The sequence below is a fragment of the Indicator indicator genome, chromosome 24 (assembly GCF_027791375.1).
Source record: "Indicator indicator isolate 239-I01 chromosome 24, UM_Iind_1.1, whole genome shotgun sequence".
Taxonomy (NCBI): Eukaryota; Metazoa; Chordata; class Aves; order Piciformes; family Indicatoridae; genus Indicator; species Indicator indicator.
Genome location: NC_072033.1, coordinates 14600142 through 14736861, shown reverse-complemented (window position 1 = coordinate 14736861; position 136720 = coordinate 14600142). Strand labels below are relative to the sequence as shown.

The 136720-nt window shown below is 48.0% G+C and overlaps 11 protein-coding genes across 14 annotated transcripts in view; 3 read left to right on the top strand and 8 right to left on the bottom strand.

The window, feature by feature from the left end:
• SLC35C2 (solute carrier family 35 member C2) overlaps positions 1 to 537 on the bottom strand; it is a gene marked incomplete at its 5' end in the record, with an annotated part of 4510 nt that extends 3973 nt beyond the window's left edge. The window contains 2 exons of the mRNA XM_054391747.1: positions 191 to 341; positions 415 to 537. Coding sequence (XP_054247722.1) covers positions 191 to 341; positions 415 to 537 — 274 coding nt within the window. The remainder of the gene's footprint in view (positions 1 to 190; positions 342 to 414) is intronic.
• Positions 538 to 904: 367 nt separating this feature from the next.
• ELMO2 (engulfment and cell motility 2) lies at positions 905 to 15346 on the bottom strand. The gene is made up of 22 exons (XM_054392120.1): positions 15329 to 15346; positions 14677 to 14801; positions 14510 to 14550; positions 14004 to 14076; positions 13618 to 13668; positions 12499 to 12680; positions 11395 to 11494; positions 11042 to 11193; positions 10453 to 10531; positions 9822 to 9857; positions 6087 to 6137; positions 5625 to 5747; positions 4872 to 5006; positions 4316 to 4420; positions 4128 to 4236; positions 3360 to 3496; positions 2901 to 3064; positions 2706 to 2818; positions 2316 to 2423; positions 1890 to 1972; positions 1550 to 1627; positions 905 to 1119 (listed from the first exon to the last, which is right to left on the bottom strand). Exons 2-22 carry the CDS (start codon positions 14752 to 14754, stop codon positions 919 to 921), a joined length of 2199 nt encoding a protein of 732 aa, XP_054248095.1. The 5' UTR covers positions 14755 to 14801; positions 15329 to 15346; the 3' UTR covers positions 905 to 918.
• A 4669-nt stretch (positions 15347 to 20015) lies between these two features.
• On the top strand, positions 20016 to 22457 carry SNRPB (small nuclear ribonucleoprotein polypeptides B and B1). Its single transcript, XM_054391911.1, has 7 exons — positions 20016 to 20033; positions 20147 to 20298; positions 20793 to 20904; positions 21148 to 21300; positions 21695 to 21833; positions 21958 to 22083; positions 22307 to 22457. Exons 1-7 carry the CDS (start codon positions 20031 to 20033, stop codon positions 22342 to 22344), a joined length of 723 nt encoding a protein of 240 aa, XP_054247886.1. The 5' UTR covers positions 20016 to 20030; the 3' UTR covers positions 22345 to 22457.
• An 874-nt stretch (positions 22458 to 23331) lies between these two features.
• DDX27 (DEAD-box helicase 27) lies at positions 23332 to 29663 on the bottom strand. Its single transcript, XM_054391821.1, has 21 exons — positions 29574 to 29663; positions 29293 to 29427; positions 29130 to 29189; positions 28686 to 28842; positions 28275 to 28321; positions 28036 to 28122; positions 27212 to 27317; positions 26956 to 27129; positions 26528 to 26678; positions 26274 to 26373; positions 26016 to 26157; positions 25788 to 25941; positions 25589 to 25670; positions 25334 to 25511; positions 25085 to 25191; positions 24822 to 24927; positions 24637 to 24731; positions 24419 to 24545; positions 24075 to 24159; positions 23814 to 23888; positions 23332 to 23534 (listed from the first exon to the last, which is right to left on the bottom strand). The coding sequence occupies exons 1-21, from the start codon at positions 29661 to 29663 to the stop codon at positions 23519 to 23521; spliced, it is 2274 nt and encodes a 757-aa protein (XP_054247796.1). The 3' UTR covers positions 23332 to 23518.
• Positions 29664 to 30117: 454 nt separating this feature from the next.
• ZNFX1 (zinc finger NFX1-type containing 1) lies at positions 30118 to 41833 on the top strand. Its single transcript, XM_054391848.1, has 13 exons — positions 30118 to 30172; positions 30863 to 32764; positions 34071 to 34202; positions 34455 to 34603; positions 34860 to 35003; positions 35443 to 35566; positions 35880 to 36124; positions 36239 to 36378; positions 36663 to 36817; positions 37457 to 37602; positions 37940 to 38050; positions 38743 to 38838; positions 39374 to 41833. Exons 1-13 carry the CDS (start codon positions 30118 to 30120, stop codon positions 41804 to 41806), a joined length of 5832 nt encoding a protein of 1943 aa, XP_054247823.1. The 3' UTR covers positions 41807 to 41833.
• Positions 41834 to 42061: 228 nt separating this feature from the next.
• CCNDBP1 (cyclin D1 binding protein 1) lies at positions 42062 to 49431 on the top strand. The gene is made up of 11 exons (XM_054391958.1): positions 42062 to 42128; positions 42207 to 42266; positions 42798 to 42877; positions 43957 to 44038; positions 44837 to 44933; positions 46059 to 46132; positions 46398 to 46474; positions 47002 to 47255; positions 47654 to 47714; positions 48684 to 48730; positions 49079 to 49431. The coding sequence occupies exons 1-11, from the start codon at positions 42062 to 42064 to the stop codon at positions 49185 to 49187; spliced, it is 1008 nt and encodes a 335-aa protein (XP_054247933.1). The 3' UTR covers positions 49188 to 49431.
• A 518-nt stretch (positions 49432 to 49949) lies between these two features.
• Positions 49950 to 60307, bottom strand: LOC128975280 (protein 4.2-like). 4 transcript variants are annotated; one of them, XM_054392091.1, is made up of 13 exons: positions 60198 to 60307; positions 57828 to 58013; positions 56995 to 57225; positions 56317 to 56435; positions 55553 to 55675; positions 54973 to 55150; positions 54401 to 54539; positions 53963 to 54066; positions 53416 to 53658; positions 51991 to 52305; positions 51545 to 51702; positions 50985 to 51139; positions 49950 to 50196 (listed from the first exon to the last, which is right to left on the bottom strand). In XM_054392091.1, exons 1-13 carry the CDS (start codon positions 60205 to 60207, stop codon positions 50046 to 50048), a joined length of 2112 nt encoding a protein of 703 aa, XP_054248066.1. In that variant the 5' UTR covers positions 60208 to 60307; the 3' UTR covers positions 49950 to 50045. The 4 variants fall into 4 exon arrangements, with proteins under 4 accessions (XP_054248066.1, XP_054248067.1, XP_054248068.1 ...); XM_054392092.1 differs by having other exon boundaries at positions 50985 to 51118; XM_054392093.1 differs by lacking the exon at positions 56995 to 57225.
• A 6866-nt stretch (positions 60308 to 67173) lies between these two features.
• LOC128974968 (protein-glutamine gamma-glutamyltransferase 6-like) lies at positions 67174 to 83006 on the bottom strand (the record flags this gene model as incomplete). The annotated part of the gene is made up of 12 exons (XM_054391746.1): positions 67174 to 67327; positions 68562 to 68695; positions 70217 to 70374; positions 71357 to 71680; positions 72333 to 72575; positions 74634 to 74737; positions 76219 to 76354; positions 77684 to 77861; positions 79036 to 79164; positions 80798 to 80916; positions 81926 to 82165; positions 82829 to 83006. Coding segments are annotated over 12 exons (2097 nt in total), but the record flags the coding sequence as incomplete, so codon positions are not given.
• Positions 83007 to 88999: 5993 nt separating this feature from the next.
• Positions 89000 to 100343, bottom strand: LOC128974967 (protein-glutamine gamma-glutamyltransferase 6-like; the record flags this gene model as incomplete). Its single annotated transcript, XM_054391745.1, has 12 exons — positions 89000 to 89150; positions 90270 to 90394; positions 90569 to 90732; positions 91614 to 91919; positions 93161 to 93403; positions 93493 to 93596; positions 95091 to 95226; positions 95491 to 95671; positions 95822 to 95950; positions 97167 to 97285; positions 99733 to 99972; positions 100166 to 100343. Coding segments are annotated over 12 exons (2076 nt in total), but the record flags the coding sequence as incomplete, so codon positions are not given.
• A 5781-nt stretch (positions 100344 to 106124) lies between these two features.
• LOC128975014 (protein-glutamine gamma-glutamyltransferase E-like) lies at positions 106125 to 116229 on the bottom strand. Its single transcript, XM_054391803.1, has 13 exons — positions 116220 to 116229; positions 115539 to 115706; positions 115004 to 115246; positions 114371 to 114489; positions 113742 to 113870; positions 112130 to 112307; positions 111829 to 111964; positions 111257 to 111360; positions 110553 to 110798; positions 109509 to 109814; positions 108438 to 108595; positions 108106 to 108239; positions 106125 to 106272 (listed from the first exon to the last, which is right to left on the bottom strand). The coding sequence occupies exons 1-13, from the start codon at positions 116227 to 116229 to the stop codon at positions 106125 to 106127; spliced, it is 2079 nt and encodes a 692-aa protein (XP_054247778.1).
• Positions 116230 to 125878: 9649 nt separating this feature from the next.
• FAM83D (family with sequence similarity 83 member D) lies at positions 125879 to 131473 on the bottom strand. Its single transcript, XM_054392024.1, has 4 exons — positions 130929 to 131473; positions 128936 to 129103; positions 127902 to 128026; positions 125879 to 126866 (listed from the first exon to the last, which is right to left on the bottom strand). The coding sequence occupies exons 1-4, from the start codon at positions 131379 to 131381 to the stop codon at positions 125879 to 125881; spliced, it is 1734 nt and encodes a 577-aa protein (XP_054247999.1). The 5' UTR covers positions 131382 to 131473.
• Between the last annotated feature and the right edge of the window lie 5247 nt (positions 131474 to 136720).

The following is a 136720-nucleotide window of genomic DNA, read 5'->3' as shown; positions in this document are numbered from 1 at the left end:
CGCGGAGCGCTGCCTGCCACTCGCACGCTTCACATCCCCCCAGCCCTCAAGACCGCCCGGGGCCCCGGCCCCAGAGCCGCAGGCAAACGCGGCTCCGGAGCAAGCCCCAGAGGCCGAGGCGGCGTGGGCAGCCTGGAGCAACGGCCCCGCCAGCGGCCCCCTCGACTTCCCGCCCTCTCCGTTGCCGTACCTGCGGGGGCCACCCGGTGCAGGCAGTCGGTGCAGGAGAGCGCGGCCCGCGGCCGCCCGGAGCGGCAGTGCGCCAGGGCGCGGGCCAGCGCCGAGAGGCTGAAGGAGAGGAGGAGGTGCAGCAACGTGACGAGCAGCGGGAAAGGGAAGCTCTGCGGGACCGACAGCTGCCGTCACTGCCGCCGCCCGCCAGCCGCAGCCCCGCACCTCCCCGCCGCCCCGCACCTTCATGAGCCACTTGTTGTAGAAGGTGATGCCAATGGAGAAGCCGTAGTAGGGCAGCACCAGCGCCGCCCGCCCCAACGCCTCGCCGCCCGCCGCCATGCAGAGCTGAAGAGCCCCCGGAGGGACCGGACCGGGAGACGGAGGAGAGGAGCTGGGGGGCACCGCGGCGGTGATGGGGCCGAAGCAGAAGGGTGCCGGGCCGCGCCGGGAGGGGACGCAGGGCGCCTCTGACGGCGGCAGGCGGCAAGAGACGGGAGGCGCGCTGGGCGGGGCCCGCGGGGAGGCCGCTCCGCGCTGGGCGGGGTTCGGGCGGGAAAAGGCGGAGGCGGCAGCGGCAGACAGCGGAACTGGTTATTATTGTACCGATACAGCAGCCCGCCCCGCCGCTCCCGGCACGGCGGCACAGCGCGCCGGGAGCTGCGCCCGCCGCGGGCCCCCTGCGAGTCACAGCCGAGCCGGCCCCCCGCCGCCGGCCCGGGGCTCCCCACAGCGGCCCAGTCCCTCTCAGCCGTAGTGGTACACGAAGTCGTAGCTGCTCGGCTCCTTGGGGATGGGTGGTGGTGCTTCGGGGATCTGGATGTTCTCCAAGTCCAGGAGTCTCAGCTTCATTTCCATGCTCAGCAAGGTGTCCAGGTCACTCTTGGTCAGCTCACTGGACATGTCCTTCCCCAAGAGAGCATTAAGCCCATCAATCCAGATACAGTACTATGGGAAAGAAAGGGTAATTCACAACTTCAGGCACAAAGGACAGGTTATATTGAATCTTTCCATCCAAGCAACAATTTGATATACAGCTCCAAACAAGGAAAAGGGGGGGAGAAACAAAAAAAAACCAACAATGCCCGAACAGTGTCCACAGATTTCCAGTGGGAGTCAGAGTCTAGAGGTAAGCAGGTCCCCTGGCTCTAAGAGTGGACCAAGAGAAAAAGCAAAGCTAGCATAGGCAATGGTGTCCTCCAGAATGGGGAAAAGGCAAACACGGACTGCGTAGGAGAAAAGGATGGAGCAGTCCAGCATTTGCTAGGAATGAAGCTGGTGGGAGAGACCCTGCTCAAGCCTTTAAGAAGGATCAGTTGCTTCTTATAAATTAACTTCAAAAATTCATAGTCTGCTGCTTAACTGCTATGTTTCTTACCTCGTATTTATTAGGTGCGATGAAGTTCAAGGTCTCATCAGGATCATACAATATTGAGAAGGCCAATTCTAACACTTCCTGAATGGAAAAGAATCATTTGTTCATTGACTGAACAAAACGTTACGGCCCCTTCTTCTTCCTTCTAACCCAGCAAGAGAAGCTGCAGCCCTACCAGACTCTACTGACAGCACCTAGCAACCACAAATGAGCACTAGAAGGCTCAGCAGTGAGATGGATTTTGTAAACACTACACCTGCACTTTGGAAGACCATTTGCTCTGGTTGCTTGCTTTCAGACTCTTAACCCTACAGTAATTACAGGCAAAAAAGGGAGCACTCACCTTATTCTGTTTCAGTGCACTTTTCTCCTTCATGTGTGGACAATCCTTCCCTGTGACAATGGCTTTGATGTCTGCAACTGGAACTAGCAATGAAAAAAAAAAAAAAAAAAAAAAAAATCACAAACATTCCTAACCAGGAAAACCCAGAAATTTGTTTTGCTTTGCAGCTGGGCATTGCTCCTGGTTTTGTACCTCATTACTGCAGTTGTGCAGAACACATTACCAGTAACACATCCCTACAGTTGACTGTTGGGAGAGATACCAACCACTTCTGAGACTCAAAGGATTTGGGCAAGGACCAAAACTTGATCTCATCTCAATCTGGGTTTGAAGCACAGCTCTTTTGCTCTCCTCTCTAGGAGAATACTCCCAACAGTAGAGCACAAAACACTGCAAAGTGTTCTTACAGCAGCAATCAGGACCTACTTTTTTCCTGTAGAGATTCAAAGGTCACTTCCCCCTGGGCATTATCTTCCAGATCTCCATAGTGTAGCACCTTGTGATTCAGAGCAAGGCGACAATACCAGAATCTTTCTGCAACACACAGCAAGCAGAGGAAGCTGAGCAGGACCTTCACAGAAGATCTTACAACCACTACTTTAATGTCTCTCCACTCAGCCCTTCCACTCCTCCCAGTTCCTCAGCGCTGCCTTCCGTTCATGAGGGGGTAGCTGTATTCTTAAAGATGCACATCTGTTCCATCCCACCCCTGGTACAGACAGCCCAGGTAACCAGCCTGCTGACAGATTAATCCAGCAGCTCTTCTTTGCCTGCAGTCCCTGCCATGAGAAGATGCAGCAGAGGATGGCACCTCACCTTGCCTCCTGCGGTTTCCAATTTTGCGAAAGCTGCTCCCCTCACAGAGCCTGTTCAGGCGCTGCTGCTTGATCAGCTCCAAGATCTCAGGCTGGATTTTCTCTCTCAGCTCCCTAACCATCAAACACAGAAAAGTAAGCTGAAAACAGAGGTAACAGCAAGCACAGGAGGCAACTGTTTTTGCCAGGCACTTACACAATAGGTGGTGACTGGAAGTCATCTTGGCTCATTCTCTCAGACTGGCGCAGTCGCAGGATCTCAGAATAGCTCAAGCTGCGCAGTTTGCTCTTGAACTGGTCCAAGGAATTTGGTTTGGAGGGAAGAGCCCGGGTGATCTGTTCCCTCACAACCTGCATGACCTGAGGAGGTTGGGGCAGGGAGGAAAGCAAGTCACATATGTGCTGTTTAATGGCAGCAGAGATTTCACACAGAGTAACTGGGGCCAGGACTGTCAACATGCTAGTGACTTCAGAGACCCAGAACAAAGAATGACCTCAGCTCACAGCAAATAGGAGTTGGATCATCCTCACCTACAGCCCACGTCAGTGCCTTGGTCACACCTTCTGTGCCCTACTCTTTTACCTCATGTACAGCTGAGTGAACACCTGCTGTTCAGCAAAAGATTCTACAACAATACCTCTTCTCCACTCTGACCTTATTAAAGTCTTCTGCTGTTGCCCTCATTTCTTTCCAGGTCTTGTTCAGCAACTGGATGCAGATGGCAAATAGCTCCTCGAATGCACGGTCATGGGTGAAGAACATGGGGTGATAGTCATTCCTGCCTTCATTGGCTTCAGGAAGAAACAGAAACCACACCCATGTCAGCATGTTGCAGAAGAGCAAAGAGTGACTGAAATCCACTACCGTGGCAGACACATGGTGGTATACAGCAGCACTAAGCCAAAGAAATAAGGACAATTCAGTACTTTGTCTCCCCACAGTCCATACTGGATGGCAACTACCCCATGTTCACTGTGCAAGCCTCTGTGACTAATGTGCCCTTTCCATACTAGTCCACACAAATGAGTGCTTGCAGTTGTTCCCCACTTCCCTCTGGTAGAATTTGTTGGTGGTTAATGGGCCTAGAATGCTGTTTTGAGAACATCATGGCTACTAAACTTCTCAGATTCAGTGGTTTCTAGAATGTTGGGGGTTTTTTTAACACAGGACTCTGCTGAAGCTTCAGGGAGTTAAAGCCTTCTGCTTGTGTCAGTTTTTCAGAAGAACCAGCTACACACAACCAAGCTTTTTTACTTTAGCTCAGTACTGGCATTAATTATCACTGCGACACCGACACTGCAACTCCAAGCTCCCTGTGTCCTTCCATGGCAGAAGTAAAACGATGTGCAAAATGCCTGTAAGCTGCTTTCAGAAGCATCAGCCCAGCCCCTTGGAAAACTTGGGGCACTGCATGGTACTTACGGAGTTCCCCAACTTGCAGGATCTCACAGAGCATCCTGGTGAGCTCGATGGCACTGCGCCCAAAGGGACACTCATGCTTATCCTCTCGACTGCTGTTCTCTAGGACAATCTACAAGAAAAGGGTGCAACACACACTAAGAAGAGCTGCTGTGCCATTGCTATCCGCATAAACCAGCAGCTTCACCTACTCTGATATAGGTGTCCTGATGAAATTTGGCCAGGTAGAGCATGTTGTCCAATGCCAGCATCCCTGGAGGAGTCTGAGTAAAATCCATGGCTGGATTGATGTGATTCTGTGAAGTGTGTAGAAAGAACAAAAAAAAAAAAAAAAAATCCAACTTAAAGACATTGTGTGAGAACCTCTTCTGAATGAGTTTTTACAATCACCTGTCCATCAAAAGCACTCCCTCCCATCCATCCAAAAGGTAACTTTGGACACCTGCTGACAACTCTACCCAAACTTTCTGAGAATGGCTGCTTTCAAGTTTTTCATAAAATAGGTACCCACAGTAGGTAATCATCTCCAGAGACTGTACCTAATGATCCCTGGCATTTAACTAATCAGCAAACTCAGAATAATCTTCTCTGGAGTCTGAGTGTAGCTGAATTTCTAAAACTCAGGTAGAGAAGTACGGTGAAGCAAACAGCTCCTCCTGTTCCTTCTCTCCCCCACCCTAACACAGAGGGAGATTGCTTAGGATGGCTTTACATGCTCTAGGGTCAACACCCTCCCCAGATGCCTACAGTGAATCCCAGCATCTTGTAGTCCTTGGTGTACATGGCTTTGCGTTTCTCTGTTCCACTGCCAGGGACGGTGTTGGTGTCAGACTCTGCATCAAATGCAATTCTTCTCAACTCAAATATGATGTCTCTCTGTGCCTGAAGGACAGAAGGCAGGGAAATGGTGATGTGATCAATCACAAGGGCAGTATTTTCACCTAATGCACAGTCCCACCTCTCTCCAGAGCTCACACAGTGAATAGAGATGCCAAAGGTCACTAGCACTACAAAAGAAGAGGCAATCCACTTCAAAAATGGCACATTTCACTATGTTGGGTAATGAAAAATATTTTATATTTTCCTTTAAATGCCCCAGGTTTAGTTAAAGGCAATTTTCTAGGCATTCACATAATACTGAGGCATTTCTCACTCAAGACCTCAATGCATCCAAGAACTAAGTAACAGACACCTTAAAACATCCAGCTTCCTGTATACTGCAAGGAGATGCACAAAATGATGTGCCTTCCATAGAGGTGCAGTAATCAGTTTGACAGCTGGCATCACACTGATCACAAAAGGAATACAATGCATGGCTTCCAGACCACTTCCATCTCCCACAGCATATACCAGGAGAGCCAGGAGAATACCCTGCTGTCAGGAATTACAATGTGAGGGGTGCTTCTGGAACTCCCATCTACTGCAAATTCTAGGGAGCTAAGGAATAAAGCCCCTTTGTACATCCTATTCTGTCAGATCTTACTCAGCTCTAGCAGTGACCTGATCATTTGGATCCATCTTGGTCATCATTCTCTCTTCCAGGAGATTAAAGGTGAGGACCTGCAGCACATAGAGCTGATGAGCCATTTCAGTTTTAATGGGGCGGTTTCCTCTGATCACATGCTGCAAAATAAAGGATAGGGTAGAAGTGAAGAGGGTTGGCATGTGTATAAACACTGAGCTATCAGCTGCAGGCATGTGCCAGGCTGCAGGCACATCTCTGTATGTGACTATTCAGCTGTTTAACCCCCCCATGCTCTATCAGAAACACAATGATCATGCTGTGGAACAGCAGAAAGAAGCATCCTGGTAACTCTCTTTTGAACAAGTGGCTCCAATTTCACTTTGGAAAGAGTCACTTTTCTGGAAGTGCCCTGAAGGCAGCAAAATTTACACTGTGTGCAAGTGAAACTTCTACTGAGAGAACATTAGGAAGCATTCTGTGACTGCAGACATACTTACATTCAGGATTATAGACCTCAGGTGCTTCTGGGCAAATGCATTAGCCATCTCCTGTTGTGGAATTTAGAGACAATGAAATAACATGAGTCAAAAATATAAACAGAAAGCCCACACTGTGCAGAAAGGAGAGAAATGAGGCAGGCTGTGAACTGCAGACAGCACTGGCACACAGTACTACAGACTGTCAGTTTAGCATGGCACCTCACCAGAGAGCAAGCATCAAGTTGGGATGCAAGTGTCACCCTTACCAAGGCACAACTGTGATGGTTTGAAACTATCTTTTTAATTTTTCCTTGCAAAGTTCAGAACAGAGAAAGTGAAAGAATGTAAATAAGTCACTATTGGGTGTAAGAAAGCAAAATAACGATTGTTCTAAACACTTCCATTGGATAGATAGAAATGTTTAAGAACTATTACCCAAAACAAAGTAGGCACTCTGCACATTCTGCGTTCGGCAGTGGGGGCAGTTGCTGGGCTGTCTGGCTGCTGTTTCTTCTTCTCTTCTGGCTGAAGATAACACACTGACCTTGGCAGCTAAGTTAACAACTTTCTGCTCTAACTAACTCTGCTTCTCTGTCCAGGGGGGTCTGGGGGGGAAGCTCCTGGGAGAGAGAGGCCCCTTTGGGAGGGTGCCCTTGGAGGGAAGCAAAGGGAGATCGATTGTGCTTTTTCTGTTGATTGTATATATTTGTAAATGTTGTGAATTTTGTATATTTGTACATATTCATTGCATTTCATTGTAGATTTTAGACTCTGCTTGTAAATACAGCTTTTCATTTGCTTCCAGACTGGGCTAGCCTGGTTATTGTTGGTGGGGGGGGGGGGAATTTCAGCTCACACCGACACAACAACTCATGGGTGGCTGCCCCACCAATCACCACTAACGTGGAGAAAGGCACTGCTGTGGCTGAACCAAAAACCTGAGCTTAACATTGCACATCCAATGATAGTTCAGTGTCAGGAGGGCTGGCAGCAGGGAACATACTGGGGGTTGCTGAGAAAAATCTGTCACCTCCAAGAGGTTCCTTCAATTACCATTTCACAGCTTCCTCTACCGAGGTACACACCCCAGAGAACAAGCGCTATTGGAGGTAGTTTTCAGGTTTCTTCCCTCTCAAAAACCCTCCCTCTGAAGTTTAAAGTTCCCTGTCTCCATCCTTAAAGAGGTTTGTAAAGTCATCTTAAGGACAATTTGCAGAAGCCCTTCAGTGTAAAAGGGGAAATAATTTTCATGCTTAAAGGAAAGCTTCCAGTTTCCCCTTAGCTCTATGGCTTCCGTCCCCAGATGAGGAAACTTTTCCAACCATCAAGTCATGATGACAGCCACAGCAGATGCAAGTGTCTGCTACAAGCCTTCAGCTCTGAGACACATACACCTGCAAGAATCAGCCTGTGCTCTCCTACAAAACTGTGGAGGATCACTTTTAAAAACGAGATCTCATTACACTGAGAGAGAGGCACAGGGGCCAATGTCACGGTGGGATGTTATCAGCAGATTGCTGTTACAAGCAAAGCCTTTGGGTATGAAACAACCTGTTTGGCAACACATCATCTGGAAGGAGTCCAAAAGAAGTGGCAGCCTGAGATCTCTTCACATTCCTGTGCAGTGCAGATTGAGAGCTGAAAGCAGATGTGCAGAGTCATAGACAACTGCACTCAGCCAGCTGTACCTTCTGAGCAATCCAAGATTGTTCCAACTGCTCCTATCAACCCTGCTCTTGACAGGCTGCATAAGGAGTCTATTAACCTCATTCCAAGTCCCTGTTACCACTTTTGCTCCAGACAGAGACCTCCTAAAACAAACAAAGTGATACAGTGGCTCAAGCTGTAACAGCTGCAGGTTCAGCAGCACTCATGTTACGATCAGGTCAGTGCTTGAATGGGAGACATCTAACAAGCACCCAGATGAAGGAGGAAGTGGTTTCAGAGATAACACACTGCCCTCAAGAGACATTAATTGTGACTATGATTTGTGAGATGTGGTGCTGAGAATAGAACAAGGCCTGCTATTAAGAGTCTGTGTGTGCATGTAACACAAGGAACCCTTACTCTGAAGGCATTAGTTTGTACATGGGATGAAGCAAAAGGGGACTGAAGCAGATAAACAGTGAGAAGCACAAAGACAATGGAACACTTCTAAAGAGCATAGTAGGAAGCATGAGCACACACACAGCTTAACCACTGCTAGGGCATCTAGTCAAAGTCTAGCAATGCCCATTTTGCTGCTTGCTGGGGCCACAGAATTACAGATCCATTTAAGTTGGAAGAAACATCTTGAAATCAGCTAGTCCAGCTGCACTGGTGCAAGCACCAGACAGAGCAGGTAGCACAGGACTGTGTCCAGTCAGGGTTTCAGCATCTCCACTGATGGAGACTCCAGCATCTCTCTGGGCAACTTGTTTGTCTCTGACCACACTTGTGTTAATTTACTCTGTGTGTGTGTTTTCAGGGGCAATTTCCTGGGTTTTAAGCTGTACCCACTGCCTCTTTTGTCCTGCCAGCAGTCACTGTTAGAAGACTTGGTCTCCCTCTCCTTTTATCCCTAGCATCAGATATTTACACACATTGATAAGACTTCCCTGAGCCTTCTCTTCTTGAGGCTGAACAATCTCAAAGCTTTCAACCTCTATTCATATTGAAGATATCCCAGTCCCTTAATCATCTTCATGGCCTTTTGTGGTTATGTGGATTGTGTTCAAAGGCAGGAGAAAAAAAAAAAAACCACAAAAAAAAAAAAACCACCAATAAAAGAAAGAAGTGAAAGATTATGTTTGCTAGGAAGCTTAGCATCTTGACCAAATCACCAATTCTTCCTTATTTCCATGTGTTAGGAATATTTTTTTATTTTAGACATTTTGTAACATTTACTGAGACCAGAGTTCCACCCCTGAAGGCTCTGCATCTTTGGTAAAAAGTGGAGCATTCTCTGTGCCAGCCAGAAAATCTAAAAGCTACACAGGAATCTCAAGATACAGAAGGCTCTGAATCAACACAAGTGGTGAATCCCCTGGAGATAGCTTGGGCCAAAAACCATTCTTGTAGCACAATTCCCATAAGGGAAAAGTCACAGATTTGGCAGAATGCAAAGCTCTAACTCTCAATCAGCACTAAGGTTTGTGACTGCTCTTCACAGACAGCTCTGTCTTTAGAAGCTGTCAATGGAAGGGAGATTTGTGCTATCAGCTCAGGCTCTTTAAGAAGACTCAGACTACTAAAGAACTGACTCCAGTTTTAAAACTGGTTTCCCTGGTCAGTATCATAGTATCAGCTTCCTTTTATGACATCTTTATTATCTTGAGTGTACAGAAGTCATTCAAGATGACTGGATGCGAGGAAGAAGTTCTTCCCCATGAGAGTGGTGAGAGCCTGGAATGGGTTGTGCAGGGAGATGGTTGGGGCTCCATCCCTGGAGGTGTTTAAGGCCAGGCTGGATGAGGCTCTGGCCAGCCTGATCTAGTGTGAGGTGTCCCTGCCCATGGCAGGGGGGTTGGAACTGGATGATCCTTGCGGTCCCTTCCAACCCTGACTGATTCTATGATTCTAAGATTTCTCCTGCTACTGATTCTTCTCCCTTTCACAGTCAGAGCACACCCCTAGGAGTCCTCCCACCCTTCTTCCTAGGCTCCTCCACTACCTGCAGCCTACGTGCATCAACTGAGACACCAAGAGGCAGCTGGAGAAAAGCTAACACAGCTACAGTTCTGCATGACCAGCCCCCAGGCTCGAGTTACTTACAGTGATGGGCAGGTCTAGCGGGTTAAGCAGCTTGTCCTGCTGGCAGAAAGCAAAAAAGCACAAAGAGAAGCAGACAGGATTTAGCTCAGAGTTCAGAGAAACAGCACAAATGGGGCACTGGAGAAGGGCTTAACACAGCAAAGCTACACAGTACAGACATAGGCACATCTGGGTGGACTTGAGATCCTGAGGGCTTCCTCCAAGCAGGATGGGGGAGGTAATTTCTCACACTTGCCAGCAAGAATATCCCCCTGTGACTCAAGAAAGGTCTCTTTTGGGGGAGGGAGAGCTGGGGGGTTTGTTCAGTACAATGCCAAGGACTCTACTCAGCCTACCCCTCCTACACAGAATGAACTTTCTTTAAAACAGTTTCCATGCTGTGTAGAGGATTACTTTCTGTCTCTTAAGGTCTTTCAGACTCCTCTCTGAGCACTTCCTAAGCATAGATGTGCTGCTCCAGAATACAGCACTAATGGGCTGGTGCTTTTTTCCCTTGCCACACTGAAAAAGCTACCTAAGTTCTTGGCAAGGTCCAAGGTCTGCCTTGCCCAGACAATATGGTTTGAGGCATAAGGTAAACAGCCAGCCAGTAACCATTATTCAGGTTTAAAGTAAAAAAGCAAGAACAAACCTGTCTCTTGTCCTCAGGTGCCTTCAAGAAGAGGGCATTGATGAGGGCAATGGCATATGTCTGAATCTCTTGGTTTGAGCTGCAGAAACAAAAATGTGAGGATAAGAACAGACAGTCCAGAACATTACAGCTTGCTCCTTGGCCTGCACCATGAGGACATTTACTACAGTATCCTGCATGTGAATGGACAAGCAGGACTCAGGCATTCTGCTTCCATGACACCCAACTGTTTCTTCACAAGGCCTGCAAAAAGTTGACAGAAATTGCTGACTGACAGCTGCATTATTCAGAAGATAATGCAGAATGCAACCCAGCAGAGCTCAGACTTCAGCACCACAACATACACCTACCCATGTGCTTAAGTGCTTCCAGAGCTTCTGTTTCTCCAGGATCTAACCTTTTTAAAATGTTAGCCACTCTCAAGTTCAAGTAAGATGACACATCAATAATACTTAAAAAATAGCTTCTTTAGGTGTTTTAAATGTTAACACAAAAAAAAAAAAAAGAAAAAAAAGAAAAAAGGCATTTTCAAATTAACAGATGTCCCTAAAACTGGTTTCAACCAGATTCCTGTTGGGTGGACACTCACACTTGCAGATGAGAGATGAGCTGCCCCACAGTGATCTCTTCTGCTATCTTCTGATACAGTGTCTGACTGTTTAGCACCATGCTCTCTAGGATGGCTAGGGATCGCTGGAGGATGGAGACATCTACCATGGGCTGGCTCACATACCCTGCAATCTGAAACAGATGAAGCAGCAGGTGAACAGATGCCCATTCAGGGAACTTTGTGGTGAGTGAGCCAGGCTAAGGGAGGCAGGGCTCAGAAAGCTGAGTACACTCTGCCCTCACTGAGGATTCAGCCCCTCAGAGTCATCTTGCTCCTCCTGGAAGCTGCATTAAAGGAAAGAGCATCCCCTCCTCTCCCTTACTCAAACTCACCTGTTTGATGAAGGTTATTGAGACCATGTCCCAGGAGACAATACCATGGTCCATGAGCTCCAGGAAGGCAGTGAGGGTGAAAGCCAGCATTTCACTGTAACTGAGGAAAGGAAGTATGCAGTTACAAGGGATCTGGTAGCAAGGAGGAAGCCTATCCAAGCTAAATAAGACAAAAATGTCACCACTTCCTCCTAATAAAAAAAGGCTCCAGCTTGGAGTTGTGGGGGGTAATAAAGTATTTGCATTTATGAAGACAGTATTATTTTATAGAACCATGTTTATTTTTTCCTGATTACAAGGAAAATGAAAATCAGCAAGAATAAGTCCCTAGCCCTGCCTATTCTCAACCATCTGGATCAGTGCCTGGCTAGTCAAAGGGATACCAGGAAAAGGAAGGATGCAGCATTTATTCTTAAGTAGTGCGAAGTACCTCCACTCAAACTCAATACTTCAGGGGTAAGGTTTCAAACTGATGAAAAGTCACAAACAAACCTTCCCACAACAGCACAGTACTGTGAGGAGCTTAAGAGCTAGGGAAAGCATGGAAAGAATGATTAGCTCTGGAGTGGCTGCCATAGTTACAGTCTCAGTGGACCAAGACTGCAGCTTGGAAAGGCTTGGCTAAAGGGTTGGTGTGAGAGATAGAGAGCTACTTGGTTACCAACAAGATGGAGAAGCCAGGAATTTACAAGTTATTGTAACAAAATATGTAGAGGGAACCAAATGAACATTAGGTGACCTGTTTAAAGAAGCCTTTTTATCCTACAGGACAGGTAAATGTGAAACTTCATTTCCACACAGTGTTGTAGATGTCAAAAGGATAAACTGATCAAAAAATTAAGAAAAAAAAAATCTATGGAAGAAGCACCTAAAGTTCCTTAAAACAAAGAGATACAATTTCTGCTCAGGAAGCCCAAAAGCTGAAGGCTGTTGGGAGACTGAGGATTGATACTTTCCCTGCTATGCATTCTTTGGCCTTCACTGCAGCTCTTCTTAAAGGGGATTCTGCCCCTTTGCTCTGCTGGGACCCCACCTTCAATAGGGGACAAATTTGACCCCTTATTTGAGGTCCTGTTCCAGAGCCCTGGAATATAGGAAACTTACTGGGACAGAAGCTTAGTCCCACTCTCCACAAGCCGTGTCAGCACTGTAATCCCTTCCATGTTGATGAACTCTGTGGCAAAGGTCACATCTGCTGAGAGTTTAGCCAGTTCCTTCATGGCATCCAGTCGGGCCTCCATACTGTGAGACTGGATCCTCTCCATCAGCTGGCGAGCTGCCCTGGACTGGGAGAAAAGAGAGATGGTGCCAGCTGCAGGCTAAGTCACCTGCAGGCTGAGTTCTGCCATCCTGTCTGAAGTCTGTGGATGGGCAGAGAGAGCACAGCAAGGATAGGGGGACACCAGCAATGACAGGGTAAGTAGCAGCACTCAGCAAGTCTAAGACAGACTGAAAAAAAAAAAAAAAAAAAGGCGGTACTCAGTTACAGCCAGGCAGGAAGCAAGTAAGACCCTGTTTTATGTGTTGAGTAAAGGGTTGGTTTCCTCCCTGGTGAGGCAAGCAGAGGTGGATATAGAAGTAATGAGTGAGACCATTAAATAAATACAACCTTAACTCCACTGTTGGATCCAAAGAGGAACACAAGCTCATTTCTCTACCCACATAGCATTCTGCAAGACTTCTCAGAGACAGATCAGTGACAGCCTCTCTCAAGCACTTGTTGCCCAAATAACTTCTTCCCGTTTTCCTCAATCTCAGCTCTGTGTCATGATATTTGCACAAGAGGTTTAAGCATTTCAATAAAAAGGAAGTTGCAGCACATCTGCAAAAGACAACTGCTGAGGCCACAAGAGTTCACTAGGAACAACCCAACCAACTCTGCAGCTGATGTGTCTGGTGTTAGTTTCTGCATTAGGTCACCAGCACTGTTGCTTTCTGACACTAACTGCACCCAGACTGAGACTGCATCTCTCAGGTGCTTTGCAACAAGCTCACTTAGGGGATGCAGTGGGAATGTAGATTGGACCTATTTACAGAATGCATTACAGAGAGCCACACCACAACCAGGAAGGGAAACAAGAGGGTGTGCCTCTCTGTGCAGAATGGCCTCCCACAAGCCCTTCAATTTGCAGAGAAGAGAAAGAGAGGCTCTCAGCTGAGAGGCAAGAAGAGCCTGCCATGTGAGCACAGCTACTAGAGACAGCCAGATGAGAAAGCACTTACTGGGGAAACTGCCAGCTGTAGGATAGTTCCATTCTTGATGTCACAGCGAGTCTGAAAGAAAAGAGAAACCTTAAACTGCAGAAGAGTGGGGAGGAAAGGGCATAACTGGATCTGCAGGACACATTTGCATGCATGAGTGGAAGGGTTCCCATACCACACTGTCCTGCTGGCAGCACTTAACTGGAGTGGTGGAGCCCTTGCACCTTTGCATGCAAAGGGCGAAGTGTGAGGCCCCAAAGGTGAGTAACACCATGCAAGGCAGACCATTTGTGTGAGCAGAGATGCTGTCCCTGGAGCATCAGTGAGGGCACTGTTGCATGACACTAGCCCAAGGCATCCTGCACTCTTGCCCAGAGCATCAGCAGGCTGCTGCCCCTCACACTGACCTGCTCTGTGATGTACAGCTGGGGCCCATCAGCGTAGCGCAAGGTGTAGTACTCAGGGTTTGGCAGCGACCACCTGGCAGGGGGAGAAGGACACATGAGCTTCTTCCTCCTCTTTCTTCTGGACCTCAATCAGGAACAGGAGCTTGATCCCAGGAAGGTGGAAAAGAACTTTCAAGCAAAGCTTTAGCATGAGAAATTAGGTCTCCCAAAGAGGAGAGAAATGCCCTTCCTCAAGGGGATGGGACTTCAGCCTGCTTTAAGTCGAGAAAGAAGAACAGCAAGCTGGGCCAACACTCAGAGACACTGACCCTGTGGGCATACACATGCACACACTCAGAACTGGAGTAAAGATGCAAAACCTGATGCATTCCATGGCCCAAACTGGCAGCAAGCAGCATGGGTTGTGTTAGCAACGCATTGACAAGCAGTGGAGACTTTCCACAGTGGCCCAGCAAGATCCATCAGCCAGACACATTCTCCAGCAGGGTTCGCAGAGAATTACTCACCCATCACAGACCTCCTTGATGACAGAAGCAAGAGGCCTTTTCTAGAACAGAAAAAGAGAGTCCTCAGTAGCCTCTCAACCAGAAAGTAAGTCAGTTTCTGTGCTTCCCACATTCCAGTTATCAAGGCTGTGGTGCATTTCCTCCTGCATCTGGTTACCAGGTCTCACCTGATCTATTTCCAGCAGCTGGGCATTGGCACCTGGCCACTCAACAGCTACTTTCACAATGTCTGAAGGCGGTGGCATTGCTCCAGGCTCTTCCAAGTACCTTCACAACAGCATACACCCCACTCCTGTTAAGAGAAAGCAGAGTGAACAGCTCTCTGACAAGAATTTCAGTTATCACTCCAAGCTTCAAAACACTACCCAAGAGCAGCCTTATGGTTTTCTGGGCCTGCCAGGGACAAAACACTCAGTGTGCCAGAGACTAAGGCCTCAGGCTAAACCAGTACACAGTAAAATTGTATGGCCACTCTTCTTACCTAAGGAATACTTCTGAGAGCTTCTTGGGGTACTCACCCAAGGAGCCACCTTGACCAGCAAAGCTCCACCTGCAACCCACTGTCTGCACTGCCAGGTCAGTTTACAGCACTAAAGCAATAGCTCCCCAGGCTCAGCTACTGTCTGTAGGTGAGAGGGGATCATACTGTCCAGGCAGCTTCCCTCCCACAGCCTGGTGTTTGCTGATGCCCTAATTGTATTTCTCAGATACCTTGATCCACCCAGGATACCCAAGCCAGGCTCCCAGGCAGAGTAGCAGCAGAGAGCTTTATCCTATTCCCTTCCTGTAACATCCTAAATCCAAAACATGAACACCCACCACAGGAGGAAAGTTAACTCAGCATTTGCTCTGGAGGGCCACCTTTCACTCCTTTATCTGCCACAGGGAATAAGCAGGATTTGGTCCCAGGCAGGTGTCAGACATGCTGGTTTGGGCTTCATCTGGTAGTAAGAGGCTGGAAAGAAATGAACTTGTTCAGTTCCTTTTTAATCCTCCCCTGGGTGGAAGGAGCAGCCCTGATTTCTCCCATAGAGCCACAGGGAGAAGGTCAGATGGGAGAGAGACAACCCTCCCCACCAGAAGTTCAAGAAGTAAGGCTTCAAGCTGCCACAAACGAGACCTGACCAGACACAGTAAGTCCTGTTCTTGGGGACTGCTCTTGAGACTCTGTTGCAGCACATCCTGAACAAAATGGTAAGCATGTGAAGAACCATTTCCCAGTGCCTACAGAAGCTCCCACTCCTCCTCTTGGAGAAGCCCCTTTCCCAGAACAGAGATAAGACAATGCTGAGCAGGGATGTTGTTTCATGGTTAAAATAGTTTCCCAACTTCCTTCATCAGCTGGAGAAGATGCTACAGCATCCTGAGACTTGCAGGGAAACCAGCAGCTTTGGGGATTTTCCTGATGCAAGGAAGTAAAGAAAAGAGAACTTGCCATGATCAGCAAAGACCAAGCAGCTGCAGAGATGGCTGGTGTGGGAAGTTGGACTACAAGACCATTCTGGAAAGGGAAACTTTCTATGACATTAGCTGAGGCTACCACAAAAGGGGTGAGTGCCTGGCCTGTAGAAGAGGCTGATCTAGAGATCTGCTGATGATCTGCTGAGATCTGCCTCTCCTCTCCTTCAGTCATGCCTATGGGTCCTGCTGAACCAACAGACTCTGCAGCATAGGCCAGAAGAATTTGGAGCTTACCCAACCCTTCTGTCTCACAGAGAGATGGAACCTAGCAAAAGCAGGGATTAGTTTTCCTCACTTCCTTTTCCTGAATTACAGAGACACACTAAAACAGATGAATAAATAGACAAATCAGACTTTCAAATGTCTTGTGCAGCAGGGACAACTCATCAGCTACATCCTTGTGTACACGCTGTCAATTACAGGTATAAGAGTGGCAGCACAGCTCTGTACTCACACCCCTATGTGCCCAACGTGCAGGACAACCCCAGACCTGCAGGACACAAAGGTTTCCACCCACTAAGTCTAGAAACAGAGAGGCAGTCCCTTTGCACTCACTCTTCCCCATTCAGCAGCCAAAGCCTATGGTGGCCTGAGCACTCTCAGTAGATGGCCTCAGCTCAGGCCATCCCCAGCCTGCCTTGCAATTACTGCACAGCAAACTACTTCTCCCACAGGTGAGCCAACCCACGACTAGAGACCACCTAAACCTACTTAGCACTCAAGGCACAGCAAACAACACAGCAAAGAAGCAAGGCTCAAAGATTACTGCCTTGAGTATTAACAACTGAATCTGCAACTCTTTTGACTAATACACCCCGAGTAATTAGCATCTAATTTGCTCTCCTCAGCCTCCTGCAGTATACTCATAGTCTGCTATTTGCACTGCAACTTACAATGCAAGTTGCTCCTGAGGAGTACAAGGAAACACAGTGCTTCCCATAGCCAAAGGTGCCCAGATTGCTACAGCCTTTACTAAGCTCCAACTTGTCTTCTCACTTGCAAAGAACACACACCACTCAGGGAGAGGAAGTGCACAGTAAACCAAAACCATCGGTTTTATAGGAAATTCTGCAGGAATCATGGAACCACTTAGGTTGGAAAAGACCCTTAGGATCATCAAGTCCAACCATAAACCTAACACTGCCAAGTTCACCACTAAACCAAGTCCCTAATGATCTTCAGAGGCCCTCTCCAACCCCTACCATCCCGTGATTCTAAGTGCCATATAAATACAAAGTCTCCTGCTTCATCAACAAAAATACTGCAGAGGTGTCCCACAGCTCCCAGAGGCAACACACTTGCCCTACAGTTCACTTTATATTCTCACCACTGAAACAGCAGCCAGCCAAGCTGTATTCAGCACCCTCACATCTCAAAAAAAAAGCCCTTCAGCTGCACACAAACTCACAAAGCAACTCATTGTGATGCATTAAACTGTTTCTACCCCAAACTTCTTCCACAAGTGAGCATCCAGTCACAACTGGAAACCATGATCCCTATTCCAACAGTACTCAAAGTACAGCAAATGCTGAGTGAAAGAAATGAGCTGTTCCTTTGCATGGCAGCACCATGGCACAGGAGCCTATCAAGGAAGGGTCTCAACCATCAGAAAGAATTGGCTGAGCAGAACCCAGAGAAGGGATTAAAAACTGAAAAAAAGTAGGAAACTGTTCTAACAGTCTGAGTAAAAGGGCTCTTCAAAGGACCTAGACATATAAGTGGCTCAGCAGAAGCAGTTTTCCAGAAGAGGACAATGAAGACTGGACTACAAATACAAAACAGTACTTCAGGTCAGGCTCTTGACACAAGGTTGTCTATCAAAAGCATTCTTTGAAAAGATTGTACTGTGTCTGCAGCCAAGAGAGGTGGCATGTTAAATCTGACAGTAGATGTTCTGCAGTGCACCAGTGACCTGACAAAGTGACTGCTCATAAGCTCCTGGGAAGAAGCATGCTGCAGTTCTGCATTTACTGTGATTATCAGTCACTTATGGGTCTCTCACAGAGAATTCTTCTCAACGACAGCAGGCAAGCAATTCTCAGAGTTTTACAGAGAGCAGCCAAGCTGAAATCCATCAAAGATGAATTCAGTCTGCTTCTGCAGAGCAAGTTCCTTCATACAAAGCAGTGTGGCAGGGGTAGCTGGAAGGCAAGGAGAAATCAGCAGAGCCAGTAATAACACACAGTATTCAAGAGACTTCTGAGAAGCTGTGAGCTGAAACAACCCGAATATTTGACACAGAATTTCCCTAGTCACACTCAATCTTCTTTTCATTACAGATAGAGAACAAAGTGTGCTGCACACAGAATGGTAATGAGGAGGATGAAAGAACATTCCATGAGACAGAAAAGCTGCCTGGTAGAAATCCCCCAGTCAACAAGTGAAGAGCTGCAGCTTGTGAAACCTGTAGGTGCCACAAAATTCCCTAGGCAGTTCTCAGAGTACCGGCTGGCCAAGCAGAAGGTGGAAGTGCTGCTAGCAGAGTAATTAACTGCACAAGTGTGCCCAGAAGACAGCTTCCTTAACCAAGCAGCATAACAGAGCAGACAGCAGGGTTCAAACCAAGGGCTACGTGCAGCCACCTATGTTACCTCACACAACAAGCAAAATGAAAAAGTACTTCACTAGAGAAACCAAAGAACCTGGTGGCTCAAATGATCCATCCCTGGAATCCTACCTTCCTCCAGAGGCCTTCCCTGGCTGTACTCTAGCTGTAACACCAAGCCTGTGACACGGGGCTCTTGCCTTGCCCATTCCCACACAGCTGAGCAGAGACCATGTCTTAGCAAAGCCAGAAAGCGATAGCAACAGGCAAGGAGAAAACTGCTTTTTATTATTTTTAATCAGTCAAGTCAGCTGAACTCAATCAGTCAGCAACGCCCGCGGCCAAAAAACTCAATTTAAGGCGCTAAGCATTTTTTCCTGATGAGGAGCCGTTCGCTTTACGCCCCAGGTCCACCCGGCACCTGGGAGAGCGGAGAACCGGTCTCTTGATGGCCGGATCACGGCCCCTCCCCGGTCTTACGGCCGGGAGCCGGGCGGCGCGGCGGACCCCGCGCGCACCGAGAGCGCAGCTCCAGCAGCCGCAGCACGGACGGGAACTCGGTGGCGGGGACGGGCACAGAGCTGGCCCGGTGATCCCGCGGCAGGCGACTCTAGGCCAAAGCCTCGCGGCGGGGCGGGCCACCAGAGGAAAGGGCCGCAGTAGGCCCGCGAAGGCAGCAACAGTTACTGGGCCTGCCAGATCTGAGGCCAGCGGTACGCAGCCCGGCTCGCCCCGGATCCCGCGGGCTACCCACCCCCGCACCCGCCGCCCTGCGCTCACCCGGCCCCGCCGCGGCCGCTCCGCGCTCCGGCCGCCCGGCAGCTCCGGCGGCCCCGCCAAGGCGCGGCTCGCCACTGGCGCCGCCGGCTGTCAGTCATCCGCCTCGCCGCCGATTGGCTGCGTAGGCGCGTCACGCGCGCGCAGCGCGCTGCCATGGCGACCGCTGCCAGCCCCGCCCCGCTGCGGCCCCGCCCCGCCAGCGGCGCGCATTTCGCCGGTCCCGGAGCCCCTCCTGCCTGAAGGCCGTCACCGGACCTGTCTCGGCAGCCTCAGTGAATTACGTTAAGCGAGTCTCCCCTGTCCCTGCGCCCCTCGGCTCCTTCGGGGGCTGCCATGGGAGGGCTCACGTCAGTTCCCCGTGCCAACAGTGCCCCGCCTCCGAGAGCGGCTGTGACCGCCCACGGCCGCATCTCCGCCGACTCATGTAGAGCAGCCTTCCCTGCAGCTCTGCTGGCCGCAGCGCACGGGGTTAATAGGGAACACGGGAGGGGCGGCGCGAAAGGCACCTATCGCTCCGAGAGCGACAGCTGAGCCGCGCCCCCGCCACTCCCGGCGCCGGAAGCCCGTCCTTCCCGCGCCGGAAGCGGCGGTGCGTAGAGTGGTGGCGGGTGGCCGCGTGCGTGCGGGCGGGCGGAAGCAGCGGCTGCCGCGCGTAGGAGCTTCCGGCGGAGCGGGCAGCGGATCGGGAGCTATCGACGGCAGCGGCAGCGGGAGGGAACACGGAAAGCCGCAGCCATGGTGAGCCGGCCGCTCCGGCGTGCCCGCGCGGAGAGGGAGCGCGGGCAGCGGGCAGCCGCGGTGCAGCGATCCCGCTGCGCCCTGGTGCTTGGTGTAACGGCGATCTCTTGCAGACGGTCGGGAAGAGCAGCAAGATGCTGCAGCACATCGACTACCGCATGCGGTGCATCCTGCAGGACGGTCGCGTCTTCATCGGCACTTTCAAGGCCTTCGACAAGCACATGAACCTCATCCTCTGCGACTGCGACGAGTTCCGCAAGATCAAGTGAGCGGCGCGGCTGGAGCGCCCGGTGGTGCCCCCCAAGCCCAGACCCCGCTCGGACGGCGGGAGGCCCCTAGGCCGTCTGCCCGATAGAGCGGAGAGAGCCGGGGCAGCGGCTGGGCAATGACTGCTGCCAGCTTCTGCAGCAGCACTCGTGGGTGTGGGGTCTTTTGTCAAATCCCCAAGCTGCCAGGGTCCGAGGGGCACTTTGCCTCGGTTATCACTTGCTAACGGAATGTATCTTTATGCGATGCCAACTCAGTTAAGCTTCATGGGGTGGAAAAAAGTCAGTAAAATTTCGTCTTAAGACTTCTCAATGTGCCTGTTCTGAGGCATTTAAACCCATGTTTTTTAGGGTAGGTTCTCTCAGGGCTCTAGACTTGCCATATATTCCATTGCAGTTTCAAAGAGCGGCATTGATTTGTTTTGGTTGTTTTTGCTGTGGGTTTTTTTTTTTCCTCCTTTGTCTTGCAATGATTTATTTATCTTCTTAATAGACCAAAAAATTCAAAACAGCCAGAGCGGGAAGAGAAACGAGTCCTTGGTCTTGTGTTGCTGCGAGGAGAAAACCTGGTATCCATGACAGTTGAAGGGCCACCTCCAAAAGATGTAAGGAGAATGAAGAGTGAGCTAAGGAAAAGGGCAGGGGTGGTGGATGGATTTGCTTCCTTGCAGAACACTACTGTGGTATTATCCTAGGCTTCTAGATGCTGTTGTGTCTAGCTCAAATGAATTTCATTAAATTCTTTGTGGACTTAGGGCATTAATTGGTCAAAGGAGGGCTGTGGGCAGCCTTAGGATCTGAGGACTTCTGGTGTGATAAATCTTTCTTTCGTGGGGATCTGTTTTCAGACTGGAATTGCCCGGGTACCACTTGCTGGAGCTGCTGGAGGACCTGGAGTTGGGAGAGCCGCAGGAAGGGGAGTACCAGCAGGAGCACCCATGCCACAGGCCCCAGCAGGATTAGCTGGCCCTGTCAGAGGAGTGGGAGGACCATCCCAGCAGGTGAGATGCTGTTACTCATTAAAAAAAGAGTTGTGAAGTACATTGTAGGGTGGCCTTTGATACCAAGAATTAATGCGAGAAATGGGTGGAGTGGAAGAACCCCAAACTTGGTTTCTGTTTCCAGAGGGTTTGAGCCTTGCTGAAACTTTTTTTGATACTAGATCCTCTAGGAACTCTGTGTTTTGATGGAAAAAGGCTTTAAAAGCACAGCTTCTTGCACAGAATTCCAAGTGGTATCCATTGAGTTGTATTCCAAGCTTGTAGCCTTACTTGACACGTTAAGAGCAGGCTGCCTTAACTTTCTGAAAGGATGACAATATAAATATTTTATAGTTGCTCATGTCATAGAAGCAGATGTGCTGCTTCTCAGTGACAGTCTTTATCTTGTTTACAGGTGATGACACCTCAGGGTCGTGGAACAGTTGCAGCTGCTGCTGCAGCCGCCACTGCTAGCATAGCAGGAGCCCCAACTCAATACACACCAGGGCGTGGGGGTCCTCCCCCACCCATGAGCAGAGGAGCACCTCCTCCAGGTAGGAGCTCAGGCTGTGTGGCAGAATGGGTGATAAAGGGGCATTATGGAGGATTATTCTGATAGCCAGCTAGTGCCCTGTATGTTCAGCTGCACTCATAAGCTGCTTCTTTCTCTGGCTCAAGGAATGATGGGGCCTCCTCCAGGCATGAGACCACCCATGGGCCCACCGATGGGAATGCCACCTGGCCGAGGTGCTCCTATGGGAATGCCCCCACCAGGCATGAGACCACCCCCTCCAGGAATGAGAGGTGAGTAGAGGTTATCTTGAATACCTAGCTGTGAGAAACCACAACAAAACACATTTAATAGTGGTACATTTCAGTGCCTTTCTGGCTATGCCAGTGGTCAGTAAATGCCAGTCCCCACAAAAAGGGGTCCTAAGGCTACTTCGAGTACAGGGAAAGCATCTTTCTGTTGTAGCCTTGCTTCCTTTTTTCCTTTTCAATATTCAACTCTTTCCTTTATTCCCAGGACCTCCTCCACCTGGCATGCGTCCACCACGGCCATGAGAAACCCTGTAATGTACTTTGGAACTGTGAGAAGGCTGAGCAAGGGAATACACTGAGCAGTACCCACCCCTCAGAACTTTGTTATGTATATTTTATATTGACTGCTTGTAAAGTTTGCCCTTTCTAATAAAGCTGGGAAACCCAATGCTTAGAATCGTTGTTGTTACAGTGGTCTGTTTCAGGAGTCCAGCCCTTGCTTTTGTACTCTGGTCACCCCAAAAGAGCAGATTTGAAGTAAAAAGCTCAGACGTTAACAGTTGGTGTGGGCCACTCAGATCTGTATTAGTCTGTGTTCCTTATGAAATTTAGCAAGGATTATTTAGAACAACTATTGGCATTCTGTAGCTGGGGAAAATTCAAGGTGTTTATGAAATGAAGTATGGGTTACTGAGCAGAATCCTCTCTGCTGTATTCACAGTGGAACAAGTACAGTGCTGCCTGTATTAGGAACAGTGATCTCTGATGCTCAGCATTAAGATGCTGCTTATTAGCCTGCAGTGAACCTGCATAATCAAAAAACCCCAAAGGCAGGATGAGCAAAGCTATCATTAATTACAGCAGTGGAAACCAGCCTGCATTCTGGCTCTAGTCTTCCTTTCTTGCCTCACCTTATGGTTGCTTTCTGTTAGGAGCAGGCTGGGTACCCCCTATCCCTCCTGCCTTTGGAGGTACTTTTCAGCTAGTAGCCTCCTGGAGGTTTAATTCCTGTGATTGTCACCTCTGGAGCCACTTTAGAGGTTCAGGCTCTTTTTCCCTATTTTTCTTAACCATAGAAATCTTTTTCAGTTAGGTTAATGAATCAAGATCACAGAAGTGCATGGACAAAGCAGTAGAGTGTTCTCCAGTTTTTGCCCTAAAGACAGCTTGCCTTACCTGACCTAAGTCTTGGCAGGAAGCTGTAAGCTGCCCCAGCTCTCCTTTGCTTTAGCTGTCTGATAAAACAGAGCAAGCTTTTAAAGCGGAAGTGAAAAATGGATCAATCCTTTATTGCATGGTTTGTTGAAGATACTTTCACACAGTCTTCAACCAGGTATTAATAAACATCCCAAAGTTATTCCAGACCTTGATGAAAAACTATTCCAATTTGATGAAGTTGACTCCTTGCAGTACAAAGAAATGGAGGCCTTGGAGAGAGTGTATATGAAAGTGGTCATTTGGTAATTGCCAACACTTCTTACTTTCTCTTGTACCTGAAAGAAAAGATATTTGAAATGACATTTCAGCAGCCCAGCTCTCAAGGGCAGGTAAGAAACAACACTGAGCATTTTCTAGGCAGTGCTCTCCCAGAGCAGTCCAGGAATGTCCTGGTGAAGACAGTATCCTTGATTGCCCCCAGCAGCAGACCTGCAGTAGGAGGGGAAGCTACTGCAGGACCAACAATCCTTTTGGCAAGGGCTGTTAAACAATCACAAGAGAAGGAAAAACAAAGCAGAAAAAAAACTCAAGTAAGAAAGTAAAAGGAGCTATACCTGGACTTGGACTTGAATTTTCCTCCTTTCCTATGCTGGGCCATACCCAGGCGTTTTCGGTCTTCAAACGATGGGCTTTTTAAAGAGGGGACAGGGAAAAACCACTGAAGGACAGCAATAGCATGGGTATTTGCAAGAATCCCATCTGCTCTGCCCACCTCTTCCCCCACTATCACTCAAAGTATCCCTGAGAAAGTCCAGAGATGCAAAGAGCCTCCCCCCAGTAAAGTCTGAACCAATGCATTCCCACAAGGACGTTACCCAGCACGATACTGCTTCAGAGCCTTCCTGCTTGTGTTGGTAAGCTCCTCATCAAACACTGACACCTTTTTCTTCCTCTTGGGACCTAACATGGAGACAACAGTCAGAACACTGGTCCTAAAGGCCACAGAACCATCTTGTATACTAGAGTCCAGTAATCTTGCTCACAACAATTAGCCTAACTCTCAGGAGAAGCAAGGACTCCTCTCTGTAGGCACACACCCTGGCCAGCACTGGTGGCTCTTCCTCCTGAGATCAAGGCTTCCCCCTACAAATTACCTCAGCATGCCTATTTGTACCAAGGTGACAGAGGGTAAGTCAGCTGTGAAAACCAAACTCTGCACCTGTTGCCACTGCTGCTGGCTCCTCTTCTGGCAAGGCTCTGGCTCGCTTCGCTCGGCGATTCCTTTTTGCCAGCCGCTCCGCATACATTTGAGATTTCAAGATTTCAAACTGTGACCTCTCCTCTGGCTGAAATGCAGGTTGACATTGATGAGAGCTTTCACTAAAGGGAAGCTAGGATAGCCCCACCCAGAACCTACTTGTCCATAAATGTACTCACTGTCATTTGGGCTTTCTTCTGTCTGTCCTGCATGAATTTCTTCCTTTTCTTTTTGCCTCGTAATGCTAGGTCAAACTCCTGCAGGGCTTTAGCCACTGGGGAGGTAAAGGAAGAAGCTCTTCAAGTACACAGCAGAGTCCAGCTGCAGCTACAGAATTTACCATAGTAGCAGTATCATGACTTACATTTCTCTTTCTTCCTCTCCTCACGGGTCTGGAACCAGCTTCGCTCTAAACCCTCACCCGCAGTCTCTTTTTTGCCTGTCTCCAGCTGTTTCTTTGCCCTATTGATCTGAGAATTCAGGCAGGAAGTGAGTTTATGGTGGCTGATAAGTATCTTTTTTTTTTAAGTAGGCAGGTTATATCCATAAGAGTAATCTCTTTATGCACTCTACTCCAAGTTCGAAAAAACTAAGGTCAAAATCAAAATGCCTAAGAAGCTCACTGACCTGTGCCTCTGACTGCTGCATCTCACGTTCCTCACGCTCCAAGCACAGAACTGCATAAACATCCTTCTCTAGATTCTCAATCTTCTCCCGAAATTTTAGTATGACATCTGAAAACAGCCGAGGGTGAACATTAGAGACAGCTCATGGGAAGACCACCTTGGTTTTCAGCACCTCTTTTCATGTCCCTCTGTACTAAGCTATTCCCTGCGTGCTGCTCTGCTGCTTTTCCCCCCTCAGTGCAGCAAGTACCTTGGGGGAGGATTCTGGCTTTCACTGGTGTCTTGGCAGTCTTCACAATATCCTTCAGCATCTTGCGCTCTTCCTCGCCTACCAGAGAAACTGAGCGACCAGCCCTGCCTGCTCTTGCTGTCCTACCCACTCTGTGGACGTAGTGCTTGGTGGTGTTGGGCATGGTAAAATTGATTACCTACAACAGAAACAAGTGTTAGCAGGAAGACAACTTTAAAAGCCTCATTTAAAAAGCCCAGCACTTCAGATACTCACAGTTTTAACACCTTCAATATCAAGTCCACGTGCAGCCACATCTGTAGCTACCAGAATATCGATCTGCTCATCCTTAAACCGCCTGAGCAGAGAGAACAAACGCATTAGCAAGGAGTGCAGCAAACCACTTCTGCTGCAAAACTTCCAGCTCCTAACTTCTTTTTTGCCTATGATTGCCAACTTGAGCGCGTCCTAATACCTGAGTGCCTCCAGCCGCTGGGTCTGAGAGAGGTTGCCATGGAGCTCCCCCACGCGCAGACCCATCAGTCCAAGCAGGATGTGCATGCGGTGAGCTTGCTTCTTGGTCTGGGTGAACAGCATGACGTGATCCGGGAAGGTTCGTGTCAGCAGAGCTGAAAGAAAGCCCTCTCCTGAGCCTGCTTCTTAGCCACCTACCGCCTGCAGCTTTGCTCTGCCGGTCACTAACCTGCTACGATGGCCTCGCGGTCCCCCTCCCTGCTGGGCCTGATGCGGATGAATTCCTGCCGCAGGAACGGGGCCACATCTGTGTTGCTGTTCACAAAAATCCTCACAGGGCTCTTCAGAGAGACAGAAGCCAAATCTTTCACCTGCCAGAAAGGGTAAAGAAAAAAAACCACAGGCCACATGATCCCTGGTGAAATAAAAGACCAAACTTCTCTTCAGCTTTCTGCCTTAGGGTGTCTCTCATCAGCCTGTCACGTACCTCCTCTGTCATTGTGGCAGAGAAGAGCATGGTCTGACGGTGATTGGAGCACAGTCTGATTATTTCCTTCATCTGTTCCTCAAAGTATTCATCCAGCATCCTACATAGGAGAAAACCAGCAAGGTAAGGCAGCTGCATCGGGTTTGAGTTAAGAAACACTACCTAAGACAGGGCAACAAATCTGCCCTACAGCCTGAGAAAAGGAAAGCAGAAAACTACCACCTCATTTTTCTCTGTTGTCCTGCTTTGCCTACCTGTCTGCCTCGTCCAAAATCAGCACTTCCACACTGCTCAGGTGGAAGGAAGGGCAGTTGTGGAGGTGATCAATCAGTCGCCCAGGAGTGGCAATAAGGATGTCTGGCCCAGAGCGCAGTGCTGCTTCCTGAGTCTTCACATCTAGACCACCTGAAAGAGATCAAATGAGGACTGCTGACTCCTGGAGCAGGCTGCAGCAGAATACACTGAAGCACATTCCCTGGGGAAAGGAAAGCAACTCAATACCACAGTCACAGTTAGAACTGACCCCACCTTTTCTTTCCCAGAAACTGACAAACAAAAGGCACAGCCCAGCACTGGCACTGAGGTGTGAAAGCCCAGCACACCTGCAACAACCATGCAGCTCCCTTCTTATAACAGGGAGCTCCCAGCGCTGCAGCCCCAGCACTGCTCACACACCACTCACCTACAGCAAGGCAAGTGGTGACACTGCTGAACTGTGCCAGCTGCTTGGTGACGGCGTGCACCTGAATGCCCAGTTCCCGTGTTGGCACCAGGACCAGCACCCGGGTGATGGGAGCCTGGCGAGGCTTGTAGATCAGGCGCTCGAGCACAGGCAGGATGAAGGCAGCTGTTTTACCTGACCAAGAAATCACAAACCATTACTAATTGCTGTGAACAGCTGGTTCTCCACGTTTTCTGTGCCCTGCTCAACATCCTACCTGTCCCAGTGGCAGCGCAGGCACAAATATCCTTCCCCAGAAGTCCCACTGGGATGCAAGCCTTCTGAATTGGGGTTGGCTGCTTGAAGCCAAGAGCTGTGATTGCCTACAAAGGATACAGAGCAATTGAGCTCTGGCTCTGCTATGGACCTACCTGGAGTACTGTGCCCAGCTTGGGGCTCCTGAGTACAAGTCAGATAGGGACATTATTGAAGGGAGCCCAGCAAAGGGCCATGAAAACTGTGAAGGCTCTGCAGCACCTCAGGTGTGAGAAAACGCTGAAAGAGCTGGGACTGCTCATCTTGGAGAAGGCTCAGGGGGCAGCTTATCAGTGGATGTAAATATAGTTGAAGGGAGGTGAGAAGAGGACAAAGCCAGGCTCCTCTCAGTGGTGCCAGCTGGCACAAACTGAGAGGTTCCCTGTGGACACCAGAAAACATTTTTGCACTGTGAGGGTGATTGAGCACTGGCACAGCTTTGCCCAGAGAGCTTGTGGAGTCTCTACCCTTGGAGATATTCAAAAGTTGTCTTGACATGCTCCTGGTCAACCAGCTCTAGGTGGCTCTGCTTGAGCAGGAGGTTGGACAAGGAGACCTTCAGAGGTCCCTTCCAACCTCAACCATTCCACAATTCTGTGGGAAGTTTCACTCAAGACAGTGTTGACACATTGCAAATCAAAGAATGGTTTCCTTAATTTGAGGAAACAGCTCCCAGGGGAGTATCACATCAGCTCACATCATTTCCTATTTAGGGAGGCTGTGAGGAGAAGTGGAATTTGATGGTTCTGACCAGTGGGAGGGAAGGCAGAGAACAAAGGTGATCACCTTGAGCAAAGGTCGTGAGAGATTCATGTCCTGGAATGACAAGTTCTCGTCATACTGAGACGCATCTTCAGAAAAGCTCCCTGCTTCCTAAAAACAGTAATGACAAAATAATAAAACTGGAACAACAGAGGCAGCAAAGGCTCTGGGCTGGTTTTCAAGCCACAGTTCATTAACCAAAGCAAAATTCCTGCAGAAGTAGTACTGGAGATTTACCTAGTGGCATTCTCTCCAACACTTACCATTTCTCCCTTCTTTGATCTCCTCCTTTCCTTCACTTTGACTGTGTCTGCAGAAAGACACATGACATGAGTGAACAACCACAGCCAAACACATGAGATCAGTGCCTGTCTTCATCTCCTGCCTTTTGTTCTGCATGAACTACTGAGGGAGAAGTCTCACAAACAAGTACAAGCATGAAATGGAGCAAAATTCCAAGCAAACATCCTTCCTCAGGGAGGAGTTCAATTAAAGCACTATGGCTACCAAGCAAAATGAGCCTGACCAAAATTAGAAGCAATATTGAAGGAGGGCAACAAAAAAGAAGAGGTTCCTGCACACGCCCAGCAAAGCTTCACTACAGACTTGTTTTCGGTAAGCCAACAATCTGTGATATTCTTGTTCCTGACTAACTATTTACATACTGCTAATACCTGCTTTTGTGAAGATGGTTTCATCATCTAATGAATATTGAGACTCCACATCTTCATCTTCACCTCCACCAAAATCCTCACACTCCCTCTTTTTGGTTTGTTTATCCTCAGTCTCCGCATCCTCATCTTCCATTTTTGCTTGTTTAGCTTCTCTCTCCTTTAGAAAAAGTTTTGAAAAGAAATGATAAAAATTAAACTTCAATCCTTTGTCAGCTTTTGGTTGTTGCTATTACAAACCCATTTAGAGATCTACGGTTTCGAGTCACTTTAAGCATTAATAACTCTGCATTCTCACCAGTTCAGTTTGTGGCTACAGACCCATTCGGGTGCTGAGCGGCAGCTTAAGCACCACGCCCCGGGGTGCTTTCAGTGCCTGCACCTCCATAGGGAACAAGGCAGAAGCCAAACCCCTAGCAGTCGTTTCAAGTAACGAAAGGACCTAACCTGGCACTTCCTTTTCTGTCTCACTTTTTCAATCTTCTCATCCAGCGTCGTAGCTGACCTCTAGGCAGGAAATCACAAGAGAGGAGCTGTCAGAGGAGTCCGGGAGAGCGCGGGGCACCGTGGCCTCAGGTACCGCAGCCTCAGTCCCGGCCCCAGGCCTCACCTTGCCGCGGAGCTGGCGCAGCGCTGCCGCCCAGGCGCCTTCCCCGCCGGCCTCCGCCTCGCCGAAGACGAAGGCAGCACTGAAGTCTCCGCTCGTGGGGCCCCGCCGTCTGGGGCCCGGCGCCCGGCACATCTCCTGTGGTAACACCAATGTGCAACGACCGCGGGACCGCCGAAACACACCGCACCGACCTCGGCCCCGCGCAACCTCGGGCGGCCTCCGCGGTCCGGTGCGCTGCGACCCACCCGCGGAACCAGACAACGGGTCCTGCCCGGCCTCACCTCCTCATCCTCGGAGTCCCCAGATTCAGGCTCCTCGAGCACCTCATCCTCCTCCGCGATCGTGCCCACCAGGCCCAGTCGCTGCAGCATGGCCGCGGCTGCTCCGGAGCCGGCAGCTGCGCGTGCGCGGAGCCAGCCCCGGGCGGCGCCTGTGGGCTGGGGAGGGCAGCGGCAGCTCCGCCCGCGGGCGGAATGGAAACCGAAAGCGGCAGCGGCAGCGGTAGCTGTAGCTGTGCTACTGGGGACAGCTGGCGTCGCGCCGCTGTGGAAGCACTGCCCGCTGGGCACGGCCGGTACCGGGGGATAGGGTGCCGCCCACCGGGGCCGGGAGAGGGTGGGGGGCGCCGCCTAACCGGGAGGGGGGCGGGCGGGCGGGGCGGGCCCTGCGAGGAACTGGAAAGTGAAACTTTAGTGGGAAGCTTCTCGGCCGATGAGGATTGCGCAGCAGTGCTGAGCGGCGGCGCTTGTCTTCGGGTGCAGGAACTGTGCAGCCCCCAGCGCTGAACGGGAGCGGCGCCCCGCGGAGGACTCCCTGGGCCGAGCCATGCAGGATGCCGGGCAGGAGCCTTGCTCTCGGCAGCCCCGAGCTGGAGGAAAAAGTGAGTGTCGCCGGGTGAATGCAGGGCAGAAGGCTTTAGGGGATGGCGGAGTAGCAGAGGGGGGTCCGCTCCTGTCCTGCCTGTGTACAGTGAAATTTCCTCTCAAGCCTCTTATCGCTTCCTGGTTTGCCCTGTGGTCTGGTGGGGGCCATGGGGTGGTGTGATGCATTGTAGCGCTCTCTTTGCGAACTCTTTCTGCTGGTGTTCGGTGCTTCTCAAAGTATTCACTTGAGAGCTTGGCAAAGGTTCTGTGGTGAATGCTTCCTGCTGGTCCGGGAGGCTGCACTTTGACCGGGGCTGTGTCGTGCCCGTGCTATGTCCAGTCGGTCAATGCCAGCTGCTTCTGCCTTTGTCATTATTCCAGTGACAGCTAATTGCTGAGGAAATGTTCTTCTATGCAGGAAAGTTCATCCCTGGCATTTCTTACTTCTGCTTTCTGTTTTCTGATTTCGTTTTTTAGTGTATTCATGACTTAGCAGCATAAGTGAACTCTTTTTAGCAGTTAGAAAATAAGGGAAAGAACATTTGAAAGCCTGGGCATAAATATAATGGTTGCTTTCTAACTTCATGCCATGTGTCCAAGATAGGCCAGCTGTCAGGTCAAAATGCTCCTGTGTTTGTATTGGGAGGCAGGTGAATGTGGTTGATGTATAACTAAAGAGTGTATATTAAACTTTTCTTTAAATGCAGATGACTGGGATCCTGTCTTTATACAAAGAGGCAGAAGCAGAACAAATAATGCAACAGGCCAAGCAACTGAATTAGGGGAAAGCAGCCAAGCCAGTATTTGTGCTCTTCTACATGAGCAAAGAAAGGAGAGGTTTTGTGGCTCGTGGATACCTCAATCAAGCAAAAATGAACCAAGAAACCAAAGTGGACAGGCCAACAGCAGAGCCACAGGATGCTGGAATAAACAGCAGAATGAGGGATGGAGAATGAGGCAGAAGGCCAGAGGGCCCTGGAATGAGCAAGAAAAGGAGGGTGGGGAAAGGACGTATCAAGGTAGACCAGCCCAGGAAGGAGCTAGAGGGCTGAGGAGTGGGCAGGAAAATGAAGGTAGAGGAAGGAGAATGCAACATTGGGAGAAGCCTCGTTTCTACCAGAACCCTTCCCCAGGTGGTGCCCAGCTCAGTGAGCAGCCTCAGCAAGTCAGAAGGATTGGCTATAAATTCCTAGAAAGTCTCCTCTTGAAAGACCCTTCAGAAATTGCCATCACGCTTGCTTGCAGTTCAGGTTTGAAGGAGCTTCTTTCCGAAACAGCTATGAAATCAAATTTCGTTCAGCTTGTTTGCCAGGTGCTTCGAAAAGCTTGCAGTTCCCAAATGGACAGACATAGCATCCAACAGTTTCTTGGAGTTGTGAAAGAGTCCAACTTCCTCAAAATCTGCTTGCCCCAGTATGTGTCTAACATGACAACGGAAGCAGACCGTGCTGTGCGTCAGCAGTACTCTGTGCATATTAGCAACATTGTTTCGCTTCTTCAGGACCTCGTCAGTATTTACCCCGCCAGCTCTGTGCAGAATATCTCCATCCTTTTGACAGTCTTGTCAGCATCCATCAACGTCCTGAAAGATTCTGGTGTGGACATCACAGAAGAAACAGAGAATAATCTAAATAAAGTGAAGATGCTCATGCAGCATCTGCAGAAGAAGAGATGCGAGGGCACACTGGGGGCTGATAACGATCCTCTTATGCAGCCTCAGACTGATGGTCAAGAAGAAAGCTATCGTACAATGACCATTTATCCAACATATGATGAGGTACACCACGGCAAGAAGCCCTTTCTGCGTCCCAATATTATTTCTGGGAGGTATGAGAGCACCAGCATTTACCTTGACACCCATTTCCGGCTCTTGAGAGAAGACTTCGTAAGGCCCTTAAGGGAAGGTATCACGGAGCTTTTGCGGAGCTTTGAGGACAGAGGTTTGAGAAGAAAGAAATTTGATGACATCAGGATCTACTTTGACACACACGTTCTTACCCCTGTCTGCACCCCGACTGGTATCTGTTACAAGGTCCAGTTTGACGTCAGACCTTTGAAGTTCGTGCGCTGGCAGAATTCCAAACGGTTGCTGTATGGATCCCTGATCTGCATGTCTAAGGACCGCTTTGAAACCTGCCTGTTTGCCACCGTTTCGAACCGGGACAGCTCAGAACTTGCCCACGGGGTTGTGCAGCTGTATTTCGATGCTCAGAGCCAGGCGTTGCTGGCAGAGGTTCAGCCCTCGGACTCCTTCCTCATGGTAGAGACAACTGCCTACTTTGAGGCCTATCGACATGTGTTAGAAGGGTTGCAGGAGGTCCAGGAAGAAGATGTCCCATTCCAGAAGTACATTGTGGAATGTGATGTGCAGGTGAAGAAGCCAGCATACCTGACAATGGACTCTGTCTACGACTTCGCACCCTTGACTAGAGTTCCTCGTGCAGATGAACAGATGAACCCTGACGGGCAGGGAAGGCGAAGTTTCTGTGTTCTAGATCCCAAGCAGTGGCCTTCAATGGAAACCTTGAGATTAGATGAGTCTCAATTGCAGGCATTGAGACTTGCACTCACCAAGGAGCTGGCTATTATCCAAGGACCTCCTGGGACAGGTGAGAAATGCTTTCTTTAAGGCTCTGTCATTTAAGGAGTTCTCCCATTTAGGGAGATTACTTCCAGTCTCCAAAGCTTTAGCCCCATGCTTGACTGATGCTTGAGGAACCCTTGGGCTGTGAAGGTTAAAATACCCTCAGATACCCATAGGTGACCTTAGGCATTGCCAACCTAGTTGCAAGTAGACACCAACTTCACTGTTGGGTCTGCTTGTGTATTGGGGTGAAAAAAATGTCACCCCTCTTTGATAACACGGTGCCTCCGGCTGCACAACAGTACTGCTTATCTCCTGTACTGATTTTAGGGTTATGCCTATAAAATTTTTCACATATCTTGAGCAGAAAGTAGTAAGAATGTAAATAAATCACTATTAGGTGTAAAATGGAAAAATAATGATCATTCTAAACAATTCCAGTGGATGGATAGCACCCTTAAGATTTTGTTCTCAAAACAAAGTTCAGTCTGTGTGTTCTGTGCACCAGGCTAGCTGGGTGTTTGCTTCTCTTCTTGCCTTCTGCGCTGGGAGATAACAACCTTGCTGGCCTTGACGCTTGGCCTAGTATTAACCTTATGTGCTTCTCTCTCTCTCTCTCTCTCCCTCCTTTTGCTGGGCTGGGGGGGGGGTGGGGTCAGAATGCAGAGAGGGGGATGTAGGAGGGGACAGTTTCTTTTCCCGGCTTTGGCCACAAAGGTTTTTGTGCTGCTTTTGTTAATTGTAATATCTGTAAATATTGTAAATACTGTATATTTTGTATATATTCATTGCATTCCATTGTAGATTGTAGTGTCACTTGTAAATAGGGCTTCATTTGCTTCTGAACTGAGCTAGTCTGGTGAAATTAATGTGAAATTAACATTTCCATAGCATGGCAGAACATCCGGGGTGTTCAGCCATGATTCTCTAGGTGAATAAAGCATTTACAAAGTTTGCTGTTTTCAATGGAATACAAACACCACTGTTTGCCTTCCACTCCTATTTGAATGTTTCATGTGCAGCCAAATGTCATGCATGAAGCCAGTGTCAGAGCGGGCTGTGAAGGACAGTGGCAGAGGAAACCCTGAGTCCAGGTCCAGTGTAATAACCAAAAGAGAGCTTGCAGAGCATGGCCAGGCTCTACTACAGGCTAGAAAGATTTGGTAGTGTGCTATGTTGTTCATGTTTTGTGAACTAGTTGGTGCTGCAATCACCTCTTGGCACAGACTAGATTTGAAACCTAAAAGCGAGTCTTGTATCTGTTTGTGATGATTCCTGTGTATTCCACAGGGGGTGGGTTACCCTTCTCTGATTCTGAGTTTCTTTTCTAGGGAAGACTTACGTGGGATTGAAGATTGTTCAGGCTCTCTTGGCTAATAAGCACAACTGGCAGAGCATTGGCCAGAGGTCTCCCATCCTTATAGTCTGCTACACTAACCATGCACTGGATCAGTTCCTAGAAGGTAAGAGTGCCTGCCAGGGATGATGGAGGGTCAGGCAGAGTTCTATGATAACTGTGCCCATCTTCTGACATGATGAGCTGCCCTTGTGTCTTTTTCTAGTGACTCTAGCTTCACTGATACACACCAAGAAAACCTCACTGAGCCCAGTGCAGTGTAGCACTGGCAGACAAAGGGTGTTCTCCTTACCCCTTGGTGCTACTGCAGGAAGCAGAATTTGCCTCTGTAGTTGGGATATTTCTCTTTTGTTCCCAGGAATATACAAGTTCCAAACTCATGGGATGGTTCGCATTGGGGGCAGAAGCAGCAGTGAGGTCTTGAAGCATTTCACCTTGAAGGAGCTGAGGAAGAGCAGTGGGCTCCGACATAACTTGCCAGCACACCTCCGCAGAGCCTATGGGAACGTACGTGCAGGCTTCCCTGGAGGTGGTGGGACTGGCTGGCCCCTGCACTGCAGGAGCCAACCAAACTTCTCCACACCTCTTCTTTCACCTTGTCTTACACCAAAATCAGTCTATAACTCTTCTGTCCTCCTTTACTTCATCAGTTTCTCCTCCTGGTGCTTTGGAACTTTGTTTCTGGGAGTGTGATGATGGCTGCTTCAGAACTTTGTTTTTCTGAGTGTGATGATGGCTTCTCCCTTCTCTTTGTGCTGAGCAGATCACCAGTGTGATGAAGTGGGCTGAGGAGTTGTTCCAAGAGGGAGTGGAACACTTGGAGTCCACGATGAGTGGAGTTGTGCATGAGCGCCAGTTGCAGGCATGCATTAAACCCCAGCACTGGGACAGCCTGATGAGAGCTCTGGTAAGAGAGGTCCCTTTCTTCTGAGTCCCAAGATATGCTTACTGCCCATTCTGCTAATGAGTGTGAGGTTCTGCAAGCACACTTCTTAACATCACTTGGCTACTAAGAAACTGATGGAGTGAATAGTAAGGTGTACCAAGTGACAGTAGTCTGGACTGGGCAGGACAGGCTGGGGGCTTTAAACTGTGCATCCCTAAACTGCAGAGATTCTAAGTGATCCCCATCAGCATAAAGATGAGAGTACCCAAATGAAAGCCTCTTAAACTGAAGGGGAGAAGGGAGGCTCTTTCTGAAAATCTGAAGCTGCTCAGACTTTTGGACTCTGGAGGTCTCTCCAGAGATTTGTCCTATTTGCCCGCTCCTGCAAGGTGCTGATTTGGCATCATCCTAAGACTGTGAAGTGCAATAGACCTGGCTGATTTAACTTTGCTTGTGCTAGGATGGTGAGAAGCTTCACAGTGTTCCACTGTACTCACGGCACTCGGTGATTCTGGAATGGCTGGGCCTTGGTACAACTGTCTTCAGCCAGAACGCTGTGGAGAATATGGAGACTGAGAATTCAGGTAAAAAATAAATCCCAAACAAAACCCCCAAACCAACAAGAAACCAAAACAAAGCCAAGAACCCCACACTGACAAAACCAACTCTTCACCCTTTACAAGTGTGTTTGCCTAAGCAGCAGATGTGTGCCAGAAAGGAGACACTGGTACTTAAGACACTGAAAGATGCATGATCCTGCAAGATGTGGGAAGATGTGGGAAGATGCATGATGTGGGAAGAAGACAAACCTTAATTTCCACGTAGTGGTCTCACTGCTGCACTGTCACTCTGCTAGAGTGGCTGTGGCTCAATGCATGTGACTGCTGACTCTCACAGGTGGTCAGCAGGAGAGAGAGGAGGAGTGGGAAGATGAAGCAGAAGAGGAGCTTGTGGAGATCCTAGAGGAAGCCGACCTGATTCAAGCTGACAGAGTGATTGAGGATGAAGAGGTAGCAAAGCCTCGGGGAAGGAAGGAGGAGAAGTGCAGAGCTGTTCGTAAACTATCCAAAGTGATGTTTGCTCTGAAGCTGGAGGATGAGGAAGAACAAACCCACCTACAAGAGGAGGCCATGCAGTGGGAGGTAACTTTGTGTGCTTTGGCTCTGCTTGACTGTGTGAAAACTAACATGGGAATACTAATGCAGAGGAGTCTTTGTGTTGTGACTGCTTATTAGGGAGGACTTTTTTGCCTGCAGGTCACTGCTGCCCAGAGGAAGAAAATGAAACAGAGGATGAAGGTTGAGCTCCGTAAACTGAGTGCCATGACAGAGTTAGAGGCCAGGGCTATTCAGGATGTGTGGCAACTTGACCTGAGCTCCCGTTGGCGGCTTTACAGGTGACAGTCTGTCAGGCAGATGTTTCCTAGACTGCTCCAGTCTGCAAACCCTTTTCTATCAAGCCGCAGTGTTTCTGTCACTAGCTACTCAGACATTTGGACATTCTTGTTCTTCCCTATATTGCATGAGCAGTGCTGTCAGCTCCACCATGTTTGAGACTGAGTACAGATTCTGATAATCTCTTGTCCAAAGACAGTTTTGACCTGTTTTTGAATCCACTTGGAACTTCTGGTTTGTTATCCTGTTCCCCTTGCTCTGTGTGATAATGGTACCTTCTTCTCAGGCTTTGGCTGCAGACCTATCAAGGATACATTCGACAGAGTATTCAACAACATGCCCAGCAGTATCAGGCAGCAGCAGAAAGGCTGGCAGAGCTGAGGCTGCGGGAGGATCTCTACATTCTCAAGGAGGCCAGAGTTGTGGGGATGACCACTACAGGTGCACAGCAGCTGGGGAGCAAACCAGTATTGTACCGCATCTATTAGTGGTTCAAGGACCTTGTTGCCAAAAAGATTAGCAGTATGTTCTGCTCATCAGCCTGCAGCTTCTTTTGCTTCCTTTGCAAATGGGGCTGTTGTGTGAGTTGTCACTTAAGTGCATGAGCAGGTTCTGTGCACTCTTACACTTCCTCCATCTCGAGAAGCATTATTCTAATAGAAATGTTCCACTTCTTGTGCCTGCCTAAAGCACAGCTAATACCTGCTCTGATATTCCTGCTATCACCCTTCTGGTTTTGGTACTGTAAAAGTTGTTGTCTATCCTTTGGAGAGACAATTTTGGGTTTATTTATCTGTGTTGGTCAGTGCATTAAGTAGGTATCTTATGTCTGAAGAGGGCATTGGGAAAGGACCAAGGCAGGCACAGGACTCCAATCCCCACCTGCCTTGCCTAGTAACTTCATACAGAAGCCACCCTTGGTGTTGTGTTGTTTTAAAGTTCAAAAAGCTGAGTCTTGAAATGGGGAATCTTGGGAAGGACCCCAGTCTCTTCTGGGACACAGCCTACTCCCCTGCCTAAAACTCTTGTCTGCCTGCACATAATGAATTCTGCCAAGGTTTATCTCCTCTCTTCACTCAGGTGCTGCCAAATACCGTCAGATCCTGCAGAAAGTTGAGCCCCGAATTGTCATTGTAGAAGAGGCAGCAGAGGTGCTTGAGGCTCATACCATTACCACTCTGAGTAAAGCTTGCCAGCACCTTATCCTCATTGGAGATCATCAGCAGGTAACATTCCCAACTCGTGCCTTAAAGCCTCTAACTTGTGCAAATGAGCTAGAACCCTTTAACCAAACACTGTGCCAGTGGTTGCCAAGACTGCTCCATGTCCTGTCTCCTGTAGTTTTGGAGTAGAGCCCTTGTGGGACTTGTCCTTGAGTTTACAAGCACACAAGAAGCTATCAGGAAGCCACTTCATCAGTGACTGAAATATGTGATTTGATAGGATGGTTCAAGTATAGTCTCTGGCTTTTCTGTGGGGGCTAATGACAGAAAGAGAGGAGTGAGAAATCTTACTAATGCGTGGGCAGAGTGCTAAACCGTGGACCTCCTCTTCCTTTTTCAGCTGCAGCCTAGTGCAAATGTGTATGACCTGGCCAGAAACTTCAATTTGGAAGTCTCCCTCTTTGAGCGGCTGGTGAAAGTCAATTTCCCCTTTGTCTGTCTGAAATACCAGGTGAGGAAGAGCTCTAAAACACTCCCCTGCATCTGTGTGGAGGCTGTTTTAAGTTTGTGATACACTCCAGGTTATAACTCTCCACTCAGAGCAGCCTAAAAAAAAGGAATGCTCTTTAATTCCTGAGAAGAATGCTAAGTTAAGCTATCAAACTGTGTTCCAGTTTCTCTCCAGTTATTCAGTGAAGTGGTCTGCAGCACTGTGATTCCTACATTTTACTGCAATGAACATGGCTTGTTGTGGCAGCTGAAACTCCCAGAACTTTGGAGACTGACAGCACAAGTCTTCTCAGGCTGCTTCCTGCTAAATTGCTACCAGCATCTCTCTTGGTGCATAGAGAAATTAATGCCACCTCCAGTGGTCCTGCATTAAAACTGCCTCGAAGAGCTAATGTAGTGGTTAGGGTGAGGAGCTGGCTTTTTGCTTCCCAGAACAGGGCTCTTAGATTTGCAGTGAAGCCCTTCCTCTTATTACAACAACCTTGCCAAACGATTTCCTTGAAGATACTCTGCCACTGCTCCCCTGTAATTGCTGGTGGTGGCTGTGATGGGGCTGGGGAGGTGATCCCTTGCCTCTCACTGGGATGTCAGCCTTGTTCTTTATTCAGCCCCAGTCTATACAGTGGAACAGCAGGATGCTGAGAGGGCAGCCTGCTCCCTCCTCAAGACTGATGAAGTCGCTTTGTGTTTCAGCACCGCATGCGCCCTGAAATTGCTCAGCTTCTCTGTCCTCATATATACTCGGAGCTGGAGAACCATCCCTCTGTGCTGGAGTATGAGAACATAAAAGTGAGTTTTCAGTAATTCAAGCAATTGCTTTTGTTCCCTGTTGCAGCTGAAAATGAGTTTCTGTAAAATACAGTGGTCGAGGTTTTCAGATTCTTAGATCAAGTTCAGATCAAGATCTGAAATCTGTCCCTGACTGAAGGAACTGTGTGGTACAGAGGAAGGAGGGCAAGTCATTTGTAGTTCTTCCAGCATTAGTGGTGGTGGGCACTGGAAATGGATCCAGTACTGACGGCTTTAAAGGAACACTGGAAAAATGGAAGAGGGCCCAAAAAAGTCTGGTAGGATATTGAAAGGCAGGAAGAACTCTTTAACTGAAAAACTTGAAGTATAATCTGTGAAAGTCCAGTGTAAGGTAGGTGACATGATCACCTGTCTGGTGAATGTGATGTGGAAATGTAAGAGAAAGCCACCCAAGTGTGCAATACCTGTATACTGTCCTCTCCATAAGAGTCCTCCTGTCTTTGGAGGATGTGGAAACAGGCTGCAGTGACAGAAACTACAATTCCCTTTCTGATACTCCTTTCTCCTGTTTCAGGGGGTCTCATCTAACCTCTTCTTTGTGGAGCATGACTTTCTTGAGCAAGAGATCCAAGAAGGGAAAAGCCACCAGAACCCACACGAGGCCCACTTTGTAGTGGAACTGTGCAGATACTTCTTGTATCAGGGTTATCAACCTTCTCAGATCACCATTCTCACTACTTATACTGGACAGCTCTTCTGTCTGCAGAAGCTGATGCCAGCCAAGACCTTTGCAGGTGTGAAGGTTCATGTAGTAGATAAGTACCAGGGGGAGGAGAACGATATTATTCTGCTGTCACTTGTGCGAAGCAACAAAGAAGAGAGACCTGGCTTCCTACAGATCCCTAATCGGATATGTGTAGCATTATCCAGAGCTAAGAAGGGGCTGTATTGTATTGGGAATATGAGAATGCTGGGCAAGGTTCCTCTCTGGGGCAAGATCATTCAAACCCTTCGTGACAATGGTCACATTGGCCACTCATTGGTGCTTTGCTGTCAAAACCATCCTGAAACCAAGACTCTGGTATCGACAGCAGAAGACTTCAGTCAAGTCCCAGAAGGAGGCTGCAGTCGCCCCTGTGAGTTCAGGCTGAGTTGTGGACATGTTTGCACAAGGGTCTGTCACCCCTATGACCTGCAGCACAAAGAGTATCAGTGTCTGAAGCCTTGTCAAAAGGTGCTTTGTGCAGATGGGCACCGCTGTCCCCGGTCGTGTTTTGAGAAGTGTAAGCCATGTCAGGTGATGGTAGAGAAAACTATTTCCAAGTGTGGCCACCTGCAGATGGTGCCCTGCTCTGTTCCAGAGAGTGAATTTTCTTGCCCAGAACTTTGCCAGAAAAAGTTGGCTTGTGGGCACTCATGCAACACATTCTGTGGGCAAGAATGCACCAAGCGCTGTCCTGAACTGGTTACAGCTGTGCTGAAATGTGGCCATGACCAGCAAGTTAAATGCTGGATTGCTGAAGAGATAAAACATGGAAAGGTTGTGGAGTGTAAGGCTAAGTGTACTGCCACCCTGCAGTGTGGCCATGTGTGCTCAGGTTCCTGTCACACCTGCTTTGGAGGAAGATTTCATGAGCCGTGTAAGAGCCCATGCAAGCGCTTCTTGGTCTGCTCCCACAAGTGCCAGCAGCCCTGTACTGCAGAATGCCCTCCTTGCCAGCTGGAATGTCAGAACCAGTGTGTCCACAGCAGGTGCAAGAAGAAGTGTGGGGAGAGCTGCTCCCCATGTGCTGAGCCATGTGCGTGGCAGTGTGAGCACTATCAGTGTACCAGCCTGTGCTCTGAACCATGTGATAGGCCTCGCTGCAACATTCCATGTGCTGAGCTGCTCCGCTGTGGGCACCCTTGTGCTGGATTGTGTGGAGAACCTTGCCCGAAAAAGTGCCTTGTCTGTGACCATGAGGAACTCACCCAGATCTTTTTTGGCTTTGAGGAAGAACCTGATGCTCGATTTGTACAGCTTGAAGACTGTGGCCATGTCTTTGAGTCCCAAGGCCTTGACCGTTATATGGATGAAGATGATGATGTTATCAAGCTGAAGGTGTGCCCTATGTGTCAGACCCCTATCAGAAAGAATCTGAGATATGGCACCATAGTGAAGAGGCGGCTGGATGAGATAGAGAAGGTGAAAGAGAAAATCCAAGGTCCAGCCCAGGAAATTGAGTCTAACAGACAAAGACTGCAGACTGCACTGGCAGGCAGTGATGTTCTGCGGAGGAATCTACTGCAGAAGTACTTCATGCTGGAAAATAAACTAAATGCTTCTGCTCTCTCCACAAAGAGTCTTGGACTAATTGAGAACCAGCTTAACTTCTACCAGCGTGTAGCAGACCTAACCACTTATCTGAGCAAAATCGATGCAAGTGAGAGGCAAGGGTTGGGGAAGCGACTGGATGAAGTCCAGCAGTGGCTGGGCAAGCCACGCCTCAGTTTTTCAGGACAGGAGCTCTCTGACCTGCAGGCTGAGATCCAGAGACTGACCTACTTGCTGAGTCTGCTGGCAAGGTGTGAAGCTGCAAAGAGGATGATCACCCCAGCGCTGGCAGCAGAGATCGCCAATGTCCGTGAGATCCTGGAAGGGTCAAAGAAGTTCACGGAGCAGGATGAGGCTGCGGTGAAGGTTGCCCTGGAGAGGCTCTGGCGTGCCTTGCCTGCTTCGGGGCTGGGCATCTCGGAAGCGGAGCGGGTGCAGATTGTCAGCGCCATCGGCTGCCCCCGTGGGCACTGGTTCAAGTGCAGAAACGGGCACATCTACGTGATCGGCGAGTGTGGGGGGGCCATGGAAAGGAGCCGGTGCCCCGAATGCCACGAAGTCATCGGGGGCGCAAACCACGCCCTGGACAGCACCAACAGTCTCGCTTCTGAGATGGACGGAGCCACCCACGCAGCCTGGTCCGAGACCGCCAACAACCTGCTCAACTTCGAGGACCTGCAGCGGCTGCTGTAGCCCCGGGGCTGCCCCGCTTCTCGCCGCCCACCCCTGTCCCGGGGACGCCGCAGCAGCTCCTCGGTCGCTGACCGCTGCCCCTGTAGCTAATAAAGCGTTCCCGGTACGCACTGAGGCTGCTGTCGTTCGGGGCTGGGCGCGGGCGGGCTCGCCGGAAGGGGCGGGGCGGGGCGGGGCGGCCTTGCAGTTGCCCGGAAGCGGTTGTGTCCCGTGGGCGGCGGCGGTGGGCTCCGTGCAGCGGTGGTGCCCGCAGCCATGGAGGCGGGGGAGCCGCTGCGGGACCTGCGCGGCGCGCTGCGTGCGGTGCTGAGCCGGATCCGAGGTGAGGGCCGGGTCGGGCGCCGGGACGGGCCGAGCCGAACCGAGCCCGGCAGGCTGAGGTCTTTCTCTACCTTTGCAGAGGGCGAACCGGGCCAGGGCCGCGAGCCGTTCGAGCCGCCGCGCTTCTGGGACGCGCTAGGTACGCGGGGGGCAGCGGGCTGCGTGTGAAGCGACGGGCGCTGAGCCGCACCGTGGGTGCCGGGGGAAGGGGGTCAGGCCTATGCGCGGGGCCGTGGTGCCGTACCACGGCTCTGGCTCCCGCGGGTCTCCAGCCGGGGCCTCTGCGCTTGCCCTCCGCTCCAGGCTGTCGCGTTGGCAAAGCGGCAGCCAGAGCGAGCAGCTGTCACAACGGCAGCTTTAAAGCCTCTGACCTCTGCTAAAGCCCCACGGCACATCGTGGCGTAGGTGTCCTGACCAGGGCACACAAAATGCGTTGAGGATGTTACTGCTGGCTAGGTTAAAAAAAAAAAAAATAGAAGGGAAAAACAGGCCCCCTGCAACGTGTATGGCACAAACATACCAGGGAGTTTCTGCTCTGTAGTGGGATTTGGTTTATATCTCCCTTTTGCTTGGAAGGCAGAAATGGTAATCAAGCAGTTGTCAAGGTAGTAGCTCTCGCTTTTACTCAGGCTACTTTCTATTTTATTGCCCCCGTTGAAATCCGTTCCAGGTCAGGCATTCAAAGTAACGTCACAGGAAGCTACCAAGCTTAGTCTGGCGTTCTCAAGGTCTCCACTGACTTCTGCAGAGGTGAGTGAAAGCCTCCTCAGCCTGTGAATCTGCCCTGTTTGTGACAAGGTTCAGGTGCCTTCTGTTTCACTTGACTAAAACAAAGTCGTTTGGTTCAGTACAAACAAGGGATGTCAGTATGGGCTGTGCTTTGTAGGGTGTGTTAATTCAGTTCAAGAACTGCCAAGAGAAATAATTCCTGTGAGTTAGGGAGATGTTCCAAATGGAAGTGTTCCTCCATTCTTTTCTTTGAAATCTACAGCTGTTTTGGAAAGAGACAGGATATGGGACAGTACAGACCATGGAGCTAACAGCAAGCAGCTGTAGATGTTAAAGAACAGAGTGGAAGAACACTTGCATTGTTTTGCTGTTAATTGAGAGCAGTTTATCACACCTGTGTCTGCAGGAGAGGGGAAAAAAAGATCTTCAATTCAGAAAAATAGCCTAAGCTACTTCTTCCTATCTGATCCATGGCCACCACACCAGAGCGTGTTTGGTCTCTAAATCATGAGGCAGCTTACGGTGTGCACCCTTCACTTGAAGTGTTTTTGTGTGCTGTAGTTTTCAAGCAAGGTGGCCATCTCTGCTATGAGGACAGGCTGAGGAGCTGGGGTTGTTCAGCCTGGAGAAGAGAAGACTCCAGGGGGATCTTAGAGCTGCCTTCCAATACCTGAAGGGATCCTACAGGGAAGCTGCAAAGGGACTTCTCCTGAGGGTGTCTAGAGACAGGACAGGGGGGAATGGTTTGAAGCTGAGAGAGCATGCTTAGACTGGATCTAGGGAAGAGGTTCTTCAGCATGAGGGTGGTGAGACTCTGGAATGGGTTGCCCAGGGAGGTTGTGGCTGCCTCTTCCGTGGGGTTGTTTAAGGCCAGGCTGGGTGAGGTCCTGAGAAGCCAAGTCTCGTTAAGAGGTGTTGCTGCCCATAGTGGGGAAGTTGGAGTAGATGATCTCTGAGGCCCTTTCCAACCTGAGCCATTCTAGGATTACTGTGCTTCCACTCTCAAAGCAATCTGAATGTGAGTGAGTGCTTGTGAGACTTTATAAATGCAGTGCAGCCATTAACTCTCAGAGTTAATTTTTTTGCCTCTCCCTTTTCAGGATTGCCAGAAGCTGGGTGATGATGTCCAAAGTGCTATTCTTGCAGTTGCCACAGTGTACTACTGGCTCCCCAAGAGCCAAGGTGAGATAGTGACAGTAGGGCAGTCAGTACTATATAGGCTAGTGGTTCTTTCACCACTGTATAAAGAAACCCAAAATCTGTCTGTCTGCTTCATATATGTAAACCAAGGATAGGCAAGAAGGAAGCTAGGGATGTTGACAGAACATTCTTGCCTGGGAGAGGAATAAAGCTGGGTGGGAAAACATCAAAGTGTTCTTGGTACCGTAGAAGATAATGTGAGGAGGGGCCTGGGGAGCCTGGAATGATATTTTACTGAATCATGCTCCATGCATATGTAATAGATAGGAGGAATAATTGCATTAGACAGGTGTCACTTTGTGAAGCTCACCTGTAAATAGGCACAGCAAATCTTTGCTGATGTGCATACCTTGAGAAGTTATCCCTGTGTCACCCAGGGTGCTGCAGGACAGAGATGCCTGTGGTGCTAAGGTCTTCACCTTCCTGAGTCCAGGGATAATAAGAGGTTGGCAGCTGCAGGAGAACAAGTTTTTTTGTGAGCAGGTGGTCCATTAGCAACGTGTTTGTGAGTGAGGCACTTGTCTGTCTGCCCCTGCAGATCCCTGAAAGAGTGATAATGTAGGAAGTTGCGTAGTTGATTGAGAATTCCTATTTCTAAATGTTGTGAGATCCTTTTCCAAAGTCCTTTTGGAACAGAGAAGCTTCCTTTAAAGGACCTGTAGCTTCATTTCTAGAGTGTATCCACACAGGTGGAGCAGTCTGTACCTTCATCCTTGGCAGCTGCTTTCTGTTTATGCTGACTTGGTGGCAACTTTCTTGATCTTTCTCAACCTCGACCAGGTACTACTCTTCGGAAGATGGTACGAGATGCTACCACTGAAGTAGTGGAAGGAATGATCCAACTCATAGAGACAATTCTCAGCTCTCCATTGGAAAGGTAGGAATTTTCCAGGAAAAAAAAAAAAGGCAAGAAGAAGTTAAAGTATCCTTGCTAGGAAGCAGCAAGTGCAGCCTGCTGCTTAAGGGAAGGGAGGAGGCAGAGGCAGGGCATTGCTCTGAGACAGACAGAGGCCTCATCAGCTAAGGCACCTGTCCCCTGGTGTCTGAATGAGCAGAGCAGTGCTGATGAGGGTAATGAGGTTCAGCTGAGAGTCCAGATCATCAGACAAACCAACAGTGATGAGGTCAAGCTGGAAAGTCAGACCAGCATGTCAGGATCAGGGTCAGGTCCAGAGTAAGCAGCATTAGACACTGTTCAGTGATTGCCCAACATGTCCATTACAGTGAGCTGGTGTGGGTCTGAGGTCGAGTAAGGAAGGTCAAATAAGTGGGTCAGGATCCAGCTAAGAATCCAGAGGGTGTGAGCCTGGGTTGCAGGCATAACTTCAAAAACAGGGCTCAGGGTAAGAACATCTAGGGTAAGGAAGGGCTGGCCCTCGTTTCTAGCTTTATTCACAGCATAGGAGCTGATCTTGTACTTACCCAGCTAGCTCCTAAGAGTGGGGAATACACTCAGGGCCCAGACAGTACCTTCTTGTCCCAGTGACTGGTCAGGTACCTTTGCCTACATGGAAAACAGATTTTCACCCTGCCTGTGGCAGGGAGAGAGATACTGTGAGCAGGGTTCCTGTGAAGGTGCTGGGTAGCATTTGCACTATTGGGCAGCTCTTACCTGTGGGGTGAGCTGCCACATGAAAGGATTGTGCAACTTGCTGAAGCTGCTGACTGGACCACTGTGGACCTCCTCCTCTCTTTATGGATTATGTGCCCCTGCCTTTAGGCACAGGGCAGCAATCTCCAATACAGGCTTGCAATCTCCAGAGATTTTGAAAGATAAATCACATGCCTAAGCACCTTGAGAGGCCTTTGTAAGAGGCTTCTGCTTCTTGTTCCAATGAAGATTAAATTCAGTAGCAGCCAGCACTTAGCAGCAACAAGCCCATTGGTGACATCTTTCCAGCAGAGCTTCTGCTAGTGTGCCACATCTTGGATGCAGAAAGGTAGAACACCTAGCAGAGTGATGTTATTGAGCCTAATTTTAGGGGGCTTTGCTTTCTTTCAGCTTGTCTCAGGAGCAGCTCATATCAACAGCTGGTGTGTGGGAGGCTTGTGAGCAAGTGTCCAGCCTGCCACGAGGTGAGTGTTGCACATGCAGAACAACAGGACCTGGTGTCCTGGAATATCCTATCCAGGGGACTTTTTAGCTGGTACAATGAAGGCTCACTCCTTCTGCAACACCTGACTGGTTTTGAAATGTGTAAGCTTGAAAGCCAGGCCAGGTTCTTTGCATTTCAACAGTGAGCTCTGCAGAGAATCTCATCTCCAGATCTAGCGATAGCAGACCTGGATAACGTTGTTGCAGTCACACAGTGCCATGGTTTTCATCCTTTTGCTTTTGCAGATAACCAGGCAGCAGTTGCATCAGCTCTGGCTGCATGCCTAGGTGTGGTGAAGGATGCTGTGAAGGAGATGGAACATGTAAGGAAACCCCTAAGCCTTTGAGGACCCTGCAGTGATGGAGCATGGGGACTGTTTTGCTTTAAATTGGTTCTGAGAGGAGCTGGATTTGTTCTGATAGGATCTAGATGATTTTATTGTGCCTAGATCTTAGTGAGTTTCTAAACTCAAGCCTGATTTATGGTTTCTATTCCTTGTCCTGAATTGTGGGGGCTGGGGTAGGGGGTTTAGGGAGGTCAGTTTAGGTTGATGTGAGAATGGCATTTCTGCCAGGGTCTTGCTGTTTGTTCTGTTGGATTGGACTGGGGGGAGTTAGCTTTTCTTAATATATCCTGCTAGGATTAGCAGGGTCTGCCAGCTGAGGTGCTGGTTGGGGAGAGATTCCTCCATAACTAGAATGTTTACAACAGAAGCATGGAATTGTTTAGGTTGGAAAAGACCTTTAAGGCCATTGAGAAATTGTTTGTCTGATTTCTAGATGATATTTTCCCTTGGTATTGCTGGCATTGATGTTGGGCTCTGGGTTTTCAGTGCATCTGTGTTCTCAGGCTCTGGTGGAAGGGCAAGACCCCTACAGTGACATCATGGAAGATGAAGAGCTGGGCTTTCGGGGTAACAGAGATACTTACTGGTCAGAGGCTGACAGGAAACTGCTCAGCTCCTGCATGGGATTGATGAAGGCTTCTAAAGCTTGCCTGAAGAAGATCTTAGGTGCAGTGAAGGCTTATGGCAAAGCTGATTCTCCAGAGCAGATCACTCAGCTGGATGATCTCGCCGACATTGCTCATCAGATCAGTCCAAGGTAAGCAAATCTCTCCCTGTGCCACTTTTTGCTCCAGAGCAGGCCCTGTTTTTCTTGAGAATGCTTTAGGAGAACTCCTAATACTGAAGCTGCAAGCAAGTGATGGAGGCAGCTGTGGTGAGAAGACTGTTATGGCATAGGCTGTTGAGAATTGGGCAGGTTAGGAGAGGAACATAGGTTGCATCTTGGGATGGGGCTGTGGCCACATCTCACTCCAAGGGGAGAGTGGCAGATGTCTGAGAAAGCAGTGAAAAGCATCCCATGGTATGGCTGACTTTGTGTCCTTGTCATGCACTGCTGGCCCTGATTCCATTCAGGATGGGTATAGGTCTTGACCAGGATCCATGAGTTGAGCTCTCAGGATGTTTCTTCCTTTGCTCCTCTCTCTTCTCTTTCAGCGTGGATGAGCTTGCCCTGAGCATGTATCCCCCTGTGAACCAGCTGGCTGTGAGGCTCAATGTAAGTATCTGCAGCTCTGGAAAGAAGGGGAAGGAATTGAATTGGAGGAGTTATGGGACTCAGGGAGAAGTGGGTGTTGGTGTAAGTGACTGCCTGGATAACAAGTTCTTAGGGATGAAGAGTCCCTGCTGGTTCTTGCACACTTGGCTTCCTTCAGGTGGAAATGCATTCCTCATCTTCCTCAGGGAAGAGATGGGCATCGGAGCTTTGGCTCTGAATCACAATCCTTAGAGACACTCAGTGATAGTACCTCAGGAAAGTGATGGCTAAGGCTGCCAGGGTATTACATCTCTGCTTTCTTCCTTGGGTAATGTAGACTGGCTCAAATAAAGTTACCTCAGTGAAAAATTCCTGCAGTGGATATGGTTTGTTTCCTCAAGCTGCTCAGAGAAGCGTTGGAATCTCCATCTGTAGCAGTACCCAAAGCTTGTCTGGGCAGGTCTCTGAGCAACCTGACTGAACTTGGAGGTTGGCCTTGGTTTGAGCAGGGGTTCTGCTAGATGGCTTCCACATGTCCATTGCATTACAACTTAAGTCCACATCTCCTTGTATCTGAAACTAGTTTTGTTCTTAATTCTGGTTTTATACCTTTGGGCAGTGGCTTGATTTTTGAGGGGTAAAAAAGAAAATACTTCTTAACATCAGATCCATTGCATTCAGTCAGTTGTAACTTCATGCCTTAATGTCAGTTACCAATTGCTAATAGCTTATGTTTTAAATCCAGAACCATTTCAATGCCTGCTTTAAATGCAGCCTGTCTTTATCTTCACCTGTCCCAGCCAGCAGTAGATGGAGAGACACACCCAGGCTGGCAGTGCTAGATAGCTTCCTTCTGCAGCAGGGTCTGTGGCAGCTTTACTCATTTTTGACTGTGTTGGGCATTCCTGCACCCCACTTTCTTTTCCAGTGCTGCTGAAGTCCTTTTCTTCCTTCTTTGGCTCACGTTATTTCCCTTTTGTTTCTTTCTAGGCTGCAAAGTTGGCCTCGGTATTAAAGAAAGTCTTGGAGATTACCAAGTGAGTATGAGCTGCAGTTGTGTCTGTCCCCTCTGGTGAAGGTTGATGTCTTTCTGCCTCTTGTTCTGATCCTTTGGCATAGTAGTGATGTTACCCAGCCACAAAGGATGGCAGTGAGGAAAGCATGGCAGAGAGGAAGGTAGTTCCTACTGAAAACACAAACATGTTTTGAGGTTTGGGCCTAGAGACATGGATGTGGCTTCCTCCCTGCTCCAAGCCCCCTGAGGGTGTAGCAGTCCTGTGGTAGTGCTGTGCTACTCCATCAGCTCCTAGACCTGTGGGCTTTCTGGGGACAGAGGTGTGAGACACCCAGGGGCCTTTCCTAATGCATTTCCTCCACTTTTGCAGGACAAGCCATGTATGTCCAGCATCAGAGGAAGGCTGGGTGCAGTTTCTAACTGGTGCAGTAGATCACAACATGAACAAAATCAAGAACTTAACACAAGGTCAACTTTAGCTCTTCCCTCTCTGCATTGATGCTGCCAGTGGCTCTGCCATTTGTTTCTCCAGTGACTCTTGCTGTTCTCCAGCTGCTGGGAGAAGGATGGGAGCAATGTTTTTAGGAGAGGACTTTACTGCCACTTGGTCAAAGTCTCCCAGGAAGTTGCTGTGTTTGCTGTTGCAGAAGGTGGCATTTTGCTTGGATTTCTGGGATGGTGCAGTCCTGCAACTTCATACAACTTCAGACAACTGCTGTGGGCTTCACACAACAATAAAATATTGTTCTGTTTGCATGAGTGGCTTTATCTGTTTTCAGGTGTCAGAGAATATACACAGAAGGAAAGGGTCTTGCTTCTTTTGCCAGCAGCCTCATAAACCACTAAAAAATACACAGCACTGCCCCTGTTTGCTGTCTGACCTGGGAGGAGTGAATTATCTTTGTCTTCTATTCTCTCAGAAACGTGAAGAAAACATTTACTGCTTTAACACCATCTAAGATCTGCAGGGAGACAAGAGTCTGTCTAGAGGAATGCTGCATCTGTCATCACTTTAAAGTTCTAGGGTGGCCTTTTTTGCTAGGGGTAGGGAAAATTTCTCAGCAGCAGTGGGTTTGGCACATGAACAGGAGGAGAAATGCAGCATCCACTGGAGCATTCAGCCCTTCTCTCTCACAGTAAGGTTCAACTTCTGAACCAAGAGTGAGCATAGTGGCAGATGAGAGAGAGTTGAGTTTGTGTAAACAATCAAGAGTCAGACAGGTTTTTAAATATATCTTTAATTAAACTTAACACCTGTGCTTGCCTAAGACCAGGGCACAGATCATCATCACCACCACTCTTTAACCAGGACAGCAGGGCCTGTTCCAACCTGGGCATCAGGCAGCTGCAATGTTGATAGTTTTGTAGCTCTTCATATTCTGGAGTTGAAGGCAGGTAAGATGTGCAGTGAGTCTTCTGGGCCCTGCTTGGGTTGGAGTGAAGGGGATTTGCAGCTGTTGAGTGCTGTTAGGTTGCACAGAGCCCAGCCTGCAAGGTGAGAAGGGGTTACACTTGAGCACAGCTCCGTATTTCTAGTTCCCAGGGCCCAGGAGATGCATTTATCAGGCTGGAGTGTGGTGCCAAAAAAAATGGGGCAGGGAGATCTAGCAGGAGGGTTGCATTCCTCAAAGAGCATCTAAGGTTACTTTGCCCTAATGCTAAGATAGCTGTGGGGGTTTTTCGGGGGAAGAGCAAGCCTCTGAGGATGACTCTTGGGAAGGCAGGTTTGCTAACATTCTGCCCAGGGTCTGTCTTTGTTGCTGGCCATGGGTAATGTGTGGAAAGTTGTGTCACAAACCATAGTTTTACTGTCCTGTTGGCTGCTCAGGTGCCTAGCTAGAGAGCAGCTGATTTCTCAAGATCTCCTACATCCCATAGCTAGTTTAGGTGAGCTACAGCTCCTGTCTTCTGTCTGTTTCTGCCTCAGTCTTGTGGCACCTCTGTTGTTACCCTCTTTGCTGGCAGGGGGCTTTCCTTCTGCTTTCTAGGCCTCTGGATTTGAAGCTGTCACAAATGCCATGCTGGCCTCAACTTGTGTGTTACACATCAGTGTAAACCACTTGGCCTTTCACCTTTGCAGTGTGTAAACCTTGTGTGTTGTCTGTCAGTGCAGGACAGGGTGCCTGGGGCTTTCATGCTGTAGCAGGTCTCTTACTGCCATGTTGTGGCCCCCTTCTTTTTGAGGACAGCCTTTCCTGCTTCAAGGCTTTCTCTGGCTTCTCATGTATCTCTTTTTTTCCCCTTTTACCATTTTTGATCAATCACTTTGCACTTACCTGTACTTCCTCTGTCTGTAAATGAGCCCTCTCCCTGTAACTGCTACCACACACTTCTCCAGGGGTTCAGTGAGGGGGTTCAGCAGGCTGATCTTTGCTGTGCTTGGCTGATACTGTACCATGTCTTCTGGAAACTGTTGAAAGAAGGAAATGAGCTGAAAGGGAGAGAAGGAAAGAGATTCTTCTATGGGTAAAGAGAGATCAGTTATTTTTCAGTGCCAGAGGTCTCAGCCTGAGCTGCCAGTTGCCAGGAGAGGCAAAGTCCAGCTGTCAAGATTTCTTCTCAGCTACAGTCTTTTGCTGTGGTTTCCTTCTGCAGCTTTTGATTTCTGAGTGGTGAGTTAGGAGTCATTTGGGTTTCTTTGGACTCACACACACACAAGGCAGAAATCAGGGTACTGCAAACAAGTGTGGCACAAACCTTCAGCAAACTGCTGCCTCACTGCTTTGAAAGGCAGCCTGGGGAGAGCCACCCAGCCCAGCAGAAAGGTTTTGCTGCTTTATGACTCTGAGAGCTGTTTTGTCACTAGCGCAAAAGCAAAGGGACAGGCTGAGCTAACCTCAATAGTGAGAGGGGACTCGGAAACGCTGATCTCTTCCTGGGCAAGGTATATGGAGGAGTCCTCATCTCTCAGCATGGCAGTCAGCCTCAGCAGCTGGTTCTCCCCCAGCTCTCCTCTGTACAGTGAGTAAGGCACAAAGACCTGCAGGTTGCTGACTGGAATAGAGAGTGGTGAAACCAGGTGATGAGTGCAGTCTGCTTTTAGCCCGCATGGTTAAGAGTAGTCAGAGCCCAGCACCGTATTGAAAGCATTCAGAGCTTCTGTGATCCCAGCTGGACTTGCAGATTCAACATCTCTAAGATGCTGTTGCTGGAGTGTTTTATTTCAGTCACCCACAATCAACTATTCAGCCAGCCTGTGGGAAACTTCTGCCTGAATGCATTTTTCCTGAAGCAAGAAGACCAAGTGGACTTTTCCAGCCATGCACCCAGTGGTCTGCTTACCTTCATTGCTTTTGAGGATAAAATGGAACTCCTCCTTCCAAAGCTGGGCAATGGGCACACCACTATAATGTAGAGACTGGGCCCTCACTACCAGGTGAGTAGCCTTTTCTTCACCACTGTGGTTAGACACTTCAATGGAAAGTGGAATATCTTGTCCCAGTAGCAGGGAACTCTTTGATTGGAGTTGGATGAAAAGGTTAACTGGATCTTCAAGGGCAGTGGGAATGGAGCTGAACTCTGCTTTGCTGCTGCTGGTCTCCAGTTCCTTTATCTTTCTGTAGGCTTTGGCAAGTACCTCTTTCTCCTGAAGAGAACCTGCCACAGAGAACAGAGCACATGTTTTAGTCTTCTTTCCTGTTCACCAGTGGGAAGTAGCAAATGCAGAAGGATGGTGTTGAATTATCCTGGCAGCACTGTGGATAACTGCTTCTAAGAGCATAGGGAACATGGGATGTACCTGACAGATGCTGCTTGGGCAGATCCGCTGTGGTTTTCACAGCACCTTGGTGCTAACATCTGTCAGCAGAAGAGGCAGGCAGCTCTTTAAGGACAGCTGTAGCTAGGACACAGGTCTGTGTTCTGCTGGTGGGCTGCAGCCAGGGAGACAGCCTGCCACAGGCAGAGGTGAGGTGGTGGGGCTGGATCAGAGACACCCAGGGACAGGTTCTGAAGGGTTTTTGGGGAAGGGATTTAGGGTCTGAGAGCATAATAGACTTTGTCAGGAAGCTGGATTCTGAGGGGGGTGTTTCAAACAGCAGCTTTAGACTGCATCTTAGGAAGTTCTTCAGTACAAGGGTGGGGAGACTCTGGAACAGGCTCCCCAGGAGGCTGTGGATGCCTCCTCCCTGGGGTTATTCAAGGCCAGGCTGGATGAGGCCTTGAGTATCTGAGCCTAGTTGAGAGGTGTCCCTGCCCATGGTGGGGAGGTTGGGGTAGAAAACCTCTGAAGTCCCTTCCAATTTCAGACATCCTATGATTCTGTGAAAGTCACAGAGATTGGGTGCTGAGGGACATGGTTTAGCACCAGACTTGGTAGAGTTAGAGAACGGTTGGACTGGATGAAACACCAAAGCAATTCCATGATTCTATGGACTATATCTGTATGCATTGCAGAGGTAGTGGGAGGTGAATGTAGAGGGTGCACAGGTGTCATAAAGTGGGAAAGAAGGCTTTCAGCCAGCAAGTGGCCGGTGTAGGAAGGCTTGGCCTCCTAGAGAGCTGATCAGTGTAAGTAAGCAGGATGAGATCTGGGACAGGAGCAGTGCTCTCATTCTATAGACAGCAGGAGTAAGGTGCACTTGTGCCATTTGGGAGTGGGAAATGTTGGGAAGTGGATGATTGCAGTGCATGGATCTGCTCTCTAGTCCTTTACTCCTCCCTTGCACACTGGCAGGGGATGTGCACAGCCCCTTGCCTGCCCCATACCTTCAGGGTACTTGTAGTGGTGTGTGACATCCTCGCAGCGCTCGCTGCCCACCCCCTTGGTGCTGATGTTGTTGCCAATGTACTTTGTGCCACCGAGAGCTGGCTTGAGGGTGTCATCTGCTTTTTGTATCCAGACCTGGCACTTGGCATTGATGGCAGCAAAGAAGTTGCAGACATCATAATCCACTTCTGTGTCCCCTTCCTTGATGGCTTTAACAGGGGCTGGCCCACAGAAGGATGGACCTGAAGAGAAAATGTGATCCAGTTCAGATTCAGATGCTTTAGCAGCCAGACCCATGCCTAGCTCAGATCTAACCTGGGAGTGGGGAAGTTTCTAGTTTAGGAGAACATTGGGGAGCAGTGCTCTGATGAAGCTCTTAGAGCTACACAAGCTGCACAAACCGAACACCTGAGTGATGATTTAGTGCTTTAAAAACCAACAAGCTGAGTCTCTGGAAGCTGGGGAAAGGAGGAGCATTGAACTGCTTTATTTTTCCTCTCCACTCTGCTCTTCCACCCACTCCCAAGTCAGTCTTTGATTTCTTACCTTTGTCTTTTACCTGGCAGGTGGCATCCAGAGCCTGCCACCCACTGTACTCTGGTGACAAATCTGCTCGAGCCATCCAGCACTCGTTCCAAACGTGGAAGGTCCTGCCAGAGACAACATCACCTGCTTGTGCCACTGAGCCCTGAGGCACAGTAAGGCTCTAGCCCAGCCACAGGCAGTTAAAGCTCCTTTGAAAGAGCTTCTCAGTGTGTGTTGAGGAGAGCAGAGACCATGGGGTCTGACTCTGGTGGAGCTTCTCCAGCTGCACTGGGCTCTCTTTATGCCTTTGTGGGCACTCCTCAGTTTGGGTTGCAGCAGGGTCTCACCTGAGCTGTCTCCTATCCACTTCCTGCAGCTGTTACCTCTTCCTTCTGCCCCTCTGTCACTTCCTAGAGGTATTGTCCAAAATCCTTAGTGGGTGCTGCCAGGTTTTCTTACCAGACACGGGCACTCTCGTCTCGTGTGAGCATTGTCCCATCTTCATCATAGTACTCATCCACACTCAAGCTGCTGTTGGTGTTGTGAGCCCATGTAAAGCCTGTGACCACTCTGGTGGGAATTCCCAGGCACCTCAGAACTGTGCAGAAGAGAGAACTGTGAATCAGTTGTGCTTCCTCCCCTAAGGGTGTAGAACCTTTTTTGGTGCTAGGCCTGTTAGGAATGGTCCCTTCTGCCCAGGCTCTGCAAGAGGCACTGCCCCTCAGGAAATAAGGGCTCAAAGTGTGCCCTGATGTGCTTTCTTATCTCACCATTACTGATGCTGAATGTTGATGAGGAGGTGAGGATCTGCCTCTCACCTAAAGACTAAAGGTTGTGTTTCTGGGATCTGTGCCAATCCAGGAACGCAGGCACATGCCCAGAGGTTCTGCAGGCACATGCCCAGAGGTTCTGCAGGCACATGCCCAGAGGTTCTGCAGGCACATGCCCAGAGGTTCTGCAGGCACATGCCCGAGGTTTTGCAGGTCAGGCAGAGCTTAGCTCAGCACAGAAGCTTTGAACCAGCACTCTACCTGAGCACAGGACTGCAGCAAACACCCAGCACTGCCCGTAGCGGACAGGCTTGCACTGTGATGCAAGCCACTGCTGGAGGATGGCTCTGCTTCCCAGCCACTTGGAAGGGGGTGTCCCATTAGAGGCTGGCCCAGTCCCACGTTCTGTCAGGATTCCTCTAAACTCATCACAGTTCAGCTGCAGGGAAGGAGGAGAGAAAGGTGGGTTAAGGAATTGCCTCTTTTTGGTAGGCACACCTCACACTGTTTGATGAAGCTGCTCCTAAGGCAGATAAAACCAGAAGGAATTTTAGTGCAAAGCATGAAGGTTGTGGCTGAGCAGAAGAGGTGCCACAGCCTCCTCTGAGGTTTGTTCAATAAGTCTACTGCCACTGCTCAGAAACTGCTGCAGCACTTCGTGTCTGCTGCAGGCATATCAGGAAAGGCTGGAGATGGGCAGGAGGTGTTTGGAGCAGCCCTGGGCACGCTGCCCAGCCTTTGGTCAGTGGGTTGGCACAAAGAGGGGGTGGGAAGATGCAAGCCTTTGCTCTGCACTTGGGCCTTCTCTTGCAGGATCAGGACTGCTGCCTGCCCTCCTTACCATGGCAGCCACTGTGCGGCAGATGGCAACTGGGCTCTGGCGCTGGGCACAGCCCTGCACCCGTTGGCGACGTTCCCCCACGGCCAGCAGCGTGAAGCAGATGTCAACAACGTCCTCCTCCAGCTGAAACAAGAACACAGCCTGAAGGTTTGTCTTCTGGAGCCTCTGCAAGGGTTGGTAACTGTGCAGATTATTTCTTCCCCTCTGCTGATAAGCTGTGGAGGAGAGCTGCAGGCAGTCCTTTGGCAGGGGGGGAGCACAGAACACTACAGAGATCAGCAGCTTGGTTGAGTCAAGGTGGTAAAGTGTTAAATACATGGTGCTGCATCCCCTGCCTGAGGGAAATTCCTGCTGTTCTGGAGCACTCTCTAGACTGGCACTAAGTACTTTGGTGGCACTGAAGGGGAATGAAGTCTCATGCTGATCACTGGTTATGTCAGATGACCTTGAGCAGCTTGGAAGCTGTACCTGTCCTCACTTTACCTGTGAAATACAGACAGTATTACTAAGCTCTGTTAAATGCTTTTATATCTGCTGGTGAAAGGAAGACACACAGAGCCCCAGCACAGATCAGTGCATTTCTTCACAGAGAACAGCCTGAGCAGGTAGCTAAAGTTGCATAGACTGGGTCATGGGACAGTCCCTGTGCTCCTGCACGCTCCTGGGCAAAGACAGGGAGTGCAGAGAGCAGCAGAAAGGAAATGCATGGGAATACACACTGCTGGAGGCTGTAAGAGAGCACAGACATTGGACCTCCTGCTTACCTGACTGAAGTCCCAGGGCTGTGCCAGGACTGCATTTTCAGTCCCCCAGTAGATGACACCCTCTTGGTTTAACACATACTCCTGCCGCTGTGCTTCGTTGGCCAAGAACACCTCATCATCTAGAGCACAGGAGAAAAGCATCAAGCAGAAAGCACTCATGGGCTCAGAGGCTCTTGCATCTCTCTTACATCACTCCACTGCTCTGCAGGGACTTTGGCAGGCCCTGGCATTCTGCCCTGGAAAAATACCACAGATTCTGAATCAAACAGGAAGGAAGAATTTCATTGTCATCTCTCTTTCCTTATTCCAAAAAGTTCCTCCTCCAGAGCCAAGCTATTGCCCTGTCTGGCTCTGTTGCTCTCCTGGCTGTTGACTTCTCAATTCCTAAGAAAGATGCAGTGGCCTTCATCAGACCAGTTGTAATCTTGACTTGTTATTAAATCTTTACCAAACATGTTCTCCCTTAGCAGGAGGACAGGGCTCTGGCAGTTGAGTACCCCAGGAGTGCTGAGGCAGGCAGCTTTGTGCTTTTATCAGCCCTAAGTGCTAAGGTACAGAGCAGGAGTGGTGGGGAGCACGGCTCAGCCCCAGCCCCCATGGATGCAGAGTGGCAGAGCTCCAGAGCTGGCCTTGTGAAGGGACTGATCCCAGCCTGCCCTTCTGTTTCTGACCACTTACCTTGGCACCAGGGGTTAAAGAGAAGGGTGAAGCTGCCCAGGTGACAGTCAGTCTTGGAGGCATGCAGAGTCAGGGTGTAGTGGCCAATGGGAGCACTGGCAGGTGTGTTCACAGAGATGGTCCAGAACCATGGGTCCTGTTCCTCCAGTGCTGCACTCCACTGCTTTGGGTCTCCCAGGCTGGAGATGGGAAATTCAGCCTGGGTTCCATCTGCTTTGGAAGGATGTGATCCTGCAGCCAAAGAGATCTGGTTGTGTGTGATACAGCCTTGCATGTTCACCTCATGCAGACTGCAGAGACCTTGTCTGCACCTGGAGCCAGAGCTCTGCTTTCTTGAGAGAGGCTTAACCTTTGAGCAGCTGAAAGCCTGGGCAACCTCCAACCACTGCTCTCAAGGCTCTGTGTTTGAAACTGGGTTGTGTATTTCATGGATTTGTAGAACCCAGGAGCAGGCAGAGTGGTGCTGACCTGCTGGGATTGTGGTTGTGGTAAAACAGGAGCTGAATGCTGCTGCCCTTCTCAGGGGTCTCACCAGAAAACACTGTAACAGGAAACATCTCTGTGACAGGCTGGCTGAGTCTGAACATTCCTAACCCCAAAGCCAGGAGAGAGATGGGATCTTGGGAGCACTTTCAAATCATAGAGTAGTGACCCTGCCCTGGTTATTGTGCTGCAGTGTCTCTTCTGGAAGGAGAGCTGGTTTTGACCCTGGGTCCCACCAGCAGGAGACTCTGCCTCAGATAAACAATTCACTGGCCTCACTAAGCATGGGCACCTCTGTTCTTCAGGTGTGTGGAGGACCAGAACTCTGATAGGTGCAGTAATGATGTTACCTGTCTGTACTATGAGGGAAGTCTTCTTCAGCTGCTGCAGGTAGCTGTGTGTGGGAGATGAGAAGTGCAGAGTGATGGTGAATGGCTGCCCCCGTCTCAGCATGAGGCTTTCAGTGCTGATTTCTTCTGTGTGGTGGTTACTGTTGTTCATTGTGATCTTCAAATCACATTTTTTGATGCTTAGACCTGTAGTGTGAGAAGATACAGAATGAGTTTGGGGCTGTGAGCTGCCTGCAGTCTGGCCTTGGGTCACATCCAGGACAGCTGATTATGTGTTTCTCCACTTAGACAGTGACCCCCCACCCCCACCTTTGAGACTTTCTGGCCTTCACTGAGCTTGGTTGTTCTTCTTGTGTCAAGTGGATACTGAGCTGCCTTTGCTTACACCATAGCATCATTAAGTGAACCAAATGGTTATGCAAAAGCTCCTTCCTGCCCAGCAAAGGACACAGAACAGGACGCAGTGTTCAGATGATCCAAGGGGGTGGTGGCCAGTACAGAGCATGCACTGGGACTACAGCTGGAGTCTTGCTCTGTGTGCTCAGTGACACCAGTGACACTCAAAGCAGCATCTCTCCCTGTGGCTGAAATTATGCCCAGGGAAAAAGCTATTGCACCTCACTTGCAATGTGGTGCAAGCTCTTCCAGCAGTTACTGCCCCACGTGGGTCTGATGACAGGCTCACAGGATGTTAGGGGTTGGAAGGGACCTCCAGAGATCGAGTCCAACCCCCCTGCCAGAGCAGGACCATAGAATCCAGCACAGGTCACACAGGAACATTCCCAGATGGGTCTTGAAAGTCTCCAGAGAAGGAGACTCCACAACCCCTCTGGGCAGCCTGTTCCAGTGCTCTGGGACCCTCACAGTGAAGAAGTTCCTCCTCATGTTGAGGTGGAACCTCCTGTGCTGGAGTTTCTATCCACTGCCCCTTGGCCTATCCCAGAGTGCAGCTGAGCAGAGCCTGGCCCCTCCCTCTTGACACTCAGCAATGATCTGCAGCAGTGACCAGCTCCTGGTGCAGACTTCACTGCTGGATCAAATGCACAGTGGCTGTATAGTCCAGGAACTGTCGGATCACAGCAAGTCAGACACCAGTTCTTTCTCCTTTACACCATACTGGTGTAAAGGTTGGCAACTTCACCCCCAGAGCTGCAGGAGACAGAAATGCTCCTGCTCCTCCCAGCTGCTATGCATGCATCATGCCCACCATGCACATCATCCACACCATAAATGCTTCTGTCTAGCACCAGAAGAGGAAAAAAAAAAACAACTGTCAAACATTGAACCCCCAGTTTGATGCTCAGTGGCTGTAATGTGGTCATGTACTTGCACTTTTCTTCTGCTTTTTGAGGTGTTCTTAATCTTCCCAGACCTACTGAGAAGCAGGTAACACTCTGGTTTCTCCTCAGCCTTGGCATCATCCTGACCTCACTTACCTCTTCAGCTCCCAATTCATCCTTGAAACCATGCGTTGTAACTGCTGCTGCTTATGTGACACATCCTGTCACCTACCTCCCCTTGTGGACCCAGACTCCTCCCTTTGTTCCAGCTAAAACCAAACTAAAATCAATGCACAGAGCATTCCCCTGCCACCCAGAGCCACTGCTCCCATGGGAGAGCCACAGCTCCTGCTCTTTGCAGTTGCCATTGCTCTGCTCTCTTCTTATCTCTGGCTTGTCTTCTCCTCTGCCTGGCTGCCATTTCCCACTGCTGCTTCCTGGGGTTGTCGTGGCAGTCCCTCTGCATCTGGTGCTTTGTTTATTTCTTTCCCATATGAATTGTGTCATGCACTGTTGGCAGTGAACGTTTCTGGCCTGGCTTTCAAATCCCTTAGCAGCTGTCCCTGTTCATAGCCCTGTGCCAGTTGAAGCTTTCCAGAGCCAGCTCTGACCTCCTGTGTTTTCTCCTCTGTGATGAAGACATCTCTTCTGGCTGTCTTGTGCCCTGGTGAGTCATGTGCAGCCTGGCCCCCTCTTCTCCATGGGACTCTTATTGTCACTTTCTCCAGTGCTGCTTGGAACGTGGACCCTGCCCTTGCTCAGTCATTGCTCTGCCTCAGTTTGCAGCCTGGCTTGCCTCCTGCCACCCCCAGTCCCTATGTTGAGGATAACTCTGTTGTCTTTTGCATCCAGACTCTCACACCCCTGCCTTAGATGCCTCTTACTGCACCCAGACTCCTCTTACTCATCGCCACCAGGTTTTGTTTGCTGTCCCTTTTCATGCAGTCCTCTCTTAGCCTTCAGAGCTCCTTTTGGCTCCTGCCCTGTAAGAAGGTCACCTCTTCTGCAAGCTCCACGGAGCAGAGGGAGCTCTTTCCCTGACAGACAGCTGCAAACCCACTTAGCATTAACCAAAGTGGTTGTTGCTTACCTTGGCCCATGTCTAGTTCCCTGTACCGAGAAAGTCTTCAGCTCCTGCTTGCTCTGTTGGGCAGCGACTCCTTCCTTCAGCTCTCTTTAGAAGTTCCCCACTCACCAAGTTGTTTGCTCAGTTTCTTTATGCAGGGTGGGACGTGAGGTTGGCACTTTTCCTTCAGCTTATCTTGCTGGCCTGCTGGGCAGAAGCTGAGGACTTTTTTTTATCTCTCAGGCCACAGTAAAGACACCCTCTGAAAGGGCTGACTTTTCCTCCCTACAGGTGAGGTTCAGTTCCACAGCAGGATGTGAAGCCTTTCAGACAGTTGGGCTCTTCTTCAAAGAGATGTGCACTGGGGACTCCCTCCAGTATGGCCCTGTCTGTCTTGTCCTCAAGAGCCCAGAGCTCCAGCTATGGCCTCACCAGTGCTGAAGGAGGAGAGTGATCAGCTCCCTCCAGCTGCTGGCAATACTTTACCTGATGCACCCCAGGGTGTTGGTACCCTTCTCTGTGGCAAGGGCACCTTGCTGCCTTACACAAGCTTTGATTGCTTTGACTGTTACTGTGTAGCATGGAGGTCACTGCATCTGCAGAAATGGGGAAATAGTGAAATACAAACACACTGTGGGGGGGAGTTTCTTTCAGACAATGATCTCTGTGTGTTCTGTGTCAGTGAGGTGTGGGTTTAGTGTGTGGTTTGAACTTGTTCTTAGATGCAAAGAACCAAACACAACACAGAATGTCTGATCTATGCTCCTTGAGTACATAGAAAGCAGCCCTGTGGAAAAGGATTTGGGGTGGTGATGGAGGAGAAACTGGACAGGAGCAGGCAGTGTGAGCTTGCAGCACAGAAGGCAAATCACCTCCTGGGCTGCATCCAAAGCAGCATTGCCAGCAGAGCCAGAGAGGTGATTCTGCCACTTTGCTCTGCTCTGGTGAGACCTCACCTGCAGTACTGTGTGCAGGTCTGGAGCCCTCAATAGAGGAAGGACATAGACCTGATGGAGAGGGTCCAGAGGAGGGCCATGAAAATGCTCAGGGGCTTGGAGCAGCTCTGCTATGAGGCCAGGCTGAGGGAGCTGGGGGTGTTCAGCCTGGAGAAGAGGAAGCTCTGAGGAGACCTAATAGCAGCCTGCCAGGACCTGAAGGGAGCTACAGGAAGGATGGAGAGAGACTGTTTGCAAAGGCCTGCAGGGACAGGACCAGGGGCAATGGCTTCAAACTAGAGAGGAGCAGATTGAGATTGGATGTTAGGAGCAAGTTCTTTACTGTGAGGATGGTGGAACACTGGCACAGATTGCCCAGGGGTGGTGGTTGGAACCCCATCCCTGGAAATATTCAAGGTGAGGCTCAGTGAGGCTCTGGGCAACCTGATCTAGTTGGGGATGTCCCTGCTGACTGCAGGCAGGTCAGACTGGATGACCTTTGGAGGTCCCTTCTGGCCCAGACCATTCTATGATTCTCTGCAGATTGTAAGCCAAGTGATTGTTGCGCTCAGAGTTCTGACTTTCTTTGCACCAGCACTGGTTTTAAATGCACCTTTGCCATCTGCACCTGTATGAAGGTCTAAGTCAACAGAGTGGTTTAGATTCCAGCAGGTATTTATCCCATCAGCACTGCCCTGCAGGGACTGTGTAAGCATGCAGTACCATCTCTTGGTCGAATTGGCAACTGCAGTGTAGATGCACCTGAGCAGGGAGCTGCTGACTGTCCCCTTGTATCTTTAAGCACACTGGAGGGGGCTAGGATTCCTATTGAAAAAGGTTTACCACATAAAAGAAACTGCTGCAGGCAGAGCTCAAGTGGCATTTCACCTGGGGAGAATTTGTGATCCTAAATTAGGTCACAGAATCAGGTGTAACCTCAGGTGCATAAGATCCATGAGAGCAACAGAGTGAATTCTCTTCACAGAATCACAGAATGCCAGGAGCTGGAAGGGACCTTGAAAGATCATCCAGCCAACCCCCCTGCCAGAGCAGGATCACCTATACCAGGTCACACAGGAACACATCCAGGTGGGATTTGAATATCTCCAGAGAGGGAGGCTCCAAATCCCTGTGGGCAGCCTGTTCAGTGTAAGGGTTTGGTAAGGATTAACTTTACTCACTCACAATTAATCCTGTCCAAATACAACAGAAAGCTTCAGCATGCACAGCCTGCTGGACTGGGTCAGGATGCAGCTTCCACCCAGTCTGATCTGCTCTCTGGCAGTGCACACCACCAGTTGCCTCACAGGAATGTGCCTGAGCTTCACCCCAGCAAGTGAGGCACCACCTTGTAGCTGATGCTGTGCAAGACTTGGCAGCTCTCTGAGCAGTCTGGTTCGTGATAAATGCTCCTTGTAGTAATCCCCTTCTGTCCATTTGGTGTCTAACATGTCATTAGTGGGATCTGCAGAAATACAAGGTGCTGTCATCCCAGCTGAGCTGTCTATGCTGGGACTCCTCCTGCCCTGGCTGTGGCTGATGTAACACTCAGCATGATGGCTGACCAAAGACTGCTTCCTTACTGGGCATTTCCCAAGCTGGATTTCCCAGGTCATCCATTCTCATCCATTTTGTCTTGTTTGGGACCCTCTGAAGTTCCTCACAGCTTTTAGTCCTCAGTAATTTAAATAGCTTGATGTCTTGGACAGCTTTTGTGCCCTAGAATCATAGAATAGAATCAAAGAATCAGTCAGGGTTGGAAGGGACCACAAGGATCAGCCAGTTCCAACCCCCCTGCCATGGGCAGGGACACCTCACACTACATCAGGCTGGCCAGAGCCTCATCCAGCCTGGCTGCAAACACCTCCAGGGATGGAGCCTCAACCACCTCCCTGGACAACCCATTCCAGGCTCTCACCACTCTCATGGGGAAGAACTTCTTCCTCAGCCTGAATCTCCTCACTTCCAGCTTTATTCCATTCCCCCCAGTCCTATCACTACCTGATATCCTGAAAAGTCCCTCCCCAGCTTTCTTGTAGCCCCCTTCAGATGTTGAAAGTCACCTCGGAGCCTTCTCTTCTCCAGACTGAACAGCTCCAACTCTTTCAGTCTCTCCTTATAGCAGAGCAGCTCCAGCCCTCTGCTCATCCTGGTGGCCCTTCTCTGGACACCTTCCAGCATGTCCAGATCCCTCTTGTAACAGAGGCTCCAGACCTGGATGCAGTACTCCAGGTGGGGTCTCAGCAGAGCTGAGCAGAAGGGGAGAATCACCTCCCTTGCCCTGCTGGCCACACTTCTCTTGATACAGCCCAGGATCTGGTTGGCTTTCTGGGCACTCCTTACATTGCTGCTGCTTCAAAACTTCACCTAGGTATTGGCAAAGTTGTTTCCACTACAGCTCTGATGTGGGGTCTGAATCTGAAGGGAGAATGATCCATAAGATCCTTCAGCATCCCTCTTGCCTAGATGTTCTCTTTATAGTGCCTGGGGATTCTTGTTTTACAGGTCCAAACACAAAGGCATGCAAAATGTTGCTACCTCTAAAAGCAGAAGCCTGAGATGTTCTCTGAGCATTTCATAACCAAGTGTCTGTTTACAAACATGGTGATAAAAGCAGGCAGGCACACATCTCAGTGTCCCTTTTGTTGTGTCTGCATTTCCAGCTCTGGCCTGGCAGCTCCATGAATTCTCCTTTTTGGGAGAATCTCTTGTTTCTTTAGAGCAACACAAAATGCTGCCACTGTACCTTTTCTGGGTGTCTTCTGTAGTGAGCAGTACCTACCTTCCACATTGAGTACCAAATGGCAAAGCACTGCAGCCTTGGGGACAGAACCAAGTGATCTGAAACTGCCAGCTTGGGCTGGTTCTGTTTGGTTTATTTTGGTGGGTTTGCTGTCTTTTGGTTTGGTTTTGCTTTGCTTTGGTTTGCTTTGCTTTGCTTTAGTTTGCTTTAGTTTGGTTTGTTTTGGTTTGCTTCAGTTTGGTTTGTTTTGTCTTGTTTTGTTCAGAGTAATAATTTCTTTGACTGCCTGAGTCAAGGTTCTAGAAACTTAGATCAGGAGAAGAGAATGTTGGGGGAGAAATATTCCCCATCCTGAGGACTGATTTGAATGTGTCTCAAGACTGATTCACACAATCACAGGATGTTAGGGACCAGAGATCATCATGTCTCATGGCAGCTCACTTGATTTTTTTTTTTTTTTTTTTAGTTTTGTTTAATGTTTGATCAGTCAGAATGAAATGATGCCTGGGGCAGGCAAGCTCAGATTTAAGCTGCATATTTATAAAGGGAAATACTGATAATTAGCCATACATCAATTTCCACTGGCTTTGGAAAAAGCTGTTTAAATCCTTCCTGGAGGCACTTGGACATTTGTCTTGGTAACACTCATTAGTGTAATTATATCTTAAAGCAGGAAGAATCTTTATTTCTTGTGCACACCACTGACCACATCTGTGTTTTAGCACTGAACCTGAGCTAGGTGTGGTTGCTGAGGGCAGTTACTGCTGCCACCCTGAGAGCCCAGCAACCCCCAAAGCTTTCAGGCTGATGGACAGGCATCAGGATAGGTTAGAGGCTGCCCTGCTGGAAAGCAGCTCCACAGAAAAAGACCTTGGGGTGCTGGTGGACAGCAAGTTCTCCATGGCACAACAATGTGCTCTTGTGGCCAAGAGAGCCAATGGGATCCTGGGATGGATCAAGAAAGGTGTCCAGCAGGGCTAGGGAAGTTCTTCTGCCTCTCTACTCTGCCTGCTGAGACCACAGCTGCAATCCTGTGTCCAGTTTGGGGCTCCCCAGTTCAAGAGAGACAGAGACCTGCTGCAGAGAGTCCAAGGGAGAGCCATGAGGATGCTTAGGGGACTTGAGCATCTCCCTGTGAGGAGAGACTGAGAGCCCTGGGGCTGTTTGGTCTGGAGAAGAGAAGACTGAGAGGGGATCTGATCAATGCCTATCAATAGCTGAGGGGTGGGTGTCAGGAGGAGGGGGCCAGGCTCTTTTGGGTTGTTCACAGTGATAAGACAAGGAGCAATGGGTTCCAACTTGAACATAGAAGATTTCAGCTCAACATGAGGAGAAACTTCTTCACAGTGAGGGTGACAGAGCACTGGAACAGGCTGCCCAGGGGGGTTGTGGAGTCTCCTTCTCTGGAGACTTTCCAACTCCACCTGGATGCATTCCTGTGCAGACTCCCCTAAGTGATGCTGCTCTGGCAGGGGGGTTGGAGCTGATGATCTCTTGAGGTCCCTTCCAATCTCTGATATACTCTGTGTGTGACTGTGTGTGTGATTTTCCTTTGGACAGCAGCCTTCCTTTACAGGCAGCTCATCAAGGTGAGACCACTCCAAGCTCATGTGACAAAACACAGTGTGAAATAAGTTCCTGGATTGTATTTCAGGAGGAGCACTGCAGGGGCTGGAATGGTTTGGTGGTGGCTGTGTGCTCCTTGTAATGACAGGCTGCATTCTTGCAAGCTTTAATGAGCATTTGTGCAATTGCATTCCTGCCTCAAGGCCTTTTCAGAGGCTCTTGAAGGATTTGTGTACCCAAACTTTCCAAAATCCCTCCTGGCTTAGCTGATAGCTGCAAAGCTACCAAGTTCCACTCCTGTGCCTGCAGAAATCTGAATTCCTTTGTGTCTCTGTGTGTCCTTTTCAATCTTCATTCCAGTCTCTCTGGACTGACTGGTTTTGACAAGCTTCCACATCCCTGGTAAATAATGTGTGGTAAATAATTGTTGTAATAACACAGGAGCTTACATGTTTGGGAGGTTGTGTTGGCTTTAATTCAAAGAAATTTAAATGAGGCCTCCATTTAATCTGTGTCAAAGGGTCAGTTTGTGTCCATGGAACATTCTTCCTAGGGGAAGTTGGGACTGCATTGCTGGACAGTCCTAGATGTTGTCAGGAGGCCAAGGTCAAATTATCTGTTAGGAATGTGTTGATCTTTGCTATTTTGGCTTGGTAATTCTGGAAGGAATAAATGGGCACAGCACTGGACACGTGGGTGGCATAAAGCCTTCCTCAGGGTGGAGGGTGAGCAACTTTCTGCAGCTTTGTGGAATGAGGATCATACAATCATAGAATCATTAAGGTTGGAAAAGACCTCCAAGATCAAGTCCAACCTTCCACCCAGCACTCCATGACCACTAGACCATTTCCTGAGGTCACACAGGTACTTGTTTTTTTCACACCTCCAGGGATGATGACTCCACAACCTCCCTGGGCAACTTATTCCACAGTCTCACCACCCTCATACTGAAGAAATTCTTCCTCAGCTCCAGTCTGACCCTGCTCTCCCTCAGCTTCAAACCATTCCCCCTTGTCCTGTCTCTAGACACCCTCAGGAGAAGTTCCTCTGCAGCCTTCCTGCAGGATCCCTTCAGGTCCTGGCAGGCACCTCTAAGGTCCCCTTGGAGTCTTCTCTTCTCCAGGCTGCACACCGCCAGCTCCCTCAGCCTGTGCTCACAGCAGAGCTGCTCCAGCCCTTGCATCATCTTTGTGGCCTCCTCTGGACTCACTCCAGCAGCTCTGTGTCCTCTTTATGCTGGGGACACCAGAACTGGAGGCAGGATTGGAGGTGGGGTCTCAGCAGAGCAGAGTCAAGGAGCAGAATTATCCAATGATTTCCAGTAATAGTTCTGTTCATGAAGGTCCCCCAAACAGGTTAAGGAATGAAAAGCTGACACAGTGTAGGGCATGGTTCCTTTTTATTCATTTCTGCTCCTGTCACATCACTTTGCTTTTGGCTGGCTGCTCTGCATCTCCCTGCTCCATCACTTCATCCCCTTCTGCTGCTTTCCTGGTCACACATGGAGGCAGAGGTGTTTTGTTTGGCTGTCAGGGAACCAAACCATTTCAAAGCAGGCAGGTTGGAGCCAGTGTGAAACACCACACCTTGAACAAGGGCTGGAAGTGAGGGCAGGCAATGGGGCACAGACTTAAGGAGATCCTGGTGAGAAACAACCCTGAGCAAGTCAACAGCCACAGTGTGCAACAGGGGGCAAGAGATCGTAAGCTGCAGGCACCAGTCTCAGAGACAGAACTGAGCTGATGGAGAGGTTAGATCAGTGAGCAGGGCCCACATCAACCATCACAAATCCCTTAATGTCTGAAAAGTGGATGCAAACCAAGTCCACCTGAAGCTGCCTGGTGCCACTTTTATAGGGAATGATTTCAAACTGGATTGTTGAGCTCTCCAGGGGGCCCATTCTTGCCACACTGAAAGAGAGAAGACATTTGTTAGCCCAAGCAGCTGAAGGAGTTTTGCTTTGTGTCCTCCAGAGTGCCTAGTTCTAAAAAAGTAAGAAAAGGAAGAGCCAGAGTCAGTGGCTGCTGTGTTTGTATGCTCCTAGCACAGGTGGATTTAACCTTCCATGCTCATTGTCCCTGAAGAACTAACCAAGCTGGCACAGATGTGGGGAAACAGCTGCAGTTCTCAACCTGTGATAGGGATTGTGTCTGGAGGGCAAACATGGAGCACCAGAGGTGATGAGAAAGGTGTCTGGAGGAGTCAAATCCAACCGTTTGTGTTCCCCTCAACACTCACAGCATTTACAGCACCCTGGGTATGCTCATGCTAGATTTTGGTGTGGTAAACACAATGACCTGTTGATTTTTATGTCCACAGCTGTCCAGCATAAGGAGACTGATAGCAGCACCAGCAAGCAGAGAGTGGGAGCAAAGGGCCTCTGTGCTCTGAGTACCTCTGCTGAGGTACAGAAGCTGGGCAGAGCCAATGCTGGTAGGGCAAACTGAGAGTCAAGGGCAGAAGCTAGACCTGCATTTGTCTTCAATGTAAATGAAGCCTTGGTGACTCACATCCAGATTGATCTTCTGCTGTGTTGGTTTGTTTGTTTTCCTCTCACAGTTTCTTGGTACTAAACTCCCCCAGCATAAATATTTTGGAAACTTTTTTTTTTTTTTCCTCCCAATAATAAGCAGGGAAGAGCTAGGAGAACAATTTCTTGCTGCTGTGATAGCAGTGGGCACATTTTAAAGCCATTTCATTGCAGTCTGTGTCCTGACTCTTTAAGTAATTTACTATCTGAAGAAGGAAAGATACCCTCACTTTGAAGGACTCTTTGGGTTTCCTTTTGCAAACCACAAAATTAAGAAAGTTTTTTTTTGTTGTTGTTGGTTTTTTTTGGGGGGGGGAGGACGTTTTGTGGTTTTGTTGTTGTTTTGGGTTTAATTTTTATTCTATTTTCCCTTCCTATCATTCAGTCACCAACTGCAGCACTTTGGAGTCACATGCTGTCAGCAAAAGCAGGCACTGCGCTCCCTGAGCAATCTGTAATTCAGAGGAGTGAAAGGAGAGCACTGCCTTGGTGGTGTTTTTGTCCAAGCTTGGTGCAGACAGAAGTCAGGAGGTTAACAGAATCTCTTTAGCACCACCCCACCACCACCTTTTATTCCAGGGGAATGAGTTATCAGCCAGACAGCCTTTACATACCTGATTCTGAGCTGCTCTTGGAGCAGGCCACTGCCTTCTGCTCTCAACACACAGTCTGTCACAGTTTCAGACAGTGGGTTAGTGAAGGTCACCTCCACATTGACAGCCTTGTGTACCACTGCTGGACCCAGGACCTAGAGAGAGAAAAGATTCTCCTCAGCCACTGCTCTGGGCTCACTTCTTCCTTAGGGTTTTGTCTTTTCACTCCCATTGCAAACCAAGAGCCCTCTTAGGATCTCCTGGGCACGAGGAGGCCAGCAATTAAGACACAGAAATATTGAATCAGCCATCCAGGGTGGCTGAGAAAGAGCAGGTCCTACCTTGTAAACTAGGTCAGTGTGCTGTGTGATACTCCCCAGAGTGAGAACAGAATGGGAACACAAATACTGACATGGGATAGGTGACTGCTGCAGGCAGCTCAACTCACATCAGCTTTAGTTGGGCTAAAGGAGAAGCTTTAGTATTAGAGAACACTGAAGGTGTGAGACAAAGCTGAGTTTTGCTGTCTCAACAAAGAAAAAAAGACTGCCAAGTAGCAAATAAAGGTATTAATGACCTTCTTTTGACTGATTAATATTAATTAACATAATGGAGAAGTCCAGCACTCCCATTGCATTTCCCTGTGCTGACTGTTTCAGCAAACAGAGCCATAAAGCCTTCTTGAAACTTAGTCACTGAAGTGATTTATTCAGGGGCCTGAACTCTGTGAGCTGACTCTGTGGCTTGCATGATACAGCAAAGAAGGCTTTTGTAAAGTCTCTCTAGAATCTGCTGTTCAGAAAGTGCCAGACCTCCAAAGGTGAAAACCTTTTCACCCCTGTGTATAACTCTGCTTTTCCTGCATGCCACTGAGAGAACACTTTGGCATAGATAATCTAGTCTGGAGGCTCTGAAGGACTCTCTGAATTCTCATGCTCCTCCTTGTTGTTCACAGGACAGAAGCAGAGAGCTTTTGATCCCATGTCTGGCACAGCAGAACTGTCCAAACCAGTGAATTTGTGTGGGTGTGATGGGCCATGCCAACACAGAGCTGTCCCCTGGCATGGCCTCACCTCTAGACTGAGAAATGCTTCTTGCCCATTACACAATATCTGCCAGAAGACAATCTGAAGTGTAAAGGAAAGCCTCCAACGGTAATTGTTAGTCATTTGGGAGGATGTTACAGGAGTTGCAAGGTGCCATGCTTCCTCAGAAGGTGAAACAACTTCCTTGAGTATGGTTACTAATGAGCCTCATGGCCCCAGGCAGTACCAGCAAGTCACTGAAGAAGTCTCTCTTAAAAAATCAGGCTTCCTAAATAACTGGAAGGGAATGATCAGACTTCCCTGGCCAAGGTGAAGGCCTAGGGATGGACTAGATCTCTCTGTGTCTCTGAAGGTGATCTTACTCTGTAGTCCTCATAACACTGACAGCTTGATCAGTACCTCATCAGCAGGCACTGGCAGCAATCCCATAGCACAGCTGTGCCTTGGAAGGCTTTGCTTTGCCTTCCTGCATTCTCTGGTGTCACTTGTGACTAGGGCAGCAGGATCAAGTCACCCTCAGGCACGGCTTCACTTCCCACACTCCTTCCTACGACTGCTAGATGGAGTAAGGATTCTAGCTGCTGCTTCTCAACAGGTCTCTGTAGGGACACAAAGGGGAGTAGCTTTTACCTGGATGGTGAGCAAAGGGTTCTGAAGTACAATGTCTTTTTCCACTAGAAGTGAGGCTCCCTGCTTGGTTTCACATAGAGCTGTCACTAGGATCTTCCTGTCCTCCTTCAGAGAGTCTTTGTACTGGGTGTAGGAGATCTTGAAGGGAACCTCTTTTGCTGGAAGAGAAAGAGAAACAGAATTTCCTCCCTCTTCCTTCCTCTCTGCCTGAGTGCCAGCTATCTGTGATGTGTCTGGCCTCTAAGGAGCCAAGGATGCTGTCACCTGGGGCTCTCCATTTGTGGGTGTCCACAGCCAGCAGACAGGAATGATGCTCAGAGCTGACTTCTGCTTGCCTTCACGTCAAACACTACATGGTCAGGTACCTTTCAGCAGACAGTTCTGAGGGTGGATGTTTGTGGCAACCCTGCTGGTGCCACTTTAATGCATTTATGCTCCTTCTTTGCAGAGAAGGCAGAAGTGAAAATGGGGGGGGGGTGGTGTGATTTGAATGCCCTTGCTCTTCAGCCTCTGCCTTAAAGAGGGTGCACAGCGTGGTGGGCACATGGGGACAACATGTTCTGCTGCTGGGGCAGTGGAAGGAGTTAGTGTGTGTTGGATTTTAGCTTGAGAGGGTCCTTACAGTCATCTGTGGCACATGCCTCATTTTTCAGCACTGCCCCTAGAAAGGCAGAGCAAAGGCCACTCTCTGCAGGTGCTGTCACTCTTACACTCCTACTCCTGCAAAGGACTTTGGTCATGTTTCCCAGTTTAATCTGTGCTTTGCTTCTGGGGAGCTGGTAGCTGAGTAATCCCTGGTGCATGTCTCTGAGTTGTTCTCTCTTGCTCAAAAGAAGAGATCATCACCTAGAACTAATAGTGGCTGTGCTGGGCTCAGGCAAAAGGTCACCCAGCTCAGTATCCTGTGTGACAGCATCCAAAAGCAGAACAAATATATACGTTTCCCTTCTGTGGAACAGCCTTAACCTCCAGCTAATTGCAGGTCATGCACTGCTCAAGCCATTCATTACTTCCCTGTGATCTTGTCAAACCCCAAAGCTATGCCTTGTTCTAAGCTGTGAGAAGAGACAAATCACCTTCTTCAGATCCAAGTCCAGGAGCCCCAGACCTTGTTCTAAGCTGCGAGAAAAGGCAAATTACCTTCTTCTGATCCCAGTTTAACAGACCTAGACAGCTGCAAAATCTCTGCCTTTGGTTTTCTTGTGTAGAGAATGGCTGAAGCCCTCAGTTTAACCTTGATGGTCTTGAAATCTGAGACCAAGTTCCTGAGTGCCAAGGTAAGGAGGATGTCCTGGCCCATGACAGGAGGTGCCTCAAGGATCAGCTTCCCTGAGATGCTGGGTTTCTGTGCAGGCTGTGTCCTGTTTGGTCTTCTGCGTCTCCTGATTTTGGTTCTCTTCCCAGTGCTTCTCACACCCAGCAGCTTCAGAGCTTTCTTATACACCCTCCTTTCTTTGGGGGATCCTGCTTGGGGAGATGAGGTGCTCAGAGAGCTCACTGCATACAGAGCAATGGAGCCATAACTGCTCTCAGTAAATACAAGTTAGGAAAGCTGAGGAGGGCAAAGATACAGAAGAGGAGAAGCAAAATCTGACCTCAAAGCTAATTGTGCCACAAAAGCAAATGAGGGTATGTGGTCCTGAATGCTGGAAGGTAAAATCTGCCTGCCAGCTTTAGCCAGCTGTTCTTGGGCACCTCTCAGAAGCTGTGAGCAGCATAGAGCTCAGTTCTGTATAAGGTGGGGCAGTTACCATCTTCCTTGAAATTAAGAAGGATGTAAAAATCCTTTTGGAGAAGTTGTCCCCAGGCAGCTGCCCAGGATGGCTCTTGCTGCTTGTCATAATAGAAATACTTCCACCAGCTGCTCAGAACAGCTCAGAGTGTGTTTTACAGAAGCAGCTTTGGCTCTGTGTTGCATGCACTTGCATTTCATCCAGGACCACAAGGCCATATTTAGTCACTCTCAGCTGACAGTGAGCCCTAAGACTTGGAAAATTCACAACTAATTAGCTCCAGAAGAAGTAAAGAAATTAAATCAGTGCTCCATCCAAGGAAGGCAGTAATTCTTTTCACTTCTGACCATCAGAGGCAGGACAACAGTTCATAAAGGCTTTACCTTCTGGGTATTTGTAGTTGGCAGTGACATCCACACGGGAGTTGGTGCCCACTGCTTTGGTGCTGATAAATTTTCCAATCTTCCTAGTATCAGAGTAAATTCTCTCTTTTCTTTTCTTGCTGTAGTGAATCCAAGTGACATAGTCAGCATTCACTGCTGCAAACACAAAGGAGCTGTCGTAATCCAGGTTCACATCCCCTTCCTTAATGGCTCTGGTGGAGGCAGGGCCACACTGATATATGCCTGTGTGAGAGAGGAGTCACAGAATTGTCAGGGTTGGAAGAGACCTCAAGGCTCATCCAGTTCCAATCCCCCTGCCATGGGCAGGGACACCTCACACCACAGCAGGTTGCTCACAGCCACATCCAGCCTGGCTGCAAAAACCTCCAGGGATGAGGCTTCCACCACCTCCCTGGGCAACCTGTGCCAGTGTCTCCACCCTCACAGGGAAGAACTTCTTCCTAACATCCAATCTGAATCTCCCCTCACCTTCTCAGGAAGCATGGCACTTTGCCATGACTGCCTGTCGGGAAGGAACACCAAGCCTCATGCTGACAGCAAGAGGGAGAAGTGGTCACTCCAGGTGCACATTTAGAGTGCATTGTCTCCAGGTGTGTGTCATGGCCAGAGATCCCACCGGCATTTCCTAGCAAAGGTGGGAGCACAGAGGAGGCTGTAGGGGTAACAAGGTGTATGCAGAGCTAACACTTCTTATGGTGTGTGCTCTGTGAAGTGATCTAAGCCTTCCAAGCTTGCAAGGCTGTGTGCTGAGCTGTCTAGTAAAGGCAGAAGAGAGAATGAGAACCGAGCCAGAAGTACAATCTGACTTAGGAGATGTATGTCAGCAATGCTGGGAAGAACCAGGAAACTAAATCTGGTCAGCTGAGCAGTGGGCAGTGGGAAGCAGTTTGCCTGGAGTTTGATGGGTTTTACAGGGCCAGAGAAAGGACTCTTTTGATGGAGGTCATCAAACTGGAGCAAGAAAGTTGTATCTGGAATTGTAAATAAAACCAGAGCCAAAGTGTGAACCCAAGTGCTGGCCTTTGGCCACCCACACTGGCTACCTGCTAGCAAGATTTTTTTTTTTGTCCCTTGTCAACAAGTGACCTTTCAGACAGTGGCTGTGAATAGTTCAGGGAGGGGGACAGACCCAAATTTGTTCCAATCAGGCTGTGCTGTTATTTTGGTATGGGAGGAGGACATCAGTGCTGTGAGCAAAACCCATTCTATGTCACTTGGTTTCAGAACCAGAGAACAGTTTGGGGCTTCTTTCATGTTGCATGCACAGGGACATCTTCCTCCCCATGCCAGTGTATCCTGCAAAATACAGCAGGAAGATTTTATTTCCTGTTCCAAACATTTTGGTTCAACTCTGTGACTATAGGCTCTAAAATCTTTACTAAAATGTTTTTGTTTTGCTGCTAAATCTATCCAATGCAAGTCAATAAATGTGTCTAATGCCAGCAATGTGCTCTTCCAGCCAGGAAGGCCAACAACATCCAGGGCTGTATTCAAGAAGACCATTGCCAGCAGGTCAGGGGACATGATCCTTTCCTTTTGTTCACTTCTGGGAAGACCACATCTGGAGTGCTGTGTCCAGCTCTGGGCTCCTTGTACAAGAAAGATATGGACACGTGGGAGCAAGTCCTCAAAAGGGCCACCAAAATGCTTAAGGGATGAGAGCTGGGACTGTTCTCCCTCCCTGGAGAAGGGAAGGTTTAGGGGAATCTTAATCAAGGTGTATAAATACCTGATGGAGGGTGTAAAGAGCACAGAATCAGACTCTCCTCAGCAATATCCAGTGTAAGGACAGGTGGCAGTGGGCACAAACTGAAAATTCCATTTAAATGTAAGAAAAAAAATGGTTTTCTGGTCAAACTTGGCAACAGAGAGCTTGTGGAGTCTCCATCTTATGAATCATTCAAAACCTAACTGGAAATGGTCCTGAGAAACCTGCTCTGACTGCCCCTGTGCTGAGCAGGGGGTTGGAGTAAACAGAGGTCCCTTCTTTAGCTGTTCTGTGTCGCTTTGTGAGGCTGCACAGCGTTAGGAGCTAAGACAAGCAGAGGTGAGCTGAGTGAGCTTAGGATGTGCTGGCTCTTGTGGAGACAGAAGGTCAAAAAGACTAAGGATTTACATGCTGGTAGCAATCCAGAGGCTGGTGGAAAAGCACCCTGCAGGGGATTGATGTTGGGTATTGGCTGTCCTGTGCACCCAAGTTAATGCTGCACCTGCAGGGAGCACCCAGAAGAGACTTGTCCTGCCCTTTCAGTGGCAGGCTTTGGAAATAACAGCTATTACCTTTGCTTTTTTCCTGGGGTGTTGCATCCAGAACCTGCCATCCATCATAAAAAGAGCCAAGATCTCTTCTAATGAACCAGCTTTCATTCCACACATGGAAATTCCTGTAAGGAAGGTAGAGCAGGGAATCACTGAATCGTGCAATTATACTGAAAGCTTTGGTACATTTCTGGTGCAGGGTAAGAAGTAACTTAGGGACTTCTGAGAGTGCTCTGCTGTAGGAATCAAGGCATATAATATATATGACATCATTTTTGAGCAAGAGATGAATCACTTCTCAACTTTTTTTTCTTTTTTTAAATTCAAATTTTTGTACAGCAGAGAAATCAGCTGTGAGAGCTTGCAGTTGGATGTTGAATCACAGTGGTATGAAGCATCTCCTTTGTTCATTCTGTAGAATGATGAAGCTGGCTACGTGTTGCATTCCTGAACCTCTGCACTGTTGATGACTTGGTGTCATCTGCGAATTTACTGATGACTGACTCAATCCCCTCATCCAGATCATCAATAAAGATGATAAAGATATTATAAGGATAAAGATATGATCTGGGTGAGGGGATTGAGTCAGTCATCAGTAAATTCGCAGATGACACCAAGCTGGGAGCAGGTATTGATTGATTAGAGAGTAGAAGGGCTCTGCAGAGGGACCTTGACAGGCTGGACAGATGGGCAGAGTCCAACAGGATGGCATTCAACAAGTCCAAGTGCTGGGTGCTGCACTTTGGCCACAACAACCCCATGCAGAGCTACAGGCTGGGGTCAGAGTGGCTGGAGAGCAGCCAGGCAGAAAGGGACCTGGGGGTACTGGGTGACAGCAGCTGAACATGAGCCAGCAGTGTGCCCAGGTGGCCAAGAGAGCCAATGGCATCCTGGCCTCTATCAAGAATAGTGTGGCCAGCAGGAGCAGGGAAGTCATCCTGCCCTGTGCTCAGCACTGGTTAGGCTGCACCTCAAGTCCTGTGTCCAGTTCTGGGCTCCTCAATTTAAGAAGGACATTGAGAGACTTGAATGTGTCCAGAGAAGGGCAACAAGGCTGGGGAGAGGTCTCGAGCATAAACCCTACAAGGAGAGGCTGAAGGAGCTGGGATTGTTTAGCCTGGAGAAGAGGAGGCTCAGGGCAGACCTCATTGCTGTCTACAACTACCTGAAGGGAGGTTGTAGCCAGGAGGGGGTTGGTCTCTTCTCCCAGGCAACCAGCACCAGAACAAGAGGACACAGTCTCAAGCTGTGCCAGGGGAGGTTTAGGCTGGAGGTGAGGAGAAAGTTCTTCACAGAGAGAGTGGTTGGCCATTGGAATGTGCTGCTCAGGGAGGTGGTGGAGTCACCATCCCTGGAGGTGTTCAAGAGGGGATTGGACGTGGCACTTGGTGCCATGGTTTAGTAGTCAGGAGGTCTTGGGTGACAAGTTGGACTTTGATGCTCTTTAGGGTCTTTTCCAACCTTATTGATTCTGTGATTCTCTGGTGTGCAGCTTTAGATCACAGGAAACATGAGGCTGGGGTGGTTTTTCAGGAGCATGAGTCAAGATCTTTTAGCTAGAGGAGAATATAATGGAAGGAGTATTAAGAAACCAAATCGTGTTTACCACACGCTGTCTTCACTCAGGTGCAAGGTCTTTCCAGAAGCATCAATGTACTTGTCAATGCTCAGATTTATGTTCCTGTCGTGGGCAGAGTTGAAGTTTGTAATAACTCGAGTAGGTATTCCCAAGGATCTCAGAACTGCAAGACAGAATTCCATCAAAGTGCTGTACGCCTGTGTTCCAGACAGAGGAAGGCTCTTTCTGCTGCTCCTGGCAGAGCAGTCTGCTGGATGTGTTTTCAGTGAGGGAACAAACCCTCAGAAACTTCCCTCTCAGCTATTATGCAAGTCACCCCCACCATGTACAACTGCTCAGAAGACAGTTCCATATTCTTAGCTGCTGTGTGCTTTCTAAGAGTTAGATTCCCCCATTCATTTTAATCCTTCATTCTTCACCCTGGTCTCTCTAACTTTCTCCTGGTGTTTGTTTCTCTGTTACCTTCTTCTTTTTCCTCTTCCTCTCTGAGTTGTATCTTCCCATTGCATTGTTTTTCCTTTGCATTTTCCCCAGTGACTCTTGTCCCTCAGAGCAGGTCTGATTGGAAACCGCCAGGATGAAATCCTTTTCCTGACTTAAAGCTCCTCAGAATCATGGTTTGATTTTTTTTTATGTCACCAGTAAGTAAGACACAACAGCAGAAAACTGGATTTGTAGGGAGAAAGGCTGAAAAGAGCACTGGTTGTGTGTTGAATCCCTGCTCTTTTCTTTGCAGCCTGGCAAACTGCTTTGCATTTTGTTTGCTGACTCTCAGTGCTTGGGTGCATGTGGCAGTTTTAGGCTATGCCTAGGAAAACTTCCCACAGATTGAGCAGAAAAGTGATAGAATGTAAGTAAGTCACCACTGGATGTCACAGGGTCTAAGTAATCTCATTGGTCTGATTGCTGACATAGAGTTAGTTGTGTAAACTAAATCTTTCTCTTCTCTGCTGCTTCTCTCCAGCAGGTATTGGCTGGTAGCTTCTGCTGGCTTGCTGACCTTGGCTGCCTTTCTTTGTTGTGGCTAAGTACTAACAAGCTGCTCTCTGCTTTTCTCCTCTCTCTTTTTTCCCTTCTATAGAGTGAGGGAAGGGAGCAGGGAGGGGGAAGATGTTAGTAACTCCCTGGCTTTGTCCAGGGAGGGGTTCTTGTGTCGTTTATAAATTGTAAATACACGTGAATATTGTCTATTTTCTACATATTCATTGCATTTCAAATTTCTAGATTGTAGTTTTGCTTGTGAATACAGCTTCATTTGCTTCCATCTGAGCTAGTCTGGCAGTTTTATTTGGGGGGGGGTGTGTGTAATTTCAACCCACCACAGTGCAGCATTGCAACCTGTGGCTGTTTAGAATAGCAGAGAAGCAACCCTCGGTGCGTGAACCATATGGGTTCTGCGCCCTCTCTGTCAGAGCTCAAACACCTTCAGCCCTCAAGTGGTGGTTAAAGATACAGAAATGCTACCAAGCATTTTTCATTCCCTCCTGAGTACCTGTGCACATCACTCCTGCAAAGACCCAGCACTGGCCGTAGCGGACAGGTTTGTACCTCCTGCGGTACCACTGGCGCAGGATGGGGACACTTCCACTCCACTGCAGGGGGTTGGTTCCCGAGCGGTAATTCCCTCTCCACTTCCCTTCCACCACTCCTTTCTCGTCATTGCTGTTAACCTGGAAGAGTCCTCCTCGTGACACAAAAATATTTACAGAAAGGGAAAGAGGCAGAGATGGTCCTGCTTGTATCCCTGTCCTCACTGCCTCAGAACTGAGTCTTAGAATATTGTCTGCAAGCCAAATCAAGTGGGAGAGTCTGATCAGAGAATCCTAGAACGGCTCAGGTTGGAAGGGACCTCAGAGCTCATCTCCAACCTCCCAACCATGGGCAGAAACACCTCTCAACTAGATTCAGCTGCTCAAGGCATCACCCAACCTGGCCTTGAACACCCCCAGGGAGGAACCAGCCTGTGCAGCCTGTTCCACAGTCTCACCACCCTCATACTGAAGAACTTCTTCCTCAGCTCCAGTCTAGCCCTGCTCTCCCTCAGCTTCAAACCATTCCCCCTTGTCCTGTCTCTAGACACCCTCAGGAGAAGTCCCTCTGCAGCTTTCTTGCAGGATCCCTTCAGGTACTGGCAGGCAGCTCTGAGGTCTCCCTGGAGCCTTCTCTTCTCTCTTTTTTTTTTATGTAATTTTTTTAATGTCCTTTTAGTAACTTTGCAAATCAAAGCAGAGTTGTTTACTCCATGTTGAGGCTGAAACTGTGTAAAGTGAGTGCTGTCTAAAAGGGTGAGAAGGGTCCCAGCTGTAAAGCAGAAGTCTCAATAAGGAATGTGGTGGTGCACAGAGAACTTTGCAGTTGCCTGGCTGTGCACTTTGGTTTGTGGGGATGGGGAAGTACTGAGAAGATGTCACTGTGTACTGAAGGAAATGGGTGCAAGCCTTGTAGAATCAATGCCCCTCAGGTAACTGACACTAAACACACACTCAGAGTAAATGCCTCCAGACCAGCACTGTTTCCCCAATGTATTTCATGCTTCCCCTGGTGTGTGAAGAGCTTAGCAAATGAATTCAGAATGGACTCCCCAAATCCCTGACAAGCTCTAATTGACTGACAACACCTTTGGCATGCAGCATCCCCCCAAAAGTTCTTGGAAACTTTTCCTCAGCCACGAGCAAACCTTTTGGAAGAGGACAAATCCAGCCCTGGGGGTATTTTGCCTTGAGAATAAATCTCTCTTTTGGCCTCTTCTCTAGCTAGTTTTTGCTACTCTGAGGCAGTCACACTGGGTGTGTGTGGGGGTTGTTAGAGGTGCTTTGTGCAGCTGTCATTAATTGATGACTTTACCATGGCACTGACAACCCTGCTCACGTAGACAGGGCTGCTCCGCTTGGAGACATCAGCAGCTGGATCCTGGCGGTGGCTCAGGCTTCGATCCAGGATAGCCAGAGAGATCTCCAGGATTCCCTCTTCAAACTGAAATCCAAACAAGCACTATGTTAAAGGTTAAGCTGCCCACCTATTTTCCTTCTCTTAGCAGAGGCATTGAGCTGCTGGCTTTCCACAGGATTTTAAAGGCAACGTGTTTATGAGCATGGGCTGGGGCCAGAGCTGCTAGCTCTTCATCAAGACATTACACAGCCTGATGGAACAGACAAGACCACTCCAGGTCAGGCTCAGCAGGCTTTAAAGCCTTCCTCCATCCTGTCATGCCCCTATAGGCACCCTTCTGTTATGAAAGCTTCACTCTTACGGGCTGCCTTCACCTCATCTCAGATGATCTGAACTGAAAGAAACCAACAAAAAAATATTATTATGGATGAGGGTGGCAGAGACTCTGTGTTGGGACTGGGGAATGCCAAAGTGTTTGCTGTGTGGATGTTGGTCAGGCAAGGACCTCTGCTTGGTGAGACCCCACCTGGAGTACTGTGTCCAGTTCTGGAGACCCTAGTACAGGAAGGATCTGAATGTGCTGGAGCATGTCCAGAGAAGGGCCACAAGGATGATCAGAGGGCTGGAGCTCCTCTCCTGTAAAGACAGACTGAGAGAGTTGGGGTTGTTCAGTCTGGAGAAGAGAAGGCTCTGAGGTGACCTTCTTGTGGCCTTCCAGGATCTGAAGGGGGCTACAAGAAAGCTGGGGAGGGACTTTATAGGGTGTCAGGTAGTGAGAGGACTGGGGGAATGGAAGAAAAGTAGAAATGGGGAGATTCAGATTGGATGTTAGGAAGAAATTCTTCCCCATGAGGGTGGTGAGAGCCTGGCAGGGGTTGCCCAGGGAGGTGGTGGAAGCCTCATTCCTGGAGGTTTTTGCAGCCAGGCTGGATGTGGCTGTGAGCAACCTGCTGTAGTGTGAGGTGTCCCTGTCCATGGCAGGGGGGTTGGAACTGGATAATCCTTGTGGTCCCTCCCAACCCCAACAATTCTATGATTATATGATGCCACATCACTCAGAGCCAGAAGGCAGATGTGGCCTTTCTTGGTTTATTAGTATGGAAGTGGCCAGACTGATCAGGAAGGTTAATAAAAATGCTGCTTGTGCAACTGCTGCTGCAGCTGCAGGGCATGAAGTGGTCAGGGATAGCTCTGACTGGTCCCACAAGTTGCAGGACAGCTGCGTGACTACAGATGGGCTGCAGTCATGTCTGTATTTGTGGCAGTTCTGCTTTTAACACCACATTGATTTTCAGCAATTCCAGCTTGAGTTGTTTCAGTTTGGGATATTCTTTTAACGTCTTCTGCCCCATTACTGAACCAATTGTTTAACTCTTTAGGTTTGCTCTCCTCCCAGTACCTAGAGGTTAATGCTAGAATGGTTTCCTTTGCCCTTTGTGAAGGTGAAGGAGTAAGTAGAATTTAAGCAGTTTGTCTAATAGCCCAAAGAAAAGCTAAAATTTTGCTTAATTATACTTCTGTATCAGCACAACAGACATGGGAATGAGCCTGGTGCTGCTGCTATTTATTGCTGATCAAGGCACATGTCTGCAAGAAAATCCTAAGTGGGAGAAGAATTCTCCACTCTCACCCTGTGAGGCAAGGATTCTGTCTCCTCAAAAGCCTATTTATCTGTTATTCTTATTTTCAGAACTGTGGAAGGGGTGGTGCTGTTTACCTGTCCATAGTCCCAAGCTTCTTGTTCAATGCATTTTTCCAGCCCCTGGAATATGATTCCACTGTCGTTCAGGACGTACTCCCGTCGCTCCTTTTCCTTAGCCATGTAGACGTCATCATCTGGAAGCAGGATGAGAGAGGCTGGCTGAGAGGGAACTTCTCTTGCTGTAATTGAAGCTCCTGCTTCAAGGGGACTTTCTGGGGAGCAGGTCAGGCTGACTCTGCATCGGGGCTTAGGACTCCTCTGTAATCACAGAGTGGACAAAAGAAGGCTGCAGTTGCTTTGAGGGGAACCAACCAGGCTCCTGTCCTTGCACCAGCTTCAGTATATGTCTTGCTGGTAGGTGGTGGAATACTAACACTCAGAGGGAAATAAAGGAAACAGAATAAATATATAGAATCATAGAATCAGTCAGGGTTGGAAGGGACCACAGGGATCATCCAGTTCCAACCCCCCTGCCGTGGGCAGGGACACCTCACACTAGATCAGGCTGGCCAGAGCCTCATCCAGCCTGGCCTTAGCCACCTGTGAGGGGTGGGTGTCAGGAGGTGGGGGCCAGGCTCTTTTGGGTGGTTCACAGTGACAGGACAAGGAGCAATGGGTTCAAAGTAGAACATAGAAGATTTCACCTCAACATGAGGAGAAACTTCTTTGCAGTGAGGGTGACAGAGCACTGGAACAGGCTGCCCAGGGGGGTTGTGGAGTCTCCTTCTCTGGAGACTTTCCAAACCCACCTGGATGCATTCCTGTGCAGACTACCCTAAGTGATGCTGCTCTGGCAGGGGGGTTGGACCTGATGATCTCTTGAGGTCCCTCCCAACCTCTGATCTACTGTGAGACTGTGATACCTCCAGGGTTGGGGCCTCAACCACCTCTCTGGATAACCAGGGTCTCACCACTCTCATGGTGAAGAACTTCTTCCTTGTACTATTTCCTGCCTCTGATTCCTTATTTGAGAAGCAAGAGGCTAGGTCTTTGCTGCACAGAAGCACAATGCTTGATCCTTGATGTTGAGCAAAAAAAAGCCTTTCTGTAGCTGTGCCCATCAGCTACATGCTTGACTGTGACACCCACATCTCCCAACTGAGGCAATCAGGGATTTGAAGGATATGATACATCAAAACATACTTGGACACCAGGGATTGAAGAGTAGCACAAAGTGTCCCAGGGGTGTTGAGGAGACCTTGTTCCCAGAAACAGTCTGCAGTTTGAGTTTGTATCGTCCGATGACAGCGTTGGCTGGGCTGACTATCGTGAAGTTCATGCAGCCAGGCTCACTGGGCTCTTGGGTTGCACTCCAGCCACTGGCATCCTCCTCAGAAAGGTTAAATACGGCCTTGGTCTGCTGTGATTCTGATGGAGCTGGTCCTGGCAGAGGGAACAAGGACAGCAGTTCTGAATTACAGCTGAAGGTGACAGACTTTAATTCACTCTCTGTGCTCCATCCTCTGCAACCCTCTGTGCTATGTGCACAGCTCAGTAAAGGGAGTGCACAGAACCAGGCTGGACAAGTGAGGAGGCAAGACTGGTGTCCTGAAAACCTGGCACTTCAAACAGGATGGGCCAGGCACTGGAGTGCACATTTCCTGGAGGGTTAGCTGCCTGGAGAATTCTTTTGAGAAAATACAGATAGGAGTGAATGGGGTCATATAGACTGTCCCAGTAATAGGGAACACATGGAGCTCATCAAGGGGATTTTAAACAGGTGAAATAGTCAGGAGAGGTGGTAAATAGGGGCTAGAGAGGGGGAGTTGTGAGATGTTCAGGGACCACGGTATAAAGACTATCTGCAGTGTTGCAGGTAGGTCCTCAGGAGCAGGGATCCAGGCTTGTTTTAGAATGAAGGTGACACAAACCTTTCTATTAATCATTATCTTAACTCTCTGTTGTCTTAAGGTGAGAACTGAACCTTAAAGTGGGACCTGCTAAGCCTAAAAGGACAAGGAATCCTGACTGATCCAAGGCAAAGCTTAACATGATGCGTGGAGCTGCCGTGACTTGGACGTGGGGTGAGTAGTGTGGAGAAGTTACCTGTGCTTGCAATAAAGGTGAAGTTTTCTCCAGCCTGGGCTGTGCTTTTGAGGTTCAGAGTGATGCTGAAGGCCTGCCCTCTCCTCAGGATTGCTTCTCTGCTGCTGTAGTCAGAAGTGTGGTGTGCAGCTTTGTTCAGTTTGGGGTGCCAGTTGACGTTTGTTATTTTCAGGGCTAAGACAGACACAAGGCAAGTTCATTTAAAATGTTGTTCCTTCCAACTTGTGCATCTTTTCAGCTTGTCTAATGGAGTAATTTTATTAACTAGAGCTGCAGTTCTAGACTCTGGGGAGTATAGAGCAGAAGGGTCCACTGTTGTTATTAAACATTGCAAACCAACAGCTTAGAGGAATGGCTAAAATAGCTTTTCTGCAGGCATCCCTCAGAGACAGAGAGACCCCTTCTGACAATTCATCTTTGATTAAAAAACCCTAAACCAAACTAACAAAATCTCTGTTGTACTTAGACAATACTTTATTAAAGGTCAAAGAGACTCTTCCAGTATGTTCCTGCTCTTCTTCTATGAGGATCTCTTGCTCTCAGACATGCTAAAGAATTATTTTTCAGCTTAGAGAAGAGAAGACTCTGGGGACCAGGGAAGTCTCCAGGAAGACCTTAGAGCTGCCTTCCAGTGCCTGAAGGGGTCCTGTAGAGGGGCTTTGCATGAGGGTGTCTGGAGAGAGGACAAGGGAGAATGGTTTGAAGCTGAGGAAGAAGTTCTTCAGTATGAGAGTGGTGAGACTCTGGAACAGGCTACCCAGGGAGGTTGTAGATGTCTCCTCTTTTGGGGTGGGTGAGGCCTTGAGCCAGCTGAGTCTAGCTGAGAGGTGTCCCTGCCCAAGGTGGGGAGGTTGGAGAAGATGAGCTGAGGTCCCTTCCCACCTGAGCCATTCTAGGATTCTGTGATTATTAAAACTCTCATGAGCAAGTGTGTGCTTGATCCCAGAACCCCTGTGTGGCAGCTGATGAATGGAAGGCTGGCATCTTCCTTGCTGGACTTGTACTTTATCTTCACATATAAGACAGTTTCAAACCATCACAGTGTTTCAGTTAATTTACAGCCTTGCTGCTGGCGGCTGAGTGTTGTTTCACACTCAGTGGAGTAGGGATGTTAGAAGTGCTGCTATCTTGGGGTAGTGTTATGAGTTGCTTTGTTGTATCATGCTAGGCTGCACCACCATTGAAAATGGGCACTGAAGCACAGCTTACAAAAGCTTTCAACCTTTCTTGTTCCCTGGTCAATTAAAAAAAAAAAAAACAAACCAACAAGCAAATGAAAGCAAAGCAGCAAAAATGCAGATCTCTCTGTGAATACAGGCTTGAGAAGTGTCCTTCCCCACGCTGATATTCCAGAGGAATTTTGCTTGGAGAAAATTTCCTGCCACAGCTGGAGCATGTTAACCCTTTGCAGACTGATGGTGCTGTCAGCAACACTGTTTTTGCTGAACAGAGTTTGGGGGCACCACCTTGAATCCCTTGGAATGTGGGATTTGAATTTTCTGCTGTGTTTGCATCCCAGGGTTATGTTCTGTGAGTTGTGATGCAGCTGTAATTGCCCTCATTTTTCAGCTTTTTGGAGGCAAGATGAATGAGTGTAGTTGTGAGGCTGCAGGAAGGGCCTGGAGCAAGCTGCTTGCTTTGAATGTGTGAGCACAGCATAAGCTTGTTGGTATTTTCAGTTCAGTCAAGGGTCTTGCTTCAACTATGTCACCTGGAGGGGAGAAGATTCCATTGATAGGGATGTGATGTAAAGTCTCCAGCTTGCATCATGGCTTTATTTTCTAGACTTAAATGTGTTTAATTGCAAAAGGCCTACAGAAAAGGAGCATTCCTAACATCAAGTGCTCTAGTTTGAGTGAATTAAAGCCTGTTCCTGAAGGGCTCTTGGCCTCTCAGAGTTTGAGGAGTCAGCCTTGCAGCACTTTGCCCATTGTATACCCTCCCATTGTGTATCCTGAGCTGTGCAAGTTCAATGTCCAGGCTTTTTGGGGTGGGGGTGTGCATGTGGCTGGGGATGCAGCCATGTAGCTAACTCAGAGGATTTTGCATGTCTGCAAATGAAAATGTAACACACAAGGGGCTTAATACCTCCCTGAGCCATGGCTTTGACACTAGTGGGACTCGGAGGTTCAAGGACCTGAGTAGTGTTGCCAAAACTTTGAGAGTGAAATGTCACAGGCAAAGACAATGCAACAAACAGGGAAAAGCTGGAGAAGTAGGAAAGCTGAAGGAGAAGAACTGGCTGCAGTGATGGCTTTGGCTTGCAAAGTCCAGGGTTACACAGAGGCATTTCTTGTGAGCACGTGCAGGAGATCAGCAAGGAATGGGTTATGCATGGAGCAAGAGAACAGTGCAGCTGATACCAGGCTTTCTTTGATCCTCACAGTTCCAATTTAAACCTTATCATTTCTTTTTCTGCTTTCAGTATCTCTCTGTTAGAAAAGCACATTTTCAATAACCCTACCAGTGCACAGTTGGCTAAACTTCTAAAAATGGGAGTATTTATCCCTTAATGGATAGAGATTGGGAGCTTGCTTAGAAGTCTGCAGAGTTGGGCATTCTGCCCACAGGCTCTTCGTTGCCTCTGACAGAAATCTGAAGCTATAACAGGAAAAATTCTCAGACTAACCTGTGCACAGCTGCTGTGTACTGTATGAGTCCTCTTTCTAAGAAGTGAGCCTTCCAGGCAGCAGGAGAGGGGCAGCAAGTGCAGGGTACTACACAGACACTGGTACTGCACTTCAGCAAAGCAGTGCACCAGGGAACACAGCCACCCTGCAGGGAGCTGAGGGGCCAGAGGCCATCAAGTGACCTGTCTGAGGCCAGATGTCAGTTTGATATCAAAGAGGAATTAGAGCTTGGGACTTCTGTGTGGCGGTTTGATGCCCAAATCACCAGCCAACCAGCTAGGTGGCTGCACAAGCCCTCTGTAGTCAATGGGTATGACAGCAAGATAGTTCCTTATTCTGTTCTCCTGTGTTGCAGGGAAAAGACCACTTTCAAAACTCACGATTTCAGAAATAAGGATAATAGTAAAATAAATAAATAACCAATAATTTCTAGTAGAATAGCCCACAAATGTACTTAATCCAAAAAAGGGCTAAATTGCTAAAAGAACACCCAGATGCCATCATCTTCTTCCTCAGCAACTACCACTGCTCTGCACTGAAGAGTGCTGGCTGGAGCCAGCAGGCTGGTTTGAACTTACCCTCCATAAGGTTTCTTTCTTCTTTTCCACACCTGTGTAGTTCAGCTTAAGGATACAAGAGTGCCCCAGAACATTCTGAATCCTCTTCCACCAGCATGAGTAACACAAGGCTTAGGAGTCTTGACTTCAACTACTTAAGCTAGAGTTTATACAAGCTGGGTGTGACCTGTGGTTGCTAGTTACTGTTTTTGTAGTAGTGTCTTACGTGAGCATCTCCTTATGATTGCTTTAATTGCACAATCTTCAGTCCAATTATGTGTATTTAAAGGTGGTGAATGGCTAAGGAAAGATGATAAACAGTATCCTGGTGTCTTGACTGCTGAGAGAGGGAAACATCCCAAATTTGGTCTCACGAAGGAATTACCACAGAGAGAGGAAAATTTGGGATGGTTTGGTTTGTGTCAGGTTAGGGGTTTGGGGACTGTGTGTAGAGGGCAGGTGTAGACAAATGCATATTGTACAGCATGGATAGGTGGGGGACAGGCTCCCTAGAGGGGTTGTGGAGTCTCCTTCTCTGGAGACTTTCAAGACACATCACAGGATGCATTCCTGTGTGACCTGTGCTGGATTCTATGATCCTGCTCTGGCAGGGGCTTGGACTCAATGATCTCCTGAGGTCCCTTCCAACCCCTAACATCCTGTGACATGGAGCGAGCTGTTTAGGTCTGCAAATAGTCTTCCAGGATTTAATGGAGGCTACAGGAGAGCTGGAGAGAGACTTTTTATAGATATGCAGTGACAGGGCATGGGGTAATGGCTCTGGACTGGAAGAAGCTGGATTTAGATTAGACATCAGGAAGAAATTCTTCCTTGTGAGGGTGGTGAGGCACTGGAACAGGCTGGCCAGAGAAATTGTACAGGCTCCAACCTTGAAAGTGTTCAAAGCCAGGTTGGATGGGGCCTAGAGCAAGCTGGCCTGGTAGGAGGTGTCCCTGCCCATGGCAGGGGGGTTGGAATTAGATGATCTTTAAGGTCCCTTCCAGCCCAAACCATTCCATGATTCTATGATTTGTGATCTATGAGAGCTGCTGGCACCTTGACTTTGCATGGCACAAGCCACTTTTTTTTCTTCTTGTTTTTTTCTTTCTTTTTTTTTTTTTTTTCTTTTCCAGGCAGGTCTGCCTGAAGCTCTTTCCCACAACTGCAGAGAATTCCTTCTTTCTTGGAAGCACACAGTCAGGACATTCTGCCCCTCTGTTCCTGACCTGATAACCTGTAATCTGCATCTCTTACACAAGGGCTTTGTTTGCAGCCACCTGTGCATCAGTGACTGCTGTTAAGCACAGAAGAGTGTGGACTGGCTGAGTCTGCTTTTAATGATGGTTCCTTGTAGTCTGGCATTCCCAACACCTGTCCAGAGTTTCTCTGCAGCTATTTGGCAGGGCCCCTTGAGTTGGACCTGGGAGGAAGCTCAGGAGCTGTTCTTCTGGTATGAGCCCTGCCCACTCTAATTAGAGACACTCTCTTTGCTGCTCTTGAAGTTCCCTCATCCTCTCCTCCCTCATTCTGTGTCACAACCTATCCAGAGCCATGTCCTGAGAGGAGCTTGCACACTGTTCTGAGCTTTCAATGGACTGTGAGGAGTTAAGGGGAAAAGGAGCAAGCCCTTACTGTCCTCACCTCTACATTTCTGTGTTGTATTGGTCTTGCCTGTTGCTGTTTTCTGCTTTGTTTCCACTCTCATTGCAAGATTTCTGGCAGTCAAAAAAGAAACATTACTCATAGCTGAAATTTCTTTTTACCAAAGGAAATCTGAATTTTGGTTATGGCTTCTCAAGTGTTTGTCAGTAAGAATTTGTGATCATGTCTGGATGTGTCAGACCAAAAGGTTATCACCTGCCAGACAAAAGATGTCCACTTCAAAGTCCTGGCAGCTCTGTGCTTCAGAATTTTGGCCTTAATTCTGCTTTAAACATTTTATAAGCCAGGCAGGAAAGCCCAAATTTTTATTATTGGCAGAGCTGTGTGTACATCATCACTGCCTTGCACCCTTCAGAGCAGTCCCTGGGCAGGCTGCATTGCCTGCAGAGATAGAGAATCCTTAAGGCTCCTGGAGAGGGAGATTCAGGTGGGACCTGGTACTGGCAGTGTTAGGACTGGGAACCCATAAAGGAAGCATCTGTGTGCAAGCACTGTGACAGGTGTGACAGGAGCAGGGGCTGCCTGTGTATGAGTTACCCTGGGAAGGCTTGGAGACAAAGGTGTTCCTGAAAGTGGCCAGAAATGTTAGGTAGGTTGTGCTGCTGGGCTTCCACATGAATGCAAGGCTCCTGTTGGGTGAGACTTGTTGCACTGCATAGCAATGAAGTTCCTGATTTGGGTATGTATAGGTGGTGTCTGTTCTGAAGCAAGCCCATACCCCCAGGCTACAGAAATAGGGCTGTCAAGGATCCCAAACATTTCTTTTTCCAGCCTTCAGAGGCTTGCTCCCTCCCCATTCACAGAGTTGGAGCTGTTGCAAAATTCAGAACTCAAATGAACAATGGGGAAAATGTTCTACTTTGTTAGGTAACAAGTGTGTGAAATGAAAGTGGAAAAAAACCCAAATCCTCCTCAACCTTGTGATTTCTTATTTCCATGGAAGGTAAAATTCATTACAAAAGAATACAGCCATGGGGATAGATTTTATTTATTGCTGGAAATTACAAGGTAGTCAAAAAGAGGCTTTCAACGATCTGGTTTAAAAGTCAAAACTGGGAGCTTAACACAGTGAGATTTGACAAGACCATGAAACTATTGCTACAAGGAAGGGGCTTCCTTTTTCTACACATACAGAGGGGGTGGGGGAAAGAAATACAGTTAGAAACTAAATGATGGAGCACTATGAAAGCAGGAGACTGGGTTGTATTGCAGTGTAGGAGTCACCCATTTGTGTGGGAAGTTTCTTGCTGTAATGATTGTTCCTGTAGTGGGAAGAATGCCTTCCCCTGTCCGTGCTGAAAGAGGAGACCGATTCCACCCTGTTATGCAGGTGCTACTGCAATGGTTACAAATCCCTTCACGTGTGCAAATTTGTCACAAGAGAAGTCTACTTGCAGCTGCAGAGGCCCAGTCCTGCGAGGTGTGAATTCAAAATAAATTTTGGATCTCTCCCTCGCTGCCAGTGGTGCCAGGCTGAGAAAAAAACAGAACATAAGCGATCAGTTCAGGCTTCTGTTGCCTTTCCTTGAGATTCCCACAACCAGGGCACAGTCTCACAGCGTATCAGAGGTTGGAAGGGACCTCAAGAGATCATCAGCTCCAACCCCCCTGCCAGAGCAGGATCTCTTAGGGCAGTCTGCACAGGAATGCATCCAGGTGGGTTTGGAAAGTCTCCAGAGAAGGAGACTCCACAACCCCCCTGGGCAGCCTGTTCCAGGGCTCTGTCACCCTCACTGTAAAGATTTCACCTCACTCATGTTGAAGTGAAATCTTCTATGTTCAAGTTTGAACCCATTGTTCCTTGTCCTGAGAGTTACATGAGACCCAGCCTTGGTTGCTGAGAATTACTTAAGGTTTGAGGCTTTGTGTAGACTGAGCAACGAGAAAAGATAATACTGTCTTCATTTTCCCTTGGATTGGCCTAAATTGGCTTCATTTTTCACTGCAATGATGTTTTCTGTGTTTTTTTTTTTTCAATGGATTATTATCCTGTCCAAATATTTCCAGAGCCACATCAAGTCAGGCTGCTTTATAACAAAATAAGCTTTAGGAAATGTGCTCTGCTCAGCCCTGGGCTGCTCTGCTCATTAAAGCAGCAGAGTCCAGAGGAAAAAGAAACAAAGTGATAGAAGATTTTGCTGTTATGTTTAGAAGAGAAATGATTTTTCTCCTGCTTTAAAAGGAGAACAGAGCAATGTCTTGTTTGGGCTGGAACGAGGAGAGCTGTGGCAGTGTCTTTGTCTGCTTTAGCTCAGACTTACTCTGGTTGTATTTGGGATATTGTATCTAAAAATAGAAACAAAGCCAAGCTGCAGGAGAAACATCAGAGAGAGACTAAAGAGTTTGACAGCAAAGAATTTGAGCAGTCTTTAGTTGTTGAAGTTGAAAAATAATGCAGAATTTAGAAGCCTTTTCTCAATGTGTATTTAGGGGCTTTGTTTTGTGTTTTGTTTTTGTTTGTTTGTTTGTTTTTCCTAAATAGGAAATATGAAAAAAATAGAATGCAACCATTCTTTTTGTTTCTTATTGGGAAGTAAGATAGGCTGCTGGTCCTGTCAGAGGTCCTGAGTAAGAGCTGCAGCCTTCCCTTACCGTATCTTGACCTGTTGGTTCATCAGAGTCACCAGCAGCACGCAGCGGTCCACCGGCTCAGGGAGGGGGTTGGCGTAGGAGATCTCCAGAGTAGCAGCTTTGTTGACGACAATCCGCCGGGGGATCTGAGTGACAAAGACATCCCTGATGGATTACTTCCTCAATTTTAAGCAGGCAGAACTCTGAAACTGCAGCCCAAATAGATGCATTTATCCCCAAATTCAAGCGAAGATCTGAGCTCCAGAAAGATTCTTTAGCTCTTTCTGTCTGTTCAGGACATCGGGGAGGGAGTTGTTTACCTTAATGATAATGTTTGTGTCCTCTAAAATGATTGTCTTCTCTACCAGCAGCTTTGCCCCATTCATGTGCATGACTTCACACAGAGCAGTCACTTGGATCCTTTTGTCAGTGGTCAGGTACTTCCCGTAGTAGGAATAAGGGATCTTTACCCGGATGTTTTTCCCTGCAATCAGACACAGTTAGGAGCCAGGAGGATCTCGAAGAGTGCTAAAGAACAGAGAGTTTTTGTGAACCTGCTAAAGAGACCAGGAGAAGATCGCTGGAGTCTGTTCATGCTTCTTCCCTCTTGTGTATTTCCCTTTTCTGGTCACCCTTTTCTACTTTAACTCATTGACCTTTAGAGTTTAGCTTTTCAGCCTGAAGCTGAGGGATTCTGCTTATCTGCATTTTACTCTGTTCTTGTCCCTTTATATCACTTACAATTAGAGGTACAACCATTGTTATCCTTTCCCTCTTTATATCCTACTTATTTTCCCTCACTGAAGAAGAAACTTTGAGTTAGGTTTCACAGAGATACTTTTCCTGCACAGCTGCTTACTGTAATGCTACAACTTTTCTGGCTATGGGAGGGGAGGGGGAAGTTTATCTTTGTAGCCCCTGGCAGTGAAGAAGATCTCTCTATTGTAATAGCCTTAACTCTTCAAAAGAGAGACAGAGTTTCACTGTCACTTTTAACCTGGTTAATTTCTATCAAGAGTGCTGTCTGAGTGCCAGAAAGCATGCAGCAGAATTTTCTTGTTTGTTAAAAAGAGTAAGATGTGCTCCTGTAGAAGTAACATTCATGACAGGCACACCAAGAGAGTTTTGCTTCTGGAGCTGTAATCTAAATGCAGCCTCCTGAATGCATTTCAGTTCCTGATCCAACTAACAAAAGGTCCCAGAAGAAAATAAACATCTTGTAAAAAGTAGTCAAAGCCATTGCTGTTGGAAGATGGAGCAAGCAGAAGCATGACAAGTCTGATGTAGAGATGAGAGGTGTTCCTTCCAGTTGCCTCTGTGTGGCTAACAGGACTGTGTTGGCTACATACGGATGTCAAAAGTTACCTTGTTTAGAGCCAAGATCCACAGAAGTGGTTGCCTTCAGGATCTCTGCCACTGTTCTCCTTGTGTACAGGATGGTTGATGCACTCATGTCCACCTTCACAGTCTTGTGGTCAGAAGAGAGGTTGTTGAGAATTAAGATCAGGTTAATATCTTTGCCAAAGAGTGGGGGTTCAGCCAGCTTGAATTTCCCTGCGATCCCAGGGTTTCTGATTCTCTCTGATGGAGATTCTGTGCGTCCTTCTGTGAAGCTGGATCCAAATATCTTGGCCAAGGCTTTCTTATAAACTTGTCTTTCCTCAGCAGAACCTGCTCAAAGGAGAGAACCAAGTCAGACTCCTACCCCTGTTGTCGTTGCACCTTCTCTGTGGAAGGGCTTTCAGAAGGATAAAGGGTCTCAACTCTGCACCACCCAGAAACATGCAATGCCCAGAAGTTTCTCATATTTTTCTGTTCAGGTGTCCCACAGGAAAAAAAAAAAAAAGCAAACCTATTGTAATTGAGTCAATCACTCCAATGAACTATGAAGCTTTTGCATTTGTTTAGGGTGCAAGGTTTCTTTTCCTTTAGTCAGGGCAGGCAGTCCTGTGGTGTTATTTGGCTAATCTGATGAATCAGCCTCTCAGTTAAATGTGGTTGCACTGAAACCCTGGGGAGTAGAGTTGAAATCTGCCCACTGATTCTGAATGGCAAACTTGAAAACTTGAAATACATCTTGCCAATTTTTTTTTTTAAGACACACAAGGTTCCAATCTGTACCTTCCCGTGCTGCAGACCTGTGCACAGCCTGTGACATGTGAGAGACTCAGCTTTAGGACTTTTTGGTATGAGAGCTTGAGGGTTTGGTCTGCCTTGGCTAGCGAAGTGCATTTTATAGCTCTGTTTTGTCTGTAACAGTTTGTACTTCTGTGTAATGGCTTCAAGTATATCTTGTGTTACATCTTAATAAGGCAACTCCTAAATACCCCAAACTAGAAATAAAATACCTGGTGTATTAAGAAAATAGTATGAGAGCACTGACAAAAGAGAGGGGAGAGATGTTCAAACGAGATGATGCAAGGGCTGGAGCAGCTCTGCTGTGAGGCCAGGCTGGGGTTGTGCAGCCTGGAGAGGGAGAAGGCTCCAAGGGGACCTTAGAGCTGCCTGCCAGTACCTGGAGGGATCCCACAGGAAGGCTGAAGAGAGACTTCTGAGGGTGTCTAAAGACAGGTGAAGGGGGAATGGTTCAAACCTGAGGGAGAGCAGGGCTAGACTGGATCTGAGGAAGAATTTCTTCAGTACAAGGGTGGTGAGACTCTGGCACAGGCTGCCCAGGGAGGTTGTAGATGCCTCCTCTCTGGGGATGTTAAATGCTAGGTTGGGTGAGGCCTTGAGCAGCTGAGTCTAGCTGAGAGGTGTTCCTGCCCATGGTGGGGAGGTTGGAGAAGATGAGCCCTGAGGTCCCTTCCAACCCCCAAACCATTTTATGAAAACAGGTTATCCATTACCAGCACCAAGAATGCAGCTGGAGATAATTGTGATAAGGAGATAATTTGTGATAATTACTTTACCTTCTGGATATTTGTAATTATAGGTGATATCCACACGGGAATTGCTGCCTATAGCTTTGGTGCTGATAGATCTGCCAATGATTTCAGTATCACAGTAAACTCTTTTCTTAGTTCCATCATTGTACACGATCCACCTGTTGCAGTCAGCATTCACCTCTGTATACACAAACAAGGTGTCGTAGTCCAAGTCTACATCACCTTCTTTGATGGCTACAACAGATGCAGGGCCACACTGAAACAATCCTAAAACAGGAAAATAAATGTCGGAGCCTGTTAGCTGTGCTCAGTTTGGAGAAGGGATGTTAAGTCATGCTAAGAAGTTATGCTGTCACCTTTGCTTTGCTCTTGTGGGGTGGCATCTAAAACCTGCCACCCATTGTATGCTGCTCCCAGGTCTGGGCGAAGGAACCAGCTCTCATTCCAGACATGGTAATCCCTGGAGAGACAGAGAACAGTGTCTGGAAAGCACAGTAACACAGCCATGCAAACCTCACTTGGAAAGGAGTGGGGGAATTTGGGAGTGTGTATGTTACACAAGCTGCTGGTTACAGCAACTCCTTTCCTCTTCCAAAGAATGTGTTGCCTGCTTCTGAGGTGTAGACCTCAAGGTGGGGAGGGGGAGATGCCAGTTACTTTGGGGGCAATAGGAGCTGTAAGTGAGAGGTTTAAGCCTTTGGGTATAAGCAACACTTGGTGACTGGGTTCAGTAACCTTCAAAGGTGGGAAATGCTCCATTTAAATAGAAACCTAAAACAGCTGCCTTGGGTCAGATAAAATTCTCAATGTCTGATGGTCTGTCTGCAGTAGTGTGCAGCAGCAGATGTTTAGGAAAGAGGTAAGAACAAGATGTAAATGGATACATCCCCTGAGAGGCTGCATGAGTTCTTGCAGCTGGAGAATCAGGGTCTTTCTGAATTAGTCCTTACAATGAGACCACTGAGTTTAATGGCTAAGAGGTGAAAGGCTTCCCGTTATCCTTCAGTCACATAGACTCCACAGTGAAAGGAAGCAAACTAAAAGCTGGTGAAGCCTAGAGTGCAGAGAGACTTTGAGCTGTGTAATATATCTCTGGGCATGGTAAGTTCACTGTCTGAAAAGTGAAGAGGCTGCAAAGTAAAGATTTTCAAACTTGGGGGCAACTGAAGTGTAAAATGGCATCATTAATTGTAGAATGTCCTGCTCCTTGGGCTACTCAAGTATGAGGCTTGATTGATCTTGGATCACTTGCAGTTTACAGCACTGGAGGACCATGTCCACTAAGCAAGCCTGGATAGTGTTGGGATTGTTCTGTCTTTTTCAGCTCTCACAAAGGGAAGGTCTAGGTGAAGGGAGTGCTGGCAGACTTCTTGGGGAGCCCCCCATCTGCCTGGGGAGGGAGGCAAGCCAAGCTGAGAAACACATAGAATCATAGAATTGTCAGGGTTGGAAAGGACCTCAAGGCTCAGCTAGTTCCAACCCCCCTGCCATGGGCAGGGACACCTCACACTACAGCAGGTTGCTCACAGCCACATCCAGCCTGGATGCAAACATCTCCAGGGATGAGGCTTCCGCCACCTCCCTGGGCAACCTGTGCCAGTGCTTTGGGTGTGTGATGAAGGATAGTTAATGGCATGGAAGGCACACAGCTGAGTTACCAGGGACAGACTGCTTAGGTGTCAGTAATTCAAACAGCCTTGAACTGGTCAGTGGCAACACATTTTAAAGGCCACTGCAACTTGTTGGAGCCTGGTTGGTTGAGGTGTGACCTCAAACCCATGAAGGATGTTTCTTTCCAAATGGTCAGCTGGTGTGTTATTTTAGCTGATTGTGTTAAATTTTGCCCAGTCAGCTGCTTTTGTAGTACTGCTGCTCATGTTTTAAAGTCTCATAAATCCTCTCTCTAATTATTGGTGAGATGCAAAAAAACCAAACCAAAACAAATTCTTTTTACCATGTGGAATCCTTTCCGATGTTGAGACTCTTTCCAGAGCTGTCATAGTACTTATCAATGCTCAGGTTTCTATCCACATCATGGGCAGAGTTAAAATTTGAAACCAAACGAGTTGGAATCCCCAAGCACCTCAGAACTGAAATATATTGAAAGAAAAAAAAAAAAAACAAAACAGAAACAAAACCAAAACTAAACAACAAAACACAAACAATCCCCCACAGACAGCTTCAGCTCAATGATTACACATCTGAGGACAGAGCTGTCTAAAGCTTTTGTGTTTCTTCAACATCTGCAGCCTGGAGAGCACTGTTCCCCTTGTGGAATGAATGAATTGGTTTGTGGGTTTGCTAGGCTCAGAGGTGACAAATGTCTCTGTTTCACCACACTCCTCTGCTCTTACCTGTACACATCACGCCTGCAAAAACCCAGCACTGGCCATACTGCACAGGTCTGTAGTTGTCCTGCCGCCACTTCTGGAGGATTACCACACTGCCATCCCATCTGGAGGGGTTCTCATGGGAATGGAAGCTTCCTTGCCACTTTCCCAGGAGAACTCCATTGTCGTTGTCGTTTCCATTGATCTAGAGACAGGGCAGTGGACAGAAGGCACCAAATCAGCTGCGTGTGCTGCACCATCACACTGCTCAAGGTGCAGGTGGCTGAGCCTCAGTGGTACAACAAATGCCTTCTGCTTAAGCAGGTGGCCCTCAGGTGAAGTTTTGGGTTCATACCATGGAGCTGATTACTCTCCCCACGTATTTGGGATCCCCTCTGCGGGACACGTCGATGGCTGGGCTCTGACGGTAGTACAGGCTCAGGTCAAGCATGGTGAGACAGATGTTCAGCAGGTGGTCTTGAAACTGTGATCAGAGAAGGTAAAATGTAAAGACAATAGTTTGACAAACAGAGATTCTGCTGCAGCTGCTCCTTTTTTAAGATATTCCAGCCCAGAGGTTCTGGGGACAGTGAGGCCCAAAGCCAGCAGCATTCAGTTTATGCTGCAGTGTCGGCTAAAGGTAGAGCAGAAATCTAGCAGGATGCCTCCTGCCATCCAAAGAGATGACTGCAGTGAAACTGCCAAGCTCATTCTTACATCCCTGGATTCAAGGTTGTGGTTGGTAGGGCTTTGAGCAACTTGATCTAGCTGAAGATGTCCCTGCTCATTGAGGAGATGTCAGACTGCACGATCTTTAAAGGTCCCTTCTAAGATTCTGGCACTTCTGGCACCTTGTGGCTGCATTACTGAAGGAGTGGCTGTGCTGGAGCCAAACAAGTAGATTGTGGGCACTCTGGTCACAGATGAGCTCCACACTTGTACCATGAGCTTCAAGCACATGCAGAGGTTAGTTCTAGTTGCAGTCCTGTGCTGAGCCATTTTTCATGCTCAAGTCCTGTGCAGACTGTGAGCAAGCCACAGGTTAAGTCTGGCCTGGTTTGTTCAGTTTGCCTCTAAAGAGGCATTCCTAGCAGAGAGGTAAATATCACAGAATCCTTGAATGGCTCAGGCTGGGAGGGACCTCAGAGCTCATCCCCTCCAACCTCTCCACCATGGGCAGGGACACTGCTGCTCAAGGCCTCATCCAGCCTGGTGTTGAACACCCCCAGGGGGGAGGCAGCCACAGCCTGCCTGGGCAGCCTATGCCAGAGTCTCACCACCCTCATACTGAAGAATTTCTTCTTTAGATCCAGTCTAACCCTGCTCTGCCTCAGTTTTGAACCATTCCCCCTTGTCCTGTCTTTAGACACCCTCATGAGAAGTCCCTCTGCAGCCTTCCTGCAGGATCCCTTTAGGTCCTGGCAGGCAGCTCTAAAGTCCCCCTGCAGTCTTCTCCTCTGCAGGCTGCACACCCCCAGCTCCCTCAGCCTGTGCTCACAGCAGAGCTGCTCCAGCCCTTGCATCATCTTTGTGGCCTCCTCTGGACTCACTCCAGCAGCTCTGTCTTCCTTATGCTGGGGACACCAGAACTGGAGGCAGGATTTGAGGTAGGGTCTCAGCAGAGCAGAGTGAAAGGGACTAACAAGAGCAAATGCAACTGGAGGCAGAGTAAGAGCCCAGCTGAATTCCTCCTGGCTTACCTGCCCGTAGTACCATCCTCTTGCCTCAATGTACCTTGCATTGCCCACAAAGATGATTCCATTTTCATTCAGAACATACTCTTGTCTCTCATTTTCATTAGCCACGTAGACATCATCACCTGGAAACCAAGTTGGAGATGCTTTTCCACTCAGAGCTGAGAATACCTTCCCCAAAATATTTGTGTCTTAGTTTAGCAGGGGGAAGGCCACTTCTGGAGCAAATGCATTGGTTTAGGTCCCTGAACATGCACAGTTCAGTGAGAATTCCTGCAGCTGTGTAGGGTCCAGGGGGGTAGAAATCCACCTTCTAGTACTTTAGCTTACCTCTAATTTCAGTGTAGCCTTCCTGTACTATCTCAGTGTCCCCTGTCTGTCCACTATATGTTTATCAAAAAAGATGGAGAAAAGTCCAGTCTAGCTCCCTGGGGTTTTCTGGCTTCTCAGGGTGGTTGGAAGTAAAAGAAATTTGAAGAGAATCACACAGATGATTATTCTCTCTTTTTCTAGTCATTTTTGTCTTGGTTTAAGAACCTAGAATGAAGATCTCTACCTGCCTCCTCCAAAGTGCTGTCAGGAGTGTTATTAGGATAGGGTTTTGATTCCATTGTTGTCCTTAGTCTATGTCACAGCACATAGCTGCTGTGAGAGTGTTGGTTTCCCCCCAGAAGATTTGGTTGTTTTGCTCATTCTTTTGGTAGCAATATCTCCTTAGCTCTCTCTTTAATTTCTTACTCTTCAAAATATCCTCTAAAAGATTCTGGATTTCAGGAAAAACACAGAGGGGGAAAAAAAAACCAACCCAAAACAGCTTTTCTGTTTTATTGAGTTAGCTTCTTTACCTTCCTATAGGAACTTCCCATCCTTCCCTTCCTTCAAATAAAAAGATTGTGGAATTTATTACAAAAAAATATATATCACATGCTTTAAGTCTGTTTTTGTGGTGGCTATCCACACTTCTTCATATCATTACTGATTCCCAAGCTCATGGGCTTAGAGAACTGTGTAAAATTCATGGGGCTGCACTTGAAGGTGTGGACCAGGTGGAAAGAGTGAGAGGAGCATTGGGAATGCTCAGCAGTCCTGAAAATAGAGTTTCTGAAGGAAATAGGAATTAGCTTAGATGTCAGCATATCCAAATCAATAAGGAACTACTTGAGTGGGTTTTCAGGTGGCAGGTAAGGATCCAGCAGTAGCTTTTTCTCCACTCAGTGCTTTTCCTTTCATCTCTGGTTCAGGCTGTTTCCTTGTAAGCAGTTCTTTACTGATACTACAGGTTACTAATTCCTTAATGACAACCTCCTGCGTGGAACCACATCCACAGACCAAATCTGCCACTTATCCTTAGCATGAGAACACAAATGTTCTCTTCTGCTGTGACACTTACTGTGGTGGTAACAGACCCTCAGACTGACTCTGTGGCTGTTAGTCAGGATCAAGGAGCTGTTCCACTCTGCAGAAGCTTGTTCAACAGCAGCCTGTTTTAAGGCTACTCCCTTTTGCTTGGCAGTGGCCACTGCACTGTCTGATAAATCCAGAGGGCTCTTCTGCAAAGTCATTAGCTTCAAACTGGAATGGCACAGATTGTTTTTCCTCTGAGAATAATTTGTCTGGTCTCATGGGTGCCACAGCTGCTCTGGTATTCCATTTTAGGAGCTGTCGACTATTTCAACCCCTGCAGTGTGGTTGCCATCAATTAGAAGTTACACCACAAGTGATCTTCCAGGGGAGGTTTGAGAAGGCTTTTCCCTCAGGAATGTCTTTGCAGAAGCAGAATGAATTTTCTGATCATACTTCTGTAATTATTTCTGTCTTTCAAGACCTGCTGAGCTAAGGAGCAGCTTTTGCCACCTTGGCTCTTCACACATTTGTTAGTGGCCCTTGACTAACATCTAGTCATAGAAGGAAATTGTGGACGATTGTGGATACTTTCCTTTTATAAGCTGTTTAGTCACCTGGCTGGCTAAGAGCTCTCTTAATTATATACAATGATGTTTCTTAAGGCTGATCTGGGTCTCTAGATTATTGCACACTTGCAAAATCTGAGTTTAGGAATTTGCATTTCTTCTGCAACACACTGAGGATGCAGAAGTAGAAACTGAAGCAGGAACAGATGTCCCTTTTCAATCTGGGATGAAAGACATGGGCAGTATCACTCTTCACAGCAGTCCTCTATCAGTTTTCAGGGCTGGCTGAGCCATGGTCTTTGCAGGGAATATCTGCAAGAGCAGTCTTGCTTTGGTTTAGCTGCTTCCTGTGTGCTTGCTTCAGGCTTTGAGAAATACGTGAGCTTGTGCAAGTCTGCCAGCCCTCATCTACAGGAAAAAAGTGATCTCAGTCTTGAAGAAAGAGTCCACATCACCCCACAGAGCACACTGAATTAGGATAAAAGTGGGGTGTGAGTAAAGGGGGTGGTACAGCAGTGGCTACTTAATGTAGTAAAACCAGATAGAGGAGATTGCTGCCACTGGCAACCCAAAGAGAGACAGCCTGGGGGGAGCAAGCTCACTGTGCAGGCATGAAAGCAAACAGGCCAGTGACATTCAAGAGCAAAGGCATTGGTACCTACCTGGGCACCAGGGGTTGAAGAGTAACACAAACTGCCCCAGGAATCTGGTGAAGATCTTGTTCCCTGAGGTTACCTGGAGGGTGAGATTGTATCGTCCAATGACAGCATTGGCTGGGCTGGAGATTGTAAAGTTCATGGAGCCAGCCTCACTGGGTACTTGCACAGCACTCCAGCCACTGGCCCCCACCTCAGAGAGGTTAAACACAGCCTTTGTACGATGTGATTCTGAGGGGGCTGGTCCTGCCAGAGAGAAGGGGGCAGTTGGTTTGCATGGCAGAGCCTGGTTTCAGTACCCACCCCACACGTCGGAGTGGGGAGAGCGTCACAGACACGCGAGGGAAGGTCGCATCTCTAAAGAGAGTCAGGGGAGAGGCTCTGAGGAAGAAAGATTCCAGCTGTGAGGGGAGCATGGGTTCAACTAGGAGCATGTTACCTATTTCAGTGATAAATGCTAGGCTCTCCCCAGCCTGCTTTGGCCTGTTGAAGTAGAGGGTGATGGTGAAGCCTTGTCCCCGCCGCACGGTCAGCTCGGTGTTGGCGTACCTGTCGGTGCGGTGCGCTCGCGCGTTCAGCGAGGGCTGCCAGCTGATGTGGGTGGCTGTCAGATCTGGAAGGCAGAATCACAGGCTCACAGGAAACACCTCCAAGGTCATCTACTCTGACCTTTGACCCAGCTCCAAAGGGTCAGCACTAAACCATGTCCCCTAACAGAAGACCTGAAGCAGCCAGCATGTCATTTGCTGAGGCTAGGATGGATGTGGCTCTGAGCAACCAGATCTAGTGTGAGGTGACTGGGGAAAAGGTAACACAAACAGCTGAAATAACACACCAGCTGACCATTTGGGAAGAAACATCCTTCATGGGTTTGAGGTCACACCTCAACCAACCAGGCTCCAACAAGTTGCAGTGGCCTTTAAAATGTGTTGCCACTGACAAGGGACCAGTTCAAGGCTGTTTGAATTACTGACACCTAAGCAGTCTGTCCCTGGTAACTCAGCTGTGTGCCTTCCATGCCATTAACTATCCTTCATCACACACCCAAAGCACTGGCACAGGTTGCCCAGGGAGGTGGTGGAAGCCTCATCCCTGGAGGTGTTTGTATCCAGGCTGGATGTGGCTGTGAGCAACCTGCTGTAGTGTGAGGTGTCCCTGCCCATGGCAGGGGATTGGAACTGGATGATCTTTGAGGTCCTTTCCAACCCTAACAATTCTATAATTCTATGAGGTTGCTAAGAGGACCAGTTAGCTTTTACTGGAGGAAGGTCAACTAGAAAGCAGACAACACTCCATCACATTTGTTAAGTCCAGTGGTCAATAATAGAAGTTCTGGCTTGAGTTTTGTTGCAGGGCTGTCCTGCACTGAGGACTTGGACGCCCAGCACTTCCTACAGAGTGTTGGATGCTGGTTTATCACTGGACTTAGAAAAAAACATTTACAGAGGCAAATCAGTGTCAGTCACAGTCAGCACTCAATCAAGTGGCCTGTAACCCCTGTTTTCAGCATATATATTTTTACCTAGAGAAACAACTGTTAGGACACCTTACTTTCCAAGCTTACATCCTGATGCCATTTGGCCTAGAGTAGGGAAAGATGCATCGTGAGACATCACCCATCTCACATGAACAAACAAGAGGTGTGTGAGGACACATGTTGGACTAAGAAATCAGCTACAGCAGGCTGCTGCTTTCCCTGCAAACCAACACTCTGAAAACTGATTTCAAAAGGTTTCATCATTAAACAGAGAGAAGCCTGCCTTGCAACTGCCCCAGGTTGGTTTAAACTTTAGAAGCAGAGGTGCTCTCATGCCTGTTCGACTGTGCTAGAGCTTGAACGCAGCTTTGAATTCCCCTCTGTAGGCTCCATGCTCGCAGCTCCCTCAGGATGGGTTACAGAAAGGATAACACATCTCTGAAGTAGCATCCAAATTAGATGGAGTTCTGCATGGTGCCTTTGGAAGTAATGGGAATTTCTTTCCCCTATCCCCACTCCCTCTCCCCTAAAAAACCCAAAAGTCCTCTGCTTAGCTAAAAAATTACTCTCAAATAGCAGGCCTTAAATAACAACAAGAAAGCTTTGAAAACAAGGTGTAAGAAGAAATGACAAACTAGAATTTCCCCTCAGATAAGCCATGTGAGCAGATACCTCCAGGGCATGTATCTTAAGGAAACAGCCCTGAAGAAAGGAACTGCTGCAGGGAAGCAAATGCCACCCGGAACTCACCTGCCATTCCCTCAGCTTATGAGAACTGCATACAACTCCTGCTTTGTTCTTCAAGGCTGTCCAGGTCACATTAATCATAAAGAGGAAAAACCCAGGCAATCTTTTTCTGCTCTCAGCTGAAATTGGAGAGAAGGGAGAGGTACTTAGCAGTCGTTACTAATACCTGCAGAGCTGTCAAATTAATTAACTAGTTCCTATAACCCAGGCATGTCTAATGCCAATGTTCCTACTCCATGTGGGTGTAATTATGGGAGGAGATTCCAAAATTATTTACTCAGAGGAAGTGCATTCTCTGGAATTCCAAGGCGAGAGGCGCTTCCTACAAAGGATAATAGGTGTGCCATGAACAAGTTACCTGTAAGGATGAGGAAATGGGGAGTGTGGTGGGATGTAAAAACCAGATGGAGGAAAAAGGAACATTTCCTGATTACTTCACTTCCAAATCGGTTAACGCCACTTCTGGTTTGTTCAGCAGCTGTGATTTGGTTTTGGAAGGGCTGGGTTGGGTTGGAGTTTTGTCTCAAATTATCTTCAGTGCCCTCTCCTCTCCCCCTCCTGACTTACACAGAGTGATAAATTGCCACTAGGAACAAATGTCTGTTTGCTTGTTGTGTTGCCAGCTCCGTGCTGCTATTTCAGCAATGCTTTATTTCAGGAGGAACCCCCGAGCTATTGGCCATGGGTAGCCTTTTTATCAGTGCAAACTCAGCCTCACAACTGCCAAGACATGTACTTCAGAAGCCTACAGGTAGTAAACTGACATTGTTGTGGGGAGCAATAGTTATCTGCTTAAGGTTCTGGAGCTTCTCTGATCGTATTGTAACGCTCAGCAAACAGTTAAAAATAAATTAGTCTGAATTTTAACTTAGAGATAAAGAGAAAAGCTTGAAAGAGAAGCAGAAATGATGACCCAGCACCTTTTTCTAAGGTTAGTGTTACCAAAAAATTGCTTTCTCACTCCTTTTTGAGCAATTTTCTTTAGATACCACAAAGACTAAAAGAGTAATTCCTTAGGTGACATTGGTGCTAGCCCTGTCCTGAAAGAACACCACCAAAAGGCTTCTGCCCTGGCAGCAGCACACCTGATATGGTTTATCTTCACTTACATTGCAATTCAGAGTCCTTCCTTCTCTTCGAGGTTTCCAGGCTGTCAAAACTTGTTCCGGGAATCGCCTCAAATGGGTTTGATTGCTGTTCAGAGCCACTTCAGTTGGTCTTTTTCTCTTTTCCTTAATTCATATTCCTTGGAAACCATAAGAGCCACAAGCCTCTGATGTTCCCTGTTCTTCACACACAGCCCTAGTGACAAACCGCATCGACCAGTTCTTAAGTTCAGGTGCTCGGCACTTAGAGTGATTGCCTCAGCTGTTACACATTGCTGCCCTGCACTATGACTCTTTCCTTTCTTCTTCCTTGCTACTCACAAGCAATTAAATCCCAGAACCTTTTTCTGTCTCTGCTGCAGCCACCTCCTGTAACTCTTGCCTGACACGCCCACAGTGGTGTTCACCAAGCCACCAGAACCTCTCTCTCTCAGCCTGGCCTACATCCCAAACTGGCACCTGCCAGTCTGCACCTTCACCGCAGCAAAGCACCAGCAGCTGCTTTTGCAATCCCTTTGGAATGCTGCAGTCATGGTTCCTAAGTGACTAATGGCTGAACATTGTCACAGGTGTTTTCCTAGCTCGGGTCCACCCACCCATCAGCCAAAATGCTTCAAAATAGGTGGTTCCTCCTTTTCCCCTCTTCCAGAGCCTTGAAGTTGTAGTCAGTCTGCCACATTTTTCTTGAAAAACATGCTTTTAATTCTACTCATCTCCATCATTTCTTCTGTTGCTCGAGTACTGCACTATTATGTCCTCAGGGTAACCACATCTCACCTTATGCTTGGGTTGCTGCTGCTTTTTTACTAGACAGTGGAGTTCAGATAACCTCCACACAGTGCTGCAGAATCCCCCCTGTCAGTTTGTGTCCAGGCAGGCACATGTTTTAATTAGCCACATTAACTTCATGTGCATGTGAAAGGGTGCAGGAGGAAAGTGTTGCCTTCCTTTTAGTACCCCTTGAGATGTAATTGGCAAGCTTCTCTCACTTCTGCTAGTGCCAGTCGCTTGACTTCCACAGAGTCTGGTTGTTTTCACATGTCCAAGAGATGTCAGAAGTCATGGAGTGTATATCCACATTCTTAATCCAAGGCCATGCTTGAGTTTGAACTTGCTTGGTCTGCTTGATAAGAGCTCTTCACTCTGGTGAACCCTGAGAAACATCAGGAGCAAAGGAGAGGCTACCACTGTGGGTTACTTGTGCAGCCTCTCCCCCTCCTATCTCCCAGGCCCAGTATGGTGTGTGGTGACACCGTGTGACAGGCAGTGGAGAACCAGTTGACTGCAAGAGTCCTCCTAAAGCAATTTTCTTGTCTCCAAGGACAAAAGGAATTTAGCCAGTCTGAGTTTGAGCTGCTCATGGAACAGCAAGAAGGCCCTGTGGCAAGTCACAGGTACCATGTGGTGGAAGCAGGGGCACGGAGCTGGCTCCAGGTACTTGTTAAGATTTTGGTGGCTTCTTGGCCCTGCAGCCCGAAGCTCAACAGAGCAGTAGCTTGGCTTTCCTTTAAGTTCATCTACCCAGAGATTGGCTTGCTGTTGTACAACTACTGGCAATGAACAAAGCCATTCATTGGGTGTCTTACTTTAGAGCAAGACAGATTTGCTCTTTTACCTCTTCCAAAAGGGGCAAAAGAAAAAAATGCTCACACAAAGGATTGGAAAGTTTAAATGGAAATTCTATTCTTCAGCTACATAAAACAATACAAAGCAGATAAAAATGCACAAAAGCCATAGTCTGGGTTTAGCACAGAAGCTCATTAAGTCCAAGCTTCACACAAACCTCCCTTTAAACCAGGCTAACACACCCATGTCTTCATGCCCACCCCATGCCTCTGTACCATTGTGATGCAGCAAAAATTTGGCTTGGCAGCTCCAGGTCTAATTTGCAGCATTGCCAAGGTGGACACCAGGCTTCCCCTACAAGAGATAAGAGCCTCCAGGGAGGAGAGAGGAAGGGGAAAATGGCAGAAGCAGCAGAAATTCTTGATTCTATCGGGATGCAGGGCTTATGGCAATGAAATCCACGTTTCTGGTCCAACACCTAGACCTCTCTATCCTCTGGAGATCTGTAACTTAGTAGTTCTTGAAGGTACCTCAGCCCTAAACTACCACATTGGGCTACACCTGGTTCAGTTGTTCCTGGAACCAGTCCTGCTGTAAAGGTTTTGGGTGAGCTTTGTTAAACTTGAACTCTGGAAGGTGACCTCCTCACACACAATCTGTAGTGAAGTATTCCTAGCTCTTTCAAGCTAAAATACCTTCAGACTTAACATCCCCCTCCTTTTGAATTCCAAAGACTTTCAGCTAAGTGCAAAATATTAGCATGCAAAAATCTCATCTGTGTTAAGCTGGGTAATTATCTCATTGTGGTTGTCAAATAATTTTCAAACTGGACACCACCCACATTCCTTCTGAATGTTTCCTGTGCCTCTTTTGGTCACTGATTTACCAAAAAAAAAAAAAAAGGGGAGGGGGGGCAGGCTGTCTCAGGACAGGCTTTGCAGCTGAAAAAGGCAAAGCTAAATGGCATCAGTCACAGAATTAACCAGGTTGGAAGAGACCTCCAAGATCATCAAGTCCAACTGATCACCCAACCCTAACTAATCAACTAGACCATGGCAGTAAGTGTCTCATCCAGTCTCTTCTTAAACACCTCTAGGGATGCTGACCCCACCACCTCCCTGGGAATCAGGCAGCTCATCCTGGCTACTGACTATAGCATCATGGTTGCAGAAGGAGAAACACTGCTCAGAAAATTCCCTGAGAAGGAGTTTATGAATGTTTGGACAGAGCCAGCTGGAACCCTGATTTCTCAGGAAAACCAGACAAGAGTCAAACACTCTCTGAACAGAAACTCTTTTTAATAACATGGAAACTCACAGCAGTAAAAGAGGAATCAACTGTTCCTGGTTTGGTTAAAACCCCAATGTGAAATTTTAATGACACAATGTTGGTAACCACTCATCAGGGGAAGGGAGGACTTTGCTTTCATGTTAACATTGGTTTCTTCTCCAGGATTTCTTTAGGCATCTTATACACACACATATGCCTTGTAGAGCCTCATGTTAGTCAGTCACATTTACCATCTTGAAGGCCTTGATATGTGCAAATTTATCACAGGAGAAATTCACAAGTAGATGTTTGGGCCCCGTTTCAAAAGGGGTGAGTTTGAACTTTGCACTGGATTTCTCACTGGCTTTCAGTGGGGGTAAGCTGGACAGAGGAAACAAAGGGAAAAGAAAAACATAAGCTGAAAAATGGCTTACACACCATCCTTGAGTTTCTTCACTCATCTTCAGTACAAACTCAGTGTGGGATAACCATGAAAAGACCATTCAGAAGCTGGCTGCCTGCTCTATGTGCATGAGGGTCTCACAAATACACTAAGCAGCAACCCAGAGAAGTACAGAAAGGAAACATCCTGGCAGAGACAAAACTTCTTGCACAGCAGAGTGTAAAACACATCACTGAATTATTCTTTTCTTTAATTAATAATAATCTGAGACCATGGAGAATGTTAATGGATTTGAATGGATTATAGCACCAAGAAAACCTTGTTTGCACAGCAGGAAACTCAGAGTGGAAGTGGGGAAGTTTGAAAGCAGTGCATTTTGTTAATCCTTGGAAAGACCTGGATGGTTTTCCTAAGCAGCCCTGCTTTGTCACGTTGGCTTGTCTTGCCTGAGGATGGAGTTAGACATGACACACAACATCAGGTTGCTAAATTCCCTCAGGAGAGTTGATAAATTGTGGCATAAATCATTCAGACTTGCTCAAGTGCTGAGGTGTTGAGTTGCTGTGTGTTTGTCTGTGTGTCTGTTCAGTTTTGGTGTCCACACTCATAGCCCAGGTAGCTTTTACAAATCCCTGCACCTGCTGGCAAGTGTCAAAGCTGTGTGCAGGTTTTATATGTACAGAGTGGGGCACATCTGGAAATTTTAACCTTTCTGCTGCAAGACAAGATCCAGAATCATCAAAGCATAAAAAGAGGAACCTGGGATTTACAGGAGAAGGAACTTATTTTACTCCAGTCCCCTCATTCACCATCTCATGGTTTCTTCTCTCTGGTTTATAATTTCCTAACACAACTGGTAGAGTTCTGAAAGCAGAGTTTGAATGTCAGTCTGCTTGTAGGCCTTGTTTTAGAAAAGCTGATTGGTTTTTTAATTAAAAAAAAAAACAAACCAAACTTTAATTGCAATATTCACATTTTTTCCTGTATTTTTTCCTTGCCTGCCTTGTGGGTTTCAGATGTGTTTGAGTTCTAGGCTTTAGTGAAGTAAATTCAACCATCCAAGGAGTAGGTGCTGGTGCTGGTTTAGTTTGTTCTTTCAAAGCTCTCCCCCTTAGTGATGATTTCTTGTGTCTGGGGTAGCTGTGCATGAGCACACTTGGGGCTGCACTGTCAGAGACAGCTCACTTTGCTGTCACAGCCTCTGTATGAACAACCTGTGTTCATTTGTGCCCCCAAAGCTGAGACCCTGGCATGTCTCCCTTTTGCATGTATGACTGCTGAATGTTAATGCAGATTGCTCAGAAGGCTGAACAGCCAGACTGGCACTTGCAGTCTATTTAGTGAAGTGGGGGGGGAAAAAAAGAGTCTTGGTTACTGTATACTAGAATTTGGGTATTGCATGGACAGAGACAGCCTTGCATCCTCTTGTTGGCCCTGTGATCAAAACAAAAATGTTCAACCTGCCTGGCCTGTGGCAGCATAGACACAGCCTCAGCAAAGTTTGCTGCAGGGATATGGATGTACTTATCTTTGCTGGAACTGTGGAGGTCCTGCTAGTTAGGCAGGAAAAGGAGTCCTGTCCAGTTAGGAGAGCAATTATTTGGCCTCAGACTATGGAGCCAAAGCCTAGCTTAGATGAAGAGCTGGTTCAAAGGTGTGTGCTTCATTTCAGGATGTTACATTGCCTGGCAACCCAAGCTGTCTACAGAAGAAAATGATGTCTTCTCCCACTGCTCAGTTCTGGGTCATCCCTGCCTACGGTCTTGCTCATGTATCGTTACCAGCAGGAAGGAGGCATCACTTATACTTACTCTATCTCAAGGATTCCTCTGAGCAGGTCATTGCCTTGTACCTGCAGCACACAGTCCATCACTTCCACATCAATAGGATTGGCAAATACCACTTCCACATCCAGTTCTTTATTCACTTTTGCTTCACCAAGGACCTGTGTAAAGAGAATGTTTGAAAGGCCAGGTTCCTGTTACCCTTTTCTATCTGATCCTTCTCGATCATCATCAGAGGAGGTGTTAGGAGATGCTATGATTGATGACCAGGATGTTTCTTTTGGGGGAGAAAATGCTTTTGAGAGCTCATTTCCCCCTTTTGCTGCCACTGCAGCTGGAGAAAAGGGAGAGCACTTTACCTGTATGTCGATGGCAGGATTGTCCAAGGTGATGTCTCTTTGCACAAGCACTTGAATCCCACCTTCTACGTGACACAAAGCTGTCACCTGGATCATGTTGTCTGCAGTTAACTGCTGCTGGTAGTCAGTATATGGAATCTTAATAGGGAACTGTTTCTCTAGAAGAGAAAGAAGGAATTGATGTGCACTTTCCTAAGCACACAGTTTCATACCTAATGTTAGTACTTCCTTTCATGCAGGGCCTTGAGGCATCAACTACCAAAATGTAGGTTTGCTGTAGAGAGAGACTGATTTTTTTAGTCCTCTTCCTTTCCCTACTGCCATGATGCCTGGCTTGTTTTCCTCCCACTTGCTCTGCCAGCTAGGACAGCTGGGGCTGAAGGAGTTGGCCAGGGTCACTCCATCTGATGTATTAATTATCCCAAGCTCCTAATGGTAACTCAGTTTCATCTGTCCAGCAATACTCATGTTCAGGTAGAGAATTTCTTCCACAAGGTTAGCAAAGTCCCTCAGGAATTTTTTTTTTTTTTTTTTCAAAAACTGAGGTCCTTTATTCCTCACCAACTCCTTGATACAAAACTTTCTTTTCTGTGGACCTTGATGGGCTATTTTAGCTATTTCTATCCCTCACACTTTAAATTCCTTTCTAACCTGCTAATGCTTCTTTTTCCTGCTGTTAGCCATGGCCATTCCCTTTCAGTAATGCCTCTTGTGATTAACCCTAACACAATTAGCTGGAGTTGATTTCTGTGCTTTTATGTTGAGCTTTTTTTTTTTTTTTTTTTTTTTAATGCAAGTTTTGTTACATGAAGCATCATGGTCACTCAGCCATCTTCTTTTCACTCCTAAGATGTTTTCCATAGCATGAATAGTACTTGAGAAAATGATGGTGTGAAAAATGCCTTTCCAATATGTTTAGAAGTGCAATGTCATTTCTTTCAACCTTTCCTGCACAGAACATTAATAAGATTGCTCTTTTTAGAGAGATTTTTTTACCCCCAAGCTGACCAGTTTCTGATGCCCATTTAATAATGAAACAATAATACAATTATAAGTCACTTGAAGAATTACCTTCCTTAGGAGACAAGGTGACATCTATGGAGTCCTTCCAGATCTCACCAACTGGTTTTCTGGTGTACAGGGTGCTCCAGGCAGTCATGTTGGCATGAACAGTCTTAGCATCAGACTGTAAGTTTGCAAGAACCAGAATCAGACTGAGATCTTGGCCCACCTGTAAGGGGCCATCCACTTTGAACTTCCCTGAGATGTCAGGCTTTTGGTCAACCTCCCGTGGTGTCGGTGCTGTAGGATCAAATTTATCCTCAAGTCCCAGCTTCTTGCGGGCTTTTTTAAAAATCTCTCTCTCTCTTTTGGATCCTGCCAGAGAGAAACCTGCAGGTTAACCTCACACAGCTGGCAGGCAGCTCAGGTTTTATACCACTGCTAGAGACAGCCCAACAGAATGCACTGCCTGGACTTGCAGATGAAGAGAGCCTCTGTTTTCTGCAGCCACACATCATGTTCTGCATCTGCAGTCAGTAGTGGCACTGCCCCTCTCACAGCATCTTTTGTAACACAGAATCTGGACTCTGAGGTTCCTCACTCTTTCCACTCCTATCCTTTTTTTTTCCATGGTTGCAATATTTAGACCCTAACCCCCTGTACTTTCAAACCCCAAGGTCTGCCAGGTTGGCATGCTGTTGGCAAGCCTTGTGGTACCTGGGGGGAAGTGCTGCTCTGCCTCAGGTTTCTGTGATAGGCCTTTCATCTTGCTGTCAAATAAACTGGGCTGCAGGCTAATTCTTACAAAGCAGAGACAGGCAGTGTACATCAGCAGGCTGAACTGTGAGTGCCTTACTCAGAGATACTTGGACTTGCCCTATCTAAGTCTCACAAAGCAGCTCCACACTGGAAAGGGCAAGGCAGTATTTATTTTTGTGTGTGTCTCTTTATTCTCTCTTCCTTTTTCTGTTAGAATCGAATGATCTGAGTATAAAATCTTGCTCCTACCTTGTCGATGCCCAGAACTGCCTGCCAAGAGACTCTTGGCCTGAGGTTTGTATGTTTGAGAAAGCAGCAGCTGTGTCATCAGAAGAACTGGTGGCGTTTATTTACCTTCCTCGTATTTGTAGTCATTGGTGACATCTACCCGATCATCTCTGCCAACAGCCTTGGTGCTGATGAGCTGGCCAATCTCAGTAGACTTGGAGAAGATCAGGGTTTTCTTTCCAGTTGTGGGCTCATAGTTCCAGTACATGCAGTCTGCATTCACTTCTGCGAAGACGAAGGCGCAGTCGTAGTCCAGATCCACCTCTCCTTCCTTGACAGCTTTCCGTGAGGTAGGACCACACTGATAGATTCCTACCGCAGCAAGAAAAAAATCCTTGAGCCATAATCTGTAATCAGGTTGCTAGACAGATGTTTAGGAATGACTCCTGAATTGCCCAGTGCTGCTGTCCCATTGTAGCCCTTTCACCTACACCAGCTCTCACACCAGGACAGTCATCGATGCATCTCGTGTGCATTCTGAAGCTGCACTTGATTTTTTTATGATTCCTTGATTTTTTTTTTTTTCTTCAGTAGCTCTGGTTACCTATTCTAGAAATAGAGGGATTTTTGCAACAGCCTGCTCCTAGAAGTCTGTTTTCTTGACATTCACAGATCTGAAGCTTTTTTAGTGCAATAGATAATCTCTTCTGCCACTTTTGTTTCTGAGCATGGTGAGGAATTATTCACAAGGATCTGACTTTTGTTTCTTCTTCTCTCTGAAAGTGACTTGATAACTTTTCAGCATTATTCCTGAAATAAAACATGCATACCTCCACTTTCCTCTTGGGGAGTTGCATCCAGAACTTGCCATCCATTGTAGGAGGGGCCCAAGTCACTGCGGGTAAACCAGCTTTCATTCCAGACATGGAAATTCCTGTGTGCAGGAATGAGCAAAGTAAGCTCCTGGGATAGAATCATAGAATGGTATGGGTAGGAAAGGACCTGCAAAAGTCATCCACTCCAACCCCTGTGCTTTCCATCCCAAAGCGAGTGAGTCTTGCAATTTTATTTTGGGGGTGGTTTCTCCAAATTAGGTGGGGGGAAGGGGTGTGTGGTAATTTCAACCCACCACAAAGTGAGGACACCAAATTTTTGTGGCATTATTTGTAATTTTTCTTTTTGATGGTTCCTGTGTGTGTAGTTGCTTTAAAAGTGATTTTAAAAGTAAAGCACTTGTCATTAGAATCTAGCCCCTGAACTTGAAGACTCTGTAGGCACTGAGGGGTCCTGGCATTTGAGGGGTCCTGGCGTTAGGCATTTGAGGGGTCCTGGCGTTAGGCATTTGAGGGGTCCTGGCGTTAGGCTTTGAGGGGTCCTGGCGTTAAGCATCTCAGAGCCTTACCACACACTGTCCGCTCCCCTGTCCAAGTGGTTTCCCTCTGCATCATAAAACTCATCCACACGCAGATTTGCGTCTGCGTCGTGGGCAGAGCTGAAGTTTGTCACCATCCGAGTGGGAATCCCCAGACACCTCAGCACTAAAGAGGGAGTAGAGTAGAAAATAGTCAGAAAGCGTTTCTGGAATGTGAAAGCTTCCTGTAAAGTGCTAATGTCTTGGAATGCTTTCACTTAGGAAAAGTGTTCTTAGGGCTTCTTGTACAGAAGCTGTGCAGTGTCAGTGATGTGCGTGGCATGGGATGTACCTGTAGTCAGTACTGCTGCAAAAACCCAGCACTGTCCGTATCTAACAGGTCTGTATCCTGATTTCTTCCAGTTTTGCAGGATTTCACCACTTCCAGTCCAGCTGCTTGGGTCTTTCCCACCCTCATATGTTCCACTCCAGTTTCCTAGCAGCACCCCTTGGTCATCATTGGCATTGACCTGTAAAAATATTCACTACATTGATGATAAGATAACAAAAGAGGTTACAACAGATGTCACAGTGATAAGGCTTTCCTCCTGCCTGCTCCCCTGAATGATATTTTAGTGGGCAAAAGTCACAGCCTTGTGCAGCTGGCCTTCAGGAGGAAGCTTTATCTTTTCAGGGCAATGAGATATGTGTCCTCTCAAAACACAGAGAGCATTGCACCACTGTTTCTCCCACACAAGTACAGGAGCCTCAGGCAGGAGGACAAACATCTGCTTTCAGTGGACCTTCATCAGAGAAGGTGGCAGCTTTACCTGTGTATGATTGAATGACATCATCCAAGCATATCATGCAGCTAAGCTTTCAGAGTGTGCCTGGATCAGGATGTAGTGAGCCCTCAGCAAATTTACCTTAGACTAGGGGCATGGTCACCTTGAAAATCTGAGGTAATGTGTCCTCAGGAAGAAAAGGTGCACATTTCAGAACTTGGGGCAGAATAAAGGGAAAGACTGTGCTGGGCTGCACTGGGACAAGTGTGACCAGGAGATTGGGGAAAGCTGTTAACTCCCTTTAAATATCCCTAGTGAGGGTGTACCAGAGACCCCATCTCCAGTTTTGGGTCCATCAGTTCAAGGGGATGTTGAAGAGGACCCAGGATGGAGGGCTACCAAGATGGTCAGGGGCCTTGGAGCACATAATCTGCAAGAATAAGCTGAGAGCACTGAGGTAGTTCAGTCTGGTGAAGAAAGGGATAAAGAGGATGTAATAGCAGCCTGCAGCTACTTGAATGGAACAGTCTGAGTTGTCAGAGCCCAGATTTGCTCTGTTCTGGCAGGTGATGTGACAAGAGGCTTACTGCAGAGGGGGTTGGACTAGATGACCTTGGAGGTCCCTTCCAACCCAGACCAGTACATACAGGCAACAGGAAGCTGTAGCTTGGGAGAATCATATTTGATGTAAGAAGCGAATTCCACACTAAGAGGGCAGTGTAGCTCCAGACCAGTCATCCAGAGAGGCCATGAAACTTCCATCCTTGGAAGTTTTCAAGGCAGCCTGGCAAACTGGGTTTGGATTAAAGACCTCCAAGGGACTTTGACTCAACTGCCCCCAAGTCATCATGCCACCTCCTGTCTGACACTTTGACTGCTGGCTGTCAAAGTGCCAAGTCTCAGAAATACCACAGGTGCACTTGGTGCCATGGTTTAGTAGTCAGGAGGTCTTGGGTGACAGGTTGGACTTTGATGATCCTTGAGGTCTTTTCCAATCTTGTTGATTCTGTGAGAACTCTGGCAGGCTCTGAGCAGGGGACCACCCAGGTGTTTCTCTGGCCCATGTTTCTGCTGCACAGAAGCAGTGGTGTAAAATGTTCTGACAAGTCCCTTCATGCTCAAATTGCTCTGCTTTAAAGGCACAGGCAGCAGCTTGGGCTGCTGGGCCACGTTGCTTACCATGGCACTGAGAACACGGCCCAGGTACTTGGGGTCGTTGCGGTGAGACACATCCGTGGCAGGGTCCTGGCGGTGATTTAAGCTTCGATCCAGCATGGAAAGGCAAATATTGAGAATATCTCCTTGAAACTATGTTACAGAAACAAGTTAATGTTTTGGAAACACAGATCACTCTGCTAGAAATCAGAAAATAAGCAGGGCCATGTAAATGCTGAATGGGTTTTTTAAATCAGCACACGAAGTGCTGCAGCTCAGCCAGGAATCACTGTACAAAAAGGCAGCCTCAACAAACTCTGGAGATTAGGACTCAAAGAACTCTTCAAAGCTTGGAGTCTTCATGTCAAGACTTTACCTTTCAGCATTGTTCTAGTACTTTACTATCCAGCAGACACTGAGGTTTCTGCTGGCTGTACCTCTGAGTCCTCCATCAAATCACTGACTGGTGACTTAAATTCTTATATTAATCAGTGTAGCAGGGCTTGGCTTATTTCAGTTCTAATTTCAGTACTAGGCTCCTGCTCTTCAGAGGTGTGTGCAATGGACTGGACAAAGCAAATGAGCCCTGTTCACCCAGCTCATGTGAAAATGAAAGCACAAAGCACTGCCTGGTGTTTCAGTGCTGCATTTACCTGGCCAAAGTTCCATCCAAAGCCGTTGATGCGATTTTTGTTGCCTGCAAAAATGATGCCAAACTCTTCTAGCACATATTCCTCACACTCAGCCTTATTAGGCATGAAGACATCATCATCTGAAAAGACAAAACAGAGGTGTGTGCAAAATGAAACAAAGCCTCAAGAACCTTCCTCTTCATCACTAAGAATGCTTGCAGATAGCCTTTGCTGTTCTTGCTGCTATAACCAGATTGTGAAACTCAAGACTTCCTATAATGAGAGAAAGGAGTGGGGGTGTCTGAGTGAAGACAGGGGCATGACACTGTCAGAGGGTGGCAGCCGGTACAAAGGACTCTCTTCTTGGTTCTGCAGAGACCAGACACTCTTCTAATTTTGTGTAAAAGTAGGCAGGCTCTGGCAAAAGCAGAACTTAGTTTTTAGAGCAAGGAGATCTTCAGTAAGTTCATGAGCCAGAGGTGTGTTTATGTCCCAGAAGATGCCAAGGAAAATGTTAAACCCCTTCTTCCCTGATCCATCATCTGGTTACTCTTAGGGCTCCATACTGAACTTCAGATCAAATGGAGAAGCTACAAATACTACTGAGGCTGCAAGCAACTTAGTTGTTTCAGGGGCAACTGGGCAGGTTCATACCTGAAGACCAAGGGTTGAAGAGCAAGACAAAAGTGCCAAGGCTTGCTGGAGAGGAGCTGCCACTTGCAGTACTTTGAACACTCAGCCTGTAACGTCCAATGACAGCGTTGGGTGGGCTGGAAATGGAGACGCTGACAGAGCTGGAACTGGCAGACTGAAGAACTGCACTCCAGTTCTCCTTGCTCACTGTGCTGGAGACCCCAAATGTGGCCTGGGTCTTAGCCCGCACTGAGGGTTTGGGACCTTTCAAGGAAAAGAAAAAACGTTATTTTGTTTGCCCAGTTTGCTGCAATAGGGATTTAGTTTGCACCAAACTTGGCAGGGCTGTAGCCTTCCCCTCAGATGAATTTGTGTTGGAAACTGTAGGAGGCCATCACTGCCAGCTGGGCTGGGAGCAATGCAACAGCTGCCTCCCACAGTTCCACAGCCATGTGAACCAGGCTCTGAGGAATGATCTTGCTCTCCTGCAGTGCACATCAGGCCAAAAGCATGGCCCAAGGCAATGCTACACTCTGTGAAAAGCTGGGAGCCATACCTGTTTCTGCAATGAAGGTTATGTTCTGCTCTGGCTGTTGTGTCCCATTGAAAGTGACAGTGAAGGCCTGTCCTCTCCTCACAATCAACTCTTCACTGGAGAACTTGCCTGTGTGGTGATCTCTTGCATTGTCTTTCAGGTGCCAGTTTGTGCTTGGCTGCGTCGAAGCTATGGGAAAGTGAGAAGAGCAAGAAAACTTCAGGGTGCATCCAGGGAGGAAGGAGCAAGGATGCTTTCAAGAATCTTCATAATGGAATCCAGGTGAGGTTTCCACCAAAAATAGAAATCAGTTCTTTTTGATGAGCATTTTATATGATAGCTTCTGCAAATTCTGCTTTGCTTCTTTCTCTTAGGTCAGATTTGTCAGCCTCTCATCTGCACTTGCCTGACAACTTCAAATAGCTGCAGACTTTGCTTCCTGTCCTTTTTCACATCGGATAGAGACTTGCTCTCCCAAATCTCCTTCTAATGAACCTGCTTTTCCCATGCACACCAGACATGAAAAACCCACAGTTCCTGTGAAAATTCTCCTCCTAAAACTTGGTGGAAGAATTTTATCTTCCTTTCTCTTTTTCTCCATTAAAAACTCCTTGGAGCAGTAGTGCCCCCTTCGGAGAGCCATACACGAGGTATGGATGCAAGAAAATGAAGCACCACAGAAGCAGCTCCCCCCTTGCTCACCTTGGCCCATATCTGGTCAACAGGTCCTGTGCAAGCAGCTTCTGCAGCTTTCCTCTGAATTTCCTCCTCTACTTAGGCTGACTCAAGGACTGGGCAGTGTCTTTCTCTTCTTTACCCATCTAGGGGTAAAGTTTTGCCCCTTTGCAATGTTTCCGGGGCGGGGGTGGAGGGTGGAGCTTCAGCAGCCTCCTTTGCTCCCCAGCCTTTAGCTGACAGAGGGGCTTTTGAGGATTAATTTCTCGTTCATCTTCCACTTTCTCAGTGCCCCCATCTTGATCTCATTTCCTTCTGAAAAAGGAAAACTCAATTCTGAAGTTTGGAGATATTTATCCCTAGCAGCCTGGCCACTTGTGAAGAGTTTCTCAAGGCATTTACGTGTTAAGAATTTCATTATTTGGTAACTGTTCTTTCTGTTGCAATGTTAACACAGGAACAGCAGAGCTCTTTGCTTGCACACATTTTTAAACTGTGGAATACTTCCTGAGCACTACTTGCAGTGACTTTTGAGGACAACACTCATTCACTGAACCCATTACTTCCCTGGAGCTGCCTTTTTTTCTCCCTCCTTCCGCTGCATTGTAGTCATTGCAGAACAATGCTCTAGGTATTGCCTCTGTCCCAAATTTAATCAGGCTAAAATAAAAAAATCCCACAAAACACAACAGTTTTTCATCTGCTTAGCAACTTGAAACAGACAAGCACTCCATAGCATGTTTAGATGCCACAACAGAGATGCTAGCTAAGGACATTGTGTTGAAGATCTCAAAGGTCTCTTCCAACCTGGTTAATTGTGTGTGATTCTGTGTGTGAAGTGGCTGGCACTGCTTTCAGCTGGGACAGGATTTTTCTTTCAGATAGGATCTCTCTGAGCATGCAACTGCTGATACCAATTTGTGCACAAAAAGATTCTGTGTAACTTCAAGGAGAGGTGATTCTTGCTTGTGCATTGCAGGTGGCTTCTGCTGAGAAAGAGTGAGTAAAGAGAGTAGTTCTGAGGCTCCTACAAAGCAACCTGCAAAATTTGAGGTACTCAATGCACAACCTTGAGGATCCTTCTGAGTGATACTGATGATGCTGGACTGCCCACAGCTGTATCCCTTCCTAACTGCAGAGTTTAACTGGCTGGGCTCAGTGTTCAGCAGCCCAAATAGTTCTGCTTGCTGATCTGGATCATGTTTGCAAATTGTAGAATTGGAACTTGCTTAACCTCTTTCATATGCAGACATATTTTAGCCATGACTTATAAATAGGTGTTATTAGATGAAGCAGTTTGTACCTGGGTATAATTCAGACTGCTGCTTTGAATCTCTGCTCAATAATAATATTTAATCTTAAGAGGGATCATAGTTTTATCACATTCAAAGCCCAGCTGTGATTTTTTAAGATGAGAAGATTTGAAATCTTAAAATTTCTTAGGGTTTTCTTTTAAAATATTAAGTTGAAACTTTGGTGGTGTCAGATGTCAAGCTATGCTCTTCTACCCATATTTTCACCTTCTCCTTAATGACACACAAACACATCTCAGAACAAAACTGGCTTTAAGATTTCAGCCTATCCTTGGATGTATGGTGAGCTGCCTATGTTTGACAGAAAGATCAGTTACTGATGGAAAAAAAAAAACACAACAAACCCCTAACCAAACAACAATCCAAAGTCCGTAATTATTCATCAAATAGCTGGCAGTGCATATTTGGTCCCCTGGGATTTTTTGTCCAGCAATAGTATGCTGTAGGTCAATGGCATCCCTGGATTTGGTGTTTGGTGCTATGATGGTGCAGTTAAAACCAGCATGGTCAAAAAACCAGACACTGTCACTTTACTCTGTTGCATCAGCTCCAGGTGTTTATTCCCAGCTCTGGTTAAATTGCCTTGGAGGCCTCTGGTGTGCTTTGTTTGGAAAAGAGATGAATGCTACATACCAGACGTTTGGATTAAAGGCGGTGGGTGAAGGTTGAGAATGAGGGCTGAGGTAATGAGGAATTCTAACACTAGTCAGAATGCCACTCAAGCAGAATGCACCTGAGCCAGGCAGCTTCCTGTAAGGCAAGTTGTATTTGCAGAGCTTGTATGGTGGCTGTAAACACAAAATTGCACAGGTTGATGCTTGCAGCTCTGGTGGATAGCAAGAGAAGATTCTTGTGGACCTCAGAGAATGAAAGTTCTAAGTTGCCTTAGTACTTTGTTTCAGGTACCCAGAATAAGCTGTAGCAGAATCAGTGTTTGCCAACTGCTTCAGTTCACTGCATCCTTTTCCAGTTACACTCAGACTTCTTCCCTCTCTCCAGTAACTGTTTTAAAGAAGTGAACATATAAGAGGAAGAGTTCTGGACTCACCAGTGAGGGGCACCTTTTGTAACAGAACAATTGTCCTCATTTTCTTTTCTTCTTTGCATTGTTCTCTTCCCCACCAGCTCTGGACTTGTATTCTAGTAAATGTCACCTAGTATTCATTCTGCCTTTGTTTCAGGCTGGGAAATCAGTCCTTAAACAGCCTGTCTGCTGCTTTCTTCTTCCTGAGCACAGCTCTTCCTTCCATGTCCCCCTAAAGCACCATGCTGACACTAAGGACCACCTCAGTGTCACAGAATCACAGAATGGTGATCATCCAGTCCAACCCTCCCTGCCAGAACAGGGTCACCTGGAGTAGATCACATAGGAACACGTCCAGGTGGGTTTGGAACGTTTCCAGAGAAGGAGACTCCCAGAACCCTGAAATGTTTGGACTAATCTGTCTCCCCTTGTGTTTCCTCACTGGATAATTAAACAAGGAATTTCATTAGCAACCTCTCTTCCTGCTTATCCTAGATACTGGAAGTCAAGTCACTTCCTCCAGGAATATTGTTTGTGAACCAACCTGGGGAGAGCCCTGGGCCTCTGAAACATCAGCATTCCTCAGCACTAGGACCCCCTGATGTAGACTGGGGGAGTCTTTACAGAAAACCATTTGGCTGAGCTTTCTTTTGGGGTCTGTATGTTGCCCAAGACATCTTATTTTCTGTCTTCCTCTTCCATTCACAGTGCCTCAAATAGCAGGGGCATTTTAGATGAAAGCCTGCAGCCTGCTGCAGCCTGAAGCCCTCCTGAAGTTTCTGATTGTTCCTGAAGTTCTTCAACAGCCAGGCTTTGAAGGCAGCCCATGGAGTCTGTGTCCAGCCCTGTTGGCTGGGCTCAGATCTTCCCTTGGGATGTCAGCTCATTCCAGAAGGGAGGCCAACAGGAATATACCAGTGACACATAGGTGAACTTCAAAGACTACCATGGCCCAGTACACAGGAATAAGCCCAGTGACAGCACACGGACTGGGACACATAGTCATACACAACCTGTTCCTTAGAGCCCAAGATACTTACATGGATTTTCCTACCTCTCCCACCAGTGCACACATCTCTTCCATGGGGGAATGGACTACAGACACCCTTTGGGAGTTTTAACTTCCAGCTGCTGCTGTTACCCTCCTCAGCACAGAATAGCTTTGCCGGATCCCATCCATCACTGCAGTGCTCTGCTAATTTCTGCTGAGAACCCAACCTGCTGCCCCAGCCTGCAGGTAAGTGCTCCTAATACAAATAAACAACCATGATGGTTGCAGATGTGACTTATGCCTTAGCTGTAATTACACTGAAGCTTGAAAGCGACAGACAGAAGCAGAGAGAATTATTTGGAGCGTGACTGCAATGTTGCTGACCTCTCAGTAGCAGCAGTGTGCTGCAGACTACCCAAACTGTCAGTAAAAAAATTGCCAAATTTATAGGAGCTTTTTTAGGTACTTTCCCCTTTTCTTTACACACCACCTTCTGCATTCTGTTACAACAGATCCATTAGAAATTGGTCCACAGATGCCTTAAGAACTTTGAGGGGGGAAAAAAAATGTATTTGCAGGATGTGTGTATGGGGGTGGGAGGAGGGGAAGAGAGAGAGGGTGGGGTGAAAACAGCTCTTTGCCAACATTCTTGCATGCAGACCCTCCCAGTTTTGCACATTAAAATTGTGCATGGCACTGTGGAAAGCATCCCTGGGCACTTTTGACATCTCCAACTGAACTTAGGTCGTTTCACAAGCAGGAGCTGTCTGGGATCAGCAAACGGCAGTTTGTTGGTTAAGTGCTGCTATTACTGCCCTTCTTTATGTGATGAGGGAACTGTGGTGAAGAGCAGCCTGGTGTGTGACACTTAGAGAGAAGGCTCTTAGGGGGCACCTTGCTAGAATGTCTTGGCTGTGTTACTGGCAAATTATTGCTTAAAAGGAAGTGTTACAACAGGGAAACAATTGGTTTGCAGTTTGCTCTCTGTTGCTGTAGATGAAAGGTTTTACTTTATAGTTCTTTTGTTAAAAAGGCTTTTTCTCCTCAGTCCAATCTTTCAGCTTGACCTACCAAGTTGTGTTTGGCCATCTATTTAATCTCTGCTCAGTGGATGCAAGTTTAGGAGGGAATCAACAATCCTATGCCCATTGTATGCACCTGAGTCCCTTCTAGCTTGTGTTCTGCTCTTGCTCAGGTGGTGCTACCCTTAGCAGGTGCAGAGACAGTCACTAGCTAAGCACCATGAGGCCAGGCAAAGGGCAGATGCTTCTCAGGGGTGCTAGCAGTTCACTAGCAGGAATGAGTTCCAATGACAATAGATGGAAGACCTCTTGTGTCCTAAGAGTTTGTGCAGCCAGGTCTCCTAACACTGTGACAAAGGGGTAACTGTGCCTCCCAACTTCAGCAAGGGGAAGGCAGTGCCTGCCCTGGCTTTGCTCAAGACTCTGCTCTGTGGAGCCTTGGGTTTCACTAATTTCTGGAAATTTTCAAGCCTATGCCACACAAAGCAGGGGCTCTGTGCCTGAAAGAGGTAAAGTGGCATCCTCTGCACTCAGACCTCACTGTACATTTCTGCAGAGGTTCCAGTGAGTCAGCCCTAAGAGGGAACATTGGCCAATTTTGCTAAGTGTATTGATTTAATATCCTTCCTCCTAGGAGCTTTCTGCTGGACATCTGCTTGCTTTGCCTGAATTTTAAAGTGCCTTTGCCTTTCACACTAATTTTAACAAAAGTAGTTAGAATGGTATCACAGATTGCTGCCTCTAAATCTAGCCTCTGCTCTGTTCTTGGCACAAGTATTCCCATTAACATAAGATTCATTTACACCCCAAGCTCTTTTTTGATTCATTTGTTCCATGCTAAAAGATATTTTGCAGTTTGCTGTAACTCCTGCTCCGGTTGAGGTTTCTGATTCCAGTGTGGTAATGAATGCAGGATCTTCTTTTCCCTGTTAGTGTCCTTTGGAAAACTCCGGAAAGAAAAATGATGAAACAACCCATTCATAATCTCAAAATATGGTGTACTCCAACAACTCAGAACCCCTCACAATACAGAAACCCCTTAACACATGGTATATTATGCAGCTGCCCGTTCCTTCCATTCCTTATGCACAAGAGACTTTTTTTTCTTCCTTTTTTTTTTTTTTCCTTTTTTTTCCACTTACCAGCCATGCTGCCTTGCTCCTCTGTGCCTTGGACTTTGTATTTCTGGGAGCAACTGCAGGCCCATGTGATAAAGACTTCAAGCTCTGTTGGTGTGGCAGCATTTATAGAGAAAACTTGAGGCCTCTCCTTCTGTTGGAACCAATTGTGATGCACATGAGGTGGGTGAGGCAGGTAAGTCATACCAGTGGGCATGCAAACTTCCTAGTGACCATACATTAGCTCATGGGGTTTAAAACACTGCACTTATGCAATTCAGGCTACTTATCCAGAGAGTTGTCTGAGATGCTTGGAAAAGTGGAGGGTTTAATTGCATGCCTGGACTCCAGAATCTCACACACAATGATGCGTCACTGGGGAAGGGATTTTTTTTTTTGAGTCAGGATGAATGATTTTTTTTTTCCCCAGGATGGTCCAGGGGGTGAGTATTCATGCAATAAAAGTACATATTTGTCATAAACTTCAGAGAGTTCCCTCCCTGTGACTGTATTCCTACATCTGGAGAAAGAAACCCAAATTCTTCCTTTGCCTCATCAGTCCTTTTTTTTTGGGGATCACCGCAGCTATGCCTTTGTGTGGGCCCCTCCTTAGAGTCTCTGTGACTTAGACTTAATGGTATCAGTGCTGTAAATGTAGTGTAAGCTACTTATTAACTATTACTGTTCACTGAAGGCTGAATAGCTGTGGGGAGTGGATCTCAAGCAGTAACTCTCCCTGCACAAAAAGAACCTTCATCCTCATAAAATAAAACAGTCATTCTGTAGCAGGAACAAGGGATGACTGCCATTTGTGCTCCTAGGGAGGTTACTCAGCTAGGCTCTGACTAGGAAGACACAATGGTAAGTGTTAAAATACTTTGATCTGCACAGAGAACATTTTATAGCTACCCAGGAAATTGATTTGTTACCATTGCCTCACAATAAATTATTCTTTTCAGACTACAGCACAGGAGGTTTCACTCAACATGAGGAAGAACTTCTTCACTGTGAAGGTCACAGAGCACTGGAACAGACTCCTCAGGGAAGTTGTGGAGTTGCCTTCTCTGGAGACTTTCAAGACCCATCTGGATTTGTTCCTGTGTGACCTGTGCTATGTTGTACGGTCCTGCTCTGGTAGGGGGAGTTGGACTTGATCTCTGGATCACATCTTGTGATTCTGTGACTACTCTAGCATTTTGTTCATGGATCTCTTCGCCCTATACAGGATACAGGAACTGCCATTTCTTTGCACAGATCTAGACAAGCTGTTTTATCTCCTTTTATTATGACTTCATCTCACTTAGCTACAGTGAGGAGAAGAGACTGAAGCAATCTCAGGAATGTCAGTGCTTATCTTGAAGAACTTGAAGGGTGGAAATTTCATCAGATCAGAAATGGGCAAGCACAGTATCTATGTATAAAATGGGGCAAGAGGCATGAGAAGGGGCTGAGAAATTACAGCTGCTCTCATGTTAATTCCTGCAACATACTGAAAAAGATAACACCTTGTTTGCAGCTGGAAGATGGATAACAGGTACTGTGGAGTTGCCAAGAAGCCAGTCAACTCCATCTCTTTATTTTTCTCTGACAGAGCAAGGCACCAGAGGAGAAGAACCAGCAGCTCTCATACATTACCACATGGTAATTTCATAAGCAGACTTTGGAAACCCTGATTACACAAGATTTCTATCGGTTAGCTGCATCATTTGCTGTAAAAAAGCTCATGCTGTGTTGTTGCAATGGCTCCCTGTCAGACTGGAAGGGCCTAGGTACCTGACATGCCATTAAGGGCTTTGTCTTTGGTTAGATGTGCTCCTTCTGCTGTTAGTAAGAGTTCACCTAAACTCTTACACCAGCCCTGCCTGGGCTGACCTCAAGAATAGAGAAGGGAGAGCTTGAAAAACTCAGCCCGCGGAAGGTGGCGCTGGCGGAGCCCGGCAGCCCACCTCCGGCGGCTCCAGGTCCGAGCGCTCGGGGAAGGAGGTGAGCGAGAAGGCGTCGAGGGAAGCGCCGAGCGAGGTCGCGGCGGGCGGCAGCGCGCCCCGCACTATGGCCTGCACCTCGGGCTGCGAGAGGACCGGCGGCAGCTGCTCCCGCCGCAGGAAGGCTCGCAGCGCCTCGGGGCCGCCCGCCGCCAGCTCCTCCAGCGCCAGCCTCTGCGCCTCGCTGTAGAGTTCGGGCGGCTTCGGCGGCCAGCGCCCGGCGCCCTCCTCCAGGCATTACGAGCTGTTGGCCATAACGCGGCCCGGCATCGGCGTTGCCCCCAGCCTTTACAGCGGCTCCACCGCCCGGCCCCGTGCAGGGGAGGCTCCCGTCCAGCCCCGGGGAGCATCGAGGATCCGGCGGGACCGCGGACGGAGCTTGCTGCGCGGCAGAGGAGCCTCTGCTCCGGGCAGCGGGGCTGGGACAACCAGGAGGGCAGAGCCCACCCGCTACCCCGCAGCCCTGAATGAGGCAGGGAGAGAAAGGATAGGCCCCATCTGAGTCCAGCCCAGGTCAAAAGGCTGCTCCCATGGGGAGTGGGCAAGGTGGCTCCCGGTGGCTGCCTTCCAGGTGTGCATGCCCAGAGTAGCAGGAAAAAGCACCAGCGAAAGGGGAAGGCAGCCTGCGTTAGTCACCTCAGCTCCACCTGCTGTACAAAGAGAAAACAAAGCTCAGGTGAAAACCCCTGTGGCAAAATATGTTTATTTGTAAACTGTTGCTTGTTTCTGTGAGTACCACAACAGCTGCACAGTGTAATGAAAGAAGCACATAGAACAAACACGTGAATGTATATTCAAGCACTGACAAATCTGAGCTTCTTAAAAATGGAACTCACAATCAGCTGTGAAGGTAGACCTCAGCTCAGATCCTGTAACCTGCTTCACTGCCACTGTTCCAGCTCCAGGAACCTGACACGAAAGTCTTATCTTTTTGAACAAGTGCTGACAGAGCTATTTCCCACCTCCATCTCTGTACAGCTGCCTTACAGCTTTAGGGAGTGGCTGCTTTGAAATCCAAGCTGTAAAAGCATTTTGCCTCTTCTTGTACAGGGAGCTCACAGAAGCACTATGGTTGGAAAAGGCCTCCAAGAGCCTCAAGTGCTACCATTATTATTTCTGACCTAGGAATACCAAAGCTAGCAGAATGAAGTGTTGCCTTGTTGAGCTTTCAAGTCATTTCCTTCCCATACAAATCATTCCTTGCTGTTCCCGGGGCTTTCCGGGTCAGCAGTTGAAATGTGCCCTCTGCTGGCCAGAAATGAGAAGGAAAAACATTACCCAGACTGCTCTGACAAGGCAGAATTCACTCTGGCTGGTCACCGAAGTGATGCAGCTCTCAAGAATAACAGGTCAGAGCTCCACGAGGAAACGCACACTGCTCAGAAAAGTGACCCTGAAAGCACAGAGACACAGTACTAAAAAAAAAAAAAACAACCCCAAAAACAAACAAACAAAAAAAAACCACACCCCACAAAAAAACAAAAACCACATCACCAAACACCCCCAAAAAAACCTAAAACCACACCCATAAAAAAACCAACCCACACAAAAAAAGGCCATTCAGGTAACACCTCTGCAAAGCAACTTCACCTGAGATGTGATTAATATTGAAAATATTTTCCACAGTGGATTGTCAGCCCCTCAAACCAAGTTAGCAGTGGATAAACAGAGCAGGAAAGAATATTTCAGGTAGGGCAGTTTAAAGAGAAAAATGGGGGGGGGGGGTTTCACTCTTAACTTATACAATAAACTTACTTAACATAACCCATAACATTTTGTAGTGCATTTGTCAGTTTTCTTTTGAACAGGAGCTTCATCATGTGCCTGCAGTGACTGGCCTCTGAGTTCACTCCAAAAAGGAAGCTGTTGAGAGATCTCCTAACAGGCAAAAGATGATTCAGACAGAGACTGAGCCAGAACTGGAAGCTCATTTTAAAGCATGAAGATTAAAAGTCTTAAAAGGACAAGGGGCAACAGACAGAAACTGGAACCCACCCACTGAGTTTACTTGTCAGGTTAAACATCCAGAATTAAAACCTTCACCACTAATACATACAAGAGGAACATGCAAGTAGTTACAGTATAAATAACCTCTTTTTTATTGCTTCAAATGCATAGTCTGAAACAAAGTGCTGGGGAGCGACGTACACGTGCATTAAAAAAGCCAAAGTGCTGGAAGGACAAAGCCACCCCAGCTTGGGAGTGGAGCTCACCTGTTCTGCACTCAGGGCAGTGCTCATTTGTTCAGGGAAAAGAGGGAAACATCACGGAGGCTGCGCAGGCTGGCGCTGATGTCTCGCTGCTGCTTCAGGCTGCACCTCGCCGTGTATTGGGTTGTGTAGCTTTCAGGCACACGTCTCCTCCGGGACAGGATATCCACCATGTGGCTGAGCTTTGACCTGATAGTGGAGTAGTGGAACTGCCTCTCTTTGTGAAGCTTCTGGAAATGCTCTGCCCGGTGACTGGTGGAATACTCGAAGGAGCGGAGGGAAGAGAGTGAGCCAGCAGAGCTTGCCAGAGAGCATTGGGACGATAAGGAAGACAGCGACTGCAGACTGGAACTGGATACAGCCTTTCCAGCCAGAGAAGGTCCTTCTCTTGACAGCTTTCTGTGAAGCAGAGGAGCTTCTGTGTACAGCTTTCTGTGAAGTAAGGGAGTTTCTGTGTGCTCATCTTCCTTTGTCTGTGTCACTGCAGTCTTCAGCAGAACTGAAGTCTGAGTGCCGGTCGTTCTGGCAGTGACAGATGTCTGAGTGCCAACCTCTTCTGTCACAGTGTTGGTCTGTGTGGCAGCATTACACGCCCTCACTACAAGCTTCTTGTCCCATGACCCTGTTTGGGTAGAGACACTTTTCTGTTCCACCATGGCCTCTCCATTGCAGAGCCACTCCTCTTCAGAAGGGCAAGAGTGCTCTGGGTTACAAGGTTTGCCTCTAGGGCTATCTTCAGCCTGATCTGGTTCTTTCAACAGTTTCTTTGGAGTACTAGACAGCCTGGCAAATTCTGCTCTCAAGTTGCCTTCTACCGTATATTCTTTGGGGGATTCTGTTCTGTTCACCTGGTGATCAAGGATCCCACTGTTCATGCAGCTGGGCAGCCACTTAGAGCTGATGGGCATTGACTGGGCGTAAAGGATCCTGAACTGGAGGTCAAAGTGTTCAACCACTTGACCTGACAGCACCAGCAAGTTACTGCTGTTCAGCTTCCCATCAGACCATGTGAAGCTATGGAAAACAAACCAAGATTCACTGTTAATTGAGAGCATTTAAACTGACAGAGAGCAAAACTCAGAAGTGCTGAGCATGAGATGTAAAATCCATAGACTATTCACTCCCTTTTTCAGGAATAATTCTTATTTGGCCATGGCCAAGTGCTTTGCTAGCAACAAGTTGTGTAAACCATTTTTCCAGAGCTGCTCCCAGTTGTGTTACTCCCAATTAGACACAGGTAGTCTACTTACCATTGGCATTCAGTAACACTAGGCAAACAGCTAAGTTAAATTGTGCTTCTTGGATGGATGGAAAGAAGTCCAGAGAAGGACTTGAGGATGTTGGTTGATGAGAAGCTCAACATGAGCTGGCAACATGTGCTCACAGCTCAGACCCAAGCATGTCCTGGGTTGCATCCCCAGCAGTGTGGGCAGCAGGTGGAGGGAGGGGCTTCTGCCCCCTGCTCTGCCAAGACCTCACCTGCAGTGCTGGGTCCAGCTCTGGAGTGCCCAACACAAGAAGGGCATGGACCTTTTGAAGCAGGTCTAGAGGAGGCCACAATAATCATCTGAGGGCTAGAAGTCCTCTGCTGTGAGAGCAGAGAGAGTTCGAGTTGTTCAGCCTGAAGAAGAAAAAAGCTCCAAAGAGATTTTAGAGCAACCTTCAAGGTTTTAAAGGGGGCCACAGAAGAGCTAGAGATGGACTTTTTAGAAAAGCATAGAATGACAAGATGAGAGATAAAGCCTTCAAACTGGAAGCAGCTCGATTCAGATTAGATGTTGGGAAGAAATTCTTCCCCATGAGGGTGGTGAGGCACTGGAACAGGTTGCCTAGAGAAGTTGTGGAGGCTCCAAGCCTGGAAACCTTCAAAGCTAGGTTGGATGGGAACTTGAGCAACCTGGTCTAGTAGGAGGGGTTCCTGCTTGTGGCAGGGGGTTGGAACTAGATGACCTTTAAGGTCCTTTCCAACCCAAACCATTCTGTGATTCTCTGATTTTTACAGAAAGTCTTTACAGCTTCATCAGACACCAGCAGACCACAAGTACTTGCCTGTAGGAGCCTGTTGTCACCCTGATGCCATCAATTAACATGAATTTCTCATGGACTTTTCCAACAATTTTGGCACCTGACCTCATGTAGAAGGTGTTCCCCGTGAGTGTCCGAACTCTCATCAGCTGCTGGGGAAAATAAGGGAATAAAAAAATGACATCAGATTTAAGTTAACTTCCAAAAAGTTTTGATTAGCAATGCAACCAAAATATCAGCTGTGAAGAGAGGAATGACATTAACTTCCTTATGTTGTCTGTACCTGAGTGTCACCAGTTCCACAGGACAACACAAGGATCTAAATTAGATACGTCAAGATACTTCTAAATTTCTGTTAGGTGATGAGATTCCCTGGAGAGAAGAGCTTGTGCCAATTAATTACTGCCCACAGAGCTCTGAGTGTTTCCCTGTCCAGAGGATCTCTCACTTGGGTGAGCATAAGCCTGTGCAAGCAAAGCCATAAGAGTTCTGTCATCTTCTATTCAGAGGAATTAAGTGAATCAGCTGGGTCACATCATCCAAACCTTTTAGAAGTAAGCAATTCTGTATTAGGAAAGGAAGGAGATGTTCCCAGAACTATACCACCCTCCAGCTCCCTGGCTTTGTTTCCCTTAGCAAGAAGTCCCTTGAGCCAAAGAATAAAGCTTCTTAAATCTTGCAAAACTAAATGCTTGCAAATTGTTGCTTCCTGAGGACAGGGATGACAGCATGCACTCCACCCAGCACACCAGGCTGGTGCAGAGCAGGGCACACAGCTGGAGCATGGTAGCAGAGATGCCTTCTCTGCATGGTTGTCACTGAGTTTGTGAGCAGGTTCACAGGCTGGACCAGAGATTGTGCTTGCACCTTATCAACCCTTGATCTTCAGCAGCTGAGGAACACTTCACAAAAATCCCTTTCATACCAGTTACCAGCTCTAGTCTTTCAAGGGACTCTATGCTTTAGAGCAGAGTATCTTTGATATCCAACACCATAAACTGTACCACCAGAAACAAACAAACATGGAAGGGAGTTTGGTTTGAATTTTTAGTACTTACATCTTCCTGCTCAGGACAAACTCCCAAATTCTTACACATTTCCAAGAAATAGGGTAAAAACTCCTGGTCCAGGAGAATATAGACAGGGACTCTGCGGTTGTTATAGGCATCCTGGAGGTCACCAAAGATATCAATATCTGTGAAGGAATCCATCACCAGGGCAATCACCTGCAAGAAAAGTGACACCTCTTGTTCAAGAGCTTTATTTTACACCAGGTCAAATCACTGCCTCCCCTAGCTATTTTCTCCTGCTACCATCGTCATGGGCAAAAGCATACTTCCCTCTCCTGCTGCACAGGCCCTGGCAAGTTATAAAAGGTTTCTGTATTCCCCCAATGTTTCTGTAAATTCATTATGCCCTGGGGTGCAAAGCATAAGCCTGAAGAGGTTTTTCCCCATGTCTGCTTCTGCTTTTGTGCATTTTCACAGCCTGCTTTGGTACACAACTTCTTGTAATCTGGCCTTTTGGGAACACTGGAGAAGCTACCACAGCAGCGGGAATCCAGACTACCTGAGGTTACAGCCTCCCAAAGAACTCTGACAATATTACATAGCATCTGATGTGCAATAAAATACAAGGGCCCAAAATGTCTCTCCATTTCACACCCACAAAACCACTCCCTGCATTAAGCAGTGGCAGGAACAGCTTACCTAGCTCTGGGCTCAGTGGGAGGGGAGGCTTTTGGCAGGATGCTACAAGCAATTACAAACCAGAACAGCTTTTGGGAGAAACAGCTGCTTGCATGGAGTTTACTGAAGTCACCAGACTGGTTTCATCTACCTGATAAAGATCCTTTGAGAACAGAGCTTCCCTTCTGGCCAGAAGCCCACGTTCATGTCATCCTCACACACACTCTATGCTTCTGCACTCAGAAGGGGGCAGGGACAGAGCCCAGTTGCTGGTTCAAAGGCATGCCATGTGTGAGCACATTACACAGAGCCACCCAAAAAGGAAGCTCTCCATTTAAATTTCATCTGAGCCAATTGAATGGCTGTCTACCAGAAGGGTGGCTCCCTCCTGGGGATTGCAATTGGAGGCCATAACCTCAGGTAGCATAATGAGCTACACAGAACAGTTAGTATTACACCACATGATTTTTAATCCATACTCTGCATCAGATCAAACCATCTGCTGTTGAAGTCCAGCTAAAAGCAAGTCTTGGGGGCAACTAGTGAGGTGAAAAAGGGAAAAGGTGAAGAAGCGAGAATGGATGGATGGAGAAGGGAGATAAAAGCATAGGGGTCTTTTATAAGAAAGTTCTTTTACAAGAGATGCTTTTTTTGTGTCATACCCTTTAAGGGACTGCATGAGGTTGCTACAAGTGAAACTGGCTTGCAGAGCACAGCAGTAAGGAACCTGGAACAGGAAAGCTTCCACTCTGAATAAGAGCAAGATCAGCTCGAAATCAGTGAGTGGTTTGGTTATGAACAGCAGCAGCAGTACCGTATGCAGTACTGGGGACTGGAAGCTCTCTAGAGGAGACCAGACCTCTAGAGGAACCAGGAAAGTGACGTTTTGGGGCAGCAGCATATAGGTACACACTATTAAGAGGAGAAGCAATCGTGTATTTATAAACTTGTCCTCCTAACCTGCCTTTCTTTGCTCAACAGGAGTTTTACAACCGTTTGGCCTTGGTTAGTAACACACGAAAGGACCTGGACAAGCTTGAGAAGTGATCCCACGTGAACCCCATGAGCTGCAACGAGGCCAAATGCAAGGTCCTGCACCTGGATCAGGGCAATCTCCGGTATCAATCCAGGTTGAGGGAATTAAGAGCTGGAGAGCAGCCCTGCAAAGACCAGCTAGACGTGAGCCGGCAACGTGCGCTCACAGCCCAGACCCAGCCGTGCCCTACGCTGACGCTCAGCAGTGTGGGCACCAAGCGGATTTGTGTCCCGGTTCGCAGAGCCGCTAGCGAAAGGCCCCGGCCATGGCTCTTTCGGGGGGCGTTGCCGCCTGAGCCCTCAGCCCACTCCCGCCGCGCTCACTCACCTGCCGGGCGGAGCGGATCTGCCGCCGCACCGCCTCCTTGCAGCCGCAGTCGCCAGCACCATAGCCCGGCTGGAAATGCGCCTCCACCCGCGTCAGCCCGCGGAAGGCGCCGCTGGCGAAACCCGGCCAGCCCAGCTCCAGCTCCGGCGGCTCCAGGTCCGAGCGCTCGGGGAAGTAGGTGAGCGAGGAGGCGTCGAGAGAAGCGCCGAGCGAGGTCTCCGCCGCCGGCTCCGGGCCCGCGGCGGGCGGCAGCGCGCCCCGCGCTATGGCCTGCACCTCGGGCTGCGAGAGGAACGGCGGCAGCTGCTCCCGCCGCAGGAAGGCTCGCAGCGCCTCGGGGCCGCCCGCCACCAGCTCCTCCAGCGCCAGCCGCTGCGCCTCGCTGTAGGGCTCGGGCGGCTCCGGCGGCCAGCGCCCGGTGCCCTCCTCCAGACATTGCGAGCTGTTGGCCATGGCGCAGCTCGGCCCGGGGCTGGTAGCGCCTTTATGGAGGTTTGAATCCAAACAACTCCGCGCCGCCGCCACCGCCACTGGAGGAGCCTTGCCCCGCCCCGCGCCTTTGGTTGGCTGCGGCAGAGGCGGCCCCGGCCTGCCCGCCGCCGGGGCGGGACCGGGAGAAGAGGGTCTGGCTGCCGCACTTTTGGGTCGTGTTGGTTGCAGGGGTCCGCCTAGCTCTGTTACTACATCTTCCTTTTCTCAGGTCACTGACGCTGTGTGGTCGCCACCAGAACCCTCTCACAGCTGCGTCAGATCTCAGCCCCACCCGAAGCTGCCTCTCACTGCCTCTCACCCACCATGCCCTGCCGTCCCAGGGCTGGGAGTAGGGGTAGATGACTTCGCCAGAACCACCTATGCACACCCTTAATGCCCCAGACACAAGGACATTGGGGAAAAGCAAGCAGCGCTTGCCCTTTCTGCTCACTCCCCTCACAAACTGCTGGTACCTGCTGAAAATAACAACTTGCATCTAGCCCTTGCTCAGATTGTCTCTTCTAGGCAATTACTTGCTCTATGTACACAGGAGAGGGGTAGAGACACTTCCCACCCGAAATACAAATCCATTAAATAAAGCTCAGTGGCATTTTTGTATTAAAAGAAATTTAATATAATTTTTAAATTAAAAAAATTCAATCTCTCTATTAAAGACGCTGGAGTCTGGTGCTAATACTGTCAGACATACCCTTTTGGCATTGAGTTTTACATACAAGTTAAGATTTTATGCATTGCTCCAACATGTTAAGAAACCATCTTTTCATACTTTACAGTAGCAATAAAGTCAATTCCATACAATATCAAATACCCTTTAAAAAAAAAAAGTTTTAAATATATTAGACTCTGATTGCCAAAATGCTATTTTATACACAAAGCTGCTAATACAATATACAGTTCTTACATTAATTTTTTTTTTCTCTCACATAAAATACATTTCATCAAGTTTTATTTGTACATCATTTACTACTGATCAAAGGAGTGAGGAGTTATTGCAGAAGGCTGGCCAGCGTTCGTTCACATCCTGTACACGCAGCAGTCACACCGAGGCGCACCAAGGTCACCCACACTCCTCTGGTCCATCCTCACATCACAGGCTGGAGGCTGAAGACGCAGAGGTGGCAATGCTAATGGCTGCACCTGCACTGATTAAGACCCGTATCTCCTCTCCAGCTGCAGGAGGAGGTAATTGCATTGGTGTAGGTTTGGGAACAGGTATCTCAAGCAGGGTCTCCTCTACTACAGTGTCCACAGTTGAAATAACAACAAAATGTTCTAGGTTGAAATCGTGCCATGGCAGATGGTGCCTGAAGAACCCAGTGGTACTCGAATTGAAGGCGGGGGGAACTAAGAAGTTCATCACTAGTTTGGCCAACATGAAAACAGTAGAATAAAGCCACAGGACAACCAGGGACTACATATTTCGTTGTACAGCCACAGGCAAAGCAGAGCAAAAAAATGTCAATAGTAGCTGTGTTCTGCAGCAAGAGGCTTGCTGCTAAAGGTGTGTTCTGGACTCTGCCTGTAGAGAACTGCTAATAATAAAGTAGGTCATCATGATGTGGTAAATTAGAGTGAAGACCCTGCACGTCTCCTTTCTGTGTATTTAGGAAGGGAGAACCTGTGATCATGAGAGAACTGAGAGCACAAATAAAAACTTCAGAATCTGGCATGCTCTGAACTGTTATCCCCTTGCAAAACAGTCTCCAAGTTAAAGAAGAGCACTGTAGAGTCACCACAAGCCTTCCAGAGACTAGTTACCAAGTTTAGCAAGTATGATAAGGCACAGAAATATCCAGATGTAGGGAGAACACCTTCCAGCAGATGGACAGCAGCTCATCTGTGGCTCACTGGAGACCAGTGCTATTGCTTTCTCAGTTAAGATACTCCTATTTCATGGCACTGCTGATTGAGCTTCAGCAGAGAAGATTTGAGTAAACAGAGCTCTGAGCTTAAAGGGCACTGAACAGAAGTTGTAATGCCATTTAGGAGCTTGTAAATGCTCTCAACCCCACGAAATCAGACCCTGCTCAATGAACTCGAGCATGCACGGCCTCCACTGAGTATTGCACCAATTCATTATTGCTATTGCCCTACCATGCTCTTCTCCTTCCTTACTGGTTCTTCAACCACATCTGCAAGAATAGAATCACAACAGCCTAGAGTCAGTTCTTCCCAAAATCAGGAGGGTCTTAAGATTCTGGAGCATCACAGGAGTAAGCCAAAGTGGGCTAAAATCACACCACTTGGTGCCTGAAATAAGTATCCAGGTCTGACATCAAACAGAACCCAGTAGTGGTACTTAAGCCCTTATCTATCATCTCAGGAAAGCAGAGAGTGCTCTGAGACACACCTGGTTTTGCCTCTACAAAATGTTTTTCAACAAGAAAAGTCAAGCTGCTTGCATCAACCAGGCAGTCTGCTAGAAACTTCAGCACACAGGATGGCTTTGCAAGCAGAAGGGTTATTCTTACATGCAGCTCCACCTACACTAGACCCATCAGTACCTCCACATTCTCACATCTCTGTGTAAATCTGTATGAACAACTGCAACCTTTGGCTTGCTGCTCACAAAACCAGTACCCTAATCTGATCTTGAATCTGTGCTTAGGTATTTATTGAGCCTAAAAACACTGGGTACAGCATTAAAAAAATAATCAAATCTTCCTTTAATGTGCCATTCATGACATGATCCTAGTTTCTACAGCTTTTTAGCAACACCAAGATCCAGTGAAACAGCCAAGTGCCTTTTAATGTCAGAGCTTTCCAGTGGCCTGGCCTTTAAAACACATAGATAGAGATAACACACTGCTAAAGCTTATGGGAAAAAGCCCTGTTCTTAGGGGTGGGCTCCTATGATGCACATTGGGAAGTATCCATGTGTCTGTAACCCCCATGACAGCCTGTTTGTGTCCACAAACTAGTTTACCAGGAGCAGGTTAAATAGCCACTTTACAAAACTGCTCATCCCAGATCTACAGCCCACAGTTCTGCATGCAGCAGGAACTGCCAGCTCCTTCCCTGAGTTTGTTAGCCAGTGCCCCACAGGCAGTGACCACTGTATCCCACATGTCACCAACACACCAGCATTAATCCACTCTAGAACACTCTTCAACAGCCTTCACAAGTCCATCTCTGATGCAACTTGAAGCCAGTGGTTCAAGGCACTGGCTTGGGCAGTAGCAAAAGGTAAATACTTGTCATGGAGTTGGACTTCATGGTCCTTATGGGTCCCTTTCAACTTGAGATATTCTATGACTGTAAGGCTGTGAAACATAACCTGGGAGATTTACTGGTGACTGACTCTCATGTGAGTAAGGACTGATGGCATTTGATCAGACACCACTCACCTTACAGTGCCAAAGCCAGAAAAGCTGTATCACAGCCAATGGTACAGCTACCATACAAAGTCCAATCAGGAGGATGCTTTAGAACCTGCCATATCTTTTGCCTGACAGTAAATCAGTTGTTGGCTTGCTCAAGATCAGAGCCAGAGTGCTGAGTTTTACTTATAACCAGAGTGAAACAGCAGTGCACTAAAAGCAGTGTGCCTGAAGTGGACAGGCTTCCTACAGCCTTAATGTAGTAACAGCTCTCAGTGAAAGCAAGCCTCAAACTAAGCACTATCACATCCAGTGATAGTCTTCTTTTTGTTTGCTTGGAGTTAGGTAGGCTTCAGCAGCACAAAATTGCTCTGAGAAGGAAAAGGGCCCAATTCTTGCTTCCCTAGGGACAAAAAAAATAAGCATCAGCTAGGCTTGAATTTTGCACCACTTGCAACCCAGTGGATAGCAGCACCAAAATTTGTTACATTGAGTCCAGAATTCTCAACAGGATGAATGTGGAGAGACAACCCTCAGCACCATGGGAGAAGAGAAACATCTCTAAGATCATCTCCCCCCATTCAGTGATACCCAGGCTATGCTTGGTGTAATCCCAGAACAATTTTCTTGAGGTAATCAGAAGAGACACTTTTAACAACACACAGATGCAGTGAACTCTGTCTAGTCACCAAATCATCTTCTTTCTACTAGAGAATGACTTCTAAAATTCCTTAAGGTAGAAGCAAACACAGGAAATCTTTTCTAGCCTTACATTTAGCATCATGCAGGAAGGCCAACTTCTCTGAATATGTCAAAACAGAGAAAGAAGCCCCTGCCTCTAACTGAACTGAGCTTTGAAAGTCAGATCAACTGCTCCCATTTTCTGTTTGTTCCTAAAAACTGGTGAGGGAAGAAAACTGTATCTTTAGAGTCAGCATGGTACCAACCTCACAGGTCCAAACCTGCAGGGTGTGGTTGTGGTGGTGACAAGCAGCCACATCTGCTGCCTTCAGGACCTGAGAATAAGCCCAAAGCCCTGCACCATAATATAGCCAGCCCCTGGGATGGGCTAGATTTGATGTGGAGCAGAAAGGGGCACTTAACAGTCACTGGCAGCCTAAGTCAGCTTTTCATAACCTAGAAAAAAGGGAAGGCTGTAAGGAGCCCCACAGGGCAGTGTACATGTGAATTGTGATGTTGATGTCCAACAGCCACCAGCTAAAAGGAAGATTGGTGGAAGCTGCATTTCCTGTTGCTTGGTTGAAGCACAAATACATGAGCTGGATTTAATCCATGGATGGCTTGCAGACTCCCAGAAAGGCTTTATGTTTTCAGAGTCTGCAATTTAAACTGTCCAAGGAGGACACACATTTGTGCAGGCAACGAGGTGTGTGCCCCTCTGTGCAGAGAAAGGGTTGAGATCTACTTCTGCAGACACAACTTCTTAACTGTGACTAGTTGCTCAGAGCTGTCTCTCATGGGACACCCTCCTTTCACCTCCCCCAGGTACACAAAACCTTAGCTTGCTGAAGAGCCAAAGTCCCAGGTTATACCATGCTAATGTTGCTCAGATAATCAGAGCTAACATGAGCTACACTGCAGCACTGGTGCCTGGTGTGCCAACTGCCCTGCAGAGGCTTTCACAACTACTGCATGGCACTAGGTGACTCTCATACACAGAGGCAATTTAAGTTGTCTCCTGACAGCTGCTAAACACTGCTGATGACCTCAGCATGAGAGCTGGAAAACAGACACACAAAAATTAAATCTCCTGCCTTGCTGCAATGTTTATCTACCCCAGCAATGATTTCACAGTTATTTATCAGCCAAAGACTGCAGGGTAACAGGAGTGTTGTAACACCTGGGGAGATCAGAACCCCTTCTGTGGTGTTTCTAGGTTAGTGCTGGCAAGCCTTTCCTCCTCACCCCTCCTCAGCCCTGTGGTTCTGGAAATCCAGAAAAAAAAATGAGAATGCAAAG

Bases quoted from the DNA above. Each gene is read 5' to 3' on its own strand.
- ELMO2 (XM_054392120.1), bottom strand. From the start codon at position 14,754: ATGCCACCGCCTTCAGACATTGTGAAAGTAGCTGTTGAGTGGCCAGGT. The intron at 13,669-14,003 runs GTCAGTGTGAGG...CTTTTCTTTCAG, and splicing joins AGCTGTACATCACAGAGCAG to ACTCGCTGTGACATCAAGAA. The intron at 4,237-4,315 runs GTAGGTGAAGCT...CTTTTCTTGTAG, and splicing joins ATCAGGACACCTATATCAGA to ATTGTCCTAGAGAACAGCAG.
- SNRPB (XM_054391911.1), top strand. The intron at 20,905-21,147 runs GTAAGGAGAATG...ATCTGTTTTCAG, and splicing joins AAGGGCCACCTCCAAAAGAT to ACTGGAATTGCCCGGGTACC. The intron at 21,834-21,957 runs GTAGGAGCTCAG...CTCTGGCTCAAG, and splicing joins CAGAGGAGCACCTCCTCCAG to GAATGATGGGGCCTCCTCCA.
- DDX27 (XM_054391821.1), bottom strand. From the start codon at position 29,663: ATGCTGCAGCGACTGGGCCTGGTGGGCACGATCGCGGAGGAGGATGAG. The intron at 28,322-28,685 runs GTATTAGCAGTA...GTCTTTCTGCAG, and splicing joins AACCATCTTCACAAAAGCAG to ACACAGTCAAAGTGAAGGAA. The intron at 26,679-26,955 runs GTGAGTGGTGTG...GATCTCTTTCAG, and splicing joins CACCACTTGCCTTGCTGTAG to GTGGTCTAGATGTGAAGACT.
- ZNFX1 (XM_054391848.1), top strand. From the start codon at position 30,118: ATGCAGGATGCCGGGCAGGAGCCTTGCTCTCGGCAGCCCCGAGCTGGA. The intron at 34,203-34,454 runs GTAAGAGTGCCT...TTTTGTTCCCAG, and splicing joins ACTGGATCAGTTCCTAGAAG to GAATATACAAGTTCCAAACT. The intron at 38,051-38,742 runs GTGAGGAAGAGC...TTTGTGTTTCAG, and splicing joins TTGTCTGTCTGAAATACCAG to CACCGCATGCGCCCTGAAAT.
- CCNDBP1 (XM_054391958.1), top strand. From the start codon at position 42,062: ATGGAGGCGGGGGAGCCGCTGCGGGACCTGCGCGGCGCGCTGCGTGCG. The intron at 44,934-46,058 runs GTAGGAATTTTC...GCTTTCTTTCAG, and splicing joins CTCAGCTCTCCATTGGAAAG to CTTGTCTCAGGAGCAGCTCA. The intron at 47,256-47,653 runs GTAAGCAAATCT...CTTCTCTTTCAG, and splicing joins GCTCATCAGATCAGTCCAAG to CGTGGATGAGCTTGCCCTGA.
- LOC128975280 (XM_054392091.1), bottom strand. The intron at 54,067-54,400 runs GTAAGAAAACCT...TGTCTCTGGCAG, and splicing joins GACGAGAGTGCCCGTGTCTG to GACCTTCCACGTTTGGAACG. The intron at 52,306-53,415 runs GTATGGGGCAGG...TCTCTGTGGCAG, and splicing joins CCACTACAAGTACCCTGAAG to GTTCTCTTCAGGAGAAAGAG.
- LOC128975014 (XM_054391803.1), bottom strand. The intron at 111,361-111,828 runs GTAAGGCTCTGA...TCCTGCACACAG, and splicing joins AGGGGAGCGGACAGTGTGTG to GAATTTCCATGTCTGGAATG. The intron at 108,240-108,437 runs GTAAAGTGCTCT...CTCTTTACACAG, and splicing joins ATCCTGCCATCGACATACAG to GTCCTTGGTGAAGCAAAAGT.
- FAM83D (XM_054392024.1), bottom strand. From the start codon at position 131,381: ATGGCCAACAGCTCGCAATGTCTGGAGGAGGGCACCGGGCGCTGGCCG. The intron at 129,104-130,928 runs GTGAGTGAGCGC...CTTTTCTTGCAG, and splicing joins AGATCCGCTCCGCCCGGCAG to GTGATTGCCCTGGTGATGGA. The intron at 128,027-128,935 runs GTAAGTACTAAA...TTTCCCCAGCAG, and splicing joins TTTGTCCTGAGCAGGAAGAT to CTGATGAGAGTTCGGACACT.